Raw genomic sequence first — 144,179 nt, forward strand, 5'->3', positions numbered from 1 at the left:
TTGGCTGTCTTGCCAATCCACAACAATTTGTGTGTTCCCTTTTGAACCAAGAGGGTAACAACTTCTGCTTCCTTTTCGGTATTAATCCAAGGTGGATCTTTTCCAAGCTTAATCCACTTACTAGGCACATAACTCTCCAGACCACGATTTTCAGTCTGCCTCAAATTGGCCCATAATTCCTCTATGTCCATCTCACTGGAACTACATGACGTCAATTGACTGTCTAAGTAAGATGGTAACAACTGCTTGTCTGTTCTATCTAGCTGAAACACTCAACTAACCTTCTTGACTGGTTTATTAACTTTCGTAAACATAGTTGCTATAATGACATCATGATCGCTAATCCCCGTTTCTACACTGCCGTTGTCGATTAGGTCCAGCCTATTTGTAGCTACAAAGTCTAAAATTACTCCACTACATGTTAAGCTTCTGAACTAGGTACTCAAGACAGTTATCAGAAAACGCGTTCAAAAGTATTTCGCATAACTGTGTGTCTGTACCCCCCAATTTATACTCGTTAGATTAAAGTCGCCTCCAACTAGCCCTGCATGATCTGGTTATTTACACGCTACAGGCTGCAGATTTTCTTTGAATGACCTAGAACGGCCACAGCGGACTTCAATTACCAGATTGAACGTGGTGAAATTAGGTTAACTTCTAATGTTAGAAAAATTTCTTCCCGAGAAATTTTGAAGTGACATGACGGTCCATTGATGGCCCGTGTGTAATTCGCCGTGTTATATGCATTGTGGTATGTTTTGACATGATGTGACAGCCAGTGCCAATTGGCCTTAAGCCAGTTTACTTGTGGAAGCACCCTGCTTGCACACTGTCATGTCAGCTTACGTGTAAATGAGAAAAGTTAAAAGCTGTTTAGCTGTTTTACACGATGTAGCATCCCTCACCATAACCTAAGAACTTCAGAAACTGCTGTTAGGTGGATCTACTCTCACTCTGCTCTCTTTAATTGGACTATACACGTCTTGAATCGTTTGTTAATGTATGCGGCGAAATCAGCAACTGTGCAAACTGACAGAGCCAGGGAATGGAGAAAGAATCTTTGGTTCAACAAAGAGCATTTATTAGCAATTTAGAATTTATACATTTATTTCTTGGGTGTTGGGTTAGTTACAATTTAAGTTACAAAAGGATTTGTGGAATACTTTTGGAACCGATTTGGTGGTAGTTATTTCATTTGCCTCATAATGATCCGAACTGGTGAACCCGAAGTGAGAAGAAGAGATTTGGGACTGAAAATCTTTTTTTCGTACACGATAACGACAGACGCAGTACCGCCTTCGACAGAAACGGAAGTTAAGGTCACCAACTGTGTAGCAACGAGCAGTAGTCAACAGCAGTCAGCAACAGATGTATGGCACGATTCGACTGGGTCACATCAAACTTCCACTATTCTTGCATAATCGTCCACAGTCCGCCCCCAGTAGCTGAGTGGTCAGCGCGACAGAATGTCAGTCCTAGGGGCCCGGGTTCGATTCCCGGTTGGATAGGGGATTTTCTCCGCTCAGGGACTGGGTGTTGTGTTGTCCTAATCATCATCATTTCATCCCCATCGACGCACAAGTCGCCGAAGTGGCGTCAAATCGAAAGACTTGCACCCGGCGAACGGTCTACACGACGGGAGGCCCTAGTCACACGACATTATTATTTTATCGTCCACGACGTGGTTCACGTATATAGGGTGCAACTTCCATCAACATGGAGAGCGCGAGGACGAAGACAAATATATAACTGTAGCGCATTTAGAAGAAGTGGTCATAGATGAAATCGAAGATATTCTAGATTAATGTTGCTACTCCTCACTAAAGGAAATGCTTGCGTGGCGTCATATTCAGTTGCCAGAGAGTTGGCTGCAAAAAGTCTTTGACGAGGAGCAGACAGGTAATGGATCACCATCTCAAATGTTGCGAGCTGTAAGTGTTCCTGCCTTGATTGTAAAAAGACATATTAACGAATGCTGATGGCACCAGAGGATGCGCAGAAAACCGCGGTAATAACACCTTTCAGCCTTTTTCAATACAGTTTAATACCTTTGGGGTTGCAAAATGCTGCATAAATGTGGTAACGTTTTTTTGCGTGATGTTGGTTGGTTGGTTGGTTTGGGGAAGGAGACCAGACAGCGTGGTCATCGGTCTCATCGGATTAGGGAAGGATGGGGAAGGAAGTCGGCCGTGCCCTTTCAGAGGAACCGTCCCGGCATTTGCCTGGAGTGATTTAGGGAAATCACGGAAAACCTAAATCAGGATGGCCGGACGAGGGATTGAACCGTCGTCCTCCCGAATGCGAGTCCAGTGTCTAACCACTGCGCCACCTCGCTCGGTTTGCGTGATGTGCTGTGAGGTTTGACATTCCTATTTCGTAACGTGGACGATATCCTCATTATTATCTTCTGTGGTGGAAGAACATGTAATGTACCTAAGACAACTGTTTCAGCTCCAGCAAGAGTGCAGGGCTCTGAGAACTATGAGACTTAACAAAAAAATGTTCAAATGTGTGTGAAATCTTATGGGACATAACTGCTAAGGTCATCAATCCCTAAGCTTACACACTACTTAACCTAAATTATCCTAAGGACAAACACACACACCCATGCCTGAGGGAGGACTCGAACCTCCGCCGGGACCAGCCGCACAGTCCATGACTGCAGCGCATCAGACCGCTCGGCTAATCCCGACTGGCTGGGACTTAACAGCTGAGGTCATCAGTCCCCTAGAACTTAGAACTACTTAAACCTAACTAACCTAAGGACATCACACACATCCATGCGCGAGGCAGGATTCGAACCTGCGACTGTAACAGTCTCGCGGTTCCAGACTGAAGTGCATAGAACCGATCGGCCACAACAGCCGGCAGTGCAGTATAGTTATTAAATAAATAAATTGTGGTTTGGTAAGCCAGAGGTTCAATTTTTACGATACTTAGTCATGGCAGCAAGCCCCTCACCACTTCCGGGAGTCACAGCTGTGCAAGATGTACCTTTACTGGAAGCCTACAAACGGCTCCACAAATTTTTAGCGGTGATCAATTACTACTGGCGACACATTCCTGGACTGGCTCAAAATAGAAACCGCTGCTTTCAAGTAAATATACATCTGGTAGCTGGAAGGTAGCTTGGCCCCTGCCGAGTGAAGAGGCACTTCATAAGGTCAAACAATGTTTAGCACCAGTGGCATAGTTGGATCAGCCACACATTAACACACCACTGTCTCTGATGCTTGGACATGAGCCAAAACACTGTGGGAGCAGCACTGCTGTAGAAGATGGATGGCCATTGGAAACTGCTCACATTTTGTTCTTGGAATCTTGTGGCACTACAAAGGAATTGGAGTGCTATCGACTGTGAGTTGCTGGCGATTTACGAGGAAGTCAAGTATTTTCAGTCAACAGTGGATGGCAGACATTTTACACCTGTACCGATGACAAACCGCTCTCTAGTTTTTCAAACGTGCAGTAGACAATGGATCACTGCAGCAGTGTAGGCGGGCGGAATATATTGCACAATTTACAGCTGAAGTGCATCACATTTTGGCCGCTCGTAATATTGTTGCAGACTTCTTATCACAAAACTGTGCTATTCTGCATACAGTCCCGTGGAATGAAGTAGAGCAAAACAACAATAGGACACAATGCAATGCAACTTTCTTCACTGTGAGTACACAACTTTGCAACGGAGATGGCTTTCAGTTTCATATTGTACCATGGGCATTTGGTACAATGCAGTGCAGGACAAACAAAACCTATACATCCCCATGAACACATTGATATGTAGTGTTCTAAGCACTACATAATCTAGCTCATCCTGGTGTCAGAGCAATTGTTAAAGTAGTTCCAAGCAGGATGGTATTTGCCAGGAATACTATGGAAATTAAGCGCACTCCTGCCTAGAATGTCAGCACAAATTTTCACTTATTGCCATTGTGTTTATTTCAATGCCAGTTGTGGTTGATGTTGTGTTTCACTTATATTGCGGGTACATATGGCCACGAACCATAAATGGTGTCTGTTCTTTCAAACACGTCTGAAAGCAAAGACACCACACATATATAATTTTATCTGTTTTTTTTTGTCAGCTACTATAGATATTTGTTTGTATATATGATAGCTACGTTTGTGTTGAATTTATACAAGAGGATTACAAGTAAGCATAAGGAGAAATTTCATTTAGGTTAGTGGAACTTTCAGGTAAAATTTCTGTTTGCAGTGTTGTTGATGACGGTAGAAACTTGGTGTGTTTAATTTGGTCTATTAAGAAAAACTGATGCTATGTAGTATAATGTGTTAATTATTTAATGAATTGTGTGCCTGTCTTAGTACTAGTGGTTTGTATAGAAGTAATTTTCTGTCCAGTATGTACTTGTAATAGGAAGTACATTGCCATATGGGATTGTTGGTCTTGGGTATTTAGCTTCAAGTTTTCTTATACTTTCCTGAAGGGTGTTGTTCACGAGTCAGTTTGCTCATTTTGGGTATTTGAAGAAGAATGTATATCTGACACTACACAGAATACTTCTGGTAGCACCAGACAGGAAGTCCCACGCACTGCTCTCCTCTTTGGAGTTTCTTCAGTGCCAGGCTGAGCGAGTTAGCATCTGCCCCATTAAACTACTGCATACGATAGCAAGGTCACCAGTCCTCAACCTGTTCCAAACGAAGAAACCTGCATTTCAGTGCCCTAGGGAGGTAATACAAAAAGTAGGATCACATTGACTCTTTTCAGTAACAGATACCATTATTCATCTGTACCTACTATCACCAATATCACTTTATTAGCACACAGCTATTAGAGCTGCAGAGGCAAGGACTGTTGGTCAGTGGCACCAGTTGTGATATTTCTGGTTCAGCCCTCCAGTTATCCACCGTCATCTCCAGAACCAACAACCCTGAGCATCACCTGCTCCCTACTTTACTTACTGGCTTTCCCTTCGAAATTTCACCTAAACAAAATCTAATCTATCTACATGACACCCTAGACCTAAGCCTTATCGCCTCCCTGGACCTGACGCTGGCCATTCAGAATAACTGTGAATTGGTGGAACATCTGCTTGGACAAGTGAAAAAATACCATACCGAACGTCAGCACTGAATCACCAAAGTAGGAAGTACCCTATCGGTTTCATTCACAGTCTTGCTGACAGTAGGCATTGTTTATTGCTATCTCCAGCATAGAGTTGCCAGATTTTACTGTTACCATCCTTTAAGCTGTGGTTCCATACTAGTAGTTTTGGCACAAGTAAAGACATGAATGACAGTTAAAGTGAGATGAACCACACCATTTCACATCCATGGGGCTCAGTCACTAATTAAGACTTAGTGACTAAGCCCCATGGATGTGAAATGGTGTGAATTGTGCAAATATAAAGAAGAGAACTAAGAGTACAGTCATAAAGCAGCTAACCTACAGTTTGTACTCGAGACTTGAGTTTTCATTGGAAATATCGAAAAGATAACACTGTACATGTATCAACAACTCTGTTTCAGTCAGACTTGATCATCTCAGCAATTGGTGGTCCAAATTATTCCAAGAGTGTAAGAGTGCATCGACATAGACTTAAGCCAGCGCCAGATGCTGAAATCCAGACACTTGCCAACACACGCTGGTTCAGCTGTTAGCATTATTCCAAACCAGTGGTTCTACAGCCACAATGAGAGTGCTGTGGCAATCGTCACCGCTCGAAACGTTTTGAGGGGGCTTGGCAGGCTATGAAAATGACCACAGTTGCAACAAGACCTGCCTTGTCATGTATAAAATATAGCCATCTGGCTAGGATGGGCATGTTACAGCTGGGCTTTGAATCAGTACTTGTTGTGTTTTAGATCCTGCTGTGAGGCCCCAATGCTCTTCTGCCATCCCATAAGGGGCTCCATCTGTAGGCTCGATGGACTGGGATTTAAATAGCGGTCCTCTCAGTCCCAAGCACTTGGGTACGACACTGCCGAACACCACTTTCTGGGACTCAAACCTCAGCAACACCGACAAATACTGCTGGACTGAGTACTGGCTTGCTCTGCCACAGCTAGAACAGCAGAGGTGCCACCACCTGACACTGCGGTGTGGGGCAGCTGGAATGTGCTGATAGCAGGGTCACTGCCAAACCACTTGAGTAAGAAGCACTGGCACCGGGACATCAACACCAGCACATCTTGGCCTGAGGTTCGTCAGCTGCCACTGCCACCCACTTCCTGCAGATGTGCAGTTAGTACTGGGTGTGGAGTCAGGAATACATGGAATCTACTGTGTTGATGCCCCAATGGTGATAGCTATCACTATAAACATTGTCACCATACAAGCAAACTGTGCTGCTTGTATAAAATTGTAAAGTTACCACACCTTTGTGGGGCTTGAGGCTGTAATATCCTATTCACCTCTAATGTTGATATAAATGGACTAATCTACTAGCAGTCAAAGCCAATAATCAATATGCAGCAAGTAAAGAGACAATAACTCTGTCTTTTATTGATTTCCAGTTTCAACTTTTTCAATACTCATCTAATTTTTTCCTCTCAGTAGCCCACAGTATACACACATAATCTCTCTCTCCTGTTTTATCCATGATACAGACATGTCTACATGATCGCCCTTGGTTATATGATTTAAATAACTTTTTCATTGGATTGCATAGTAAAATCGGCCTTTGTAAGCAGCTTCTATACAAAGGCTAATATGTTGACTATGGGAGAGCAAATTTTCTTTTAAAAAATGAAAATATAAAATTCAACACCTACGTCTTTTTATTTTAATCATTATCAAATATCCTTTACCAAACACTTTTGTATTGCTCATGTTATATTCTCCTACAATTAAGAAAAGTTACGATTTGAGGCTGCATTTGTGGCATGGGGTCTGTGTCGATTCCAGTCTTTCAGCAAAATATTTAATTTCATGAAAGCGTCATAAGAGAGTTAGAGGAACAATTCTTCAAAAACGAGATTTTCGGCTTTTTTAACATATATTCTCACAGCAATCAGCTCTATTTTGTTTGAAAACAAGCTATTCGTATCTCTTCTTCTGGCGAGAATAAGGCACTGTGTATCTACAAGTTGCAAGTTCATTTTAGAGACAAGCTGATGTATTGGTCACTATGTCTTTGTCTTAGGATCCATCCATCTGTATTTCCTTGAGCTCTTGTAACAAGACTTTTTCCAGGTATCGGTTGTTAGCCTATAACCCAACCCCCTATTCTATGGAGGACCATTTCTCTCTCTGTCATCTGCCCAGACCCTGTTTGCCACTTGGATTGGGTACCGAATATTCCACATGGCTGCTCATGTTCCCGGGGTTCACCAACTTGGACCTGAGACACAGAATTGAGTAGGAGAGGAGACATGGGTCATGGAATGTGAGTGCTTGGAAGCCTGATTGAAATAGTGAAAACATACAAAGCGGATATCATGGTCTTGCAAGAGATAAGATGAATTGGACCTTGGACCTCCCAGAAACAGCAGTGTACTATGTACTACAGTGGCCACAATATTGAGCACATATTTGGTGTGGGAGTTATGGTCAACCAAAGCACTGAGCAGCTAGCGACAGGATTTAAAGGAATAAGTCCAAGGATGTGTTACATGCTAATAAATGGGAGATTCTTTAACTACAGCCAGCTGTATACACATGCTGCTGCCAAGGAGAAGACAGCAGAACAAAAGGGAATCTTCTATGAGAAACTGGAGAAAGCTTATCGACAATGTCCTAAACATTAAATAAAAATGGCGATATTAGATGTGAATGGTAAGGTAGGGCAGGAATGGATCTTCTCCCCTACTATTGGTAAATACAGCCTACATAAAGAGAGTATACATTGTGCAGGATATGGTGGTCGATGTGCAGTGGCCAGTTGTCGTCCAAAGCTCTGGGCTTGTTCATTCATAGGGCAACTAATGAAGATGGAGCATAGTGCAGACGATATAATTTTGAACTTTACAGATTATAAAAAGATATTGAAATCATAAAGCCCATTACAGTACACCATCTGAAATACGTCAGTCATGTTTTTTGCATGTAACATGAGTACCAAACAAAAATGGTACTACTTCAAAACCCAGTGAGACAATGAAGCAGAGGAAGACCAAGACTTCGATATTTGGATGACATACAAGAAGATTTAAAAATTATTCATGTCAGAGGATGGAGACGCAAGATGCTGGACAGGAATGAATAGAACGATGTCCTAGAGCAGGTCAGGGTCCATCAAGGGCTGTAGAACCAGGAAGAAGTTGTATTAGCACTTAAGTTCTTCTATCTTGAAGTACTGTATCTTAATTTTGGGATCAGCAAAACGTATCTGAACTTATGTTTTATGAGTCCTTACTTTATGAAGTAAATTTGGAAATACTTTTTAACCCCACAGAGGTCATTATCAGTTTGTCTTGCATAATATCGTTTTCCTGCACTTATGCACTGTTGTCCTGTGTACTGAAAGAGAACTGCATATAGGTAGAATTATGGCCACATTTGTCTTTGGGAAAAATAGTAGATTTGGTCACAATTATTGCATATTATGAGTTTCATAATCCAGTGGACCTGTGTGAAATTCAAGAGTTGCTAGATAAGTCAATAACATCAATAATACTGTATAATTGTCTTCTTTCCAGACAATGTCACAGAGGAGATAAATTACATAAGCCCCCATTCACCAGCAATCAGCTATTCGGTCTGATTCTTCAGTTTATCTGGGCAAAGGTTCTGAGGTGTTAATGAACATGCACCAGGAAGAAGTAAATTCACTGACTGTTGATTCTAATAATAAAAAACCTCAGCAATCTCACAGAGAAAATGGAGTTGGGAGGAAAAATAAATGAGAACAAAGACAAGTGGAGAAGTAATATAAAAAAAACATGAATAGGTAGTTAGGAAATGGATACACATCACCTGCTAAGAGAGAAGTGCTAGCCAGCACATTTGAGCAAAAAAGGATTGCTCCAAATGTCCAAGAAAGTGCTGCAAATGTGTAGAAAGTGAGACTGAAGCGAGAGGGATGTTCAGTGGCTTCTTGGTGATGAAAGATATAAAAAAGCACCGACAGGGTTTACCTGAACTTATTAAGGAAGTACTTAAAGCAATGTCACATTTTTCATGTACACAGTCTTGAGGGGAGCGACAAAGAATTATGTTCCCCTGAAAGTGTGACTAGGGTTTTCCCTTAGCCATTTTAACATATCAGAAACATTTGTTCAATACACAGAAGAAAAGAGACAGGAGCAACACGATTTTGACTGCTGACAAGAGAGGTCGCCATGGACCAGTATAAGGCGACCAAAGGAGGCAAATCAGAGAATAATGAACCATATAAAATGGTTTGATACTGTTCCATCACATTACTGCCGACAGTGCACTGTGCGACAGTTCTTACCAGGAGATACGCGCATACAAATACTGCATGAACTATATATGACACTTTGCGAAGAGAAACAGGTTACTGCTGAAGAATGTTGGCTTTACAGAGAAATATTCAGTACAGAGTTTAACCTAAGCTGTCATGTACCTAGAAAAAATGTATGTGACCACTGCTATCACTTTCAAAATCTTCCAAAGAAAATCAGTAGACAGAGACAGACCACAACTCAGAACACCTAAAGAGAAGAAGAAAAAAGATCTAAGAAAATGATATAAAAGAGTGGGTCTAAGCAGGGCTAAAAATTACTTGTGGCGGGAATGTGTGACTAAACATGGGTTAATTGAAGTTGTATAATGTGTATTTCAAGAACCACAGAAGATTTCAGATGGTGATCTAGTTGTTTTGTCCTCTGAGACCTGGTGTGGGCAAAACCAAAATGTCAATATGAGCACCATGTTTATTCATGTTGTACAAACTCTTGAGCATTCCTGTGATTAAGCAGTGTTTCTTTGAGCCTTGCCACTCTTTAATGGAGTGTGATTCAGTCGATGCCAATATACAGAGGGCTGTAAAAAGTGTTAATATCTATGACTCTTCAGGGTGGTATAAAGTTGTTCATACTGCTTCGAAACAAGGGCTGTATGAAGTGGCTGGAAGAGGCCAGGAGGACTTCCTAGAATTCGATCCAAGCAGAAGGAATGGTTAGAAAATACGAAAATTGACAGTAAAAAAAATCAGTACAATCGCTTAAGGTGATACAGCTTTAATATGGCTGAAGTGATATTAATCACATCTGTTTCAAATATTTCCATGATAAACATTTAAAAAGTTTGCCAGTTTCTAAAAAATCCCAACATTCCTATATAGTTTTCCAGTTGGAACCTTGATACCATGGAGCATTAAAGCTTCAGGAAGAGAAAATGAAAGAGTTCAAGGATCATTGCTGCGCCAGCATTATCAAGGATCCGTATAACACATTTTATTAAACTCTTCAGGAAGAGAAACCTGGAGATTCAGATCGCAGTGGCTATGGTTGTGACAAGGTTAGTGAGAAAGTGAACACTCGGTGGTAATATCTGTACTAATATCAATAATATACTTTTATTTTAACGGGATTGATACGTTTTTAATGTGGAAATTAATTTTTGTACTATATTTTCTCAGACAAATCTGTTTGTCAAAAATGTAATATTTATATTTAGGTTGATTAACTTAGGATCATAATGAATTATCTTCTTGGCGCTATTAAACAATACATGACTGTGAACCAGTAAGGACTATCTTTAATCATCATCATCTGAGAGCTTTCTAAGCGCATTATTTAGTGCTATGGAGATTTCTGAATAAAGTTTGTATTACAGGTACATCACTGAAACCCGAAATTTACGTGTTAACATACTTTTTTAATTTCTCCTGTAAAATCACTTTAATGAAGTTTTGTTCCTCTGATCCTTACACAGTGAAAGTATCTATAAAATGTGGTAAAGATCCTACAAGGATACTAATAAGTTAAGATACTACAAGGTGCGTATATCAGTCACCAAGAAAACAGAGTAAGTCAGAGTGCACTCAATCACAACAGTGCCTTAGTTAAAATCAAAATGTGATTAAAGATTTTTTTTTTTTTTGCACATGTAAATCTTTAAATTTATTCTTCAGTGTGGCTGACATTTGCTACATTGGAAATGTAGTTTTACATGTTTCAGAGTTAAGCTTAACTCCATTTCAGTGTTCCCTGGCAAACATCAAATTGGCGTACATGAAGAACCTCGTTGGATACATGTGACCACCTTCACACTTGAGTGCTTTCAAACGCGATTCTGCACTTCGTTTCTCAGCTACCATATACTGCAGGTTTTTCTTAAGATCAGAGTCCTTCTAGTAACTATCGTACTATGACATCTTATCGGTAATCAGTACAGTAATACTATACACGCAATCCAAGCTCACATTCGGCGCGATGGGTGATGAGAGCGACTGTAAAGGGTAATTGACTTTATGATCGCTCCCATCAGCCACCGCGCCAAATATAAGCGTGGATTGCGTGAATAGTACTATTGCATTGACTGCCGTTAAGATGTCATAATACAGTAGTTACCATACGGCTCTGCTCTCAAGAAAAGCCTACAGTGATCGGTAGTGACTGTAAACGATGAATGACATTATGATCGCTCCCATCAGCCACCGCCCCGAGTGTCAGCTTGGATTGCGCAGTTACGCATCTTTCATACTTCGCAATCTCATCAGAATTACATACTATGATTCTGAAAAAATAACTTATTTTGTGTGCACTTTTATTATGAAATTTAAATTAATAATGTATTCAGCCAAATATAAAGCTAAGTACCGCAGTTATTATTTGCAGTAGTCATATCTCTATAATAACTAACATTTTTTTAAAGATTCTGTCGGACTTTTTTTCCACGCAGTATAGAGATGATTATTGCTATTGTTTGTACGTGTTTTACGCGCTGTTATGAGATGCGTATAAAATTCAACGTAGCTACATCGGCGCCGCAACTGAAAACAGTTTGCATGTGTTCAACAGATTTTCAAGTAGTCTCGAACTGTTGTAGATGTGCACGCCATTTTGTCACGAGACTTAGCACATCGATCTCACGTTTACCTTTTAATAAAAATTAGACTGAAAGTGTGAAAGTCTACTGCTCGTGAATTTTTCATTTTCTTTCTTGAGTCTTACTGTCTTTCTCTATCAGGGACACCATATTCTGGAAAATCACATTTATGTAATTAACTTTCATTTCGGGGCAGTAATAACGACAGAGCGAGAAAGATAGGAAAGGAAATACGAAAACGAGTAGGGGCGCGCTGTCCGATAAAACGTAAATTACTCTTTCTGGCTTTTGTTGTACCGAGCAACATCCTTTACGATGTTCTGAAACTGAATACCATTTACTTACAATAACACGGTATTTTCGATCTTCGAAATTTATTATTCTTCGAAGTCATATATTAATTATTAAATACTAACGTGCAGTTTGTAATCACATGCTGTTTCCTATGTCATATTTAATGTGTCATTACTTCTCGTTCTATTATCACTGTCTTACGCAACTGCGCTCTATAACGCATGCGCTTCGTCGTGGCTCATTTTGTTCTTGGACGTCGGTGGGTGCGCGTGTGGTGTTTGCTTACCGAAATACACACAGCGTCTTGAACACATGATTGTTAATTTTGTTTATATTTTCTATTGTTTCAGGTAGACCCCAAGGCAAACTGGAGAAGGGAATGTATTTTAGGCTCATTTAGGACGGATTTTCTGGATTACAGTACAGTAAGTACTTACCATGTCAGTGAATCGTAGTACATAGTGACACGTCGACTGCTGACAAACATGCGCCGTTGCACCGCTTGGCAGAAGCAACAACACATGTTGCGCCTATTATTTAGTAATACTCCAAATTATGACGATGCATGTTTTACATTATGTTGTTTGTTTAATTCTTTTTCGTTGTAGCATGTACTGAATGTTTCCATAAGGTACTTTAAATATCGTAGACCGAGGTACCTCGGACACCGTTGTTTTTAACAGAAAGACTATATTTTCTCATGTTATCAGGCATTTGTGTAAATAATGTTATTATGGCATATCAGAACATTCGCGCATCTTAAGTGATTCCATCCATTTGTAGTGTTACTGTAACGACTTGGCGCGAATCAGGACAACCCACAAATGCAGCAAGCAGTGATGGAGGAGGAAGCCGCGTACGAGCCAGCCTTCACTTACGATGAAGTTTTCCCTGCCTTGCCCGAGTCAGCAACTTCGTCCCCGGCCACCAATCAGCTCGGGCAATGGAACAATAAAATGAGGATTGGATCATCTGTTGTAACTCAGGTGAGCTCAAAACACACGCGAAGTGTGTGTTTATTTATTCATTCATTGCCTTGTGTGTTTGTTTGTTAGTTCATTCATTCCCCATATACTAGAGCGGATAATTTTCAGCTGAGAGGGAAGGGTGTGTCATACAGTTTTCTATGTATACAATCAATGTACAGTAAAGAAAACAAGATTACGTTTTTTAGACTCATTTGAGGTTATTACATATTTTCTGTGATAATATAACAGCTAATATTTAATCTGATAAGTAATACCACACTGGATAAACATTTCTCTGTAAGATAAACTTTTAAGCGATTTTAAATACATTTAATTTCCTCACTTCCTTAATTAACTTTAGAATTTTGTTGAGAAACCTCGGAGGCTCCACTTGTCAGTTTGTCATCTTGTGTATGATTTTCGTTTCCTCTTTTTGCATGGTCATGTACGCATTTATGTAGGAGGTGTTTATCATTCAGCCTCACTGCCATAAAGCTCTGAGATAGTGAGTATACTGTTATTATATTATAATCTACAAAAGTTTGTCTTAGTTTGCCTTTATGGTATTTAGGCTGTACATGTCACTGCTCTTTCCTGAATTTTAAAGATTCTTTCTAAGTAGTTATCGTGTGCCCTACCTCATATATGAATTTAGTGTGGGAACACTAGTCCATAGTACACTGCTCTGAATTTTGCATATACAACTTTTACCATTTTGCGCACGAGGAAAATCTGTGTTTGTATCTTTTTACTCAATACATCTATATCTGCCCCCCACCCTCCTGTCAGATGCTTCTTAAAAACAGATATTTGCAGTTTCAGTTTTAGGAGTGATTCATTTTAAAGCTTCTCATTTGTCCCTATGCACATATAATTGTAGTGTAAATTTCTCTTTTATATATATGATGGGAAATCATTTACACTAAGAATAAACATTACTGGTCTGAGCACAGAATCTTGCTATTGCCATGTATTGAAAAGTTTTCATATTTGTACTCCTCATTTTCTGGTGACTTTTGTGAAAAACTGCACAAATTATGACCAACTGTGCGCTATATGCCATCTCATACCAGTACTGACTAGATTTCCGAGATATTGGAAGATGCAGCTGCAGAATCTCCTACAGTGTGGGTGTACATTTTTACTGGCTATTTGAATAAATTTTCTGTTTGCAAGGTTTGGTTGTGGGTTGAGCCTTAGTGCAACGTAAACAGAATGTTGATCACATGCAACAGTATTAAAAAGTTCACAGAATTTAAAATACTGCTGTTGTATGTAGGCTGTTAAATATAACGTGCTATAAATAAACATGTCATTGCAGTATGCAATGGATAATAGAGTCCACATTGTAAGCTTCGTTTTTGTCTTGGGTATGCGCAAGTAAAGATTATAGTAACAAAGTGACCTAAGCCTAGCTACTGTTTACGTCCATGCCATATTTAATGCTGTTTTCATTGTAAAAACTAAAATTGCAAAGTAAATTCAGAGAACTATTTCAAATGTGGACAAATATGTGTCAAATGTCTGGAGGCATATTATGCACCTATATTGTATACAAATTATGAAAAATGTGAGAGGGTCCCATTGCGTAACTTTTATTGGCATTAAGAAAGCATCTGATTCCACCCGTCTGCTTTGACCCATGATGTCATCAGTGTGGCAGAAATGCCTACTTCCAGCGTATACAACATGGCACCAATGTCGTCATAGACACTGATGCAACAAATGTGAACAAAAATGAAAATATGCAAAAGTCTCACTCCAACGATAAAATAAAACTAGTGAGTCAACTACAGGAAAGAGGGTTTATGGCAGAACTAGCTAAATATATTAGAATACAAAATCCACACCATCCCAAATTTAAAAACGGACAATATTTCAACTTATGACACAATGCCACTGCCGCAAAACAAACAGGAGTCATACTCTTTACTCAACCTGTATAGCGCAAACAAAACCTACGATACAAAATAAACTAACATCTGCAGTTCTGGAAAGTGGAACTGGACATTTCCTTTGATGAGTAGAACTCCAACGGAGCCCTTGATACCAAAAACCCAATACCCCAACTATGAAAAGTGGAATCGGACATTTCCCTTGACCTATACAGCTCAAATACTGCTCCCAATACCTACTGGCAAACCACTAATAAGAAAACCACATCTGCAAAGTTCACACACCTATATAACTCACGAAACACCACCGAAATTAAAACTCCAATAAAATGAAATGATAATTAAATAGACACCGTAGCTGCAAACATGCGTTGATGTACTTCATTGGGGACATGTTGAAAATGTGTGCCCCGACCGGGACTCGAACCCGGGATCTCCTGCTTACATGGCAGACGCTCTATCCATCTGAGCCACCGCGGGCACAGAGGATAGTGCGTCTGCAGGGACTTATCCCTTGCACGCTCCCCGTGAGATCCACATTCCCAACATGTCCACACCACTACATTCGTAGTGCACCTAATAGATGGTTGCCCATCATACTCATTACTCGTGGCAGATTAATCTACCAAGTCCCGTACGAGTTCGGGCATAGCGTGTGCGGTGGTCATATATGACGATAGTCATATATAGTTAAAAATATGGCTTCCCGGCCATTGACCTTCTTGTGCGAATGCACACGCTATGCCCAAACTCGTACGGGACTTGGTAGATTAATCTGCCACGAGTAATGAGTATGATGGGCAACCATCTATTAGGCGCACTACGAATGTAGTGGTGTGGACATGTTGGGAATGTGGATCTCACGGGGAGCGTGCAAGGGATAAGTCCCTGCAGACGCACTATCCTCTGTGCCCGCGGTGGCTCAGATGGATAGAGCGTCTGCCATGTAAGCAGGAGATCCCGGGTTCGAGTCCCGGTCGGGGCACACATTTTCAACATGTCCCCAATGAAGTACATCAACAACTGTTTGCAGCTAGGGTGTCTATTTAATTATCATTTCATTTCTAGCAAAGCTGCATGGTCATCCACGGTAACTGTTCTTTCGGGAACAGATACTACCGTCATATATAGTTAAAACTCCAATAACTCGAAAACCCAAAAACTCCCATATTCACCAGATCAATTACAACACAACTAAAATACTATAAACACACACACACAAAAGGGAAAAAAACCATAGCAACCCAATGAAAACAAGGCCAACACTACCAAATCCACGTTACAGTTGTGACAAACCACATTACCTCAGTGGTAAAGAAGACTCATATTAACCCAGTACTACACACACTCAACATGTCTATATCCAATGCCAGAGGACACCATCAGGTACAACAACATGGCATCTACAAACACAAAAACACTGTCCCATAGTGACTTCACACACTGCCGCCACCTTTAGATCACAGGTCAAAGTAGATAGCTGGAATTGGATGCTTCTGATGACTGCTGTTAGCAGACTGTAAGCCAAAACTTGGGTAATATATGATGTGAAGTTATTGGAGGAAGGAGGGTGACATCAGAATTCATAAATTTTTGTCACGACTGGGCATTCCATTTACTTTCAATGACCTAAGATTTTAATTATCCGTTGTGTACTGCAGAAGTAGTGTTATGATACTTGTGATCCATTAGTTTAAGGTGAGGAAGTACTTAAAACAAGCACCTGAATTATATGTGCACTCTCCCCCTTGTACACTAACGACATTAACGATTGTTTGTTTACAGGTATTCAGAGTACCATATGAAGAACGAAAATTTGATCACAGTGACAAGTTCGGAGAAGGAGAGTCATTGAGGACATGTCTGCAAATCATGCGAGACACAGGAGCTCATATCGAAATATCTTCATCCAAAGATCAATCCTTGACCTTCTTAGTAACAGGAAAACAAAATTCTGTGTTGGATGCTCGAAGAAGGATTTTAACAAATTTCCAAACACAGGTAAATTAAAAATTACATACTATGTTCTGAAATTTTGGTGAATTGGAGTCCCTACTATTGAAATTCATTTGTATCACTTGTGCAGTTTATAATTAAATGATGGTATACACTTGTGTTCATGTTGTTAATGGGTCTTGAGGCATAGATGATAATTTGCTGTCTGTATTAAACCATTGATTTTCATGAACCCTTTGCAGTAAATGAAACACACTCTTAATATGTTGTTGAATTGTGCTTATGATATGCTTGAAATTGAAGGTGCTGACAATGAAACTGGCCAGTAGTTTTCTATACTGGTCTGTAGGCTGTCTAAGCTCACCTTTAGAATAGAGACTTAAACTTTATTTATATTTGTTTGTCTTTCTTCACAGCTTAGTGTCTGTATTGCTTTCCACACATGGTTCAACCCAGGTTTGATTTGTTTCCCTGTTTTACAATCTGAGAATGCTCTTCTGTATGCCTGCAGTTCTGTGTGTTTCAACAAGCCTGTCATCAGTTTTATCATTGGCGGTAATCATTAGAGGGGCATTTTCAAAGACTCATGCTGAAATCCTTTATATCCTCGTAGCATTGTTTACAATTTGTGCCATGCAAAAGTGTGTTAAATGTTTAGGAAGTTGTTATTAATTTCGCCCTCAGTAGCTGTGTTAATATTTATGCCCCACATATTATAATGTTGGTTTTGGAGGCTGAGACACTTTTTCAGGATTTCAGTTAATTGGTTAAGAAAGTGTCTGCATTACCACTAGGCGAGAGCTTCACGCACAACATAATTAACTTCTCGTGGCTGTCTAACTTCTTAGTTCAGCGGGTGCCGATTCAAAATGTTTATCAATGCAAATTGTAACCAGATCTTTAAAATATGTCCTATCTCTGATATAAATACACTATCCCCCACGATTTAATATTGTTCTACAATAACATCTTAAACTTCTGTGTGGCGGTAGTACTATATGCTCTATTTCTGTGTCTCTGCACAAGAGCTCTGTAATGCATTCCACTGTACTATTCAAAGACTGTACTTCAGCTTTAAGATGTGTACTTCATGTTTAATATGTACATATTTTGCTGAAGAATAGATAATTTGGAGCAAATTTCTCTCTCTCTCTCTCTCTCTCTCTCTCTCTGGGTACATTTTACCTTACGTGCATGTGTGGAAAAAATCTCTAAACTGGTTGTGACATATTTAAGGGAGGGGAGCCTGATGTCATGACTGACTTGAAAAAAAGGCATTGTCCTCCTACCTATGACAATAAGTATTGCACCATGTGTGGCATCCTTTAACTTTTACTAATTAATTCCACCAACTTCCTTTCCCCAGTTCTGTTAAGGTGTAGGCCTTGCCTGGTGTAACACTCTCTCAATAGTTCTCTCAGGCACCAGCACAATGTGTGCCCAGTCAGCAGTTCCAGCTCCACATTGACTTCCTGTACAGCTCAGCCAAGATGAGGCTGATCCTGCCTCTGGAACAACTCAGTCATGCTAACATTTTTGGAAGTTACTTTGCTTAGGTTACTATCCATGTCGTATGCCCTGTCCCTATTCAAACTGTTCCCTGGCCCACCCAATACCACTATCTGATCATCTTATGTGAAATTGTTACCGTAAAGCTCTAATACCTCAGCCACCTGAACCAGCCAGACATTTATATTGAAAATGGCATTGAGCTGATATTCTTTCCCTAAAGTCTTCTGTAATTGAGAGCCCATACATCTACCATGACTGCTACATAGCAACAGTAATCCTTGTTCTTAAGTGATATTCCTAGCATAGTCTGCCAAACATTTCCAGCTACTACATCATCTTGAGGATCCTCTTCGCACAACTTTGGCAGCTGGAACTTGATTCTGGTACACATAGCAATACTATCAAAATGTTATCTACCAACAGCCAGTTCTCGACTGCCCACCCCACTCAAGACTCCCTCCCTCCGTCCGTCCCTCCCTCCCTCCCTCGTTCTCGTGGCTTTTTCCAAATGTGCTCGAAGAGCACAGAGCTTGCTTTCTTGCTTCTGTATTAATTTGTTCATGCAACATATTTTGCAGTTCAAAGAGAATAATGACCTCCCCATTGCTCTCCCTTCTCCATCCCCTCCCAGTGAAACCATTTGCTTCAACTGAAGCTAAGAGGTCTGTTCAAAAAGTGCCACAACATTCATAATTTCACGCAGATGGTGTGTTGGAGCAAAATGCAGTTGGAATCTCCGCACATACCTGTGTTTAATGTGTAACTGCTGGAAGTTTCTAAGTAGTGTGTCTGTTAGTTATTGTGTATTGAGTAGAAAGTTGTTGCACAATTTGCAAATTTGTACATCACAGAGCTAGAGGAGCAATGCATCATTCATTAAATTTTGCATGAAACTCTAGAAAACCTATACAGACACACATGAAGAGATGAGTGCGTAAGCCATACTCAAGTGTTACGAATAGCTCACACTGTTTAAAAATGACAAGATAGAAATTAAAGGTGACCCTTATTCAGGACACCATTCGATGTCTACAAACAATGCTCATGCCAGGAATGCCAACGAAATAGTGTGTGCCAGTTGAAGACTGGCTGTCTGAGAGATTGCAGGAGATTGTAACTGAAATTGTAACACGCTAACACACTTGCACATTCATCCCTGTTGGTGCGTGACTATTGCACAAAAAACGAAATCACTGTGCTGCCTTGTCCTCCGTACTCTCCAGACCTGGCACCTGTGGTCTTCTTTTTATTTCCAAATTTGATAACCCTGTTGATTTGCAATGATAGAGTAGATAAAAGAAAATTCAGACGGCGCTTCATGCGATCCTGTAAGAGGCACACCAAGACTGCCTCCAGAAGTGGAAACAGTGTTGGGTCAGTGTATCAATAGTGGAGGAGAGTATTTCGAAAGAGACAATGCAAAATAAGTGAAAGGTAAGTGTAGATAAATTTTGTGGACAAAGTTCCGGAATTTTTTAAATAGGCCTAATTTGTTTGTTCCACGGTTCATATTCAAGCAACTGCCACCGTTTCTACTTACGATCAAATTAGGTACTTATAACAAAGAAAAAATGTGTGAAACTAAAAGAATATTCTGACATAAATTAAGCTTCTTCCACTATAAAAGTGTGTGACCCCAATATGTTGAGTTCATTATGAGTGCAAATTCAGTAACATCTGATGAATGTACGTAAACAAAATATTGTAGCAAATTTGCTCCTAAAAGTAATTCAAAATGATGGATATAGGGCTTTGCGTTTCTTTTTAAATTGCTCCAGGGAAATGCTCTGGTGATTGCTTCAGCAAGACCACTTGTATCTTGATCAAACACACGTAAATATATTTCTAACTGAAAACCACATCAGGTGAAAATGTTATACAGTTTTGCATCTCATTTTCGTATGAAATATGTTGTCTTGTGATAATTCACTGCATCCTTACATTGATTGGAATACTTTCAGGCAACTGTGAACATTGCTATACCGAAAGAACACCATCGTTTCATTCTGGGAAAGAACTATTTAAAGTTGAGAGATTTGGAGAAGAATACAGCAACTAAGATTTCTGTTCCAAATATGAATGATCCTTCTGACAGAATTACTATAACAGGAACAAAGGAAGGAATCGAGAAAGCTGTGCATGAAATAAAGGTCACATCTGATGAGCAGGTAATTGCCAGTAAAGTGTTTTGTGAAATACAGTAATCTGAAAGTACTTTAAGTAAATATATTCTTTCATTTATCATCCTGTTGTATTCAGTTTTCTTTGCTTTTTTGAGGCGAAGCTTTTCTTTCTATGTATGTTTGTCAGGTTTTTAAATTATATTCCTATTATTGTGCTGACTTAGCATTGGTCTGTTAGAACAGAGAATGTTTATGAAATTCTCCAGATTAAGCTACATATATTCAGATAAATATGGGATATTGTTAAAAAGGAGACAGGGAAACAACACACAGGTGACACCGTGTCTGTCAAAGAGAATGGAAACATTATAAAATAAAGTTGCTGTTTAACAAATATTCATTATAATTACTGTTTGAAATTAGATACGAAGAAGCAATACATAAAACTTAATCAAATGAAAAATTATCTCTTATTCCCATCTGAAGAAAGGGAAATCATTACCAATGTAAAACTAAAGTTCTTATGGAGCTCTTGATATCTCCAGAGCCACAACTTTTAGTGTTAAGACACTAAAAATTGTGGCTCTGTAATAGTTATTGTTCTCAGTCATGTACACAGTACATTGTTAAATACATAAAGTAAAGGAAAGGCAACAACTCAATTATAGTGAACCAAAATGGGGAGTAGAGAACAGGAAACAGCATTCACTCTAGCTTTCCAGCTCTTGCTCTTTTTCTAGAAAAAGTACACACACAGATGAACACTTCTGTGGTCACATAGAGACGGATTATTGATAATTGTTCATTGAAAACAGTTGCCCGAGCTGATGGAGGGGTAGGGAAGGAAGCAAAGTGGAGGTAGTAGGAAAGAGTCAGGTCTTTGGACAGATGGCTCCACAACAAGATGAAAGGAGTATAGAGGGTTGAGCAAAAGGATATAGTGAGGGGTAGGGGAAAGAGGAGAAAAGGAGAGAGAAGTGAAACAGAAATGGAGGGGGGGGGGAGAGCTGAGAGGGGAGGGGGAGATAGTCCACAATCTGGACAGGTTAGGAGTTGTGTGGACAGGAGAGAAAGGAAAAAAAAAAAAAAGACGAGGCAGTGGTGATTGTGAGAAAGCAGGATATGCTGGAGAGACAATTCCCATTCACAATTCAGAGAAATAAGTGTTCCAGCATAACAAGTGCCGGCATGAAGATAAGGAACGTAACAGCAGAAAAGGCTGAGAGATGTCAGCCAATAGCATGCTGACTAGAACCGCATCACGACAGGAGTGGCTTCTATATGAAGAGAATATAAGTACAGCTTCTGCCAGCCATGGCTGGACAGTAGAAGACACATACTATCAGACCCGGATTAGGAACCACATACTAGAACAGCCGTGATTAGTGATCCATATGACCTTGGGTGATAATTGGCGTGAACATTGTATACATCGAAGGACATTGATTATTTGCATGTCGCCCATCGTGTGCAACAACTCGTTGTAAATGCAAAGTTAAGTATTGTCAATCTACTTTATTGAAATAAAAACTATTAATGTGATTTGCTTGAATTGTTGTATAGCTATCCGAGAAAGCAGCACCCTTTAGGCACCCTATAAGAGAATGGGGGCAGGACACAACAGTAGGTGTTGGAAGGGAGTAGCCAAATGGCACGTGTAGTGAAGCAGCTGTTGACTTGTATTGCACTGGGCAGTATGTTCAGTGACTGGATAGTTAAGTTTGTTTTGTCACAGTTGGGTGGTGGCCATTCATGTGAATAGACAGTTACTTGTCGTGCTCATGTAGAATGCTGTACTGTAATTGCAGTATTTATCTGACATATAAAATAGCTACTTTCATACATGGTCGTGCCTTTTATTGGGCAGGAAATGCCTGTGACTGGACTGTGGTAGTAGGTGGTGGGTGGGTGTATAGGGGCAGATACTGCAGCTGGTCAGACTGTAGGGGAATAACCCATGCAGTGCGGGATTGGGGGTAGAAATGAAGTATGAATGGACAAGGATTGATTGTGTGGGTGGTGGAATACTATTTTGGGTGTGTTAATAGGAATTTGGGTAGGATATGCATCATCTCAGGGTGCGATGAGTTAATTGACGCCTTGTGGTTGAGCTTCACAAGGACAAGCTGATACTTGATCAGAAGAGTGCTGGTCAGTAGCTGGTTAACAGGTTTACTGGTCTCAGAGTAGGTGATGCCACAGGAAATCTCTTTTGGATCAGCTGGATATGATATAGTCAGTTTCTAAAGTCTCTGGTCGGGTTATCAGTGTGTTTTAACTCCTGCTTTCCACTGCAGGTGCGGTGAGTATGGATGGCAAGATTGTAAGAAAGATACATTTTTGGTATGGAATTGGTGACAGCTGTCAAAATAGAGGTACTTTAGAGGTTGGTACACTTGTTGTGGACAGATGTATTTATGGGGCCATCTGAGAGATTTACATCTGGGAAGGTGACTTGATGAGTTGAGAAGATTCAGGTGAAGCTGATTTGGAAGTCGGTTTTGAGTTTATGAAGGAAAGAGCAGAAGTTGTCATTATCATCAGCCCAATTCATGAAATTCTTCTTAGTGAAGCCTAGCCAGACAAAGGGTTTCAGTCTTGACTGGATTCCTATGGATCGCACATAAATAGTTGCTTGCATGTCTGAAAGAACAGACCTTGCTGACAATCCACAGCTATATATAAAATAATTCAAATTTTATTTGCTGGCTGCAAAGACTAGTTCTAACTGTACTAGGTATGGATGTCATACCTGTTAGTGACATGAAAATTTGTGCCGTATTGGGACTCAGATCTGGATTTCCCACTTACTGCAGCTGGTCGCCTTAACCGCTTCATCCATCTGTCCACGCTCTCCGTAGTGACTCAGATTATTTTGTACAACTGTGAATTGTCAAAAATAGAAATAAGTATTACGAACCTAGATGGGCATATGATGCCCCACTGCGTTTCCGGGGGTAAGAATAGGCCCTCTGTATTCCTGCCTGTCGTAAGAGGCGACTAAAATGAGTCTCACATGTTTTGGCCTTTATATGATGGTTCCCTATAGTGTTTGACCACCATTTTTTAAAATTTTTCCAAAGAGCGAGCCATTTGGGGATGGGAGCCTTACATGGTGCATCGTGCCCATAGTGCTTGGAGATCTTTAGCCCCCTTTCTCATCGTTGCAGTCCCGCTCGTTCTCCATCTCTTGGGCAAGGATACATTCCTGGGTGCGGTTTCCGCCATGTACTATGCAGTGTTGCCTTCTGCAGAGACAACGACCATAGACTTCTTTGCACCTGATATCTGGCACAGTAGCCAGTCTGTTGTGGTGGGGCTGCCATGTACCCTCCTGGTTGTAGCCCCCTGACAACACAGGGATTGCTCTGCTAATGCCTGCGCTGTCATCTCCCCATATATATCAAGGAATAGATGCCTATCTCCCTGGGGCATCAGGACTCCTGGCAATGGCCAGGTGGCCCTTGCTGAGGCTGGGTGGGACCTGTGGGGAGGGCCGTTGGTTGGAGTGGGTGGCATCAGGGCAGATGACCAGCAATAAATTGTGGTACATCATCTCTTGCTGGTGGCTAGCTGCCAGCGGTCTCAAAGTGTTAGAGGGCTCACTTCAATGCGGAGAAGTATGACCCCAAATAGTTCCCCTCCCAGGCTACATCTTGGGAGAGGCAAAAGGCTAAGGATGGCAGTGATACTTATTCGCCCTGGTACGTTGTCTGTACGCGAGTTGATTGGAAATCATTCATGTCAACGAAGCCTCAGTTTTTTGTGGAGCATTTAGAGGACAAGTTTGGGGAGGTGGAGGGCTTGTCCAAAATGCAATCAGGGTCAGTCTTCATTAAAACAGCATCCTCTGTGCAGTCACGGGCACTACTCACGTCCGACAAGCTGGGGAATGTTTCCGTTTCCATTACGCCCCATAAGAGATTAAATATGGTTCAGGGTATTATATTTCACAGGGATCTTCTTTTGCAATGTGACAACAAGCTGCATGCCAATTTAGAGTGGTGATGTGTCAATTTCAGCCGGCGCGTCCACTGGGGTCTGAGTGAATATCAGGTTGCTACTGGTGCCTTCATTTTGGCCTTCGAGGGTGACACATTACCTGAGAAGGTCAAGGTGATGTCTACCGCTGTGATGTAAAGCCGTATATCCCTCCCCTGATGCGATGCCTGAAGTGCTGGAAGTTCGGCCATATGTCTTCCCACTGTATTTGTAGAGTCATCTGTCGGGGTTGTGGACAGCCTTCACAACCCAATACTCCCTGTGCCCCGCCTCCCATCTGTGTCAACTGCGGAGAGCATAATTCACTTGCTCACAGGACTGCAGGATTTTACAGAAAGAGAGGAAAATCGTGGCATATAAGACCCTGGACTGACTGACCTACACTGAGAGAATATGAGTGCCTACATACATCCTGTGGCTATGACAGCTTCATACGGCGCTGCTACGAGAACAGTTGTAGCCCCATCTGTTGCACGTATTACAGTCAGCACTCAGAGCTGTAAGATTACACCTGCCCTCTTGATGGTGTGGGGCATTTCCCTCTCTGTTGCTCCTGCACCACCTACTTCGGAAGCAACCCCCCACCCTCCCCCCAGGCCCCACTTCCCAGATGGAGAAGCATGTCTTCTTCAGCTCCTCTCTCCAGGAAGGGGTCCCTCCCTTCCTGGGTTCTGACCAGTGGGAAAGCAGACATCAGCCAGTGGCTGTAGCAACCACAGGTAGCTTCATGGTCCTCCTCTGTCTCTGGGACTGACCCAATGAAGCCCTCCCAGCCAGAATTGCGGAAGGAACAGTGAGAGAAACAGAAAAAGAAGGCACCCAAGAATCCAGACCATATCACCAGTCCCTACAAGCTCTGTGTGTGAGGGTGAGGTGGAGATTCTGGCTTCTGCTGAGGACCTATATCTCTTCGGACCCTTGGACGCAATGGACGTCGCTCGCACATGTACTCAATCGGCGGCAACAGGTGACCCTGAGGCGTAACCTGCCTCCTAGAGTGCTCATGCCTTTCCAGCTTAGTGATGTTGTCATCCTCCAGTAGAATTGCGGCGGTTTTTTCCACCACCTTGCTGAGTGCTGCCAACTTATCAGCCTTCCTTCTGCATTGCTCTGCAGGAAACTTGGTTTCCAGCGATGCGAACCACTGCCCTCCATGGCTATCGGGGTTATTATAAGAATCGGGCAGCTTTGGGTATCTGGTGGAGTCTGTGTCTACGTCCTTAACTCTCTTTACAGTGAGTGTGTGTCTCTTCAAACACCTTCAGAGGCTGTTGCTGTTAGGGTGTGGATGTCTCAGGCTGTTACTGTCTGCAGTCTCTATCTTCCACTGGATGGTGATGTCCCACAGCATGTATTGGCTGCTCTGATAAGCCCAACTGCTGCCACCTTTTCTGTTACTGGGCGACTTCAACACTCATAACCCATTGTGGGGTGGATTGGTGGCAACAGGCCGAGGCACTGTCATTTAGCAAGTGTTGACACAGCTCAAACTTTCCCTTTTAAATAATGGTGCCTCCACACATTTCAGTGTGGCGCATGTTATGTACTCCGCCATCGACCTTTCAGTCTGCAGCCCTGGCCTTCTACCATTTGTCCAAATGGAGTGTACATGACGACTAGTGCGGTAGTGACCACTTTCCGATCTTTCTGTCACTGCCGCAGCGCACCTCCACAAGTGGGCTTTGAATAAGGGTGACTGGGACTCGTTTGCCTCCATTGCCACTATTGAGCCTCTTTCTCATGATGCCATTGATGTGGTGGTTCACACGATCACCACTGGCATTGTTTCTGCAGCAGAATCTAAAATTCCCTGTTCTTCTGGATCCCCTTGGCGGAGAACTGTGCCTTGGTGGTCACTGGTGATCGCTGAGGCGATTAGAGATCGCAGGCGGGCCCTCCAGCGTCGTAAGTGGCACCCATTACTGGAACACCTCATTGCCTTTAAATGGCTCCATGCCTGAGCCCGACACCTTATTTGCCAGTGGAAGCAGGAGCGCTGGCAAAGGTATGTCTCCACCATTGGCATCTGTACCTCTCCATTGCAGGATTGGTCCAAGATTAGGCGACTCTATGGCTATCGCACCCCTGTCAGCGTACCTGGGCTTTCACCGAATGGAGGAGTCTGTACTGACTCCGACATGATTGCAGAACTCTTAGCGGAGCATTATGCTCAGAGTTCCGCATCTACGAGTTACCTGCAGGCCTTCTTCTCCCAGAAAGAGCGGTTGGAACGTTGGAGCCTTTCCTTCCATACCCACCATCCCGAATCGTACAATGCTCCATTCAGTGAGTAGGAATTCCAAAGTGCCCTAGCCGCTTGCCCTGATATGGCTGCAGGGCCGGATCACATCCACTATCAGATGCTCAAACACCTCTCGGTGAACTGCCAGTGACATTTCCTAGACCATTTCAACTGTATCTGGGTTAAGGGTAAATTCCCATTGTACTGGTCGGAAAGTATCATCATCCATGTGTTGAAACCTGGTAAGGACCCACTGGAGGTGGACAGTTGCTGGCCTCACCAGCATTCTGTGCAAGTTGCTTGAACGCATGGTGAGCCGGAGGTTGAGTTGGTTACTTGAGTCTCGGGGCCTTGTGGCTCCGTCTCCGGGTGGGTTCCGTAAAGGCGGCTCTACCACCAATAATCTGGTCTGCCTGGAGTGTGCCATCTGTAAGGCATTTGCCCACCGTCAGCATCTGGTTGCAGTCTCTTTTGACATGCGGAAGGCATACTGTACCACATGGTGACATCACATCCTCACCGCACCTTATGGGTGGGGTCTTAGGGGCCCACTCCCAATATTTCTTCAAAACTTTGTTGCTTCGTTCCTTGTGCATGCAAGTTGGTCCCTCCCATAGTTCCTCCTGAGTCCAGGCGAATGGGGTCCTGCAATGCTCTGTCTCGAGTGTCTGCCTCTTTTTAGTTGCTATCAGTGGGCTAGCTGTAGCTGTGGGAACGTCCATATCGGCTTCTTTGTATGCTGATGACTTTTGCCTGCACTTTAGCTCCACTGGCTTTGCTGTTGCTGAACGGCAGCTATAGGGCGCTATCTGCAGGGCGCAGTCCTGGGCCATCATGCACAGCTTCCAATTCTCGCCACCAAGACCTGCGTCATGCGTTTTTGCTGGCGTCGCACTGTTCACCCTGAGCCACAGCTTTATCTTGATGGCGAATCTCTTGCTGTGGTGGAGACGCATCAGTTTTTGGGCTTGCTTTATGATGCCCGGTTGACTTGGCTCCCTCATATTCGGCAGCTTAAACAAATGTGCTGGCACCATCATAACGCTCTTCGTTGCCAGAGTCACACCAGCTGGGGTGCCAATCGGTGTACCCTTCTACGGCTGTATTGGGCATTAATTCAGTCCCACCTTGATTATGGGAGCCTGGCTTACGGTTCGGTATTGCCTTCCGCGTTGCGGATACTTGACCCCATATTTTACTGTGGGATCCGAATCGCAACTGGAGCTTTCCACATAAGCCCTGTAAACGGCATACTTGTGGAGGCTGGTGTCCCTCCATTGCGGATCCGGTGCCTACATCTATTGGCCGCTTATCCAGCACATGTTTGTAGCTTGCCCAGGCATCCCAATTACCATCTCCTGTTCGCCAACTCGGTCACCCATCTTCCAGAATGACGGCCCCGGTCAGGGTGTACGATCACCATTCGCGTCCGGGCTCTTGTCTTTGGGCTTGAGTTTTTCCCTCTCGCACCTCTTTTCCAGGCCCATATCCGTATACCCCCGTGGTGTGTGCCCCGCCCATGTCTTCAGCTGGATTTGCCCCAGGGTTCGAAAGACTCAGTCCCTCCTGAGGCCCTCTGCCGCCGGTTTCTTTCTATCCTTGCCGCATTTCATGGCTCTGCTGTGGCCTATACTGACGATTCAGTGGTTGCCGGTAAAGTTGGTTATGCTATTACTCTTTGGGATCATTCTGAACAACACTCATTGTAGGCTGGCTGCAATGTTTTCACCGCAGAGCTTGTCGCCATCTCTCATGGCCTAGAGTATTTCCGCTCCTGCTCAAGTGAGTCCTTCGTTATCTGTAGTGACTCCCTGAGCGGTTTACGAGCTCTCAACCAGTGTTTTCCTCACTCTCGTCTGGTGGGTACCTGGGGTGATAAATGAAGCACCCTGCACAAACTTCAGGTCGTTAAGGAGACTACTGGTGTATGGTGCTCCTTCTTGTGAGCCTCTCGCAAGGACTCTGTTGTACTCTGCCGGCTGCACATTGGCCTCTTCTGTATGGTGCACAGTTATTTATTGCGCCGTGAGGACCCACCTCTCTGTCGCTGTGGTTCAGTATTGACAGTGGTCCACATTTTGTTGGACTGTCCGCTTTTAACTGCGCTGAGGCAGGTGGGTGGTAAGTTTGGTATCAAGACAATGTTGGAAAAGTAGTGTCCCATGGCCACACCATGGGCCTAAGGGATGTTGATGTCAAAGGATGTCGCAGCCAAAGTGACCAACAAGGAGTCTGGTGGTAATGGAGTAGTAACTGTGGAGAGAAGGTAAAAGAAGCGAGCAGTGTCGTGAATGTAGGATGAGGATCACAAACAATATTTAGGAGATGTTCCTCAACAAAGGCAGAGGTTTGCTCTGTGGCAGCATTGTACCCAACCAAAATGAGATGTGGGGGTTGGGTTCTAGAGTTTGGGGAGTAGATAAAAGGTAGGAGCATGGGGGGTTGGTGGTGTAACGAGGGAGATGGCTTCAGGTATCAGGTTCTGTGAACCTAAATCCTTCAGAAACTGTTTGATGTGATGTTGGACACCTTATATGGGATCACGATGGTAAGTTATGCACGTAGAGTTGTTGGAAAGTTGTCAGAGACCCTCAGTCACATAGTCACTGCAGTTCAAGACAGCTGTGGTGGAGGCTTTGTTTGTGGGAAGGCTGATAAGGTCTGGACTATTTTTCAGGTTATGAATAGCAGTGATATTGGACTCACTGGGGAAGGATGAAGTCAGGTTAAAAGTGAGTCCTTGCCTACCACCTGCCTGCTTCCTTCAGCTTAGGCAGCTGCTTTCAATAACCAGTCTTGGAGTGGCCACAGAAGTGTGTTTTGATGTCTGTCTGGTTGTGTGTGTGAATGTTCATATTTGTGCTAGAAAAAGAGCAAAAGTTCAAAGTTAGTGTGAATGTTGTTTCCTGTTACATGTTTCTGTACACCACACATTCATCTACAATAGTTGACCGTTTGCCTTTCCCGTGTTTCATGTATTGCTCAATCCAAGAATTTTTGTTATTATATTTGTTAACTTAGGGTACAACTTTACACATTAAATACAGCATTGTTAGGCCTCTGAATAAGAGAACAGACTACAATATCTGTAACTACTAGCTTGTCTCATCCCTTACATCATTTTCAAAGATTTTTGAGCAGATCATGCATGAAAGAGTTGTCACCCGTCTGTGTTGTAATTGATCCCATTATGGTTTGGATTACAGGAGAACTTTTCTACTGAGGCAGCTGTTTATACTCTGGCTGAGCACATAAATTTCTTAAATGGAAAAATATTGCCAGTTGGGATCATCTGCAACTTAACAAAGGCATTTGATGGTGCCAATTATAATATTCTAATAGAGAAATTAAATCTTTGTAGGTTACGTGGTTCGTATGTCTAGTTTAGTCCTGTTGAAGAAACAAGATCCAGAAAGTGACACTAAAGTCAGAGAAACACTATGATGGGGAGAAATAGCAATTGGAGATCGTGCAGTGCTTGATCGTCGCCCCCTTTACTGTTCTTGCTGTTTTTTAACTAACTACCTTTTTACTTGCATCAAGAGACAGAATTAATCTGTTTTGTAAATAATATCAGCATTGTTGTCAAGCTGGAAACAGAGACATGGATAAGGAAAATAATGAATGATATTTTTATTGAAGTTACCTGGTTTTATCTGCTCTGGCTAGCATTTGGCTAGCATTAGACTTAAGAAAAAATTCACTGCCAAAAATATTCTGCTTTATATTACCGTATTTACTCGAATCTAAGCCGCACTTTTTTTCCGGTTTCTGTAATCCAAAAAACCGCCTGCGGCTTAGAATCGAGTGCAAAGCACGCGGGAGTTCTGAAAAATGTTGGTGGGTGCCGCCACAACTAACTTCTGCCATCGAATATATGTAGCGCTACAAGGCCATGATTTGTAGGCACAAAGATAAATACTGGCACCAAAACCTCTGCGTCATTAAAAAAAAGGTTGAAGACGAGCCTTTTTCCTCCGCCCCGAGTTTCGACCACTGCATTTTGGTACATTATCCAACGAAGTAAATACAAATTCCGTATTGTTCATCTTTGAATGTAGCTGCATTTCAATGTACTACAAAAATGCGACTGGCAAGACTGTTTGGGATGTTTGTCAATATGGCCAACTCTGCGTTCTGAATTTTTTCCTACCTGTGAGAAGAGATGGTTGCTAATAGGAACTTTTATGAATTGTGAATCACATGCAGTATTCTCTTCACCATAAGAATAATACGAATATAAACATTTTGCCATGTATTGTTTCGTGTTTGCTACTATCTCATTTAAATCCTGTCTGCCTAATAAACTACGAAACTAGAGTGAGACAACAGCAAACGCGGAAGAATATACATATCATGTAATGTTTATATTCGTATTATTCTTATGCCTAATAGTGATACAGTCAGAAATGAAGCACGGCAATTGACTAGATTTTTAAATCTAAGATGACTCTAATTTCTGTGCAGAATGTAATGAACTAAAAAGCCGCCTGGAAACATTTTCAAACGGAGAAAAATTTCGCTAAAATTTAGTTCAGAACATCATCTATCATACGCAGTCTATTATTTGGTTCTTGTTGATCATTATCAAAGAAAGCAGTAGTGTAAGTAACAACAAATGTTTCACTAATGAGACGATTCCTCTCTATTTTTTATTTGTAAGCGGCGGTAGCGCGCACAAAAGCAGGCCATGCCGCAAGCGGCGACAGGCCGTAAAAACGCACAATCAGAATGCGACAAACAATGCATGACACAGTACAGTAATGCATTTTCAGCTTAGAGTGACGTAAACACCTATAACAAAGAAAACGGCGCTTATCAGATCAAAGAAAAATAAGCAATCAATTCAAAGCAGACGAAGCACGTGAAAAAGGAAGGGTACCCGTATAAATACGGACGGAGCGCCTGACGCATAGCAATGGCTACCTGGTAAACCTTAACTGCTAAGCTTACGACTCGAACCAAACTACTGCAGCTGTATCGTCATTCATTCGACCTAAATTGTGTCTCATATTACAATTAGACGAACTTTGTTTCTATTTGGAGGTGGGACCTAAAACTTTTCTCTCCCCTTGAATTTCGAGTCTCAAATTTCAGGTGCGGCTTGGATTCGGGAAAATTTTTTTTCCTTGATTTCGAGTCTCATTTTTCAGGTGCGGCTTAGATTCGAGTGCGGCTTAGATTCGAGTAAATACGGTAACATAGTGCACCAACAAATAATATTACGTAGGGCAGAAAGGTTCATGGATGTACAAGTTGATGACAGACTGTAGCACAGAGTGGACCTTCTAACATGTTAAGAGTCACCTACTTTTTGCCACTAGAATAAATTCCAGATTTGGGGAAGTTAAAGTATTTTACATATTTTCATTCATTTTTGTCGAATGGGATATTACTCTTAAGATAACTCCCCATAGCCCAAAAATATTTTTGTGCAAAAGAAAGTAATTAGAATTGTGTATGGGTATCACACACATACACCTTGCTGGTTTCTCTCTTAAGTAACTGGAAATATTTACCACAGCCTCACAGTAAATTTATTCACTAATTAAATTTTGCTGTCAACAATCATCTGCAATACTAACAGGAAAAATCTTCTGCACTTCCTTGTAGTAAGTCTAGCTTTAGCACAGAAAGGAGTGAAATATGCAGTTATAAAACTGTGTAACAATGTGCTCATTGAAATATCCATGACAGGCGAAGTATCTTTTTTTTGTCAAATATACCAGGTGTTCCTCTATAGAAGTAGTTTAGATGAAACCACAGGGTTATTATAGTTGAAGTTCCAATTTCAAAACATTGAAAAAGAAAAAAAAATCCCACTAAATTGTTCATTGTCCATTCAGTGTCATTTTGTAAATGGATTCGGCTACAAATGACAGATGAATCACAGTATGATGGCTGTGCGAGAGTTGCACATTAAACCAACCATACTATTCAGTGTATGTGACAACACAAGTTTGGCATTAAACAATTGTGGCACTGTTAGTTAGGTAAGCCCATCCACCACATCAAGGTTGTACCACATCAGATGGGAAAAATCTGTTTTAATTGTCCTGAGGCCAAAAAGCAAGAATGAAATCTAATCTATTTTTAATTGTTGTGAGACTGGCACAAGACATGTTAAATCCCCCCTGCGGGTCCGGGGTAAGAATAGGCCCGAGGTATTCCTGCCTGTCGTAAGAGGCGACTAAAAGGAGTTTCAACCATTTCAGCCTTCCATGTGATGGTCCCCCTTGGGATTTGACCTCCATTTTTCAAAATTCTACAGAAGTACGAGCCTTTTGGGGAAGGACGCCTTACGTGGTGTCTCACTGGTCCTCGGTGCACTAAGACCTTGGCACTCAGCATTGTAACCACACCCGCTATTCCTCAAATTGGGCCTAAACGCCTGATGGGTTGCACAAGTTACGCCCATAGTGCGTCCCCATCTGCGCCTACGATCATGATGGACTTTCCATGGCACCCGAAATCCAGCACGGTAGCCAGCCCGTTGTGGTGGGGTCGTCATGTACCCTCTAGGTTGTAGCCCCCTGACAACACAGGGATCGTACTGCCGATACCTGAGCTGCACCCTCCCCACGTCGGCCAAGGAGTAGATGCCTGTCTCCTTGGGGCATCAGGACTCCCGGCAATGGTCATCCTGCCAGGTGGCCCTTGCTGAGGCTGGGTGGCGCCCGTGGGGAGAGCCCGTGGTCGGAGTGGGTGGTATCGGGGCGGACGTTTCGCAGATGAAACGTCAACATGTATCGGGTCGTTCTGCGGCCGAGTCTTTTAAAAAGAAAGGTACTGTCTCTGGTTCTGGTTCTCCTGCCCCTTCCCCCTTGGCCACTCCCTGGGAGGAAGGACAGGCCCGCCAGCTTGGGGCGAAGTACTGCCCCCGCTATTTAGTCTGTTCTCGGACCGATGGGGGGACGTTCGCCACCTCCAAGCCCATGTTCTTTGTCCAGCACATCGAGGACATCTTCGGGGAAATCGAGGCTCTCAGTAAAATGCGTTCAGGGTCCGTTCTTATAAAGACCACCTCTGCCACTGTCGGCGGCACTCCAGGCGTGCGACCGACTAGGGGACATCCCAGTGTCCACTGTCCCGCATCTGGCACTGAATAGGACGCAGGGGGTTATTTTTCATCAGGACCTCCTGCTGCAATCTGATGAGGAGCTCAGGGCCAACCTGGAGTGCCGAGGAGTGCATTTCGTCCGGCGCGGTCCCAAAGACCGTCACATCGACACCGGGGCCTTTATCCTCGCCTTCGAGGGGGACGTTCTCCCGGAGAAGGTAAAGGTGATGTGCTACCGGTGCGACGTGCGACCTTACATCCCGCCTCCTATGCGCTGCTTTCAGTGTTTGCGCTTTGGGCACATGTCGTCACGGTGTAAGACTGAGCCCCTTTGTGGCGATTGTGGACGTCCTCTTCGTGAGGAACATACATGCACCCCACCACCTCGGTGCGTCAATTGTCCTGGCATCCACTCGCCTAGATCTTTAGACTGCCCCGCGTATCAGATGGAGAAGAAGATTCAAGAATTAAAAACTTTGGATCGCCTCTTATTCTGAGGCTAGGAAAAAGTATGACCGCCTCCATCCCGTGACGTTGACAACTTCGTTTGCCTCAGTCGTGTCCACTCCTTCCACATTATCCTCACCCCTATCCTGTCCCCCCTCCACCTCCTCACCCCATCCGGGGTCTATGCCTCCGCGTCCCAAATCCCTCCCTTCCAAATCCTCCTCCCTCGCGGCCCCTTCCTCCTCTGCCCCAGGGGCCACCCTTCCTCCTCCTCCCCCTCCGCCGCCTGAGAAGCGATCCTCTTCTCAGGCATCCATCGGGGGAAACGTTCCGGACCCCGGCTTCCGAGGTCCGGCGTTCCAAAACGGACCCCGCGCGTGAGGACCTTCTTCGGGTCCAGCCCACCATCCCCGTGCCTCATCGGACTTCCCAGAAGGCCTCCAAGAAGAAATCTTTATCCCCCTCTCCACCCCGGCGCGTTTCGCCTGACGCTCCATCCGTGAGTCGCTGCTTCCGGCCGTCCTCAGTTTCGCCGGGACGCTCTGCTGCCAGGCGCTCAGCTGGCCTCTCGTCGGCGAATGACGCTGCCCCTCCTACGCAACCCGGCCGCAGCTGGTGACGACTTGATGGAACAGGATCCGCCTCCCGCCGGTTGTAGCCTTGTTCCCTCGAAACCTGGCCCTCCGCGGCCGTCGAGGTGACCAGCTCTTCACCCGTTTCGTTCCCCCTTTTTTCTAACTAGCGATGGCTTTGTTACATTGGAACATAAGAGGTATTCGATCTAATCGGGAGGAATTACAACTGCTCCTCCGCCTGCACTGTCCGCTCGTCCTTGGTCTCCAGGAAACCAAGTTGCGCCCAACTGACCGTATTGCCTTTACCCACTATACCTCGGAGCGGTCTGACCTCACCCCTGTGGACGGTATTACAGCTCATGGTGGGGTCATGTTGCTCGTTTGGGACGATGTCTATTACCATCCCATCCCATTGACCACCCCACTCCAAGCAATAGCTGTCAGTATTACTCTTTCTGCCTTTACTTTTTCCGTTTGTACCGTCTACACTCCATCGTCATCTGCAGTTAGTCGGGCTGACATGATGCACCTGATTGTTCAGCTTCCTCCGCCGTTTTTATTGTTTGGTGACTTCAGTGCCCATCATCCCCTTTGGGGCTCTCCTGCATCCTGTCAGAGAGGCTCCCTCTTGGCGGATGTCTTAAACCATCTCAATCTTGTCTGCCTCAATACTGACGCCCCGACTTTCCTCTCGGACTCTACTCATACCTACTCCCACTTGGACCTCTCGATCTGTTCTACCACTCTTGCCCGTCGGTTCGAGTGGTATGTCCTTTCTGACACCTCTTAGAGCGACCACTTCCCCTGTGTCGTTCGTCTCCTGCACCACACCCCATCCCCACGTCCTTCAAGCTGGAACATACCGAAAGCTGACTGGGGACTTTACTCCTCCCTGGCGACCTTTCCGGACCACGATTTTCTCAGTTGTGACAGTCAGGTCGAATACCTCACGGCTGTTATCATCAATGCTGCCGAACGTTCCATTCATCGTACTACCTCTTCTTCACGTCGCGTTTCCATCCCCTGGTGGAATGAGGCTTGTAGAGACGCTATCCGTGCTCGACGACGTGCTTTATGCACCTTTCGCCGCCATCCTACGTTGGCGAATTGTATTGTATACAAACGACTCCAAGCGCAATGCCGTAGAGTCATCAAAGACAGCAAAAAAGCTTGTTGGGCCTCTTTCACCAGCTCCTTTAACAGTTTTACTCCCTCTTCTGTCGTATGGGGTGGCCTGCGCCGGCTGTCGGGCATTAAGGCCCAGTCCTCGGTACCTGGCCTGACCTCAGGTAATGCGGTCCTCGTTGATCCTGTGGCTGTCTCCAACGCCTTCGGCCGGTTTTTCGCGGAGGTTTCAAGCTCCGCCCATTACCACCCTGCCTTCCTTCCCAGGAAAGAGGCAGAAGAGGCTCGGCGACCTTCCTTCCACTCGCTGAATCTGGAAAATTATAATGCCCCCTTTACTATGCGGGAACTCGAACGTGCACTTGCACTGTCCCGGTCCTCTGCTCTGGGGCCAGATGCCATTCACGTTCAGATGCTGGCCCACCTTTCTCCGGCAGGCAGAAGCTTCCTTCTTCGTACCTACAATCGTGTCTGGACCGAAGATCAAGTCCGCATGCGTTGGCGTGATGCCGTCGTTGTTCCTATACCCAAACCCGCTCCATTTCTCTTACAAGCTGTGTCTGTAAGGTGATGGAGCGCATGGTTAACGCTCGGTTAGTTTGGATTCTTGAATCTCGACGGCTACTTACCAATGTTCAATGCGGCTTTCGTCGCCGTCGCTCCGCTGTTGACCACCTTGTGACCTTGTCGACATTCATCATGAACAACTTTTTGCGAAGGCGCCAAACAGTAGCCGTGTTCTTCGATTTGGAGAAGGCTTATGATACCTGTTGGAGAGGAGGTATCCTCTGCACTATGCACAGGTGGGGCCTACACGGTCGCCTGCCCCTTTTTGTTGATTCCTTTTTAACGGATCGAAAGTTTAGGGTACGTGTGGGTTCCGTATTGTCCGACGTCTTCCTCCAGGAGAACGGAGTGCCTCAGGGCTCCGTCTTGAGCGTAGCCCTTTTTGCCATAGCGATCAATCCAATTATGGATTGCATTCCACCTAATGTCTCAGGCTCTCTTTTTGTCGATGACTTCGCGATCTACTGCAGTGCCCAGAGAACATGCCTCCTGGAGCGCTGCCTTCAGCGTTGTCTAGACAGCCTATACTCGTGGAGCGTGGCAAATGGCTTCCGGTTCTCTGAAGAGAAGACGGTTTGCATCAACTTTTGGCGATATAAAGCGTTCCTTCCGCCATCCTTAAATCTCGGTCCCGTTGTTCTCCCATTCGTGGAAACAACTAAGTTTCTAGGGCTCACACTGGACAGGAAACTTTGTTGGTCTCCGCACATCTCTTATTTGGCTGCCCGTTGTACACGTTCCCTTAATGTTCTCAGAGTTCTTAGTGGTTCATCTTGGGGAGCAGATCGCACTGTCCTGCTTCGCTTGTATCGGTCCATAGTCCGATCAAAGCTGGATTATGGGAGCCTCGTCTGCTCGGCCATCCCTCTTACGCCGTCTCAACTCCATCCACCATTGGGGGTTACGTCTTGCGACCGGAGCATTCTACACTAGTCCCGTCAAGAGTCTTTATGCTGAAGCTGCCGAATTACCATTGACCTACCGGCGCGACGTACTGCTTTGTCGGTATGCCTGCCGGCTGTTGTCAGTGCCCGACCACCCCTCTTATCAGTCCTTCTTCGCCGATTCTCTCGACCGTCAGTATGGGTTGTATGTGTCTGCCCTGCTGCCTCCTGGAGTCCGCTTTCGTCGCCTGCTTCGACAATTGGATTTTGCCCTCCCTACCACCTTCAGAGAGGGTGAGAGCCCGACACCACCGTGGCTCCAGGCTCCGGTTCATATTTGTCTCGACCTCAGCTCGCTCCCGAAGGAGGGTATTGCTCACGGTTTGTCGAACTTCGTGCGCGACTTGCCAGTCACACCTTTATTTACACTGGTGGCTCCAAAACTGATGGTGTCGGCTGTGCCTTTGTCGTCGGGGCCGGCACCTTTAAATACCGGCTCCTCGACCAGTGTTCCAGCTTTACGGCCTAGCTTTTTGCTCTCCATCAGGCCGTTCAGTATGCCCGCCGCCACCGCCATTCATCGTATGTACTCTGCTCTGATTCACTCAGTGCTCTTCAGAGCCTTGGAACTCCATATCCGGTCCATCCCTTGGTGCAACGGATCCAGCAGTCCCTCCATTCTTCTGCTGCTGATGGCTCTCCTGTCAGCTTTCTGTGGGTTCCCGGCCATGTAGGAGTGCCTGGGAATGAGGCTGCTGATGCTGCAGCCAAGGCTGCAGTCCTCCTGCCTCGGCCAGCCTCCCATTGTGTCCCGTCATCTGACATTAGTGGGGTTGTTTGTAAGAGGCTTGTGTCTTTGTGGTGGGATACTTGGTCATCACTTCAAGGAAACAAGCTCCGGGCAGTAAAACCGTTCCCAACTGCTTGGACAACCAACCTCCTCCCGACCATCTCGGTGAGAAGGTCCTTCTGACCAGGTTGCGGATTGGGCATTGCCGGTTTAGCCACCGCTACCTGCTCTCCGGTGACCCAGCCCCGCAGTGCCCTTGTGGTCATGCATTAACAGTGCGCCATGTTTTATTGTCGTGTCCCCGTTTTAGTCACTCGTGTTGTCCTGTCTCTGCCATACAGGATATTTTAGCTGATGACACTCGAGCAGCTGCTCGTGTTCTTCGTTTCATTACTTTGACTGGCTTGTCCAAAGACGTCTAACTCCTTATTTTATCTGCATCTTTGTAAGAACTTTCTGGTGTCCCCCCCTCCCCCCCCCCCTTTACTAGATTCTATGTGCTCTAACAATTGTGACTGGGCACTAATAACCTCAGTAGTTGATCGCCCTTAAACCCCCCCCCCCCCCCCCCCCCCCTCAAAAAAAAATCTGCCACAAGTTGAATCTGAGAAACAGTATGTTCCACAACAGGTCGGAGTGTCTCGGGGGTCAAGTTCAGAATGCATTGCATAATATGTACTTTCGGTTCAGGTACTTCTATGATTGGAGCACTGAACACATCATCTTTCAGGTGACCAGACATCCAGACGTTGCATAGATTACAATCAGGTTATCTGGATGGCTAGGCTGTAGGGAAATGATGACTGATAATTCTAGCATTTCCAAAATGCCTTTGCAACAGATGCTTCACTGGCATTGTAATTTGCAGAGTAGCACCATTTTGCATAAAAATGATTTTACCCACACATCCATGTTGAAGGGTCAGAAAAGACGTTGGTGCATGAAAGACTCTTAGTGCTTATCAGTGTCCTTTCGGGAATTATCACTTTTCATCTGATTTTGTGTAAAGGAAGATAATGCTTAATGATATATTCATATAGAGGAAAAGGTTATTTCTTTTTTAATATATAATTAAATTATCTTTCTCTCATATGCGTGTGTTATATCATCCTGTGTGTGTGTGTGAAACTGTGTGTTTGCAACTTCAGGGTTTTTTAGCTTAACAGTAATGGAAATAACTTGCATAAAAAGTAGTGTAATAAGCAAGCATATCTATAGTGTAATTTTTTTATTCTGAGCATTTCATTATTGTCACAAATTGTTTCTCTCTTTTATTTCAGTCAAAACAAGCATATGAACGCCTCAATATTCCGAAGATATATCACCCATTTATATGTGGTGCAAATAACGAGCATGTGATTGCACTGATGAATGAAACAGGAGTGAGAATAAACATACCTCCTGTGTCAGTACAAAAGGATGAAATCACAATAGCTGGTGAAAAGGAAGGTGTTACAGTTGCAAAAGACAAAATCATGAATATCTACCGTGAAATGGTAAGTTTGTCCATAAAAAAAATAACATTTGTTGAAGGTGTGAAACATTTAAACTGCAGTGTACAGTGGAACTTCATTTAGGGACACACACACACACACACACACACACACACACACACACACACACACACACACACACACACCATGGCTATTGCAAATTTCTCAGCACTTTTCTTTGTGAAGTCTATTAAATTCTATAGATGGTTGGAACTATTAAGAACAATCTTATATTGAGTTTGTCGATCATGTCTACTGAATTGTTTTGTTTATCTACCATTCTCAGCAGTATTGCTTGTTCATCTGAAGTAAAATACTTCAACATTTTCATATCAGGAAGTAGTTATTGTTAACAAAATATATAATGAATTGGAACATGTGAAATACCCAATTTTCATATTTTTGAAATAAAAATTGCACGTTACAGTTGAGAAAGGACAAATAAAGTGCTAATTAATCAACAAATTTTAGGATCTATAGAAGAGATAACATAAAATTCATAGATTGAATAAAGTAGGCACAATATGCTTACTAGATGATGTGAAACTGCTAAAGCGAATTAATTTTATTGCAGTTTTATGGAAACTTACCTTTAATAAAAAGAATTGTACACATCAGTCAGAACTTGTGCATACTTGTTGTGCACCAGTGTCAGAAGCTTGTGAAACAAAAAATGATTAGCTGTAATGGATGTTTGTAAATATTTGCTACAATGGATTTTTTTGTGTATAATGACTCGTTTTGACATTTAGACCTCTATTTATTTTACTAGAGTAATGTGTTTTTTTTTTACAGTTATAGCCATAGAAATAATAGCAGTAATTATTTACCCAAAATCCTTGTACAATAGGTATAGGATCTGTTAGATTAATTCAAGGTAAAAAGTCTTAAATACAGGTATTCGAATATAAACAAGTGTCTCATGAGGAGAGGACAGGTGATTGGTAGTGGCCTTGTTGAAGGAACTATCCCAGCACTTGTCTAAAGTGATTTAGGAAACCACAGAAAACCTAAGTCTGGATGGCCAGGTAGAGAATAAGCCTCAATCTTCCCTACCCTGAGGGATAACAAATACTCTGCCTTGTGATGATGTACTTAATGTACAAAGCTCTTATTTTTCTATATAAAAACAGGTTAACTTAGTAATATAAAAAAGTAATTGTACACTTTACATTTAGTTCTCTGCACCTCTCTCTCTCTCTCTCTCTCTCTCTCTCTCTCTCTCTCACACACACACACACACACACACACACACACACTTGCAAATGACTTTAGGGTCACAACCATGGTGCCTGCTTATGTTGCAGCTTGATGTCTTCCATTCTCTCTGTCTGAATAACTGAAGCAGCTTCCCATCATGATGTGTGGCTCCTTGACGAGACATTGCTATTAAGTACTAGTGATAATAATGCCCACCCACCCACGTCTACTTTGACTTCTATAACTAATCTTTGTGTAGTGTGCAATATCTAAGAGATATGCTTTGAGTATTTGTTTCAAATAAATGTATCTTAGGAATTTCTTTAAAGTATTTGGGCAAGTTGTTATATTTAGGCAAGTTGTTATATTTGGCTTTAAGTTATTATTTTGAGCAAAGGAAAGAGGTGATAAGGAAAACTGTGTTTAAAACAGGTCATCTATTATACACGGACATGACAGGTCATGGTATAGCGATAGGCACATATGCAGATGGCGATAGTATCATGTACAGAATATATAAAAGGGCAGTACATTGGCAGAGCTGTCATTTGTACTCGTGATTCATTTGAAAACATTTCTGACGTGGAATGCAGAATGGTAGTTGAACATGTGGGATATTCCATTTTGGAAATTGGTAGAGAATTCAGTATTCCACGATCCACAGTGCCAAGAATGTTCAAAGAATACTGAATTTCGGGCATTATCTCTCACCACTGACAATGCAGTGGCAGACGACCTTCACTTAATGACAGAAAGCAGTGGCGTTTGTGTAAAGTTGTCAGTGCTGACAGATAAGAAACACTGTTAAATAACCGCAGAGGTCAATGTGGGACATATGATGAACATATCAGTTAGGACAGTTCAGACTTTGGCATTTATGGGCTATGACAGCAGAAGACTGACCAGAGCAGCGTGACATCGCCTGCAGTGCTTCTCCTCGACTTCGGAACATTGATTAGGCCCTCCGTGACTGGAAAACGGTGACCTGGTCAAACGAGTCCTGATTTCAGTTATGAGCTGATGGTAGGGTTCGAGTGAGGCACAGATGCCATGAAGCTGTGGACCCCAGTTGTCAATAAGGCATTGTGCAAGCTAGTGGCTCCATAATGGTGTGGGCTGTATTCACAAGTAATGGACTGAGTCCTCTGGTCCGACTGAACTGGTTATTAACTGGAAATTTTTATGTTCAGCTACTTGGAGATCATTTGCATTCCACAACAATGGAATTTTTATGAATGACAATGCACCAAATTACTGATTGATTTGAGGAACTCCTTGGACACTTTGACAAAGTGATTTGACCACCCATTTCGCCCAACATTAATCCCATCAACATTTATGGGACATAGTCAAGAGGTCAGTTCATGGCCGAAATCCTGCACTGGCAACACTTTTGCAGTTATGGACGGCTATTGTGGGAATTTTGGTAGGATTTATAATAAAACGTATTGTTTTCTGCATTGTAACTGCTGAACGTTTGAACTGACTGAGTTATTGATTTTCCTTTTTCAGGAGAAAAAATGTACTGTGGTGTCGGTAGAGGTTCAAAAGGCTAAGCATAAATACATCATAGGCACCCGTCGAACAGGTATACAAGAAATCCTCAGAGAAACTGGTGTTAGTGTGGAAATGCCTCCTCAAGATTCAAGTACAGGAACAATTACATTGAGAGGCCCACATGATCGGTTAGGTAGAGGTAAGTGTTTGTGTATTGTTACTGATCATATTATTGTGTATAATGTGTAATTTCTTGTAAGTGTTTTAGTTTTTTGTTTTCGGTTAAAAACTGATACATTGTGAACAGTATTTTTTTTTAATAGACAATTAGTATCAATGGTGGCCAGCTATCATGTGCTAATGTGCTGCAGCACTGTAAATATCACATTAAAATTCTGCAATTTCTCTTTGAATGTGAGCTGAAATTGCACTAAAATTACTCTATTTCTCTTAAAATCCATACTGGTATGCAAATAAAAAAGACAAAAATGTGTTTTGTAGCTCTCTTCCTGTGATAAGTAGAAAACAGTGTTGAGTGCTGAACAGATGGTCAGTCGCGATATGATTGAATCAAGAGAAGGGGCGCAGTTGTCTGTTTTTAACTACACATGCTCTGATGTAGTGTCATTCCTTCCAGCACTAAGAGTACTATGTTGCTCCCAGCACTTGGTCAATATTTTTCTTTGAAATTATATGTAACATATTGTGCAAGCATAGTGTGAGGGTTTTCATAGGAGTAACTGAAGCAACTGCTCCGTGGGTGAGTTTCTTGCAGAACTGACTGATAATTCGTTGGTCCAGATTAGATTCCCGCTGCTACTAATATTTTTTTTGTAATTTTGTTTTATTTCTTAATGTGTTAAAAATTATAAAATTTAAATACATTTAACAGTTCAGTTTATATGTGCAAAATTAATACACTCCTGGAAATTGAAATAAGAACACCGTGAATTCATTGTCCCAGGAAGGGGAAACTTTATTGACACATTCCTGGGGTCAGATACATCACATGATCACACTGACAGAACCACAGGCACATAGACACAGGCAACAGAGCATGCACAACGTTGGCACTAGTACAGTGTATATCCACCTTTCGCAGCAATACAGGCTGCTATTCTCCCATGGAGACGATCGTAGAGATGCTGGATGTAGTCCTGTGGAACGGCTTGCCATGCCATTTCCACCTGGCGCCTCAGTTGGACCAGCGTTCGTGCTGGACGTGCAGACCGCGTGAGACGACGCTTCATCCAGTCCCAAACATGCTCAATGGGGGACAGATCCGGAGATCTTGCTGGCCAGGGTAGTTGACTTACACCTTCTAGAGCACATTGGGTGGCACGGGATACATGCGGACGTGCATTGTCCTGTTGGAACAGCAAGTTCCCTTGCCGGTCTAGGAATGGTAGAACGATGGGTTCGATGACGGTTTGGATGTACCGTGCACTATTGTGTCCCCTCGACGATCACCAGTGGTGTACGGCCAGTGTAGGAGATCGCTCCCCACACCATGATGCCGGGTGTTGGCCCTGTGTGCCTCGGTCGTATGCAGTCCTGATTGTGGCGCTCACCTGCACGGCGCCAAACACGCATACGACCATCATTGGCACTAAGGCAGAAGCGACTCTCATCGCTGAAGACGACACGTCTCCATTCGTCCCTCCATTCACGCCTGTCACGACATCACTGGAGGCGGGCTGCACGATGTTGGGGCGTGAGCAGAAGACGGCCTAACGGTGTGCGGGACCGTAGCCCAGCTTCATGGAGACGGTTGCGAATGGTCCTCGCCGATACCCCAGGAGCTACAGTGTCCCTAATTTGCTGGGAAGTGGCGGTGCGGTCCCCTACGGCACTGCCTAGGATCCTACGGTCTTGGCGTGCATCCGTGCGTCGCTGCGGTCCGGTCCCATGTCGACGGGCACGTGCACCTTCCGCCGACCACTGGCGACAACATCGATGTACTGTGGAGACCTCACGCCCCACGTGTTGAGCAATTCGGCGGTACGTCCACCCGGCCTCCCGCATGCCCACTATACGCCCCGCTCAAAGTCCGTCAACTGCACATACGGTTCACGTCCACGCTGTCGCGGCATGCTACCAGTGTTAAAGACTGCGATGGAGCTCCGTATGCCACGGCAAACTGGCTGACACTGATGGCGGCGGTGCACAAATGCTGCACAGCTAGCGCCATTCGACGGCCAACACCGCGGTTCCTGGTGTGTCCGCTGTGCCGTGCGTGTGATCATTGCTTGTACAGCCCTCTCGCAGTGTCCGGAGCAAGTATGGTGGGTCTGACACACCGGTGTCAATGTGTTCTTTTTTCCATTTCCAGGAGTGTATATTCGATACAGTTATGAATATTACCCTTGTGAGTCAAAAAGCACATTGTAGCACATTGGCGAAATTTTGCACTTGTGCTACTGGTTAGTACCATGACTCATAATTCTTAGAAGTTTGACTCCACCTACAGGTGTTCATTGTTCGTATTAAATTATGGTTATTATTTCTAAAATATTTCTGTTATTGTCATTTCATTTTGTCTCCTGTTAACCTGTGCATTATGTATGTATGTATGTATGTATTGCAATGTCATTACTGAATTGTTACAAATAAAGTACAGAAGTTTTTGACAACTAAGCACATTAAGATTTATTATCTTGGGAAAATTTTCTATATCCTGAGTAGTTATTCATTGAGTGTGCTTCCACATTCTGTTTTTCATTATTATTATTATTATTATTATTATTGTGGCTTATTTTTCAAAGTGTGGCAGAGAATTGCTGCTGGAATATATACTTTGATAGTTCTTCAATGTTGTCAGCTTGTATGCCTTAAAAGATTTGTTTGGTCTCTTCTTTTTTTAGCCTTGACTATGGTGTATGATAAAGCAAATAGCATGGAAACTGATGTGGTTGAAGCTCCAAATTGGATTCATAAGTATATTATTGGCCGCAAAGGGGCAAATATTAGAACAATTACTCAGGATTTGCCAAAGGTAGATAATCTTAAGGAATTTTAATCACTCAAAATTTGTGTTTGATAATGTTATATAGACTGCAATGGATTACACAAGACTTGCTCTTATTTTACTTTCTTTAGATGTGATGGTGTGGGTTGTCTTATTTTAGGTTCATGTTGAATTCACTGATAAAGAGGACAAGATAAAAATTGAAGGACCCCCTGAAGAAGTGGAGAAAGCAAAACAGGAATTGCAGAAGATGGCAAATGATTTGATCAATAAACTAACATATACTCAAATGACAGCTGACCCAAAATTTGCGAAACACATAATTGGGAAAAATGGTGTTAATGTTAACAGAATGAAAACGGACCTGAATGTTCTTATTAACATTGGTGAGAGTGATGGCATTACCACTATACACATTGAAGGTAATAAAGAAGGTGTACAAAAAGCTCAAGAGGTAAGGTTATTTGTGATTATGAATTTAATTTTGATTTCTCATGAAGTACTTTCAGAAATCAGTTTAATAATGTGTGTGTGTTTTAAAGGAACTTAAAGAGATGTTACATAAGCTTGAAAATGAGAAAGAAAAAGATATCATCATCGAGCATGGTTTCTTTCCAACAATAATTGGTGCTAAAGGTGAAAACATACGTGAAATAAGAGAAAAGTTTAATCAGGTGCAAATAACTTTCCCAGGACCAGGTGTGTACATTATTTCTTTATAAAAAAGAAATTAAATAGAACTGAACATGTTGATTGCCGTAGTTTGGTAGTGACATGTACGTATTGGATGTTTAAGGAAATCTACTAGCATTATGATAGCCCTAAATGATATTTTCCGCCTATTCCCCAATTGTACTCACAAGTGTTTGTTTGAAGTTTTACTGTTTTTGAGAGTAGTTATTGAATTTCAACTGAATTCTGGGTACAATGTGAATGTGTTCCTTTTTATTCGTATAAATGTTGCTTCTTCTTCTTCTTCTTCAGTTTCTGTACATTTAGTGGTCGCTGATGTACTCATTCAATCTTTAACCTCACAATTCCCAGCAAGCTTGCTTAATTCTTAACTTTCTTCCTTTAAGTTATGTTTTCTAGAGATGAAAGCTGTACATGTACTGCTCGTTGCCATTATATATTCAAACAATTGAGGTATAATCACCTAAACACTGAAACAGCATGTTAATAGTGGTGTCTTTTAGATATTTTGTTTTTTTCTGACTTCAGACCGGAGGTCATTCTTAATCTCAATTAATTACTGTGCATATTATTTCTGCTGTTTGGATGTTACTTTGTTTCTTTTGAGGTGGTCTAATACTTTAGAATTGCTAAAAGTGTACTTCCATTATAATTAATTTTTTTTCTCATTTGGTGCTTCTCTTTTTTTAAAAAAGAAACAAACAAAAAACTTGAATGCTGAGTGGGTCCTATGGAGTTTAACCAGCTTTTAATTTGCTTCCAAGAGATACTGTATGAAGTTTGGAAACACTAGTATTCCAGAAAAGCATTGGAATTCTCCCATCCTTGTAAAGTCATTTCAACTCTTGTTGAAAGGGTTGTTCCAAAGATACACTATCTTCTGTAATAGTTGACAGGGGGGGGGGGGGGGAGACAAGGAGGAGGAGGCAGGGGGCAAGATGCATTACTTTTTTGGCACCGTGTACCATGAGGGGAATGAGGATTTCTTGACTCACATTAGTTCTTATAATTCAGGCACATGCCCTTGCCATGAAGCCAAAGTAAGATTAGTTCAGACTACATGGAAGTTTATGTGCAGAATTTTTTGGGAAGAGATGATGAATTGCTAAGTGTTGCACCACACTACAATCAGTGCTAAACCTTGTCACAACATCCTACACAAATTACTTTGATCAGCATAAAGTGATGTGTCATACTAAGACATAGTGCTGTTTCCATCCATGACAATGCTTGCCCTCATGAAGAGGATAAAATGTAGTGAGTTACTTCAAATGCTGGAAAAAATTTCCTAGTTTGTTATACACCCCGTACTTTGCTTTGTCTTCTTTTAATTTCTTGTTTAACCTGAAATCTTTCCTTGCTGGCTTGGAATCCCATGATAACAATGGAGTCAGGCAAGCTGTTTGTATCATCACAGGTGGAATAAATTTTCAAAATGTGGATGTGGAATATACTGTCTTGTGATGTCACCACATTCGCAGATTGCATTTTGATTGCTGTTAGCTGGGTAGTGGTAATTATGGTCTTCCTACTCCTAATAGTTCCCTTTTAATGTTTCTTTCTCACAGTACCCATTTTCTTGCTAAGCAAAGCTTTTTAATGTTGTATTTTGTTGTGTTCAGTATTTTCTATAGATTTTATCATCTCCTGTTTCTGAAACATTGTCCAGTTCTATGGCAATAACAAGAGATGTATATCTGGAGTAGAAGTTTTTGCAGTAACTTTGTTTTGTGTTACAGGTGAAAAACGTGATGTCGTTAAAATAAGAGGTCCTCGGGAAGATGTGGACAAATGCCACAAACATTTAATGAAAGTTGTGAAAGAACTGACTGAAGGTAGCTGCATGCTTGAAGTGCCAATTTTTAAACAGTTTCACAGATTTGTTATTGGCAAAGGAGGTGCAAACATAAAAAAGGTAGTTAGTTTTCAGTAAATAAATTTCAGAAACTTTTTTCTACTTGTATGGTAACGACAGAAAATGCTGTAATAGATCTTTGAAATTGAATTGAACATGTGGCGACTGTGCAGCTCAGTTTTCTCTCTTCAAATGGGACAAATCATTTGGTGTCATTATTTGTCTTTTTTTTTACACTGTGGATCAAAGAGCAAATAGTATGTCATGTTGTACAATTCGTTATACTCTTCTTGAGAATAAATTGTCTTAAGTTCTTCCACATTATTTCAGATTCGAGATGAAACCCAGACAAGAATTGACCTTCCTTCTGAAGGAGAGAAAAGTGATGTCATAAGAATAACTGGAAAGAAAGAGAATGTTGAGGAAGCAAAAAGACGTATTCAAGAAATACAGAATGAACAGGTCAGTGGTCTGATCCTTAGATGTCATTATCTCAGCCTGGTTAAGTTTCGCAGAAATTGTTTTAGGTGATAATACTTTTTTACAAGTGATTATAAAGATTATTCTGGTAATATTTCGCTTAGAGCTTTAAACTACATTGTTTGAATGCAATGAATGTGGTGAGAATATGTAACCACATAGTCTGAATAAATAATACTAATAATACTACTAGTTTGTGATTTCCAGTTTAATTTCATTTCAAGTAAATGACTTGTTATGTAGAAACAAAATGAAAGTTATTAGTGACAGGAAGATGATGATGTCACAGAGAAAGAGGAGGTTCAGGGACTACTTGCTGTTAGAATGAGTCATAAAATATGCACCTGTTGTAAAACTGCAAGGTGACACTTAACATGAAATGAAGTGTAAATATTCAGAATTTAGAAAGATTGAACAAAGTCCAGCACCAGAATTAAGTAATTAGAGATAAACTTTGAGAATCAGCTTCGGTTTGTATGTTTACTGAAACACTCATTATTTCAAATTAAACAAACCGTTGCATTGTATTTGAAATAATCAGTACACACATAACTACTCCTAAATTAAATGTGTTTAAGATGTTTGTGTAGTGAAGAAATTTTATGAAGCTGAGCTACTTATAATCTGTTTACAAAGATATCAAAGAAGTCTCCCTAGATCAGGATCACCAGATGTCTGTTGATTTGAGCCCACTCACTGTTCGTGTCCAGTCACTGCTAATCTCGGTTATGCAACACAGAACCTTGCGAATGTAGCGATTGTGAAGTGATTGTTGTGCCATGTTGCGTTATGTTGCAAGTTAATACATCTCTTCAGTGATGGAGTTCCACGCTCATCATAGGGTGCGGCAAATGCTCTTCCCAGCCCTCTTGGAAGTGCAAGGAGAAGTACTTTTTGGAATCTAAAAAATAATAATGTTGTTGAATGTTCTGAAAAAGTGAGCAAAAATAGAGTGGCTTCACCACCTCTCTCAGCTTATTAAATGACCAGTGATGTTTGCAGGAGCAAGCTGTAGCTCTGTGAGAAGAATTTGAAATTTTTGCAAAGATACCGTATTTGCTGGTATGTAAGACACACTTTTTTTCCTTTGAAAATGTAATGTAGAGGCTCCATTTATTCAAATTTCTGTTTTCCAACTTGAAGCAATTTATTGTTAGCTTCCTTGCTAATTTGGAGCATTTCAGTTGTATAGAGTTCAGGGGATGTACATGCATCATCAATAATGATTTGTATATTGTTCTTTCAAGCTTCAGTTGGTATTGTTTACAGTGGAGATCCACTTGTCATATTTGTAATCTGGTTTTATTTGCAAACTATGACTGAAAAACGGCATTGCTATACTATTTATTTAACCTGAAAGTGATTACATATGCTAAGAATATAGAAACAGGACATCACAAAGGCATTATAGGTTCCTTCAACAGAAAAAAAAGATAAGAATTTGATGGAATCGGGAAGATGTTTTAAAGAAAGTACCGCGCAGTAAACATAATCTAAAAAGAGGAACTGTTAATGGCCAAAACTTGAAGCAGAACTCAGTACTTACATTTTAGAAAGACAACTGGTAATTTCAGTTTGTACGAAAGTGATCATTCATCAAGCAAAAGCAATATTCACTAAGAAAGGGATCACTGACTTCAACATCATAATAAAGATTTATCAGGAGAGATTGACTTTGTATGTAGAGCAAGACAAAAATGTTACAGAAGATGCCAGCCAAATAAAAAGAACAAATAGTTGAATTTCATTGATTTGACATAATCTCAAGGAAAAAAGAAAAGAAACTTCCACAAATTGGAAATGTGGATGAGACTCTGCTAACCTTTTATGTGCCTTCTAACAGATGTGTGGATTCCAAGGGCACAAAAAGCGTTATGTTTAAAACTTAAGGGCATGAGAAAATTCATTGCACATTTGCTTTATCCTGCTGTACTAATGGAACAAAATTGCCACGACATTTGATTTTTAAAAGAAAGATGCTTCATAAGGAAAAATTGCTGAAAGGAGCATTTGTCCGTGTTCACAAAGGCTGGCTGGCTGGATGGTTGGAGGAGGAATGATATGGATAGATAAAACTTGGTCTAGGTGACCTGGAGGCCTACTGAAGAAGCCTGTCCCTATCAGTAAGGGGTCAGACATTAAAAATGGACTGAATGAATTGAAGACTCAGTTTGAATATGTATCAAGGGACCATTCAAGAAACCTATGGAAGAGGAATGGAACAGACAGATGCAATGTACACATTTCGAAACTGCACCTTCAGGAAGGAAGAGACGACCTAGCATTTCTCAAGTTTGAGTGTAGGTCAAAGCTTCATAGGGCTCTATAAAAACTGAAGCACAGATCAAACTATTTAAGAAGTGTTTAATCAGTAATGTGCTGGATGATATGGAAGACAATATACTGTGTGAGGCTTCAGGTTCTGACAACCAGCTTGAAGTGTTTATTCCTTCAGCCCTGAGGATGAATTTTGCAGATTTGAGGTTGAAAATTAAAAGATGAGCACTTTCTTCTACTTCTATTGCCTAGATATTTGATGTATGTGAACATAAGTATTATAATTTATATCTAAAAACAAAGATGATGTGACTTACCAAACGAAAGCGCTGGTAGGTCGATAGACACACAAACAAACACGAACATACACACAAAATTCTAGCTTTCGCAACCAACGGTTGCTTCATCAGGAGAGAGGGAAGGAGAGGGAAAGACGAAAGGATGTGGGTTTTAAGGGAGAGGGTAAGGAGTCATTCCAATCCCGGGAGCGGAAAGACTTACCTTAGGGGGAAAAAAGACAGGTATACACTCACTCGCTCGCGCGCGCGCGCGCGCGCACACACACACACACACACACACACACACACACACACACACACAAAATGTCTGCTTGTGTCTGCGCACGTGTGGCCGGACATGGGCGCATGTGCGAGCGTACACCCGTCCTCCCTCCCCCCAAGGCAAGTCCCTCCGCCCCCGGGACCGGAACGACTCCCCACCCTCTCCCCCAAAAAAGGAGGGAGAACGGGTGTACGCTCGCATACGCGCCCATGTCCGGCCACACGTGCGCAGACACAAGCAGACATTTTGTGTCTGTGTATGTGTGTCTGTGTGTGTGTGTTTGGATATGGGTGTGTGTGCGAGTGTATACCTGTCCTTTTTTCCCCCTAAGGTAAATCTTTCCGCTCCCGGGATTGGAATGACTCCTTACCCTCTCCCTTAAAACCCACATCCTCTTGTCTTTCCCTCTCCTTCCCTCTTTCCTGATGAAGCAACCGTTGGTTGCGAAAGCTAGAATTTTGTGTGTATGTTCGTGTTTGTTTGTTTGTGTGTCTATCGACCTGCCAGCGCTTTCATTTGGTAAGTCACATCATCTTTGTTTTTAGATATATTTTTCCCACGTGGAATGTTTCCCTCTATTATATTCAGAAGTATTATAATTGTTTTGCAATAGCTATATTAAGTGAGAAATTTTTCCCCTAATAAAAACCTTTAAAAGTGTGGTGCGTCTTTTATGCCAGTGCAACTTATACCTGGCAAATGCAGTAATCCTGGGAAATCACCAGAAACTCCTGATAAATTTCAATTCAACAGTGCTTTGGAACTGTCTTGCTCTTTGTCTGAACTACTTTCTGGTTACGTTTCTCTTGCAAGCAGAGGTCCCCAGGAGTGGTATTGACGTTTTAAAACCAAATGTGTGGCTATTTAGGGTAGTGTCCCAGGTGATCTCTCACACACTGCAATCGTGTACCATTGTGGGCCCTCAGTTGTGAGAAAATTAAAGAATTTCCTGTGACCCACTGCATGATTAAAACTGCAGTAAAAATGTTGATTTTTGAAACCTCATGTCAGCATTAAGTTATATGGTGGGTATGCCGAAGAAAGTGGACAGGAGTCCTATCACGTGTTAATTATTTTTTACATTGTTCATTATTTACGTTCAATTAATTGTGGTTGCATGATGTGATACCTGGGAACATAACCAACACAGTTATGTAAGTTGTTTCAGAAAGTTGATCTCACCTCTCCTTGCTAACAACTATACATTCTGCATAGAACATAGTCTTACTTTGACTTCATTTACTCTGTTTTCTCTTAGGCCAAGATGCACTGAGAAAATCCAGTTGGATAACATCGTTGGTGTTGTCATGTGACAAACAATCAAAGACCTCTACCTAATGCAGAAGATTGCTCCCAGTCTGTGGATATTTTGAAGTGTACTTGAGGAAAAGGTTATTCGGGCTTGCGGTTTTCTGTCTGTGAGGAATATTTTGCTGTTGATGGCACTCACATGGGAAAAAGTGCAGAATAAAATATCGTTATTGCTAGAGCATGAAGACATTGACTGGCAGTCATATTTCGTTGTAGAAATGAAATGTATTAGGGAAGCCACAGAAATATTCTGTATGGATGAAACTTGCAGAGATAGTAATATGATAGGAAATGTAGACAGAAGGATGATGTGGTGTTATGAGACGGGGAACCACCTGTAAGAGACGTATTATTGGAATTGTTTGATCAAGCAAGGGGTCATCAGGGAGGCCCATTTAGAATTTTGGGCTAAATCCACAAAAAGTAACAACTTAGGTCAGATGAATTTTGAAAACTTGGAGACTGTTTGTGAATATGATTCTCCAAAATCTTCCTTCAAAGGCAGGCATTGTAGTGGAAAATTCTCCACACCATAAGGCAGCTGGACAAAATAACACAAGAGGGAGGCTCTTGCAGTGGCTGCAAAAGAGGCGTTTTGCTGCAGTGAGAGCTTGAGAAAGCAGGCTTTTCTTCTCCTTAATTCATGAACATACGTCTGGTAAAAAGTGGTACGTGGTTGATGGAAGTGGCTAAAGAGAAAGGCCACATGTCTGTCTGTCTGCTGCCCTATAATTGTGATTTAAGTGCAGTGGAAATGGTACGGGCAAAACTGCAAATGTTGTTCAGGGAGTGTAGCATATCAGCAGATGTGTCTAATAACAATCTGTTAATAACTACCAGTGACTGGGAAGAGTACTGCAGGAAGGTCCAGTAACGAGAAGAAATAGAAATATATCCTTAGATTTCAATAATTGTCCTTCAAGGAAAAAATATACTTCATTGAGTGTTTTGGCTTTGGGCAGTTAAATCATTACAAGAAAAATGACTCTGCTTACCAGTTCGGAAGTGGAGTGTATGTTGAGTGCCAAAGGACAAGAGTACACAAATGGGAAAGATAACTAAACTATTGCAACTGAAATTTCCAGTGAAGAACCTTTGATTGACAGGAATTGATGAAAGAAAGTTTATGCAATTTTTTCTCATAACAAAGATGTGGAAGTTACTCAATGAGTTTTGAACTCTGTGTCAAGGAAATGCATTTTACAGTGCAAGATTATTAGGTTTGCATATAAGTATAGGCTGTTGTTACAGTAAACTTGGAGTTAGCATTGATTTGACATCTCTGTTTTATGTTTTACATGGTTTTGTGTAACTGTTTAGTCATTTTTTTCTTCTCTTGGCTGGACTAGGTGACTCGGGAAGATGTGGTATGTGTTCTTGATATTAGTTATGTATAGAAATGTGGTACTTGCTGAACACTGTGTGTGTGTGTGTGTGGGGGGGGGGGGGGGGGGGAGAGAGAGAGAGAGAGAGAGAGAGAGAGAGAGAGAGAGAGAGAGAGACACTCACTATGATATTTATTTTTAGGCAAACATAGTGACAGAAGAAATTACTATCCCTCCAAAATTCTACAACTCCTTAATTGGGGCAGGTGGAAAACTGATACATACAATCATGGATGAGTGTGGTGGAGTCAATATAAAGTTCCCACCAGCTGAAAGTAACAGTGACAAGGTAATGAAATTTAACTACTGCGTGCTGTAACATATATCAGTGGAAACATTGTGGTTAGTGTAATATGAGTTAACTCTTCATATCTTACATGTTACAAAATATCTACTTTAAGTACTGTGTAAAGCAAATTTCTGTACAAAGAAGGCTTAAAATTTTTGTTTTATGTTTACTGTGGTAATGTGTTTTAATATCATTAAAGTGTTGAAATTCTATGTGCTCTGTATCACAGGCTCTATGAAATCAGTGCACAAATCTAGGAGGTGTTCTTATATTTGAAATACGTAGAATATTGCCAATTAAAAGAGCAACGTACTATTTCACAGATGGCTTACCAAGACCTAATGCTGATTCACTGTTGTACAGGTTACAGTACGGGGTCCAAAGGATGATGTTGAGAAAGCATGTCAGCAACTCCGGGAACTGTTAAATGAGCGGCAGCTCTCCAGCTACACAGCCGAAGTTCGTGCCAAACCACAACATCATAAATTCCTCATTGGCAAAAATGGTGCAAAAATTAAAAAGATCAGGGATACGACTGGTGCCCGTATTGCGTTCCCTACTGAGGATGATCAAGACAAAGAAGCAATCATGATTATTGGACGAAAAGAGGCTGTGGAAAAAGCAAAGGCACTGCTTGAAGAAGATATTAAAGAAATAGTCAGTTTCTGTAACATTTGGGAACTATTATTTCTCATTCTGTATCTGTAATAAAGTTGTGTTTAATGGTAAACTCCACATTTTTGCTTTCAGGATAATACTGTGGAAAGTGAAATGACGGTTGATCCGAAACATCACCGTCACTTTGTTATGAGGCGAGGTGAAGTGCTTAATAGGATATCGGAGGAATTTGGGGATGTAAAGATATCCTTCCCACGTCCTGGTGTATCGAGTGACAGAGTCGTTCTGAAAGGAGCCAAGGAATTCATTGAATTGGCAAAACAGCGCATTCAGGAAATTGTCACTGATCTGGTTAGTATAATTTTGTGCCATCTGTGAGCAACTACTTGCAGATAAGTACCCCAATTGGCTTCAGAGATATGGTACTTATTTATTTTGGGATTATCAGATGTTACTAATTTGGGTCTCCATGTTCAGAGATATTTGATGCTGATATAGCTGTAAAGAAAGTTTTGGGCACACATCCTTTGTTTCTCTTTTGTAATGAGATTTTAAGAGAGACCTCAATGTTAGCAGTAAGTTTTCAGTAAGTGGCCACAGTGAAGCCTCATATAATATACGAAGTATAACTGTATTGTATGTTGAATCATGACCATAGTAAATAAGCTATTTTTATTCAATGTGGAGATTTTCTTTCTGTATACATTACTAAATTGAGAAACAGGGTAATGTGCTGCTGAGGACTTAATGATGTTTGTTTCACTGCGCAAAGTACTCAAGGGCTATACATGTATCTGTATCAGAATAACAGTGTGTTTGACGACGAAGCACAATTGAGTGTGGAAGGGGGTGATGTCAGTTTGCCAAAGCATGCATGTGCATTATGACTGTAGAAGCAACAGCTGTGTGGTTCCCTACTGGACTACCTTCTTGCGTCACCTATTAATGTGCAGTGTTGAGGTTACTTTACAGGATCGTTATATCCATGTAACATCACTGTAGTGTGCATGTAGAGTTTTATATTTTTGCAGAGGAGTATTCCTTAGTAATAAGAAGAGTTTTACTGTGCAACTGCAGTACATACGATTCAATCAAAAATACGAAATACAGACACTCAAATAAAGACAAATTAAGGCAAAGGGTAAATGCTAGTTAGTTCAGAACCACTTTCTTCCCAGACATATCATTATCTGAGCTCTGGTCAGTGGATGCGTCACTGGAATTATAATTATATTGTCAATATTATTCTCTACACTCACTCCACTTTTCCATGCTTCTTTAACAACCATTACTGTGTGGCGTACAGTACTTTTCCACTTCTCTGGTGTTATTTGTGCCACTGTTTCCTCTAACAGTCTTTGAATTTCTGCCACAGTAAAGCTTTTGCTATTTGTTGCCACATAATTATTAATGTGTGCCCAAATCATTTAGTTGGTATTAAATTGACAGTGGTATGGTGGAAGCCTTAGAACCTTGTGGCCATGTTCTTTAGTACCTTGTCCATAACACACTTTTGAAGCTGTGGCTTATTTTTCTTTCCTATTTCCGTGAGTTCTACCTTACAAAAATCATCTTGAATTTTCACATTGTGGCATTTTAACCAATCAACAGTGTTGGTTTTTTTCGTTGCTGTCATTGGAGCTTTATCTTTAATAACTGAACAGTATGGGGTGTTATCCATTATAGTGACAGATGACCAATTTAAGTTTATCAGTAATTGCTCCTTGAACCACTTCAGAAAACTATCGTGGTTAATATCCTTGATTTGTAAACAAGGGAACAATTAGGTACGAAACAGTTGCAGTTCCAGCATGCAAGACAATAATTCTTGTGCCCTTTCCCACTGGAACAGCAGAATTTCCACGTATGCTATCATCTGTCCAGTTCTTTGTGATGGAATGAATGGCATTTGTCCATGTTTCGTCGAGCCACTCAATGGCTTCAAATGGCACTGTAACAATAGTTTTTAAAAATTGACAGTGCCAGGCTACGATGTCACCTCCATTATAATTTTCCATCCATAAATTTTTTTATTCCAGAAACAGAGAGCTCTGACAATCTTTAACAAAGATGTCTTGCTGCCACTGAATGACTCTGCCTCGCAAATAGTAAACAGAGTTTTTTTTATTGTTCGATGTTCCTTTCTCATGAAACATCTATACATGTGATGGTGAACAGCATCTTGTTGAATAGTCAGAGTTTGTTACACAGTTTGTCTTCTTCTTTCTAGGTGTCCATAGTTTGGATGAACCACGCTGTTCCCCTCTGCACAATATTTCTCCTTCCAAATTTAGATGACAGTATTTTTGTGTATCTTCAAGGTGTGTGCAGTTCTTTCAACTACCTTCATTAAAGGCAATGGAGTTGCTCTCTCTGCTTCTCAAAATATTCCAACAAGCCTACGAACTCACTTGTCTGACCATGCAGAACATTAATAGATTGCTGAACTTTCTGTTTACCATCCACAAATTTTTTTGCACGCTTCTACTATAAGCTTCAGATATTATGTAGTGCAAAATAAACACGCCTCACAGAAACTGACCCCAACTGTTTGCGTTACTGGCCGTGAGCATTGCTTGCAACTGGCTACAGTAGCCGCTACTTGCAGTAGCAGATATATTTGGCAACAATGAACGGAACAGGAGGTGCGGCCATGCACACTGTTTGGCTGCTGTTGTAGCAGCTCTGTGAAAGCTAGATGTCAGTAGTTTTGTTATTGTGATCTGGGTATTTTTTAAATTGCTTATATAAACCAATTTGGACTCAGTTTTCCTCTCTGATTTTTAAATGTAATTCATTTGAAAAGTGATTGTAATTGACTACATTTGCTTATCTCTTTAAAAACAGGAATCTAGAGTGACAATTGAATGTGTCATACCTCAGAAACACCATCGTACAGTAATGGGTGCTAAAGGACGCAAGGTCCAGTATATTACATCAGAGCATGATGTCCAGATTAAGTTCCCAGACCGTGATAACCAAGGTGAGTTGCATGATGATACTGTCTTTCCCTAGATCAGAACAAAGGTAACTTGACACTTGGGTGCAGAAAGGAGTGACAGTGTTGTTTTTCCATTTCTTTGTGTGTGCATTATGGCTGTGATGAGGGTAACTGGCAGCTATGTACACAGTAATTTCACATGCTCCTTATTATTGTGGAATATTTAGACCTCTCTGTTGTAGTAACACCCTTATAACTTTTTTTATGTGCTTTTGCTGCCAGTCTCTTCTGTGCACTGAACATCTTTTCTGAGTAAAAAGAGCTCACAATGAAAATGGATTGCAAGTATTTTCCTGGTAAGAAGCATAATCTGCACCTCACTCTTGTAGCAGCACCTGAAATAGCAGAATTATGTGGCAGTGGTAAACAAAAAATATATAATGTAGCAACATTCTGGTGATTGTTGCTATGATAGGTAACATGGTGTCAATCATGTTAGGATCTAGGTATTAATTACAAGACAAAACTACAGCATGAATTCCACTTTTGATCTCTTGTCCAACTACTGGCCGTTTGCTTCTCCTCCATTGTCTGAGTGAAATGATTACATTGATTTTCAGTGTTTTTTAACATTTTATTGTTTATTTCATGCCATAGTTATTGGAGAAGAATAAGATGTTTGTAGTATGGGTTGAGCAAAGGACATTAGAACCAAAGGAAGAGTGTTAAAATGAGAAAGAGAAGCATCAAGAAGTGATTGTAAAGAAAAAGAAAAATGGATGAAAAAATGGACCATGATAATCGAACAGGATAATAACGAAGAAAGAAAATACTGTATAGAATGATAAGAAACAGAAATGTGTGGAAATGATCAGAGCATCAGAACTGGCAGCACAGTGACTTTATGGTGTTATGAAAGCTGTTTGGAAGGAACTGATGACTTCATCGTGATTCTTGTTGGACGATTCTGGAGAACAGTGGAAAAACTGCCAAGAGAAAAACTGTATGGCTTCAGGCTAGGAATATTTGCAGTAAAACTGCTGAGTATGGGACAGATCTGCTGATAGCCTTTCTGGATTTAGAGGAAGCATATATCATCACCTCCAGAAGTAAAGTTTGGGAGATGCTAAAAAGAAAGGTAGAGGCAAACTGTGCTGAAGATAAAAGGAGAGGGAGAGAGAATAGAGAACAACATGGCAGTGCACTTCCTTGTTTCAGACAATCTCCTTTACTATTCATATTGATGATGGACAATGTAATGACAAGACAGACAGGCTGACTGAAGTGTTATTTGCTGATGATTTGATTGTGTGAGTGATAATTATGAGGAAGTACAGAAGCAATTATATACCTTTGGCCATTCAAAATGCAACTCAAAATAGATTTGGGAGACAATATGTTGTACAAAGATCTCACATGATTTGAAATACAGCCCCGTGTGAAGTGAGGAAGGTGATGAAATTAGTATCGAGTGTTGCTGCCATTGCCGGCTATAACACCTGTTACAAGCCTCTGCATTGAGTCAGAGACTCAGGATGTGTGGTATGCGAGTGGTAATCAGACAATGCTGCTTCCACATATTGCCAGAGTTGATCTGGTGTAGCAGCAGGTTGCGTATCCCGGGCCAGTCATTCCATAATCATCAGACATTCTCAATAGATGAAAGATTTGGAGAACAGTGAGGCCAAGGCAGCAGTGCAATCTGATAGGTGATGAAGTCTTGAACATTGCGTGTCCTGTGTGCCCATGCGTCATCCTGTTTGGCTGTTGCGAAGCTATGATGTTACGGGAGGACAACAGGCTCCAAGACTTCAGCGATGCAACACTGGCTGGTTATTGTACCAGCAATGCATACTAACAAGGGAACCTCCCCATCACACCCCCCTCATATTTAGTTATAAGTTGGCACAGTGGATAGGCCTTGAAAAACTGAACACAGATCAATCGAGAAAACAGGAAGAAGTTGTGTGGAATTATGAAAAAAGAAGCAAAATATACAAACTGAGTAGTCCATGCGCAAAATAGACAACATCAAGAAGAGTGTGCGTTCAGGAGCGCCGTGGTCCTGTGGTTAGTGTGAGCAGCTGCGGAGCGACAGGTCCTTGGTTCAAGTCTTCCCTCGAGTGAAAAGTTTACTGTCTTTATTTTCGCAAAGTTATGATCTGTCCGTTCGTTCATTGACGTCTCTGCTCACTGTAATAAGTGTAGTGTTTTGTGACCGCACCGCAAAACCGTGCGATTAGTAGACAAAAGGACGTGCCTCTCCAATGGAGACGAAAGCATTTAATCGTAAGGTCATAGGTCAACCAATTCCTCCACAGGAAAACACGTCTGATACATTCTATACGACACTGGTGACGGCAAGAGAGTCGCATGACAGGAATATATTGTCGACCCACCTAACTTGTACACTTGGCGAATGGGTAAAAAGATTCTTCTACTTTGCCCGATTTAGGTTTTCTTGTTGATGTGATAACCACTCCCAAAAAAGTGATGAAAACATGACAGTTTGTCACATAAACTGCAACAAATGAATGCAACAGTTTCACAGTCGCACAGTTTTCCCTGGGCTCTGTCAAAACATATGTTTTTAACGTTTTCAAATTTTTCAGTGTGTAGACCGTCAAATCCTGCATATGTCCAACCAAATCTGAACATGTCCTGGAATTTTGGAGAGCGTGTTGATTATGTGTGAGTGCCTGAACTTTGATAATTGTCTGAAAATAAAAAATTAAACTTTTCACTCGAGGGAAGACTAACCAAGGACCTCTCGTTCCGCAGCTGCTCACGCTAACCACGGGACCACGGTGCTCGTGTTTTTACATTATCCTAAATGTTGCCTATGTTGTGCATGGACTATTCAGTTTGTATATTTTGCTTATTTTTTCATAGTTCCACACAACTTCTTCCTGTTTTCTCGATTGATCTGTGTTCAGTTTTTCAAGGCCTATCCACTGTGCCAACTTATAACTAAATATGAGGGGGTGTGATGGGGAGGTTCCCTTGTAAGGGGATGCAAGAGTGGAGTCCAATACAGAAAATGTAGCATGTATTTTCGGCGAATTTCGCAGGTAAATTTTTGTTTATAAATGACTAGAACTACAAATTTAAAAGATTGTCAAACTAACGTGCTCGAAGATAAAGCCTTAGTACTTTGAAATTGACAGTTAAATAGAAGTATTGATTGGGGAGCTTTTTCATTGGAATGTTGGTGCAAAAGAATACTTCAACACTTACTTTTGTTCCCAAACTGGTCATTTCTTGTTTTCTTCTCTTTGCTGTATTTAAGCTTTCAACAAATGTTGTTCCTATTGAGAAGCAGCATTTTCTGTCCCCATGAATGTAGTACTTCTCTAATTCAAGGTGTTTTTCGACATTATTTTTCTTTTCTCACCCAAATTATTACAGAATCTATAGAATATTGACTTCAACCTTTAGTGGGCATTCATAACCGTGCAACACATACTTAACGACACTACAGAGAGAACTGAAAACGTACTTGGCATAGAAAATAACTTTATTTGCACTTGAGGGGAAGACTTTTGGCTTGATAGTATTATGTTCACAAGTTTTGTTTTCTAGTCGCTGCTGTGAAGAGTGCACTCACTATAAACTGGTAGTTGGCAGTAACGATAACAAAAAAACTAGAATTATGACCAGGAGAGGAATGGTGTGGGGAAACAAGCCTCGCATCCTTGTCACAGGGTATCCAGCATGCACCCATGTTTTGTTTTTCTCCAAAAGCAGAAATAAACATGGTCAAAGGGATCCTCGTTGCCTTCTGGTGGTGTAAGGGTCGTAACTGAACTCCGTAATGGAATGGAATTAGTCTCCTCACTCATTTCAAAATAAGAAAAGGAAACAATGAGCAGTGCACACTACAATGCATTTGGTGAAGTCTACCGCCCAATTGGTTGCTGAGATTGGCAGTATTGTAAACGAGGAAGATCAGGCACTGCCTCTACCAGTAATAAACATGGCCACATTTCAAAATGCTCACCACCTAAAATTGTCACATTAAAGTTTCTGCATTATACTGACTTTTGAAGTTCAGCAACCAGGCATGTGTGTTTTTGTTTTAGGATGCAAGGCTCCACAGCAGAATCCTACATGGCATTACGTGGTGTGTATCTTATACAGATGAGTAATCTGCCCCCAACTGGTATGGTGCCAGAGCATAAAGTGCACTTATACATCATTGCATTTATATTTTGCAGACATGTTCCTAAGCATATTCTCTCCCCAAATTAGCCTTTGCCATATGGTGTGCAGTACAAGTAACTGGAAATGGGTTACATACTGCTGGAAATATTTTAGTACATCTGAAAATTCAACCTCAGTTTTGATTCGATGATTGGACATGCCACCTAGCGGATAGTAGGTGTACTGATAATGGTTTCAGTGTTGTCCACCTACAGATAGCAATCTGGTATGACTACCGGAATGCCATCTGTGTCTACCCTTTAATAGGGAATGCTCACAGCCAGAAAGCTCAGTGTTATGCAAAAATATGAAGCAAGCAGGCAACAATGCCACGGAGACACATACGTGCTTTGTACTTCCAACTGAATGAGTGTGGAAGGGGTCAAATGGTGGCCTAACTGGTATGTAAGGGTCCTTTCGGACAATTGTCGTGCAAGTCGTATGCGCTTGTCACTTGTATATCGATTGTGGTATCAGTGGTCATATGAACATTGTCACGCCTGTAGATGAGATTCAGGATGTCCACGCAGCACAGATGACCACTGGGATTGTCTTTATTGTGAGGGCAGCAGTGGAAGATTGTGCCGCTACCACAGCACAGATAAGAGGGTTTCAGATTCAATGTGTCAACACAAGCTGTTGCAAACTGGTTATTAGCAGTGGTACTACAGGCACATACACCTCTAGCCAGTCTTCCACTCATGCCAAAACTTTGACGTGTACGGTTCGAGTGGTGCCATTGGAGGGTCACTTGGGAAATGGAATGGCACGCCTTGGTCCTCAGCGGTGAAAGCAGATTTTCTTGCACACAAGTGATAATAGTTTGCATGTACGATGTGAATCTACTTAATGCTGTCTCATAGTGTGCTTTCATCCAGGACGCACAGGCCACACCTCCAGCCTTACGGGCTGGGGTGCCAAATCTGATTAACATTTGATATTCCAGGAGGGTATGCTAACCAGCACTTGATATGTCCAGAATGTTGTTAGACTCATTCCTTTGCCATTCTTACAAAGGTAATGTGTTGTTCCAACAGAATAATGCTCCCCCCCCCCCAGGGGGTCCACAACTCTTTTGTGGATACGTGCGTAGCGAGCACGGGACCCCGAGCTAATGTGGCCCTCCTTCCTTTCCGGGCTGCATACCTTCCTTTTCCGCATCCTTCCCTGTCCCCCATCTTCGCCCCTCCTCCCCTCACCTCTGGCTCTTTCCTCCCTTTCTCCCCCTCTGGGAGTATGGTTTGTGCCTACGTCCGGAGACGGACGCTCATAAATGTACCGCATTCTTCACCTTCTCTGCTTGTATGTCTTCATCCTTCCTTTGTCCGTCTCTTTTCCTTACCTCTTCTCTTTACCCTTTTCTCTGCTGCGGCGTTTGAGACCTCTCCTCTTTCTCTTTCTTTGTTTTTCCCTTTCTCTTTCTTCCTCCCTGTGCGTGTCTGAAGGCCGACCCACGCATTTTTGTGCGTAACCGGTGATGGGGTAACGCGTAATTCCCCGCCCCGGGTAGACAGGTAGGACACGTACGTACCCCCTGGTAACGGCCAGGCCCAGGGAGGGGTGATTACCCGAGCTGATACCTTCCGAAAGTGCCGATTGGTCCCTCCGTCCGTTTGTCGGGAGGTGTGACCTGAGGTGTGAACAATGACCTAAGGCGGGAGTGCCCTCAGAGAGGGCCCCCACAAGGGAGGAGCGCGCCATCGGAGACGCCGGTAATCATGGGGGATTCTTCCGCAATGGTTTCCTCACCTTCCACTATGTCTGCTCACAAACGTAAGTTCACTGAGTCTCAGCCACAGACAGTTCTTCCATTGTTGCCACAGTTCCTTGTTGTTTCTCGGTCTGACGAAGGTCACGACTTCTCCACGGTCAACCCTTTCATTATTCAGAAAGGTGTCGACGCAATTGCAGGTCCTGTAAAGTCTTGTTCCAGATTACGGAATGGCACCCTGTTGTTAGAAACAGTCAGTGCCCTCCAGGCACAAAAATGATGCGTACGTCACTACTACACACCTTCCCTGTCCGGGTGGAACCGCACCGTACCTTAAATTCCTCGCATGGAGTCGTTTATACACGCTCCCTCGATGGACTGTCTGACGAAGAAATTCAGCACTACCTGTCTGACCAGGGCGTAACGGCTGTTCATAGAGTTACGAAAAGGGTTGACACGAACATCATTCCAACCCGCACTGTCTTCTTGACATTTGACAAAGTTCAACTCCCATCGAAAATCAAAGCAGGCTATGAGATAATTTCCGTTCGCCCTTACGTCCCAAACCCTACGCGTTGCTATCGGTGTCAGCGGTTCAATCACACCAGCCAGTCCTGTTCCAATCCGGCCAAATGTGTTACGTGTGGCAAGGATGCCCATGAGGGTGCTTGTCCACCTCCATCCCCTCGCTGCATCAACTGTATGGGTGACCACGCTGCTTCCTCTCGAGACTGCCCCGTTTTTAAGGACGAAAAGTTCATCCAGGAAATCAGAGTGAAGGAAAAGGTGTCGACCTTTGCTGCTCGAAAATTATTTGCCAGTCGACAGCCCACCATGCCTCAGACAGGAAAATAGAGCACTGTCCTTGCTTCTCCTTGGCCAACAAAGGAGGCAGCCACGCAGACTTGTGATCTCACCTTTAGTGCCACGGTCGTCAGATAGGCCAGCGCAGAGATTGCCCGTTCAACCTCACCATTTTCGCCTGCCCACTCTATGGCTCACCCTTCATCGGGTTCTGCTAAATCTCGAGCCCAAAAGTCAGACACCAAGACTTTGAAAAAAGAGCATACTCGTGAAGATTTTTTTACGTACCCCAACTTCACAACCATCAGTTCCTCCTCCTTCTAAACATCATATTTCCAAGAAGGCTACAAAGAAACACAGTTCATTTCCTTCTCCGCCAAGGCGTGTCCCATCTACAGCATCACCTGGCGGAAATCGCCCTCGGCCGTCTTCTGTGTCGCCGAGGCGCACTGCTGGCGGCCGATCAACCGGCCGATCGCTGGTGGCAGGAGCTGCTCCTGAACAACCTATGGATCAGGATCTTCTGCCTTCAGCTGAATGCCATTCCATGCTGTCAGTCGCAAGCTCTGAGCAGTCGTTGAGTTGACAGCAACTTTGGTCACATTCCTCCATTTTCTGTTCACCCTATGTCCATTATCCACTGGAATATCCGCGGCATTCGAGCCAATCGAGATGAATTGTCGATCCTCTTATGATCCTACTCGCCGGTCATCTTCTGTCTTCAGGAAACAAAGCTGCGTCCCCATGACCGCTTTGTTCTCCCTCATTTTCAGTCCGTCCGATATGATCTCCCCTCTGTTGAAGGCACTCCAGCCCATGGAGGACTCATGATTCTTCTCCATGATACTCTCCATTATCACCCAATCCACTTAAACACTTCCTTCCAAGCTGTCACCGTCCGTCTTTCCCTTTCTGGATACACGTCCTCTCTTTGTACTGTATACATTCCATCGTCCACACCAATGGCACGAGCTGATCTCCTTCATCTTCTTGGTCAGCTTCCAACCCCCTATTTGCTGGTTGGGGACTTCAATGCCCACCACCCGCTTTGGGGATCTCCACATCCTTGTCTACGTGGCTCACTATTGCTAGACGTCTTCCACCAAGCGGATCTAGTTTGCCTCAACACTGGGGTCCCCGCATTTTTGTCGGCCTCCACGACAAATTTATCTCATTTGGACCTTTCGGTCTGTACTGTTCTGCTAGCTCGGCGCTTCAAATGGTTCGCCCTTGATGATACACACTCGAGTGACCACTTCCCATGTGTCCTTAGACTGCAGCCTCAACTGCCATATATGCGCCCGCGACACTGGAAGTTTGCCCAAGCCGATTGGACACTTTTTTCGTCTCTAGTGACATTCGATGACCGTCACTTTCTCAGCGTCGACGATGAGGTCACACATATTACCGACGTTATTCTTACAGCTGCGGAACGTTCAATACCACGCACCTCCGAATTGCCCCGGCGCCCCCCAGTTCCTTGGTGGAACGAGGCATGCCGTGACGCAGTACGTGAGCGGCAACGTGCTCTTCGCGTTTTCCGCCACCATCCTACTTTGGCCAACTGTATCCACTATAAGCAGTTCCGTGCACGATGCCGTCGCGTCATCCGCGATAGCAAGAAGGCAAGCTGGAAATTCCTCCCTCCTCGGAAGTTTGAGTCTGCTTCGACGGTTCTCAGGCGTGCCTAGTTTCTCCCCGGTCTCTGGGCTCACTGTCGTGCATGATACATTAGTGGACCCTGTTTCAATTTCTAACTCATTGGGTCAGCACTTTGCTGAGATTTCGAGCTCTTCAAATTACCCGCCAGCGTTTCTCCTGAAGATACGTGCAGCGGAAGTGTGACATTCTGCTTTCTCCTCTCAAAATCGCGAAAGCTACAATACTGTTTTCTCCATTTGGGAACTCCAACATGCACTCTCTTCTTCTCGCTCCTCCGCCCCAGGACCGGATGGTATCCACGTCCAAATGTTGCTGCATTTATCAACCCATAGTCTGCGTTACCTCCTTCGCCTTTATAATTGAATTTGGACCGACAGTACTTTTCCCAGACGATGGCAGGAAGCTATCGTCGTTCCTGTTCCGAAACCTGGAAAGGACAAACATCTCCCCTCTAGCTATCGCCCCATTTCTCTCACGAGTAGTGTCTGTAAGGTTTTGGAGCGTATGGTGAATTACCGTTTAGCTTGGTGGCTGGAATCCCGCAGTCTTTTAACACCTGCCCAATGCGGATTACGAAAGCATCGTTCTGCAGTTGACCATTTAGTTTCTCTCTCCACTTATATCATGAACTATTTTCTCCGGAAACGCCAAACGGTAGCAATATTTTTTGATCTGGAGAGAGCATACGATACCTGTTGGAGGACAGGCATCCTCCGCACACTGTTCTCTTGGGGCTTTCGAGGTCGGCTGCCCCTTTTTCTTCGCGAATTTATGGCAGAGCGCACCTTTAGGGTGCGGGTGAACACTACTCTCTCCCGTACCTTCTTCCAAGAAAACGGGGTACCCCAGGGCTCCGTGCTGAGTGTTGTAATGTTTGCCATTGCCATAAATCCAATTATTGATTGTCTCCTTCCTGATGTCTCGGGGCCCCCCTTTTGTGAACGATTTTGCGATCTACTACAGCTCTCAACGGACCAGCCTTCTTGAACGACGTCTTCAAGGATGTTTCGATCGCCTCCACTCTTGGAGCATCGAAACCGGCTTCCGTTTTTCTCCCAGTAAGACCGTTTGTGTTAATTTTTGGCGACATAAGGAGTTTCTTCCACCCTTCTTACATCTAGGACCTGTCAACCTTCCGTTTTCAGATGTCGCTAAATTCTTGGGTCTTATGTTTGACAGAAAACTGTGCTGGTCCTCCCACGTTTCCTATCTTTCGGCTCGCTGTCTGCGATCCCTCAACACCCTCCGTGTCCTGAATGGTACCTCCTGGGGAGCGGACCGAGTGGTCCTTCTCCGCCTGTATCGCGCCTTAGTGCGCTCGAAATTGGACTATGGAAGCATAGTCTACTCCTCTGCTCGGCCGTCTATTCTTCGGCGTCTCGACTCTATCCACCACCGTGGATTACGTTTAGTGTCTGGAGCGTTTTACACCAGCCCTGTGGAAAGCCTTTATGCTGAGACTGCTGAACCTCCGCTGTCCAATCGGTGAGCAGTCTTTCTGAGTCGTTATGCTAGCCATCTGTCTTCCATGCCTGCTAATCCAGCCCATGACCTTTTTTTCGACGCCTTCTTGGATGTAGGGTATGCAGGCCACCCTTCCTCCCTACTACCACCGGGAGTCCGCTTCCATAAACTGCTCCATTCTCTTTCCTTCCGCTTTCCTAAAACCTTCTTGACAACTTGGGGTACAGCACCGCCTTGGCTCCATCCCCGGATCTGCCTGCTCCGTGACCTTTGTCGATTTCCCAAGGATGGTACCCCTTCACTTGTTTATCGTCGGGCATTTGCTGCTCTACGTGCACAAATGACGGAAGCCACATTTATTTACACCGATGGCTCGAAAACATCGTTAGGTGTAGGGAGTGCCTATATTGTTGGCGACACCCCAAATCACTTTCGGCTTCCCGACCAGTGATCGGTTTATACTGCGGAGCTTTACGCTGTTCTCCAGGCTGTCCACTACATCCGCCGCCATCAGCGGATACAGTACGTTATCTGCTCGGATTCTCTCAGCTCTCTCCTCAGTCTCCAAGCTCTGTACCCTGTGCACCCTCTGGTCCACCGGATTCAGTACTGTCTGCTTGCTCCACCTGGGGGGCGTCTCGGTGGCGTTCCTCTGGCTCCCGGGACACGTTGGTATCTGTGGGAATGAGGCGACCGATATAGCAGCCAAGGCTGCCGTCTCTCTTCTTCGGCCAGCTATTCAATCGATTCCCTTCGCCGATCTATGGAGCGTTTTATGTCGTCGTGTTGGTTTTTTATGGCATGCACATTGGTCAACACTTCCCCATAATAAATTGCGGGACGTGAAAGCTCTTCCTTGTGCTTGGATCTTTTCCTCCCGAACACGTCGTCGGGAGGAGGTAATTTTAACTAGACTCCAGATAGGGCACTGTCTTTTTAGCCATCGACATCTTTTAAGCGGCGATCCTCCCCCACTCTGTCCCCACTGCTCTCAGCTGTGGACGGTAAGACACCTTTTAATTGAGTGCCCCTATTTTACTCCGTTACGCGCCCGTCTACAGCTGTCGCCTGATATATCGTCCATTTGAGCAGATGACACGCGCTCGGCCGATCGCGTTATCGAGTTTATTAGTGCCAGTGAAATGACGTCAGTCATTTGAAGCTTTTTTTGGGGACAACCAACCCTTTTCTGTAGTGGATTTTTAAGCCTTCCTTCTGCTTTTAGTTTCTCCAATTTTATGACTTTCGTTCCCATTGCTGCTGGGTTCCATTTTCGGTTTTTTACTGTTTCCTAAGTCACGGACCGAGCACTAATGACCATAGCAGTTTTGCGCCCCAAAAAAAAAATGTGCTCTGCAAGATGTGCAGCAACTTCCCTGGCCAGTACAATCTCCGGACTTGTCTCCATTTGAGCATAGGTGAGATATGATGGCATGAGAAGTGACTCGTGCTAATCATCAACCAGCAATTTTTACAGAACTACATGAACAGGTCGAGCAGATATGAAATAATGTATCCCAGAACACTAGTCACTGTCTATAAGATTGGCTGCATACAAGAATTGGCACCTGCATTGCTGCCCGTGGAGGCTACACCACCAAATATGGGCATTTCAGCATACATGGTACCCTACATGTATTATTGATCTGTAAATGTAATCATTTCATGTACTCCATATGCACCATTGCAGCAATAAATATCAAGTTAATTGGGAGACTCTAAAAGGGTGCAGAAATTTTTTTCTCCTGCAGGGTGTTTGATATTTGTATGCAGAAAATCAAGCTATTTCAGACAATCTCTGATAACATGGTCCATTTGGATAAAGTTTGGTATGAAGTAGCATTTGTTAGGTAATTTCATGTTTTTACATTTTGAGACAAAATTTGCATTTATGAGGGCTATCAAGAAAGTGATTGTTTTTGCCTGCAACAACAATGTCCAGGGTTGGTGTGGTCATATTGTTGTCTTGAGTGTATGTCAGTTCAGTTGACATCAGCCTTGCTAGTGTGAAATTCATGTCATTTCCCATTATTTCACTGCAAAAGTTTTAAATGTGTGCTGGAATTGAAACTCCTGTGAGTTGTGAACTGCAGTCTTTTAACCAGGTTTTTGTTGGCAAGAAACCATAACCTGACTGAAATTTATTGGCAACTGTGTGAAGTGTACAGAAAGAACATAATCACGGAAGGTGAAATGTGCTAATGGTGCAATAGGTGTAAAAGTGGCTGAACTAAAGTTAACGACGAAGAGCGATGTGGATGACCAAGCATTGTGGGTCACGACTTGTTCAAAGACCTGGTGCACAACACAATGTTTTGACAATCACATGGAACTGTGGGAGGGTGTGACCAACTGGTAGAAGCCTCAGGCGGCAAAATTTTATAACAGTAGAAATTCAAAGCTTGTTCACTGCTATTGTAAGTGCCTAAATTTGTGTGGTCACTATGTTGAAAAGTAGTATTTAAGTGTCACTTTCAAATGAATAAAACATTTCTATCTGTACTTTCAAATATACTTTCTGGATAGCCCTCATAATATTTCCATTTATTGCAAATGCGAATTTTTCAAGTAGTTAGAGCGCAGTTACCAACATCTTCAATCATGGAACTGGAATTCCATTTTCTTAGAGTGAACCATGTATTTAGAATAAAGTATGTATTGTCACAGCATTGTCTGCATATTTATTTGGCTGTCCAGGATGTATGTGGAATGTGTGGGAAGCAACTAAATCCTGATGAAAATACCCATGGTTTGTTTACCAAGATCAATTTCCTTTCCCAGTGTATGAAGAAGTAATCTTATATTCCTTATCTCTTGCATACTGCAGGTCCAAACGTTGGTTGAATGGGGGAGCGTAGTGGTTAGCACACTGGACTCTCATCCCGGAGGACAACTATTCAAACCTGTCCAGTGATCCTGATTTAGCTTTCCCATGATTTCCCTAAATTGCTTAAGGCAAATGCTGGGTTGGTTCATTATAAAGGGCACAGCCGCTTTCCTTCTCCACCCTTCCCTAATCCGAGCTTGTGCTCTGTCTCTAATGACCTTGTTGCCGACAGGACATTAAGCATTAATTTCCTCGTCCTCCTCCTCAGATGTTGTTGTCCTGTTGGATGTCCCAGAAATGAGTGCTGCTGTCTCTTTTTCTCCCTTTTGAGGGAAACAAAATTTTTTGTGCAGTAGACATCCATCCAGTGACTAGAATTGTGATGATCATTTTTTTTTAAGTACTGTACAGAGCATTTGCAGTTTCAGGGATTGGTTCCTGATGTTGTGTTTCCTCCCTACTGTTGATTAGTCATATTATGGCACACAATGTACTAGTTTTTGAAAAAAAAAATGTTTTTTCTGTTTTATTTAAATGCAATGTTGGAATGTGGTATGAGCTTCACACTAATTTCATGTATATAACAGGAGGAAGCAAAATATTAGCAATATTTTTTTTTATGGGAATTACAGATTAAATGTACAGACTTGTAAAAATACCAATGTTGGTTGTCTTGGCTGCCTAATTAAAGTATCTAGTTTTGTGTTGCACTCCTGGCCACTGTCCTTTCCCCCACACCTTTCCTTGGAAATTTCTTATATTGCAAGGTAGAAAGGTTGCAGTTGATCTTAACTCTTCACTGTGCTGCATTGCAGATGTTCAAAGCAAGGGTTTGATTCTAATTTCATCATTGTTCTAGAAATTTAGCACTGGAAAGTGCCTTGCAGATGGACAATGTTGCTTTATGAACGTAATTGAAAAGAATCTACCATTAGAATGAGCTGCTGAGCATATGATGCTACACTGTGTAGCACTGTCAGTCTGGCACACACTGATCTTTTCTTTGTTGGTGTTGTTGATAGTTGTAAGCAGGAATATGTGAATGTAAAAAATGTATAGTGCTTCTATAATCTTTGGAGAATATAACGCTCAGTTCAGCTTGTGTTTCTGCTAATAAATGCACAAGTACTAAACAAATTTTGTTTGTATATGTGTAATAGCGCATAGTACTGCTCCTATCCACACTCAAATGGTGAAAGATTAGTGTTTCTTTCATTCTGATTTGTTGTAGTTTCTTATGCTAGTTAGAGTTTTGTAATGAAGTTACTCGTGTTTTGAAAAAGGACGATGCAAAGTGATGTTTTATGAAGAACTTAAAGCCCTACAATGTCCATCTGACAGTGAAGATGGCTTAGATTTTGATGATTTGGATGAATATCCTACTAAAACTAAATGATCTGGAATCTGCAGATAATGATAGTGAGCCTAGAGGGGCTACTCATACACAGTCTGTCCCACAGAAATACAAGATGTTGGTTGTTTGAAGTGTACATGCCTTTTTTTATTCAAAATAGTCCCCTTGTGAGTCAGTACACAATTGGGAGCATGAGAACAATTATTCAAAACAATTCTGATAGTCAACAATTGGAATTGCCTTCAGGTCTGTCGTTGTGAGCTTCTGGATATCGGAAATTGTGTTGAAACACTGTCATCTCATCACCATTTTCAGTTTGGGAAATAGCCAGAGGTCACATGGAGCCAAATCTGGGAATAAGGAGGGTGGTCAAGTGCAGTGATACTTATTTGAGCCAAGAAATGGCATACAATCTTGCTTTTGTGCACCAGAGCATTGTCGTACAACAAACACCATGCTCCTTGGTTACGGTATTTGAATCTCACCTGAACAGTCCTCGTCCATAAACGAGTTAGAACACTCGAATAATAATGTGCAATCACCATCTGACCTTCTGGAGTGAATTCCTTTGGAATCAAAGAAAACTGTGAGCAGTGTCTTAACATGACTTTCCTGCATTTGTGCTTTTTACAGTTCTGGGGATTCTGGACCTTTCCATATTGAGCTCTGGTGGTTTGTAAGTGGCTTGTACTGAAAACATCACATTTCATCACCTTTTACGATGCATGACAAGAGGTCTGGGTCCCCATTGGGCGACTGTTTCATTTCTCTGCAGTGTTCCACTCTGCAATGTTTTTGATTGTCCGTGAGTGAGTGGGGCACGAAGCGACAAAAGAGCTTCTTTTTCCCCAAATTTTCAACTACAGTGCAATACACAGTTGCTTTAGGAATTCTAGTGAGCTCCTCCAGTGAGCTCCTGGTAGATGCACCACGATCATTTCAACTTGAACTGTCATTGACGCTTTTGGAAGTATATCATCTTGAATGCTCTCTTTGCCATCACGAAATGTTGTATACCACTTAAAACTGTTTTTACGACTCATTGCTTCACTACTATAAACAAACTGTATCACTTAAAAAGTCTCTGTGGCACACTCACCCATTTTGAAACAAAATTTAATGTTTGCGCATTGCTCCATTGCTCTTTTCATGACTGAGGGTAAAAACATAGTTAGTTTTGTTTACTACAAATGGAATACCAAACAGTAAATTTCAAAACGAAGAGGAGTTGAAGAAAGTAATATGTGGATATTTTGAGAATTACATTACTACTGTTGACAAAGTGGACATTTTGTCCATTTTGCATGAAGACAATACTGTTTTCTGTTCTCTCTCTACTTTTGTCAGTGAGTTACCAAAATATGGAGTGAAAAGGTTTGATAGAAACAGGAGAAAAAAGATTAGTACCATGCCCTTCTATTGTTTCTGTTTACAACTCTCATATGGGAAATGTAGATTTATTAGATAGCAACATTGGCAGATGTCATATAAAGATTAGGTACAACAATGGTATTTACATTTGTTTTTCCGTCTGATTAATGTAAGTAGGTTTTGGATTTTCTGCAGGAGGATACTCACTGAAAGAACTACTTCAGACATGCCAATGAACCAGTAGTTTAGAACTGAATTGGCTCAAGATCTTTGCCAGATTGGTCCAGGATCAAAAAGATAGATTGACCAGTTAGCATAGATCCAATATAGATAAACAGGCTTAAATGAAAGGGAACATTGTAACCTCCAAAGGATATAGTATTGTTGTTGTTGTGGTCTTCAGTCTTGAGAATAGTTTGATGCTGCTCTCCATGCTACTCTATCCTGTGCAAGCTTCATCTCCCAGTACCTACTGCAACCTACACCCTTCTGAATCTGCTTAGTGTATTCATCTCTTGGTCTCCCTCTACGATTTTTACCCTCCACGCTGCCCTCCAATGCTAAATTTGTGATTCCTTGATGCCTCAAAACATGTCCTACCAACCGGTCCCTTCTTCTAGTCAAGTTGTGCAACAAACTTCTCTTCTCCCCAATTCTACTCAATACCACCTCATTAGTTATGTGATCTACCCATCTAATCTTCAGCATTCTTCTGTAGCACCACATTTCGAAAGCTTCTATTCTTTTCTTGTCTAAACTATTTATCGTCCATGTTTCACTTCCATACAAGGCTACACTCCATACAAATACTTTCAGAAATGACTTCCTGACACTTAAATCTATACTCGTTGTTAACAAATTTCTCTTCTTCAGAAACCCTTTCCTTCCCATTGCCAGTCTACATTTTATATCCTCTCTTCTTAGACCATCATCAGTTATTTTGCTCCCCAAATAGCAAAACTCCTTTACTACTTTAAGTGTCTCATTTCCTAATCTAATCCCCTCAGCATCACCCGATTTAATTTGATTACATTCCATTATCCTCGTTTTGCTTTTGTTGATGTTCATCTTATATCCTCCTTTCAAGACACTGTACATTCTATTCAACTGCTCTTCCAAGTCCTTTGCTGTCTCTGACAGAATTACAATGTCATCGGCAAACCTCCAAGTTTTTATTTCTTCTCCATGGATTTTAATACCTACTCCAAATTTTTCTTTTGTTTCGTTTACTGCTTGCTCAATATACAGATTGAATACCATCGTGGAGAGGCTACAACCCTGTCTCACTCCCTTCCGAACCACTGCTTCCCTTTCATGCCCCTAGACTCTTATAACTGCCATCTGGTTCCTGTACAAATTGTTAATAGCCTTTCGCTCCCTGTATTTTACCCCTGCCTCCTTTAGAATTTGAAAGAGAGTATTCCAGTCAACCTACAAATGCTAGAAACGTAGGTTTGCCTTTCCTTAATCTTTCTTCGAAGATAAGTCGTAAGGTCAGTATTGCCTCAAGTGTTCCAACATTTCTACAGAATCCAAACTGATCTTCCTCGATGTTGGCTTCTACCAGTTTTTCCATTCGTCTGTAAAGAATTCGTGTTAATATTTTGCAGCCGTGGCTTATTAAAATGATAGTTCGGTAATTTTCACATCTGTCAACACCTGCTTTCTTTGGGAATGGAATTATTATATTCTACTTGAAGTCTGAGGGTATTTTGCCTGTCTCATACATCTTGCTCACCAGATGGTAGAGTTTTGTCAGGACTGGCTCTCCCAAGGCCATCAGTAGTTCTAATGGAATGTTGTCTACTCCCGGGGCCTTGTTTCGACTTGGGTCTTTCAGTGCTCTGTCAGACTCTTCATGCAGTATCGTATCTCCCATTTCATCTTCATCTACATCCTCTTCCATTTCCATAATATTGTCCTCAAGAACATCGCCCTTGTAAAGACCCTCTATATACTCCTTCCACCTTTCTGCTTTCCCTTCTTTGCTTAGAACTGGGCTTCCATCTGAGCTCTTGATATTCATACAAGTGGTTCTTTTCTCCAAAGGTCTCTTAATTTTCCTTTAGGCAGTATCCATCTTACCCCTCATGAGATAAGCCTCTACATCCTCACATTTGTCCTCTAGCCATCCCTGCTTAGCCATTTTGTACTTCCTGTCGATCCCATTTTTGAGACGTTTGTATTCCTTTTTGCCTGCTTCATTTACTGCATTTTTATATTTTCTCCTCTCATCAATTACATTCGATATTTCTTCTGTTACCCAAGGGTTTCCATTAGCCCTCGTCTTCTTACCTGCTTGATCCTCTGCTGCCTTCACTACTTCATCCCTCAGAGCTACCCATTCGCCTTCTACTGTATTTCTTTCCCCCATTCCTGTCAATTGTTTCCTTATGCTCTCCCTGAAACTCTGTACAACCTCTGGTTTAGCCAGTTTATCCAGGTCCCATCTCCTTAAATGCCCACCTTTTTGTAGTTTCTTCAGTTTTAATCTACAGTTCATAACCAATAGATGGTCGCCAGAGTCCACATCTGCCCCTGGAAATGTCTTACAATTTAAAATGTGGTTCGTAAATCTCTGTCTTACCATTATATAATCTATCTGATACCTTCTAGTATCTCCAGGATTCTTCCATGTATACAACCTTCTTTTATGATTCTTGAACCAAGTGTTAGCTATGATTAAGTTATGCTCTGTGCAAAATTCTACAAGGGGGCTTCCTCTTTCATTTCTTTCCCCCAATCCATATTCACCTATGTTTCCTTCTCTCCCTTTTCCTACTGACAAATTCCAGTCACCCATGACTATTAAATTTTCGTCTCCCTTCACTATCTGAATAATTTCTTTTATCTCATCATACATTTCATCAATTTTTTCATCATCTGCAGAGCTAGTTGGCATAGAAACTTGTACTACTGTAGTAGGCATGGGCTTCGTGTCTTATCTTGGCTACAATAATGCGTTCACTATGCTGTTTGTAGTAGCTTACCCGCACTCCTATTTTTTTATTCATTATTAAACCTACTCCTGCATTACCCCTATTTGAGTTTGTATTTATAGCCCTGTATTCACCTGACCAGACGTCTTCTTCCTCCTGCCACCGAACTTCACTAATTGCCACTATATCTAACTTTAACCTATCCATTTCCTTTTTTAAATTTTCTAACCTACCTGCCCGATTAAGGGATCTGACATTCCACACTCCGATCTATAGAGTGCCAGTTTTCTTTCTCGTGATAACGATGTCCTCTTGAGTAGTCCCCGCCCTGAGATTCGAATGGGGGACTATTTTACCTCCAGAATATTTTACCCAAGAGGACGTCATCAATATTTAACCATACAGTAAAGCTGCATGCCCTCGGGAAAAATTACGGCTGTAGTTTCCCCTTGTTTCCAGCTGTTCGCAGTACCAGGACAGCAAGGCTGTTTTGGTTAGTGTTACAAGGCCAGATCAATCAATCAACCAGACTGTTGCCCCTGCAACTACTGAAAAGGCTGCTGCCCCTCTTCAGGAACCACACTTTTGTCTGGCCTCTCAACAGATACCCCTCCGTTGTGGTTGCACCTACGGTACGGCCACCTGTATCGCTGAGGCACGCAAGCCTCCCCACCAATGGCAAGGTCCATGGTTCAGGGGGGGGGGGGGGATATAGTATTAGATCCCTTTAATCACTGGTCAGTGTAGAATTAAAGAGAACAACATGCAAATGCCCTAACTGCAAAGGCTATACCTTTGTCATGTGTGAGAAAACAAAAACTGGCGTCTCACATTCCATAGTATCTTGAAACATGCCATCCATCCATTTCTGATAACACCATTAATTCCATCATAACTGCTGTTCATTTGGTGATTAAAACTATGTTTTTATTCATAACAAATGTTAATTCATGATGTAAATTTCACACAGTTTTGCACAAGTGCACAAGTTTCACATAGTTTTGCATAAATGCAAAGTTTAAGGAAATATTTCTTCCCAGACTTAAGAATGCATTATTTTTTTGAAAATATTCCTTAAATCCTCTAACAATTTTTGTATATAAAATTTAAAGGATGGTTACAAGGTACTCATAAACACAGTGTGTGAATTAACAACTCTTCTTGTTCACTGGATATGGTCAAGCTTAACAAAATACCAACTTTTCAAAACTAAAGTCACCAGACATTCAACAGGAGTTAAAAGATGCAATTATTGATTATTTTTCTTGGATAACATCAGTGGTATGAAATGGAAGATTATTGGACTGTTAAATTTAAAAATTGTCTTATTTCAGGCTGTAAAAACATCGCAAGATTAATTGCCATTATAGGCTGTCAATTGTGCAAAAATAATCAGTGTTTATGGTGTAAATCGTCTGTTACATCGTAATTAATGTAATATGAAAGCATTGTAGAAATCTCCTATTTTGCTTATGTTCCTTATCTCCATTATTCAATTTTTTTTCTTCCATTCCATTTAGTTCTATTAGTGTATAGATGTTGCTTTTGTATGTTTCCGTTGTTGTTGTTAATTTGGGGAATTTTAGTTTTTGCACTATCAAGGATTTTTAGTATATTTAACTTGGATGGAAGGACAGTGAAGTTAAAACATGATAATATCTTGCTTGGATTGTGTTTTGCAAACTTTTAATTTTTGACGTATTTGTCTGCTGAATATTTCAGAGGAATACATCGGCTACAATGGTCAGCAGAATGGAGAAGTGGAGGAAACTCCAGTTCGTAAATGTGATGTCATACTCATAACAGGAAAAAAGGAAAACTGTGAAGCAGCAAAACAGGCTTTACTTGACTTGGTTCCTGTTACTATTGAGGTAGGTGTAGCTGTGTAGTGCTGTCTTCTAATTTTTATCTATTGTTGACCAACCAAAGATTGGTCAATAATGTTCTCTCTCAAAATTAATTTCACATACTGCCTTCTACTCATATTCTATTTGATACATGCATTGAAACAGTTGATACAAATTTTGTTTGGAGTGGACATGCAAACAGCGTAAGTAGAAAGAAGCTTGAAACACAGATTTTACTGACATTCATTGGAATTCATTTTCAAAGGGCCACTGTGGAATGTAGGAAAATTAGAACTCTACTTGAGGATCTTCCCCATATGCAACATAATGCCTTTTTACATGTTTTTTACAGTGGCTCTTTAAAAAAAGGAAAATATTGACTTTAAAGAGCAGTTAAACATTCCTTTCTTCTCTTACTGCATAATTGTAACTTTGTGTGTGCAGGTGGACATGCCCTTTGACTTCCATCGATCGATCATTGGAACCAAAGGCCGTGATGTTCGTGAACTTATGGACAGATATGATGTACATATCGTTCTTTCCCCAGCTGATCAACATTTAGACGTTATAAAGGTTAGTGTAATCTGACACCATGCCCTATTACTGTTGCATTTCATTTCATTTCATTTTGTTTGTGTTGATCATTGTATCTTGCACATAAGATGTTAAACAACAGGAGAATGGATGCACATTTGTAGCTAGAAATTAAAATAATTTGTCGTGTAGTGGTGGTGTTGGTGGTGAGGGGCATATCCTTGACAGAGATAAAGCCCTTCAAATAATTGAATTAAATAAATTAAATGATATGTATTAACTCATGCATAAGTTAAGAAAATAATAAATGGATTTATTAATGATGTATTTAAAATTGGTTATTCGTTTGTAAATGTAAATCAGGTAAAAGAATGTACAACAGAAATAGTGCAGTGTAAGTCACGCATTTCTATATAAAAAAAATTATGCACAATGATGCTTTGGACTCTTAAGCAGTTATCTCTGGTTTCTGTAGCATAAACATGCATCTTTTCTTGTAAATGCATGTGTGTTTTCTTGTGCCACTGTGGCAGTGTAACTTAATTCTGAATACAATAATTACATAATCGGTGAAACATGAAAATTTTCAAATTGCAGCACTTAAGTTTTCCACAGCTACTGTAAAACCCCTTTTTAATGAATTTCTGGGTACCAGAGACTTTTTTCTTAAACTAAATTGTTTCCCCTGGAAACAGGTGCAAGAACATCTGACACAAAGGGGCACACCCTTTAAAAGTGACTGAGAATCTGAATTCCAACATTTTTTGGCAAGATAAGTATTCTATAATCGTTTGATTCAAATTAAAATATAGTGATGTACCTACCATTCCCGATACCATTCTGTTCTTCTTAGAGGTGACAGTCCTCATCAAGAAAGACTGTTGTTAAACAACAGCCAATATTCACATTCCAGTATAGCCTGCTGTGTTACAGAAATCCAGGCAGCAACAAGCATGTGCATACCCTGCAAAATGCTCAGTTTCATTATCTCAAGGAATGATTAGATCTCTGCATAAGTTACTTTGTGTAGTACAACAATATGAATGAATGAATCAATGAATAATGCCCAAGTCCAGAGGATGCAGGTGTTTTGTGCTATTAGCAGGCAGAAAATTAACATTGTTCTGAAGAAATAATCTTGTTTGGATGCTTAAGGTCCCCTGCTGCACCCATATTTGCATCTAAGTTTTTTCAGAAACTTCCCTCATCCATGCATTAATGTTTCCTGAACTGAAGTAATTAGTGTAGTGACGGCTAGCAGTCTAGAGTGCTCTCACCACCGATACAGCAATGGGAGCCTAGCATTGGAGCCTACCACTGTGTTACTGCTTATGCTGCGAAAAATATTGCACCTATCAGTTCTGAAGTAGGAAACCTTTTAGATGCAAACATATTGCCTGTTCCAAAGAAAAACATAATCCTTGCTGTTATTAAAAGTAACAGATTTTTGACGTGTTCAGACTGCAGGCAGGCTTCTGGCCTCGGTCATTCGCACTGTGTGTGTAAACGTGGTTCTCCCTCAGCAGGGTCTGAGCAGATACACACAGAAACGGTTTTGCTGATTACCAAAAGCTCAAGTGTTTGTAGTATTATAGAGCCCCTTACGGAAATGTTTCCAGAACCACAAAGAAATCTATTGTGTGCTTGGTATGTCTGCTGAGCGGTCTAATTTGAGGTGTGGAGGTGGCCCTCTCTGTGACTATCGAACGTGCAGGATACAGTTGTCTGCGAAGATGTAGGTCCACCAATGACTTCTTTCACTTGGGTTCCGAGGTGATCCTCAGCTCGTATAGGTAGCTGACAAAGGTGGTGGAGACTGCTGGCCTCACTTGCAGTATGCAAGAAGACCATGCAACTTGTGACATTGTTCTCAGAATTGGTCGGGTCCTTTGTTTTGAAGTCGAGTGGAGTGTCACAACCAAAGGATCCATCATTTCTGTGCTGATCTTGGTTGCAGATTTCTGGACCTGTGTTATGGATTCAGGAATTGTAGAGCTGCCCTTGATAGGTAAGGGGTGAACCACACAAAGGAAGCATCTACTAGAGTAGTGGTTTTTAAGCTTAGGTGATCGTTTGAGGTCCTCTCGTGAATGCTCCCCAGTCGATAATCAGAGGGTGAAGTCGGACCACTCAATAAAGACACACAGACCTTCAAAATTTTAACAGTAAATTGCCGAAATACTTGTAACAAAGTTCCTCATTTCACATGCTTCCAGGAAAGTTGTCATGCTCAAATTATTCTGGGAACCTAGAGCTAACTGACTGAAATCCAAAGACCTGAAGTATATAGATCTGAAATATTTAGTGAGGTAAGTAGTGTATATCTGAAAGACAGATTAGGTGCCACAGGAGGGGGGGGGGGGGAAGGTAATTGAATTTGACAAAAAATATTGTCTGTCGAGGTCAAAATTGAGTCTGACTGAAGTTATCTGATTACTTGTAACAGGTGTAGGTGAACACAATTTGTCACATATTTTTATCAGCCACACAATTCTGCTGTGACAGTTTTAGATTCATTCAAAGAAAATCAGTGCTCAGTCCCGTGGAAATACCCAGAACGTACAATGTTAGTTGGATGAGACTTGAACCTATAGAGTAGAGAGGTGTGTGTGTGTGTGTGTGTGTGTGTGTGTGTGTGTGTGTGTGTGTGTGTGTGTGTGTGTGTGTGTGTGTGTGTTCGTGTTCGTGTTCGTGTTCGTTCATTGCAGGTGCTATTGATAGGCAGTCTTGTGAAGTACTTTCGAATGCAGTTTTTGGAAAATTGTCGTGTGCGGCTAGTTCAACAAACCATAGTTGTCAGCATCCCACTTAGACAGTGAACGGATATAATTTAGTTCCAGTATGATGGATGTAGAAGAATTTAGGGCAAAGTTTAATTGGATTGTAAATTGCATTCTGGAGATGTATCTGCCGAGTAAGTGGATTAAGGATGGAAAAGGCACACTATGGTTTAATATAACAAAATTTGGAAAATGCTGAGGAAGCAGAGGCAGTTGCACTTTCTGTTCAAAAAAGAACACTCAGTTGATGACTGGGGAAAGTTATTAAGACATTTGTGCACCTGTTGAAATATTGATACATGAAGCATACAACTACGACCACCATCATACCTTAGCAAAAGATCTTGCCGAGAAACCAAGAAAACTCCGGTCCTATGTAAAGTTGCTAAGTGTGTCAAAGGCATCTACCCAGTCAGTTGTTCATCTGTCTGTTATGGCAATAGAAGACAGCAAAACAAAAGCCAAAGTTTCAAATTTTCTGTTCAACAAATCATTCGTGCAGAAGAGTCATACAAACATACTAGTGTTTGTCTGTCACACAGACTCCTGTTTGGAGGTAATAGGTATCCCTGGTGCTGCGAAGCAACTGAAAGAGTTGAAAACAAACAAGTCGCCAGGTCTAGATGGAATCCCAATTTGGTTCTACAGAGAATACACTGCAGCATTGACACCTTATTTACCTAGCGTTTATCGTGAATTTCTTGCCAAGTGTAAAGTCCCAAGCAAATGTAAAAAATAGATGACTCCTGTATATAAGAAGGGTAAAAAAAACTGACCTGCAAAATTACAGAGCAATATCCTTAACATTGGTTGCCTGCATAATTCTTGAATGTATTCTCATTTCAAATATAATAAATTTCCTTGGGACAGAAAAGCTGCTGTCCACAAATCGGCACAGATTGAGAAAGCATTGCTGGTGTGAAACTTGGCTTGCACTTTTCTCACATGATATTCTGCGAACCATGAATGAAGGGCAACAGGCAGCTTCCGTATTCCTAGATTTATGGAAATCATTTGACACAGTGCCCCACTGTAGTCTGTTAATGAAGGTATGAACATATAGAACAGATCCCCAGATATTTGAATGGGTTGAAGACTTCTTGATTAATAGAACCCAGTACATTGTCCTCAATGGTGGGTGTTGTTCAAGACAAGGTTATTCAGGAGTGCCCCAAGGATGTATGATAGGACAGCTTTTGTTCTCTACATACACAAATGGTCTGATGGGCAGGGCAAGCAGCAACCTTGGGCTGTTTGTTCATGGTGCTGTGGAGTACAGAAAGGTGTTGTTAAGTAACTATAGGACAATACATGATGACTTACACAATTTCTTGCAAGTTGATGCAGATGAGTAGGAAAAACAATCTTATAATGTTCGAATACTGTTTCAGTAGTTTGGTACTTGACGTAGTCGCATCGATCAGATATCTAGGTGTAGTGTTGTCGCTGTGGAGGAGACTGCATATAGAAAACTAGTGCTACCAGTTCTTGAGTGAGTGCTGCTAGAGTGTTTAGGATCCCCATCAGGTCAGATTAAAGGAAGACTTTGAGGTGGACTGTTGATATGTTACCAGTAGATATGATCAACATGTGAGTATTCTTGAGTTGAAATGGCAATCACTGGAGGAAAGTCAATGTTATTTTCTTGAAGCTCAGTTGACAAAATAATAATAAAAAAAAAACCTGGCATTTGAAGCTGACTTCAGAATGATTCTACTACTGCCAACGTAGATTTCACACCACAAAGATAAAAGGCAAGAGAAATTAGAGCTCATGCAGAGGCATATAGGGAGTTGTTTTTCCCTCGCTTTATTTGCAAGTGAAACAGGAAAGGAAATGACTAGTAGTGGCACAAAATACTCTCTGCCGTGCACCACATGGCAGCTTGTGGAGTATGTATGTAGATCTACACATAGATGCAAATACAGACTATAGAGATCTGTGCCATATGTGAACTTCAGAACTTTTTGGAAGGAGATAAGGGACTTCAAACTTCTTGTTAAGAGGTAAATATTGATGGAGGGGAATGCTGTTTCTTGACACTTTTAGAGAGCGAACACAATGTGATACAGAACTATAAAAACAGGCATTGCTGAATGTGGTATTTTGTAAATCAGTGAAAAAAGTATTCATGGATTTTAAAAGGCTTTTGATTATAATAAATGATAAATTTGGAACTTTTGGAAATTTTATTTGTTAAAAAAATTAATATAACTCTGACTGATTAAAATTAAGAACATATTTTTGACATGGCAGCTTTAGAAAGCTGTTGCATAAATGAATTTCATTTTTAACTATGTTTTTTGTAGGGGATAGACTTTAAAGTGACTTTCTATTGCCACAGAGTGGAGCACTATGGCTACTGTTCTGAGTGTGTCAGTCTCTCTCTCTCTCTCTCTCTCTCTCTCTCTCTCTCTCTCTCTCTCTCTCTGTTTTACACATGTTCCCATTTTTGTCCATCAGTCACGGAGAGTTGTTTATTATGTCCTTCCAGCACCTTGGAGTGCCAGAAATTGCCACTCGAGTTGGTTCGTATTAGTTAGACATGATTCATGTATATTAAGAGGAAAAGAGTTACTAATTGTATAGATTCTTCGCACAGCAACTGCAAAACTTGGTGCAAGAGCGTCATCATAATCATCATCGTCGTCACTACCACCTATTGCCTCACAGTATTCCTTCACAAACACTTCACTCCTCTCACTTGCAGACATCTAGGATGTGGAAGTCAGGATGTTATCACTAGAAGAATCAAAGTGCCACATTTTCAGTAACGTTTTGTATTCTACTGTATTTTTCTTCTAGAACAATGTAGCAACTTCTTAAGTCTGTCGTGTTACACTCTTCCAGGCAGCAACAAACTTGGCTAGCTAATTTAATGGGAAATCTCATAACTTCCTTTCTCTCAAGGCATTAAATTGATTTCTGCACTGCTGCTACTGTGTATTTGGCTTTGTCAGTGTGTATTAGGTCCAGAAACTGCAGATGCTTCTGCAGTTCGGAGGAAGGAACACAAAATTACAGTCCTCAGTTATATCCTTAGTAAGTAAGGGCCTGTTGACTCATAAGGACAAGGTAACATTTGATGTTTTTGGGACAACTGGTCATTTAAAATTTTCCTGTTACTATTGGACACAGCATTTTTTTACCTCGGTGATTTTTTCTACTTCAACAGAATATGTTTTTGCAAGAAGTAAATTATAAAAAATGCTTACTTCATCCTGTTGAAAATATCTCTAGGCTCTTAACCCTGTCTGTCATGGCAATGTAATGTTATTCCAATAGTTCACACTTTCCTAATCCAAAGACTCACTTTCTCTACTCTCTCTCTCTCTCTCTCTCTCTCTCTCTCTCTCTCTCTCTCTTTTTTTCTTGTTTCTGCATACAGAAATGCTATCACTTCTCATTCCTTAAGCCATTCTAAAAGAATATTTTTCACATCACTGAGTGTTGACATGCAAATATTCTTCCTTATGCACCCAGAGGAACTGATAGCTTCAGCTTTTAAAAACGTTTCCTTGTTTTTGAGTTTGCTGCACAATGAAAAGGTCACCAAGTTGCAGTGCTTCGCCATGTCAGAATGTTTTTTGTTATGACTAGCTCGGGCATTGTGGTTGATCACCAGCTGTCGCTGAATTGTAAGCTTTCTGTATTTGGAGGCCATAATGTCACAAAAGTAAAACTGATAAATATGATTACAAACAACTATACTTTCTGGCTTGTTTTTCATAGGCTCAGTGACTGTGATATCAGATAATGTGATCAAGGTCGCATTGTAGACAGGGCAGAAATTGCTTTCCAATTCTTTAAATGCATTTTTTGCTATTGCTACAAAGAAATTTGACTGAAAAACAACTATTGTCTAGGTCCATGTCAACTGAAAGAATTGATTACTATGTACTGCTGCCACATTACATGAAGTATGAGCTGCATGAAACTGAAAGAAATTGGAAACATACTTGGATGTGTTAGGAATTGTGTAAAAATTAGATTTTAATTTGCAGTATGTTTCATCTTTATTCTTCACAAACAGATTTTTTTCTTAATGCTGATTGCATTAAGAGGGTAGGAATAACATTGTTCATATGGGAATGTTGCAGGAACTGACAAATGTTTGTTAAACATTGGATTTTCTGAAATGTGGGTTTGTTAATTTAGTGTCTTACTGTATGTTTCTTACAGAGTAAATTTTATGGCAACCCAGTTTCATCAGCATTGAAAATGTTCCTAGGCTCGTAATGCTGAATAAGCCATAGCAAAGTATCTACTTTTCCCAATAGTCAACAGCTCCTGCCCCCCTCCTGCCCCCCTCCTGCCCCCCTCCTGCCCCCCTCCTGCCCCCCTCCTGCCCCCCTCCTGCCCCCCTCCTGCCCCCCTCCTGCCCCCCTCCTGCCCCCCTCCTGCCCCCCTCCTGCCCCCCTCCTGCCCCCCTCCTGCCCCCCTCCTGCCCCCCTCCCTCTCTCTCTCCATTTACATTTCAGCGAAAGAGGTTATGATAAAAAAAGAAAAAAAGCCACTCATTTGATGCACTGAAACTTTTGACACAGATCTTCAGAGTAATTTCTGGGCCTTCTCACACAGTACGAGGGTGGCTTGAAAAGTTGTTGGAATCACCACGAGAGGTCAGCAGTAGTGCAACGAGTTATTCATGTGATATTCATTAGACTGTTGCCTTTTAAACATGTGCCAAGCCAGTGCTGTAGGAAGAGAGTTGTGGTGACATGGCTCTGTTGTTGTTCCTGTGCAGTGCTTTGTGAAGATGGGAAAAATCGAGATTGAAGCAGTGATTAAGCACTTTGTAAAGAAAGGTATGAAAGCAAAGGACATTCATGCCAGATCTCCAGAATACACTGGAGGACTCTGCTCCTTCATATTCAGCTGTTGCCAAGTGGACAAATGAATTTAAATTTGGTCAGGAGAGCTTAGTTGATGATTTGTGCAGTGGTTGGCCAAGATGTGACCTACTCCAGAAATCATTACGAAAGTGCACAAAATGGTCATGGAGGATCATCAATTGAAAGTGCGTGAAATTGATCACGCTTGCCAGATGTCATCTGTAAGGGTATGTCACATTTAAATGAAGAATTAGAAATGAAAAAAATATCTGCAAGATGGGTGCCGTGACTCTTGACGCTGTCTCAAAAACACGTGTGAATGGACATAAAGGAACAATGTGTGGCCCATTTTAGAACATTGTCCTTAAATCTGCATGTATTTTGAAAGCTTCTGCCGCACAACACACAGGTTTCTCTATTCACATACAATATTCTGTGTACAATGGATTTATAACAGCAGTCTGCTAGATTTCATTAGAATGTTTATCATTATGCCATACTAAAGAGTTTTAAGAAAGGTCTGAACCACCAGCCATTGTCTCAGATGTCGACAGTCATCACATGGTTGGCTCATACAACGTGATAGTCACTCTGCATCCACTATTGTGAAGTGTGGCAGTCAGGAGGAGACAACGTGGCTGAGCGACCCTGCACGGTAGCTGCATAGATGTCTCCTAGCGCCACCTGTGACATGCCCTCTAAATATCCATCACCACCGAGCAACTGTCTTGTCTGCTCTCACACACTGTGATATGTATTATGGCAGTTAGAACTGTACTGTGCCGTTCTTGCCAGGTAACTATGCCATACATTGTATCTGTTGTGAACTATTATCCTGTGAGTTTGTTAAATATACTTCTTCTGGAGGTGTAGTCTTGTGTGTTTGTATGTTGTAAGTTACAACACTTGTACTGGACAAATGTTGATGAGAAACAACCATCAGGTGACTGGAAAGGAATTCGGAATGATTTGGACAGAGTTCCTATTTGGCATTTGGTAGCTTTTTTAAAATGTGAATAAGTATTATCAATGGGGTTGGGCCGGAGAACATTTCTACAGTGTTCAAATACAGTTTGTAGTATGCTGATTGACTAATTCATGCTGATTAAGTATATAGGCATAACATAGGGAAATAACATGAAATGGCGAGCACTATGATGTCATTTATATGGGAGATGACTGTCTCCAGTTTATCAGGAGAGTTCTGGCAAAGAACAGCACACCGATAAAATAAACTGCGAACAGAACAGCTTGCAACTGATCCTAGAGTACTTCTCAAGTGCTTGGAATGCTCACTTGATCAGACTGAAGGAAGACATCAAAGCAATTAAGAGGCATGTTGTTAGCTTGGTTAAAAGTTGATTCAGCCAGTATGAGAATGTCAAGTAAATTTTCTGTGAGCTTAGATGGGAAATCTTGTGACGAGGAAGACTAATTTTTCAGGACACTGTTTTGAAAAGTCAGAGACCTAACATTTATGGCAGACTGCAGAATGATTCTGCTGCCACCAACATTCATCTTGTGAAGTGACAACAAGTACAAAATAAGGAAAATTAAGGTTTGTACCAAGGCATACAAGCCAACATTTCCTCGTGCTCTATTTGTGAGTTTTAAAAGAATGTCAATGACTGGCAATGGTGCAGTGTACAGTCTACCGTGAAAAATGACTGTAGGTGTAGGTATTTTCAGAGTGGCCAAAACATACAGTTTTCTTGGTGCACTGAACACAGGTTAATGAAATTTTCAGTGCTTGTCTGCCAAAATGATTTCGGGGCAGCATTGAAAAGATCCATTTATCTCTAGAGGATATTTAGGCACAGGGGGCAGTCTTTTTCTGTGGCAGGTGACACCACTGTCATCACTAGAGAGAAGACTTCAATGTAGTGTTTATTTTCTTGCACATCAGCTCCATCATTAATCTTTGTTGTGCCTCTTTTACCAAATGGATAATGTGGGAACTTTTTGCACACTAACAAGTCTTTGTCAAAATGGATGGAATTGTTTTAATAAGTCAATGTTTGCAATTTGATACAAATCAAAAGTTCCATTGTTACCTTTTCTTAGTTTTTAATGCATTCTGTAAGTTGTGAAAGCCTGCCTGCAGCTCTCCATTCTTGAACAGTAACTAGTTCGTTGCAGCTTACTCAGTACACTGCATCTAGGAAAGTAATGAATAAATGCTCCACAGTACCAGTCTGTTAAACGAAGAAAAGATTTTGCGCAACTGTCTGGAGGTAGTAATGACACATTGCTGTAGTGGGTGACTGAAGTATTAAAAGGGAACTATCAAATCAATGAGACACAAAGCAAAATGTGGTGACACAATTTATCATGAAATATGTTTACCCATACTTTTGTATTTATACTTGCTATTTCTTGTTTACTTTGGAACATCTGGTAAAATACTGACTTTCTGAATGATCTTTTGTTGAAAGTTTTGTTACATTAATAAGACTTTTGATTTTTTTGCAGTGATAAGCTTGCCAGTTTCTCTTTACCATATTGCTGTGCCATAATAGTCAGTTTTTATTTAAAAAGGTTTTCTTAAATTCTCTTAATTTTCTCACAGTAAACAAAGTCAATAAAATTTAAAATTTTGTTTTGTTTTGATTAAATTGCTTCCCCTCCAATTCTTCCACAGTTTTATTAATGAAGGTTGTTCACTATCACTGCATTTTACTGATAAAGTTGTGGTGATGAAAGCTAGCCTCTGAACACTGTTTCATTCACTGAAACTGAATTCAGATTACTTGAATTTTAGGCTGAGGTTACCATCTGAATCTCTTCCACCATCTTTCTCATCTTGGCATGTGACATGACATGAGTTTTGTTATGTACAGCTATGAAACAACAACAACATAATGAAAAGGATAGTTGCTACTCACCATATAGGTGAGATACTGAGTTGCATCCTATACAGGAGCTACAGAGTCGCAGAAAGGCACAACAAAAAGACTGTGGAAATTCAGCTTTCAGCCAACACAGCCTTCCTCAAAAACACACAGCTGGAGCCACTCTCTGTGGTCGTGTGTGTGTGTGTGTGTGTGTGTGTGTGTGTGTGTGTGTGTGTGTGTGTGCGCGTGCGCGTGCGCGTGTGCGCGCGCGCGCGCGCGCGCGCGTGTGCATTTTTGACAAAGACCTTGTTGGCAAAAAGCTAACTTTCTGACGTTATTTTTCTTGTGCCTTTCTATGACTCAGCATCTCCGCTACAGGGTGAGTAGCAACTATTAGTAACCATTATAGTGTTACATTCCACCATGGCTTTTCCATTCTTTAAACTATGAAGGAATGCACACATGTTGAGGCACTTCACTCAATGCACACCGTATGTGCAAATTTACTTTCCAGGATGTTACCTTTAAAAGTAATAGGGCTAGATTTGCAATTCAGTTCACCAAGATTAATTTAAAAATAATTTTTCAGAGGTACTGAAATTTGCTTTGTGCTTCCACATTAGACAGATCACTGGTATCTGACCTATTGAAAGTGATTCTTTCTGATGACTATTCTGCTATGTACCGGATTTACTTTATAGTTTGTGTGTAATTGAATGTAACCAAGTAGTGAAAAACATTTAATGAAATAAACATAGCAAATTTATACTTGTTAAGTCTCCATCGTTTTTTCAACTCACTTTTGAGATGTTACAAATTGCAAATGATTTGGACACCTTTGTGTCACATTGGAATTAAAGCATAAACATTGAAATTATAATTAAACCTTGTTTTCAGATTACTGGAACACCAGCAAATGTTGAACAGGCAAAGATAGCACTTGAAGAACGCCGTGAGGAGCTGGAAAAAGAAAAACAAGATAAAATGCTGAAGTCATACGAATTGAAGGTAACCATTGTTTTCCAACAAATAGTGTACAGACATGCAGAGATCTTTAATAAAGAATTTTAGATGTCTTTCTGTGGCTCTAAATCACAATTGTTATAAAATTTCTCTTGCAGATAGAAGTTGATCCTGACTACCATCCAAAGATTATAGGCCGAAAAGGTGCTGTTATAAGTAAAATTCGATCTGATCATGATGTACAGATAAATTTTCCAAAGAAAGGTGATCCTGAGGAACATATAATAACTATCACTGGCTATGAAAAGAATGCCCAAGCAGCCAAAGATGATATAATGAAGATCGTTAATGAATTGGTAAGTTATATATTTTATTTTAATGATCATTGCTCAGAGGGATTACAAAGAATCAGGACAGTTGGTAGTAAAGGAAGGCCAGGCCTAGAATGAGGAATGGGCAGTTATCAGAGCAGAGTGTAAAGAATTATTTTGGTGGCATTTGTTCATAGTTGCAGTGAAGCAGATGGGAATGATAGTTAATGTGAGAATATCTGTAATAAGTTATTGTAAAGTAATGCAGTCTAAAGGTGCCGTTAATAAGTAAATCACACAAATACCATGATCACATTCATAAACACAACAGTGCGTCCAAAATATTCATTTCCAAAGCACGAAGTGAGTGTGAGAATGTGATCCACATATACAACCAAAGTTAGGTATGTTTTGGATGAGCTATAGAACTTGGTTTGCAATAGCATTGATTTCTTTACTGCTGTACCTCTGTAAATACAAAGGACAATCAGGGAAAAAGAACAAGTTGCTGTGGTTATGAGTGTTGAAATTCATCAAAGGTTTATACCACAAGTACAATCTTAGTGTAACAGAAATTTGAGTGAATTGATAAATTTCAGAAGTGGCTAACAGTTCATGTTGTACGAAGAACTACTCTCACCTACCAAAAAGAAGATAAAACATGCTTGACAGGAGGTATTAACAAATGGTAAGCTACTTTGTTCTCTTTAGTTATTGTTGGTTTTTCTTATCTATTAATCTGTCACATGTAAATATCATAAAGCCTGTAAGGCAAGCGTGCCAAAACGGCTTGCAGTGGTGCAGAAATGCAACCATGTTTGCATCTGTCTGTGATTGAATGTTCCAGGACAAGAACTTATCCACATAATAGTCACTGGAAATGAAATGTAGGCTCATCATTGGAATTAATTGCTAAATTACGAACACTGAAATTGACATGAAAGATAGTTGCCAGACTCAAGTCTCTTACAGGGAAAGGTGGTGGTGCTCTGGGATCTGTACTGAAATTTGCTCAAAAAAAGACGTGCTGTATAGTCCACAGTACACAAAATGTAGGTCCAGTCTGAAACTAGCAAATAGCTTCTACCGTCATCTTATTTATCAGGATAGAAATTTGTGTAACATCATATACAATTAAAATGCATTTCACTATTTGTGAGCAATGATAGACTTTTTCATTTCCCAGGTTGCACTCTGTATTTGATCCACTGAAGTGTTCAACTGATGGGTTGCTTAGGAATTGTGGACAGTTAATTGAAAGCTTTTTGAATTTGATGTTGCTCCACAATGTGTAAATTACTTTCCCCACAAGACTTGTGTGCTTACGTGAAAGCAAAATAGACTTCCCATGCATCATGTTAAATTGCTTCATACAGACTATAAAACAGTTTAGGGTGCAGAAAACATAAAGGAGTTCTCATCAGGTTATGTGGTTGGCCAGTTTCTTATAATGGCAATATGAATATGTTAATAAAAATTATGTAATTCGAAATCTTGTTACTTCTATCTTTGGGGCCTTCCAAATTCTCAGTGTTTGTCAGTGAACACAATAAATTCCAGAACTTAAGTCCAGAATTTATTATTGTTTCTGAAACAGTTTTCTACTTGCGCATAAATCATGAATGGATTTTAGGAGTGAAAGAAAGTGTGCCAGTGGTTCTGGAGAACATGGGTTGTTGCTGTTAGATGCCATAACATTATGCATATAAATGAAAATGTAAATGTTCATTTGTACAAAATCTTAAATCTCCTAAATTTCTCCACAGATTGCTTTGAAATTTTGTCGCAACGTTGCATTCGAATATGCGCTTGTTTTTTATATACGTACTAGAGTGTCATAATGTATTTATACAGCATAGAATAGATTATTCAGGGCAATGTGGGGATAAGGTGCACTAATAACCGAAAAGGTAGAGAAAGAAAGAGAGATTTTCAAACATGTATTCTTTGTTTTTTAAGCTTATCCAAGTTCTCGTGTAGGTATGGTAGGCCTGTATATTTTAAATAGCCTGTGATTTTGGTCTGCTTCTGAAAGGAGTTAATACTTTCTTCGCACTGCCTTTTCAAGTTTTCTTGCAGCATTAATATTTTATTGAAACCCTCTCTGGCCCATATAATCAAGAAAATTATCAACACATTGCAATGCAGTACAGTGACTGATAAGAACACTGTCTCCATCCCCATGTTCACATTCAGTTTCCTCTTTGTTTTGTTGTGAAGTAGCAGTCACAATTTCTGTGTCGCTCATGTACTGGAAGTGCGTTCACATGCATCAGTCTTCAGCCACTCATTCAAGTTTTCATCATCAATTACTTCAAAATCATTTAAACCTGTGCCAGATACATTTGTGCAGTTGTTTTTTCTTCATCACTGAAACCTTGAATTTTCCTGTGTGGTGAAACTATTGAGTCTGGCTTGACTTCACACCAGACATCCGAAATCCCATGTATGGCACCTGGAATTGTCAACTTCTTCCAGAATGCCACCAAATGCTCCTTAACTAGCAATCTCAGTACAGCAGCCCGATAGCACCATTTTACTGTGCAGTTGCACATTGGTCCACTGGCTTTATAATGGCAGTCATGCTAGGAGATGGAAACTTTTTTACGATAAGATCATTATCAGATAAAACGAATCCTCTCATTGGGGTGTGTAATGGGGTGTTATCAGGCAATAGAACAGAATTTTGTGGCAATCCTTTCTCTTAATGAAATTGTTGAGCTTGTGGTACAAAATGTGTGTGGAACCAGTATTTGAAAATTTTGCTATCCATCTGTGCTATTTTTTGGTTGTAATAATGCCTAGGGAGAGCCTTAGCTGTGATATCCTTGAATGTTTGTGTTTTTTATTTTTCATTTACTAATATTGTAGTTTCACATTGTGGTTCCCATAAGAATGTGTGCACAAAATTGCAATGCATCCTTAGATGACCTATATCCAGGCACACAAACTTTGCTCATAAGTGATGGTTCTGGTTGCTATACATTTCCAATACTGGCCATGTTCATCTGAATTATAAATTTTCTCTGATGTGAAATTCTCTTCTTCCACAAATTTTTGGAACTCTTCCCAGAAGGAATTGGCTGGTAACATTTGAACTAAGCCGCTCTCCTTGCACAGTAAGTTTACAAATCCTGTGACATTGTTTGAATGTGGTTAACCATCCAGATAAGGCATTAAATTCTCCCCATTGATGCGATTGACATTCTGAAACCTACTATATAGTGATGTAGGTTAGGATCCCAGGTATCAAATCTTAAAAATATTCACCCTGGTGGGCCCTTGTTTACAAGTAATCGACCAAAGAAATTCAGAATTTCATGTGATACTCTATAGTTCTAAAAAAGTGATGATATATGGACTGGTTGCTTAGCATAACAGCTAAGGTACTGTCCTCATATGGTTTTAAACCTGATCAGGTGCTTTGAAAATCATATTTTTCAATTTTAGCAAAATGGCTTTGATCAATGTTTTGAATCAGTTGACTGGTATATATCTAATTTTTTTTGTTTGTATTCCATTATAACATGCCATTTTAATTATCAAATTAATTTTTCTGTTTGGTGGATAAAATCTTCTCGGTTTTCAAGCTGTGTCAATTCCCATAAAATTCTTGAGCTTTTGATGGATAGCTCTGCCATGGTCGTCAGGAGTAAAACTACTGACGGCCAGGATTGGTACTATTTCCCACTTATATACCTACAATTATGGCCACTGGCTCCAATCAGAGATGTCAAAAGGCTGCAATGGCAGATGCTTAACGCTTGTAGGAAGGCGGGAGCTGCAGTTTCAAACATGGCACTGGCCCCTCACACTCCCTGACATCGCTTGGTCCCGTGGCGGGCTGGAGCTGCTGTGAGCTGCCCAACTTGCCTTCTGCACACTCGTCATTTTGGCCCTCTTTGATTGGTGCCAATGGCCTTAATCGTAGGTATAAAAGTGGGAAATGGTGCTGGTCCTGGCAGTCAGTAGTTTTACTCCTGATGACAGTGGTGGAGCTAGACATCGAAAGCTTGATAATTTTATTGGAATTGACACTGCTTGAATACCGGAAGATTTTATCCAGCCATGCCGCCATGAAAGACTCCGAGGATACTTTTCCATTTGCTCATATATTTGTTCCTATTCTCTTTGCACTTAGGATTTTTTTGTGATGTTAATTACTTCTACATAATAGCTTTGATATAATTTCTTTCCTATTAGCAGCCTTTATTTTCATCAATGTTGTTGTTCATTATTTCTATTCCTCGTTTTGTTTGTATTCCACTTTACTTATAATCCCTTCTTCCACTTAAATCTTCATCTGCTTTGTTTTGTCCATAGTGAAATAGGTATTTGTCTTTCAAATGTTTGTATGATAATTACTACCCAGAGAAATGTATATCTTCTAATGAAAAATACTTCTTTGATACCATTGCACTGTCAGTATCAATAGAGTTTGTCTTTTCATCCAATAGATCAGCATTTTCATATGTTCAAATATTATGATAGATAAATAAAAATAATTAAATTCACATGCACAGAACTTCCAAGTAGAAAAAGAATGATGGGAAAAAAATGAGAGCAGATGAGTTCATATGGTTATTAAAATGATGTGGCAAAGAAATAAAAACAAAAAAATACATTTAAATCAATTAATGGAAAAAATAAGGATGTTAGTGGTTTCAATAAAGATTTAAAAATAAAAAATTTGAAAGCACTTGTTGAGATTTGAACCCACAACTCCTGGAACATGAAGACTGTACCCTATCCATTACAATACGCAACCAATCCATGTAACATTCCGTTTTTAAAGCTATAGAGCATGATGCAAAATTCCAAAAAATTATTCACAAAGGAGGGGCCCCCAGGGTGAAAAGCTGCAGGGTGTGATACCTGGGATTTAAATCTACAACACCGTATAGATAGTTTCAAAAAGTCGATCCCACGTTTGGGGGACATCTTGTCAGTAAGATAATTGATGAATTAATTTTCTTGTGATATGCATTTCTTTAAAGTACAGCCATTCTTACCTTATGTAATAGTGGAGGTTTCTGCAGCCAGTCAGTTAATGTGACAATTTTCTGGGTATGGTATTGTCATATTGTAAAAAACACTGTTACAGATGAAACCATTGTTTTGGCCACAGTTATGATCAGTATTCTTAACTTTGTTATGGGAATTGGTTTCACTTACTAGTACCTATATTTCATGTTATCCTTGTAGTTCGTAAACATTTATCAACAACTTCGGGCAAATATAATAGAGTACTTTGCACTGCAAGATAATGATTATCATTCAAATCACTGGTATTGCATGATGAAGCAGATAATATTTACTTGAATTCTTAACATTTTTTCCTAAAAAAATGAGTATGTGGAAGTGGTTATAATCTTTCGGCATAACTTATTGATATATTACTCTCTCTTTCCTGGCCAGCTGATCCAGCCTTCCCACATCAGCATCCCAGGTTTTGTTGAAATTCCAATGTAGATTCTAGTGTGTTTACAAGCCACGTAATACCCCCAGCTACATAACATGGTGGACGAACAATGCTCATAAAAAGATGCTAATTGGCACATCAGGAGCCAGAGACTAGTGTCATGCACTGTCAATAGCAGTCAGTTTCAAACCAGACAGGAATTGCTTCCTTCAATGAATGCAGCTCCATCTCAACCAGTTTCTGAGTGAATATTGCAAATGAAATTGCATACAATGGACATACAGCCTGGAAGGCAAACTTGCTCCCAGTGGCACACTAAGCTGGTCATCTTCAGTGGGTCAAAACACAAAAACTGGACAGTAATTGACAGAAGGTGTGTAGTGTGGTCCAATGAATCACTATTTTGTGTCTTTTCAAATAATGCTAGATGTAGAATGCCTCAATGATACAATGAGTTAACTGCTCTGTGTCCAGAGTGTAATTTAGGTGGGAGGAGGTTGTATAATGTTTTGGGAGTGCTTTCTATGCCATTATTTAGGCTCACTCATTCATTTACTGTTTGTTCAACATTCTCGGCAACCAATCTTCATGGTGACTGTACTGTAGTCACTCCTGTCTTCCGAGATAGGATGATGCTCACTGGGATGCACACATATATTCCGTGTGATGAAGACACGAGCCCCCATCGCACCTCATCTAGTCTACTAAATTGCCTGACCTTGAGCCCAAAGAACATGTCTAAGACTAAATTTGGAATGATTGGTGAAACATAGCAGTCCATATTTCCACAATTTAGTAGGTTGATGGGATCTAATCAGCAGTGAATGGCTTCATCTAGATATTGGCATACCTGAAAAAACTTGTGGCCTCTTTTCCTTGCTAAGACTATTATTAAAGCTAGAGGCACTTCTGCACAGTGTCAGTATTATATCTCCTGGGGGTGACAGTGCTTACTATCAATTTTAGTGGTAATAGTAGCAGTAGCACCTCATTTTGCATCAAATAACCTCATATCATTCCTAAAATTACAAAATTTAGATACTGTTTCTTTAGTTGCAATGAAACTGAGTGAGAATGGCGAGTTCTAAGCTTCAGGGGAAGAAAGACTGCATATATATTCCTTCCACAGGGAATAAGTTGGGGGGGGGGGGGGGAGAGAGAGAGAGAGAGAGAGAGAGAGAGAGAGAGAGAGAGAGAGAGAGAGAGAGAGAATGAAATGAATGTTAAAGGTAGATTGCAAACTGAAGTGAGAAATGAAAATTTGTACAAAGGCTGGCACAAAATTTCATTCGTCGCTTTCAGTCTGCATATATAAATCACAGATGTGTGAGACTTGAAAAGGTCTCCTGAACCATATAGTTACATTTGATTAAAGGTAGATTGAACTGCCAGAGATGATCAAAGAGACAGAGTGAGAAATAAAGATGAATGAAAGGGTAGGAAAATGAAAAGTGGTATGAATAATTCCATTCAGAAACAGGTTGAACAATAGAAGAGGAAAACTTGAGTGAATAGAGGAGGAAATAAAAAAGTAATTTAGTAAATAATGAAATATTACCATTGAGAAAAAGAGGGAGGATATGTTAACAGGTTAATTCCAGCAGGATGACAGTGTGAGAACATGTTGGAGAGCAAATTCCCTTCTCTGAACTACAGGGAAAGTTCTAGTCAGGGAGGTTGTCAAGTCTCTTTTAGCCACACTGTATAGTGTGTTCAATAATAGGGTGCTTGGTGTCTGCAAGGAGAACATTTCTTCTGTCGTAGAATTTACCGGTGGTGGGACTGAGGAAAGTGGTGGTATGTAGATGCATGGGGCAGGTTTTGCAGTGGGTAGGAATCTTGAGATAGGAGTAGGTCTCTAATGGTCTGACAAGGATTTTATGAAGGTTAGAAGGCTGACAAGTGACAGTGGATGGTGTGGGGTGGATATGGGGGAGACATTGTCATTTCAGGGCTAGACTTGAGGTAATCCTGTTGAAACTATTTAATGAGGCATGTAGGGTGACGAGCAAGTTTTTTCTCTTTCCTGGGAGTTGTGTTTGAAGGAAAGGACAAGATTGTCCAGGAAATTTTGTTAAGGGACAAGATTTATGGGGTTGTTGCAGAATAGGTGGGAAAAATTGTTGATGTCTCCGGAGGAATAGTCAGTATTCAGGGATATGACTTGAATGATAATTCGAAACAAAACAAGTCCAATGAACATGGGCTCTAAAGTGCACACCTTAAGAGCTATGTTCATGTTAGTTACTGTGAAACACACATTTTCTGCTGAACCAGGCTCATAGCTTTTAACATATGCATTTTAGAGCACATGTTTCTAGACAATTTTGCTTTGAATGATTTTTCCTGTCATATCCCTGAATATTGACCATTCCTCCTAGGACAGCCTGTAGGTGTTACTGGATATGAAGTTGGAACAGATAAATTTGCCACAGATACCTGGGCTGTAGTGAAAGAAATAGTTGATGTATTATAGTTCGAGGTTTGGACCAGTGCTTAATTTTACATGCTGGAATGCATCTCTTCAACCGTACAATATTCCCCACCCCACCTCTCCTCCAAAACATAAAAATCACAAGTTTCAATTTTTGAGGACTTTAATTAAAACTTATTACGGAATACTGTTCCACCAAGTGAGGGGTGCAGTGATTAGTGCACTGTACTGAATTTTGGGGGGACGGTTCAAACCTGTGTTTGGCCATCCTGATTTAGATTTTCTGTGATTTGCTAAATCACTTCAGGCAAATGCAGGGATGGTTCGTTTGAAAGGGCACAGCCGACATTCTTCCCCATCCTTCCCTAATCCGATGGGACTGATGAACTTACTGTTTGGTCCCCTTCCCCAAACAAACCAACCAAAATACTGTTCTGAAATTCAGATGTCTTAAAATAGTGTCTTATAATACAAGCAATAAAGACATGCGCGCGCGCGCACACGCGCACACACACACACACACACACACACACACACACACACACACACACACACACACACACACACACACACAAATTATATTACCCCTTCCCCTGTCCCTCTCTATCACGTCACATTGGTCACCCATTGTCATGGCGCATTGGTATATTATAGTTATGTTTTCATTTAATACACATGTGCTGTTTTAAAATTTTTAACGCTTCAGTATTTCACTGTGCTTCTATAGTACTTCTGTAAGGTTAAGTGCAGTGAAGGAGGAGGCTGTGATGTGCAGATGATTCAAAGCTTATGAAAGTAGTTTGTTTCTAGGTATACTTGCTGAAGCTAACTAATAAAATTTGTTGAAATAAATTTTGTTAAAAACAATAAAAATTGTAATATGAGAATAATAATTATTTATATGTAGAACATAAACATCACTTAAATTTATGTTAGGTGTTGACATATTTCTCCCTCCCATGAAATTTTTTCTTTCTATTGTCAATCTGCATCTTATATGTTCTCTACTACTTTTTATTTTGCTGTCGAAACAGAAAAACCTTTTATTGTTAGTATCTCATTTCCTACCGTATTTCTGTTCACATCACTATATTTAATTTGACTACAATTCATTACTGTTCTTTCACTTTGGTTGCTATTAGTCTTTTAACCTCTTTTCAAGAGGCTCTCCATTCCATTCAGTTGATGTTAAAAGTCCTTTGCTGGTTCTGATAGAATGTCATCAGCAAAAACGTAACTTAGGTTCTATTGCTTCTGCATGGATTTGAATTCCCAAGGCCTCCCTATCATGCTTTGACTCTGGTTGAGTACAGTTGTCTGTTACAATTATATTACAAAAAATTACTCCTTTCTTTTTCAGAATGATTTGGTGAAGGAAGAAGTGTGTATAGACTCTAGGGTACATTCAAGACTTATTGGTGCACGTGGACGCAACATTCGTAAAATAATGGAGCAGTTCAAGGTTGACATAAAGTTTCCTCGAAGTACGGATGCTGAACCAAATATTGTCACTGTTATTGGCCAGGAAGACAATGTTATCGATGCTCGGGACCACCTGTTGAACCTTGAAGAAGAATATGTAAGTGAAATACATGTTGTAGAGCATGTCCCATAAAATTACCTGAATGTTAATTTGTGTTTTCAATGGTGTAGAAACTATCCAGTCTGTGGAGTAAAAGGAAAGATATTTGTATGCAGTTGGCACAAGTATATTGTGACCATGACTGTGAAAGGAATACATTTTTGTCACTTATATACTTAACAGTTTGGATTACTGGTCTCTTTGTGTGATAAACCAATTTAAATTTCTATGTTTTATTGTGTCTTTGTGTCATACTTAACTTTCTGATGATTCACATTTCCGGAAACAGTCACGAATTGTAGCAAAAGTGCACAATCCTGCAATGAAGGAGTTGCAGTTAAATCTGAATGGAATAATTGATTTAGCTAGGGGCTGGAAATAATGGCCGATTCTGGTGTTAATTTTTCGTCGGTTTTATAGTTACTCTCTCCCAGTTTTCATATTAGTTTCTTATGCCTAATTTTTGAAGTACTGTATGCCCTTTATTTTTGGTTTATTCCAGCTTCTCAATGTGTTACATTGAAAATGAAGATATACCTATCAGTTCCATTCTGTTTATCGACGTCAGTATCATATGTATTACATTATTTAAGGGAAAAAAGTTTGTGTTATACTTATTTAATCTAGTCAGTTGCTGAAAAAATAACTTGTAACCAAGGACTTTAAAGATTTCCATAAAATAGAATTGTTATAACTTCAAAGTTGCCTACTAAGACATTACAGTGCTTATCCGTCAGCAATTCACTGTAGTGTGAAAAAAGCCACCAGGAGTCTACAGGATGTCTCATCTATCTTAACCACCACCCCTATAATTTTGTTACAAAGCAAATAATTATTTCATACCAGGGGGTTCATAAACCAGCACAATTGCCCTTCTTATGACTTCGTTTGTTCTGAAGCTATGAATTGCAGTAAGTTTTCTTTTGTTCAGTAATACACTCCTGTCCTCAAGACCTATTCATAATCATAGCACAGCATACCATTCACACAAACATGATGTTAAAAAATCTTCATGTGAAGGTTTGTGTGAAGAGAAAGTAAAATTGCTGCTCACTTGGAGTGGTAAAGATAAACAGGACTGAATGTCCAATGTACGTTTACCTTGTTTTTCCATGTGTGTACTGTCAACTGCAGCAAGTGGATGAGTTACATTGCTCAAAGTACCTGCATTGTGTGTAAGAGAGTCAGTCAGTTTTATTTTACATTTTTAATGATGTCATGTTTATAGAATGACACTCTGTGATAAGTTTTTCAACAGACCCTGAGGGGAGGTAGTGAATTCAAAATAAAAAAAATAAGGTGCTGTTAAAGAAATAACAAAGAAAATCAGGAGATAATGATTCAGGCTGGTTAATGTCCTGAAACACAAGAAACATTTGTAAGATACATTTTTTATTTTGCTTCTGGACAAAGTTATTTGGGATGATTAAGATAAATGGGACAACCTATATATTTGAACACAGTGAACAAATTGCCTTTAGGCAACATCACACATTTTACAATGTCCACATTTCCTGCTGGCATGGACAGTTGCTCTTACACTAAGTTATCAAGGAATTGGGATTACTTCAGAGTCCCTATTGGCTGTAGCCAGACATTCCCATTATACCGGGTGATCCATCTGAAGTTTCGGATGAGAATGTCTCAAACTATACATCGGGTAAAAATAGTGGGTAAAACGAGTTCGTAAGCTCAAATGGGGACATCAAATGATATTACACGTGACCTCCAGCCCCCGCCCCCTTGGGTGGGGCTGGGGCAACTTTTAAATCTTGAATGGAAACACCCATTTCTTATTGCAGATTTGGATTCTCCATAAAAAAGTTATCAAATTTTGTCTGAAACATTTTTTTTAAACCATTGACAGATGGCACTGAAATTAAGAAAAATGTAAAATTGGGGAAGAACTCTGATTTATTTAGAATTATCAGAGAAAAATGCATCAAATCGATAAAAAATGTGCACCAATTTTTTCGTTACGCCAAATTAAGCTATTTTTGTGCAAAATGTACTGTATCCTACTTTTAGTGTTACCCAGGGTTGACAGAATGGACATAGAATGATGTTACCATGGGATGCTTCATTAGTGAGAGTCCCCTTGCCTCTCACAATTTGGGGTGCTTAATTAATGAAATTAGCCATGAAGAAATTGTTCAAATTTATCCCCATTTGCTTCAATGCATAAAGTCAATCGCCTGCGAAAGTTGTCCACAGTTTTGAGCAGCACATCCTGTGGTATGGCTGCATACACTCTTCGAATGCGTTGCTCCATATTGTTAAGGGTTGTGGGCTGCCTTTCATAAACAATATTTCTTAAATAACTTCACAAGAGAAAAATCAGGAGATGTTAGGTCTGGTGAACGTGAAGGCCACAGAATTTGTCTGCCAAGTCCTATCCTCCAACCAGGGTACCGTAAATTTAAAACATTCCACACATTTTTAGCATAATGGGTAGCTGCTCCATCCTGTTGGAACCACATTGGTTGCCTAGTATGTAAATCAACATCTTCCATTAGCTCCAACAAATCATCGTGGAGAAATTGTAAATAAGATTACCCAGTAACATTTCAGTCAAAAAAATATTGTCCTATCAAATAACTATTTAAAATTCCCCACCAGACCATTAACGACCATTTGTGTTTGTCAGCAGGTCTGTGCCAGTGTGGATTGACAGGGGACCAATGATGACAATCATGACAATTTAATTCGCCATTGTTTTTGAATGTGGCCTCATCGGTGGGGCTTTCGGTGTTAATGCCTGTGTCAGTGTGATACAATACGCATGATATTTATGTGCCTTCACAATCCTCAAAACAGTTGATTTCGGTATTCCAGTTTGTCTCTGAATCGCACGACTACTCATTTCGGGAACCAGTTGAACACAGGTGAGAACGGGAAGGGTATGAGTGTCATTTTCATTGTATTTGCGATTACAAGATGGATGGTGCATGTATTCATTTCGAACTCTTTGAGTGCAATTTCGAATAACGTTTCCGTCTGGATGTTGTCTGTTTGGGAAACGAACTACATACAATTGCGCAGCTGCAGCGTAATTGTTATGGCATTCACCTAAAATTAACATAATATCAACAGTCTCTGTAGGAGGGTAGTGAGCCATGTGTCGCCAAAGAATAATTTACTTTTGTCAGTTGATGTTTACGGTTCACAGTCTGAAAGTAAAGTGACGTCTGTTCGCATTACACCGTCGCATTACACCGACCTTTATGCTGAGCCATAGTTCGCAATTTGGCCATGGTATCACAACAGTCGGGTGAGTAATGCAGTTGTGAAGAGTTCCCTAACAAGATTTTAATACCATTCCGCCTCCCTCCATCAAAAACTGTGGCGGATAGGATACATATTGGTAGAGAGAAAAACAGCTTAATTTGGCGTAATGAAAGAATTGGTGCACATTTGGAATTGATTTGATGCATTGTTTGCAGATCATTCTAAATAAATCGGAGTTCTTCCCCAATTTTAATTTTTCTCGATTTCAGCGCCGTCTGTCAATGGTTTAAAAAACTAGTTTCAGGCAAAACTAGATTACTTTTTTCTGAAGAATCTGAATCTGCAATAAAAATGGGTGTTTCCATTTAAAAGTTGCCCCTGCCCCACCCAAGGGGGCAGGAGGTGGGGGTCACGTCTAGTATCATTTGATGTCCTCCTTTGAGCTTACAAACTTGTCTTACCCACTGTTTTTACCCAATGTATAGTTTTGGAGATAATATCATCTGAAACTTCAGATGGACATACCTGTATATGACACTGCCATGTCAGCATTAGTAGTGTTCATTATCATGCTAGGGTTGAAATAAGAACCTTGTGCTGTGACTGCAGACATCTATGAATCTGTGGCCATAAGAGTTGTTAAAATAGTTTGAAGGTGCAACCTGGTGTATTTTAGTGTCTCCTTTTCTTCAGCCTGAAATGTTTTTCTCTTCATATTTCTCAAAAACTTGCTGGTTTCATCGCATTTCCATTTTCCACAGTAATGAAGCAATTTGGTGTGAAACAGTGATATTTTTGTGGAATAAACAATAGCAAAACCAATGCACTGAGGAGAAGTCGCTTGCGATGCTTCAGTTAAATTGCATATTTTTGTGGTATTTAAGTATAGTTACGAGAAACACGAACTACTGCACTGAAGATTCACAAGCGTATAAACAAACATGGAACATTTATACCAAATAAATTGACAAACGACAGAGCTGATTCTCCTTGGTACAAAAGCTCTTTATTCACATGAAGTGCTGAGTGCTATTGACAAGGAATTTCAGGTCACCAGCATTGTGAAGCGATTGCAGGGTTGGCTCGGGTGACTGAAAGCATAGGGCAGTTATGTAAGAATTTTACGAAAGAGGATCAGGTAGTGATAGTGGGTGGAGCAGGGAACAGTCTCGATAGGGACGGGGAATATGATGTCAGTGGTGACTCGGTTAAGATAGCTACTCAAACTGGTGGCACTAATGTGCATTTCATGCAACTGTTTCAGCGTCATGATCGACCTCATCTTAATGCGGCTGTTAGGCGCGTTAATATGGGGCTGGGGAGGGCACTGATGGCGGAGGGAATGGATCACATCTCAGTGGTGCCAGTTGGGTCTATCAGTAGATGGGGTTTCACTAGGCATGGCCTGCACCTCAATAGGTATGGGAACGGGAGGTTGGCTAAGCTTATAGGTGACAGTGTAGTGGGTGGTGGTGGTAGTGGTATCACTCGTGGAAAAATTCCTGTAGTAGTTGGTGTTAGTGCTGCACCTTTTTTAGACTGAAGTCAGCTCATAGGTATACCTGCTTAAAGGAAGTGCCTCTAAGGGCTCACCTCCAGAGGATTTAATGTTTCCAAGTAGAGAAGGAATTAGCATATTTCATCAAAATATAAGAGGTATTAGAGATAAAGTTAGTGAACTGCTAATAGATGTTAACTCTGAAATTATTGGTATATCAGAGCACCACTTAAATAATTTGATAATTCAGAGGCTTCCTTTACCAGGCTACAGATTAGCTGGCTGTTTCTCAAGGAGTTCCTTGCGGCGTGGGGAGTGGCTCTGTACGTAAAAAACAGTATTTCATTTGAGTCCATAGACGTATCACGACACTGCACGGAACAGATATTTGAAAGTTGTGCAGCATTAGTTGAATTTAGTGAAACTAAACTTCTAATTGCTGTTGTTTATAGGTCCCCTAACTCCGACTTCAGAGCATTTTTGCTTAAGCTAGAGAGAGTTCTTGATTCACTTTGTAGGAAGTACCAGAAAGTAGTTATATGTGGTGACTTCAATATTAATTTTGCACATGATTGTGCAAGAAAAAGGATATTGGTAGATCTCCTAAATTCATATGATCTGATTGTGTTTTTTCCAACTAGGGTGCAGGGGAACAGTAGCACAGTTGTAGACAATATTTTTATTCATTCTTCATTACTAGATGGGCATTCTGTTAGTAAAAGGGTGAATGGCCTGTCAGACCATGATGCGCAAATTTTAACACTAAAAGGTTTTTGTGCTCAAACCAATGTCGTCTTTAATTACAAACTACTTAGGAAAGTTAATCCAACTGCAATAGATAGTTTTTCAAAACTTGTCAAGGAACAAGAGTGGCAAGATGTTTATAGTGCTGATAATATAGATGATAAATATAATGCCTTCCATAACACGTTTCTCATGCTCTTTGAGAGTTGCTTTCCATTAGAACATTCTAAACGGGGTAGTAGCAGTAATGGACAGCTCGGTTGGCTGACTAGTGAGATAAGGATATAATGTAGAACAAAGCGGGAATTATATCAAAATGTTAGAAGTAGTCACAATCAAGCTACAGTAGCCCATTACAAACAATATTGTAAGGTGCTGATAAATGTTATCAGCAAGGCAAAAAGTATGTGGTATACAAATAGACTAGCTAATTCACAGGATAAAATTAAAGCCATATGGTCAGTTGTGAAGGAAGTGTCTGGTCAGCAGCACAAGGTTGATGATATAAAGTCAGTTCTGTTACTGATAAATCAGATATATGTACAGCATTTAACAACCATTTTCTGAGCATTGCTGGTGAATTAAATAAAAATTTAGTTTCTACAGGAAATCATATAAATTTCTTAGCAAATGCCTTTCCGAGATTGACGTCTGAAATACTCCTCTGTGATACAGACAAGAGGGAGATTGAGTCAATAATTAAATCACTGAAGACTAAGGACTCTCATGGTTATGATGGAGTGTCTAGTAGAATATTAAAGTACTGTGCTGCACATGTTAGCCCTGTATTTAGCATATTTGTAATTTTTCCTTTAGGAATGGTCAGTTTCCTGAGCGATTAAAGTACTCGGTAGTAAAGCCGCTTTATAAAAAGGGAGAAAGGGATAATATAGATAATTTTTGACCTATTTCTATGCCATCAGTGTTTGCAAAAGTTATCGAAAAGGCTGTGTATGTAAGGTTAATTGATCATTTTATATCACACGATTTGCTATCAAATGTACAGTTCGGTTTTAGAAGTCGTTTGACAACTGAAAATGCTATATTCTCTTTTCTCTGTGAGGTACTGGATGGGCTAAACAAAAAGTTTCGAACGCTTGGCGTATTTTTTGATTTAACAAAGGCATTTGACTGTGTTGATCTCACAATATTGCTCCAGAAGTTGGACCATTATGGAATAAGGGGAGTAGCTCACAATTGGTTCACCTCTTAATTCAGCAACAGGCAGCAAAAGGTCATTATTCACAATGTTGATAACGGCTGTGATGTGGGATCCGAGTGGGGTACTGTCAAGTGGGGGGTGCCCCAGGGATCAGTGTTGGGGCCGCTCCTGTTCCTTATTTATATAAATGATATGCCCTCTAGTATTATGGGTAACTCTAAAATATTTCTGTTTGCTGATGACGCTAGCTTGGTAGTAAAGGATGTTGTGTGCAACATTGACTCGGTTTCAAGTAGTGCAGTACATGACCACAGTTCATGGCTTGTAGGCAATAAACTAATGTTAAATCACAGTAAGACTCAGTTTTTACAGTTTCTAACACACAACTCAACAAAACCTGACGTTTTAATCTCACAGAACGGGCATATGATTAGTGAAACTGAACAGTTCAAATTCCTAGGTGTTCAGATAGATAGTAAGCTGTCGTGGAAAGCCCACGTTCAGGATCTTGTTCAAAGACTTAATATTGCCATTTTTTCTATTCGAACGGTATCGAAAGTGAGTGCTACTTCGATACGTAAATTAGTCTACTTTGATTATTTTCATTCACTTATGTCGTATGGTATTATGTTTTGGGGTAACTCTTCCCATTCTAGAAGGATATTTTTGGCTCAGAAACGGGCGGTTTGGGCAATAAGTGGTGTGAGTTCACGAACCTCTTGTCGACGTCTTTTCACGAGTCTGGGTATTTTGACATTGGCCTCTCAATATGTATATTCCTTATTGTCGTTTCTTGTTACCAATATTAGTTCATTTCCAACAATAAGCAGCTTTCACTCCGTTAATACTCGGCAGAAATCAAACCTCCATTTGGATCGGACTTCATTAACTCTTGTGCAAAAAGGTGTGCAGTATACTGCTGCATCCAATTTCAATAAGCTGCCACTCGAATTCAAAAATCTTAGCAGTAATCCACGCGCTTCCAAATCGAAACTGAAGAGTTTCCTCATGGGTCACTCCTCCTATTCTGTCGAGGAGTTCCTTGAAAAATTAAGCTTATTCTCATTGTATTGCTGATAGCGTTTGCTTAAACTTATGGACTGATTTTCTTTCAGGTTCATAAACATTTATTTTTACCCGTTATTACTTTTATGTTGTAAGTTCATGTACTGACATGTTCCATGACCTTGGAGATTTGCTCCTCAATTTGGTCCTACGGAACTTGACATGTAAATAAATAAATAAATAAATAAATAAATTGACTCTGTATCTCTGGATTTCCGGAAGGCTTTTGACACTGTACCACACAAGTGGCTCGTAGTGAAATTGCGTGTTAGTGAATATCGTCTCAGTTAGGTGACTGGATCTGTGACGGAAAGTTATCGAATAAAACAGAAGTGATTTCTGGCATTCCACAAGGTAGTGTTATAGGCCCTTTGCTGTTACTTATCTATATAAATGATTTTGGAGACAATCTGAGCAGCCGTCTTCAGTTGTTTGCAGATGACGCTGTCGTTTATCGACTAATGAAGTCATCAGAAGATCAAAACAAACTGCAAAATGTTTTAGAAGAAATATTGGAATGGTGCGAAAAGTGGTAGTTGACCTTAAATAATGAAAAGTATGAGGTCATCCACATGAGTGCTAAAAGGAACTCATTAAACTTCGGTTACACGATAAATCAGTCTAATCTAAAAGCCATAAATTCAACTAAATACCTAGGTATTACAATTACAAACAACTTAAATTGGAAGGAACACATAGAAAATGTTGTGGGGAAGGCTAACCAAAGACTGCGTTTTATTGGCAGGACACTTAGAAAATGCAACAGACCTACTAAGGAGACTGCCTACACTATGCTTGTCCGTCCTCTTTTAGAATACTGCTGTGCAGTGTGGGATCCTTAAGAGCTAGGACTGGCGGAGTACATCAAAAAAGTTCAAAGAAATGTAGCATGTTTTGTATTATCGTGAAATATGGGAGAAAGTGTCAAAGAAATGATACAGGATTTGGGCTGGATATCATTAAAAGAAAGGCGTTTTTCATTGCAACGGAATCTTCTCACGAAATTCCAATTACAAACTTTCTCCTCCGAATGCAAAAATATTTTGTTGACACAGACTTATATAGGGGGGAACAATCACCAAGATAAAGTAAGGGAAATCAGAGCTCGTACGGAAAGATACAGGTGTTCATTCTTTCCGTGCGCTATACGAGATTGGAATAATAGAGAATTGTGAAGGTGGTTCGATGAACTCTTGCCATGTACTTAAATGTGATTTGCAGAGTATTGATGTAGATGTAGATGCTCAGTTTGTTTCTATCAGCCAGTCACAGCACACAACATGTGACTACACACAATTTTTTTTTTTTTTTTCTGGTGGTAAAACAGAACTTTGTGTATGAAAAGTGTGTCTACAGCCTGATCCGTGTGCAGCCTGAGGTCCACTTTAAGTTGCGAGTTGGTTATAATCCATTGAGTATGTTTCTGTAAGACACTATCATACTATTTGTGCAGCATGATTTAAATTCTGCAGAGTATCATTATGTGAAGACAGTGATGTTAGCATACTGTAGTATATTCTGTGCTATGATTGGCTGCTAGAAGCAAATGGAGCTGATGTGTTGATTTACATGTTTGCAAAACTAATGTGTTACAGCTGATGGTTTTCATATTTATACTGGTGTACTTTGAAAATATGCAATTTAATTGATGCACCACATTGAATATATTAAAAATGCTGCACTTTTGGTACTTCTGGTTGTGTAACATTGGTAACTAAAACTGCTACTTGACCGGAGTTCATTGGAAGCGGAATATTTTTGTTTGAGATTACATCTAGAGCCATAGTTCTTTGCATGGAGATGATCCCTCATTTTTGATTATAAGTGAGCCACAACCTTCAGAAAAATTCAGAATCTGAATTTCAGCTTTCAGTAATTATCTGTTACCAGTACTAGTAAACCGCTGCCCTTATAGTTATGACATTTTTTTGTAGGAGCAAAGAAAATGACAAATTTATTACATTTAATAAAAGACTCCTGTTTTGTATTAATGACAAAAATCTCCATTTATTATTTGCAACACACAATTTTCATGCCCCTCCTCTTAACATATTGGAATAGGATTAATGTTACATGAGAAATAACTAAGAGAAAGCTCTGTCAGAGATGTGAGGCACTTATAGGGCTTTAATGAAAAGTAAATGTAAAATTCAATCAGTTTCTCGGCAGGGTTACTAATTTTAAAAAGGATTGCATTTTTTGTGTGCTGAGTTGTTACTGTGAATGAAATTAGGGTACCCCAAATACCAACAGAAATTAAAATGGCATTCAAGGAGTTGAGTAGAAGTTGGAGGTCCTGCAACAAAATAAATGAAATTGATTTGTTACACTCTAAGGATTATTGAGAGTTTTCTGGAATGGAAAAGAAATTCTTCATATTGCTTATCTATATGTGAACTTCCGCATGAACTAGATTTAAAAAATAAGAGAGAATGTTTGAATTGTTAGAGAGTGGAATCCTCCTACCAGGACAAGGCAACTACCTACAAATGTACTAGACTGTAGGTACATGGAAGGATTTTTAGTAGAAATTTTTGGAAGGTGCACAATATTCACTAGATTTGGCTCACTGAGTTTAAACTGTTTCCACATTTAAAGAAATGTGTAACCAGAAAAAGATTTAGTATACTATGTTAAGAATGTGGCAGCCACAGACATTTGGAGATCTCAGTTAGTGCCTCAGGAATGGAATTTACTCACTTGCGAAATATTTGACTAACAAAAGGTCTGCATGTGGTTCACCAATGTTGTTCAAGTTTTGCAAAGACCTCCTATACCGAAAATACACCCACATGTGCTTTGGCTTTTTCGTAGATACTCCCTATTTTTTTAAAGAAGTTGGGTTAAAGTTGACTGAAAATCAAATTTTCAGTGTTACACAGCCAAAGATAATCTAAAAACAAAAATTTTTTTATTATAATGTGGGGTCCAAAGATAATTATTAGTTATTAGCATTTTTGTGTTTTCATGCTGAATCTCGGGTACCCATCATTCCGTGTGTTCAGCAGAGTGAAGTCAGCAGCTGAGCGAACAAGGCAATAGAACACCAAACTTTGGTTTGTTTTCATTCTATATTTTTTGGTTTATCCGATGATATACTGGTAATTGGAATACTTTCTTTGCCTTTTTGGAAGTAAAAAATTGGGGTGTGAGATTAATTATCAAATAAATATATATTTTAATGTATTGACAGTTATTTTCTTAGAGATACATGATGTAGTGGATAGGTCTTTTGTAGATGATGATGATGATGATGATGATGATGATGATGATGATGATGATGATGATGATCCGACCTGCATGGTGAAAGTGATACCACCGAAATGTTACCTCCCTGCCAGTCATGTGACATTTACTTTTTCCGACTGGTAAACGTCGTCATTGCACGATTTCAGAATCCTGCGACATCACAGCAGAGCAGAGAATTAAGAGATAGTGTGAATGCTATCAAAATTTATGCATGTGTTCCGGAAAACATGCCAATGCATGTGTGTTGTGTGTGCTGCAGGAAATATTTTTCTGTTTCCCCCCACTAACTGCAAGAATGCTCATGAATAGATAGGTAAAAACACACAATAATACACTTTAGTTATATTTTTGTGCTGCGTGTCACGATGAAAATGATTGTCGGACCATCATGATAATATCATGAAAAAATATATATTGTCATAATATTGTTATTCTGTCTTGGATTTTCTATTGTTTGATTTTGTCAATACATTATAATATAGACTTATTTCATTATTAATCACACTTCCCAATATTTTACTTCAAAAAAAAATACAAATAAAAGTATTCTGATTATCAAAATATTATCAGATACACCAAAAAACAGAATGAAAATAATGCCTTGCCACTCAGCCACTAACATCATTCTACTGGACACACAGAATGACAGGTACCCAAGATCCAGAATGGAAACACACAAAAATGTTTGTTTTTATATGATCTTTAGATGCATATCATTGAAAATATGATTTCCCGTCTTTAACTTTGACCTCGACTTTTGAGAAACTAGGGAGTCTAGCAGAAATTCAAAACAAGCATGTCTCTATTTTCAGTATAGAGCGTTCTTATAAAACTTGATCAGAATTGGTGGCCCACATATATACCCTCCCTTTGTAAGTGGAGGGATCAAAAACAGATAATTTTGACGGATAAATGAGTTTTTAATCTTCACCGTTCTGTTGAGAACTTGTCACCCTGCTCTTGGACTGTGTAATACTCCAGTGATGACTAGAGTTTCTTTCAACAGAACACTCAACAGACAACTCTGATCAACTGAGATGTGTTCCTCATGCACTGTGGTGGAGTATGCACTGTGATGAATATTTGTGATGAGAGCTTTGCATGTCAGATTGGTATGGTATGCTGTAAAACGTATGATGACCTGGTGTTTTGAGTTAGTCAGTGAAGGATGTATGGGGTGTGCAGTTGACAGTGAAATTACCTTGAAATATGTGGAGCTGTCACACAATTTTAACTTGCCAAATTGATTCTGATGAACATAAGAAAATTTGTCTGCAGATTTTCTTCACACTGGCACTTAATAACAAATGCCATTGAGAGTATCAGAGCTCTAGCACAAATATATATTAGTGGTAATGGGAGGACATGAAGCTGCGCTCTTAGTATACATTTTATTGCTATAGTATCAGGACCAGATCAGCTATTAAACAAAGTATCACTAAACCATTGCGGTAAATAGGAGTCTTGTAGCTCCACTCCTGCAGCGGGAAATGGTCTATCTCGTATGGTTTGTTCTCAAGGATATATTTAAGAGAAAGGTCAGTGAGATGTTGCAGTTGATCAGAACATGATACACAGCAGGTAGAATTGAGACTGTAGTTCATTCTAAATGAAGATACGGTATAAAAAATGGCAGTCAGAGAGAACTAGTTATGATTGCTTTTCCTTTGGAAGTCTGCAGTCTGACATAAGATTGTTAACAATTTTTCTTAAACAGGGTGTATACGAACCGGGAGATCCGGGAAAAACCCGGGAATTTTTTCATCCGGGAGAAAACCGGGAAAAATCCAGGAATTGTTTAGAATTCCGGGAATTTTTCATTGTTTTAGTTTTCGGTAGAATTTATGTGATTTTGATTGGTAAGAACCAATACTCTAACAAAGGATATTACTGTATCCCGCTACTGCAGAATAATACTGCAGCAACAAAAGATGAACAGGAGAGAAAAAAAAGAAAGAAAATAAAACTTAAGTTGCAAAGGAAATGCGCCATATACAACAACAAAACAGTGCTCATAAAAGCGTCTGCCAACAGCAAAGTGTGTCAAAGGCTTTAGGAAGACTATGCAATGCTTTGTAACAACAAATTGTCTCCGATGAGTGTGGCATGACAACTATTTAAATTAGATTCGTTTGAGCCGATGCGGGCGGGATCTTGGCGCATGCGCAGTTGAGTCGTGTACGAGTAGTACCTTCTACCGCTTCTAGTTACAGAAGTGTGGCTGGGCGCCACTACTTAATATTGCCCCGGTTCGGAAATTAGTAAATCTGGGGCTGATGCACAGAGCAGTCTGAGTTGTGATGGGGAGGTGGGTCGTCTCCACGTGACCTGTGTTTACGTTTAGTGATTTTGTTGTTTCCTCTTCGTTTATTGCTGTCACGTTAAATGATGAAATGGATTTTTTGTGGCCAGGAGCTATCAAATGAATTAAAATACGTTTGCGTAGTTACGGAAGGCTAAAATATGTTATTAGTTTTAGATTTTGTTTCCACCTTTCTGACAGTCAAACATTAATCGCCTTACAGAACAATGAAGTTATTTTGGCCTGTTTGCTAAAGAGATTTGGCTTTTATTATTCTTTTCTGTTGAGGCAGTCAATTTATTTGAAAGGAAGTGTTTAATTTCACACTATTGGCTAGTTTCAACTGTTCGCTGCATTCCAAGTGCACGTATGGCATTATGCCATAATAAAGAACCAAACATGAGATAATACAGTACTGGTACCTCAAGAAAATTTGCATACGAATGTGCTTTTTAAGCCGAATTATGCGGTTTAGTATGGTTCACAAAATTCCGACGCTCTTGAAGTATCCTCTGATGTCTTGTTTATTTTATGACATAATGTAAGATCTTTTAATGTTTTACACGTACAATCATATGGGCTTCCTGCGTCATTGTAGCTGCGCAAGCGCGGTGATGCTTGTAATCTGGCGCTCTCTTGCAACAGCTGAACGAACGTATTTCTAACAGGTCGTGGGAAAGCATTGCGAATTGTGGTTTGAAAAGCGTTACATTCAAAGGAGATTTCCTTTTACGTAAGATGAGCTATGTGTGAGAATGTACGATGAATTTCTTAAATCACAAAGCGTTTGACTATCATTTAAAAATCAACTCTTTGAGGACGACCATTTAGAGGAATTTCGAGCCCAGAAGTCAGACATTTACATCGTTGTTAAAAATTTTACTGGCATATTTGTGTGATGGTTCTTACAGTGTAACAAGCCCAAAAAAATCAACATTATTTGTGGAAGCTTAGCTTCTCTTCCAGCTTATTAATCTTAGAGACCAATAGTATAGGTGAATGCTGTGTATATTAATTTAAACCATTGACTTTTCTTACTTATGTGTTCGTGCTACTTAAGAGTGATCTTGCTATTGTCTGACGTGTCCTATGTCCTATGCTGTCATGAGCTGGCGAGATCACGTGATATGAGCTATGAATGGCTTACAAAAGCGCATCGCAATCTGGATTTCAATGCTTCGTAAAGTGACATGCAGTGTTTGGTGGAATTCGAATTTATACCTTCGTAATATGAAAATATGCAGTGTACATGTTGCTGCACATGAAAGGTCTTTCAAAACGTGTTTTTCCCCCGAGTTACGTTTTCTAAAGTGCCGGGAAATTCTACTCCGGTATATAAAACCACTAACGTTCTAAGGATTGACGAGTTTTACAGTGCTGAATAAGAGTATACTGTCACTTAACACGGAAAAAGTGTATTTTCACCCGGGAGAAAGTTTGGCGCTGAAATGTATCTACTGAGAAAAACTGTTGCATAGTTTCTCTGAACACAATTGCCAACATATTCCTTTTCAGTTAATAACTTCTATGTCATAAGTTTAATTATATGAGAAAGAGTATATATTGTATTTTGTGAAAAGAGGAGGAGTTACTACATTTCCTGTTTATATTAGGGCCATGGCGTTTCTTCTTCTTGTTTTAATGTTGACTTGTTTGTGATCAGTTGCAGGATGTAGCTGAAAATGAGCGTCCTGACAACCGTTCAATTTTTGGACATGATGCTGAAGGGAGCTCATCTCAGGGAGGTAGCAATCCGGGTTTTGTGGTCAAAGGAGCACCGTGGGAACAGAGAGCCCCAGATACTGCTAGTACTTCAGAGTTCCCATCTTTCGGTGGAGGTGGTGACATCCCGCAAAGTGTAGCTCCTGCAGGAGCCTGGGGAGCGAGACGCTAGTACCCACTGCTTTCGTGGTACCTCCAAATATACTCACATATATATTCCTTTTTGGGGTGACTATGAGGGTTGTTTAATTATTTACACATTAACCTAAAAGAATCAAGTAATTGTGATAAAAGCACTTGAAAACCACCACTTCCAAGTTAAATTAAAATTTTAATACATATTGCTGGTAAGTATACTGCATTTTAATATAACACACATAGACAGCTGTATTATGAAAATGATCAATTTATATATTCATCGACTTGGAAGATGGCACAGTTTTAAAACTAATTGGGAGATGTCCCTTGTGATTTTGTGTAACCAAGTGTGGGAAATGTCGGTTCTGTATGTTGGCTCCCTTGTCCTTCACTGACTGCTGCATTAACGACCTAGGCCTGCGTCTCTGGACTCCGACAATTGGTATTGCAGATTGGATGTTGTTTCAAAGGTCTTCCCCCATCCTCCCTATTAAATAACACCAATAAAAGTTGATACGAAAGTTCAGATATATTGCTCTGCAGAGGCATGCTTGGCGTACTTTGGCCACGGGACTCTTATTGGGGTACCTGTTGGTTTGGATTTCGGTTTTAGTGTTTGAAATAAAAGGATCGATTTTAGTGGGAGATGGGACAGGAAAGCTGGATTTTTATTACACAACTGTGATTATTAGTGCTGATTATATCACTTTTGGATACCTCAGCATGCCCAGGGCAGACCTCAGACTGCCAAAGCATTTTTTTTAAATGATAGAAATATATATTTTCTTGTGGAAGCAGGCATGAAACATACAACAAGGTGCCTTGATTGCAGCCTCTTCTCAACTTTGTGTGAGTGCTTTTCTTAATAGACATTTTGTTTGAAATGTGGGGATTTATATACTTTTATTTTATGTCCCTCCTCATTCTTTTTGCTGTTTACAAACGAAACTGCCTTAGCATTGTAATATGGGTGAAGGAGGTTTATATATATATACAATATACATATGTATATACACATGTATATATTGTGGAAAAATGGAACATGGTTTGTCATACATCTCATGTGTCTTCATATACAGAGATATCATGTATCAGATGAATAAGTGAAATACGAATGTATGACATCTGTTATAGTTTAAACTCAATCCTTATTTACCATCCTTGACCTACTTTTCTTTATTGTGAATGTACGTATGTTTGTTTGTTTGTGTGTGTGTATATTCCAAACTATCTGGTATGTGAGGAATGAGGTTTGAGCACCTCTGTCAGGTTCCTTTGGCATGTAAGTCTGTTGCATAGTTATTGTTGTTGTTCTTTTTATTATTGTTATTAGTAGTAATACAATAGTTATTTACACTTGTGGAATGAATTCTTAAAAGTGTGACTGGGAACCATACCATCCACAATACTGATGTGTTAAATTGTGGTGCAAAATGGTACCACTAAACGGATTGTAGTCATTTTTCCACAAACCACTTCCTTTTTCCACACTATATGTTATGAAAGAGATTTAGACATTTATAAATGTTGAGTTTATATTTACAAAGACAGTCTCTTGAACACCATTAAGTGATATGAATCGTGAGATACATTTGTACAAAAACAAAAAAAAATTTGTATTGCATAGAAGTATTGTACAACACAGTTCAAACCATTATTATAGACTCCAACTCTGGTGCTATGAACACAGCTGAACATAAATGACAAAATTTGAAATAAAATTCTTATGTTAAACTGAACATTTTATTTTGAGGTATTTTTTTCCCCCATCCTTTCCTCTTCCAGCAGTTCAGAAAAATGTGTGCAGATTTACAGCTGTAAGTTTTTAGTACTATCAAGAGAATGAGGAAAGGCAGTTGTAAAACTGACTTTAGGTCAGCAAATTGAAATTGTCAGTTTCACATATCTGAACATAAAATGGGGTTTCTTTGAAGTTTGACGAAAACCACTGACTTGTGTTTAGCAAGCAAGATACCCATATTATACACACAGTGAAACCCCATTTTATGTTTTCGTGTGGTCCAGGTTTAAAAAAAGGAAAATTGAGGAAAATGTGAAAATCCCATAAAATATGAGCAAAACACATGTAATTACCATCTATGATTTATAACTGCAATCCTCTCCAATACTTTGTATAAAATCCAAGTGAAGGAAACTAAATGTACAATACATTGTTGTACACTAATCTGTGGCAATGCATTTCATCGGTTCTTTAAAACTCCAGATGTGTAACAGCAAATAAAAACTCGTTAAAAATTGAAATTGGTATTTGGGTACAAGGTAATTGAGCTGTAATGCTCAAACTACAAATTATACATTCAAAACATGCATTTTTGAGAGATTATTCTTTGTGCTCACCTAGAAAAAGCAAAAATTGATGAACTTGTTGAACTAAACCAAAAACATCACAGCAGCTAAATGGTTAAACCATAAGCATAAATGCAGACATCTGCTTAATTACGTACTTTATCACCATTGCTGTTATTTGTTTAATGCTTTTCTTATGAGGTGCACTTCACATGCTCACCACAGTTTGTGTTATTTTAGGCTAGATGAGAGTTTTTCACCAATTGACGTTGTGTGTACTGGAAGTCGGCTCTGTGAATTTCTATACATTGTGTAAAATGTTAATTTGAAAGAAAGCTCAGGTGCTACAGTGTTGCTCCATGCTGTCGATCACTGCTGCCAATCTTTATGATCTAGTGTGTGATGCAAAGTATATACATAGTAGTGTATGTAGTTGTTGAAACTGTATCATGTCAGACTTGATCACAAAAGTCTTTAAAATGTGCTATCTATTTCCGTGTGGCATCTCTGTCGTAATATATCATCTGTATGAAAAGTATATTTTCAGCACTTCACAAAATGCTTTCACCCTTGTATGTGCGTTAGTGTGGTGTGATGGCTGCGCTGGTTATTGGGTGACGAACAAGTCGCCAGCCAATAAGCGTTCACTAGCTGGAAATGGACAATGTTTCCTCAATTATGACTGAGTGTGTTCTTAGAGACTCAGTGTTTGAAATTAAAAGGTTGAGGATTGATATTGTTGCTGAATACAGTATATTGAAAATACATGCAAAAAATGAGACTAGAGTTAAAAGTGGAACAAAAAAAGATGTTGGCTGGGCCCCTTAGTCATGTATTGGCTCGGTCCAGAACACTTTGCGCCAACTGTCTTATTTTTTCCATTACCTCTGCAATCCAGCAGTAGTGGTATCACAACTGCACGGTGAAGCTAAATGTTGCGAGTTGTGCTGGCAACACCGATTGTGGGTTATGTCAGCGTTTCCTCCCTCACATATCCTCTCTTCACAGTGGTTCAAAATATTCCCTTAATTCCGCCACCACCTATGGTGTGAACCATCTGTGTTTTGAACCACTTACAACTTTTTCAGTGACATCACATGTCAATAGGAAGAAAACAGGATGAAGTCAAGCAAGACACTGAGTAAGAACTTAGAATTGAGGTAAACCTTACTAGGAAGAAATCTGAAATTGGGCAATTTTTACTATTGACCTTATGGCTTTTTCACAGGGGCTACAAAATTAACTTGCAGAATCGCGATAAACCTAAAATCAGAGAACGTAAAATTGGTGTTCCACTGTAGATGAGAAATACATAATTCACAAGTTTTCTAAATATAATGATTTTAAGTGACAAGATTGTTCTCTCTCTCATCCTGCCCTACTCTCCATAAGAAATTATTTTCAAACCTCTTTTCATGGAATTACTAGTTACATTTCCTTGTAGAAGAATTGCACCTTTTCCTTCTGTTTTTGCTGTGAAGAAAGTACATGTGGTTCTGAGAGTTAGACATTCTTCAGTTTTGTTTTAATTGGCTGTACTGGAACCTGCACTTCCAGAAACCAACTACTAGCCTGGTACAGTTTAATTTGTGAATTCATCATATCTGTAGAGAACTGGAATGAATTTCTGTTCAAATTCCTTGTTAACTTTTACTTCCATGTAATGTGCTGTTGTAGTCAGTTGGATGAAGCAGTCTTCAGCAGTGGAGTGGCTATGTAAACGTAGACAAGTGTGTAGTTGTATGAAAGAATTGTTTCTACTGACAGTATTAAGGGGGTGAACATCACCTGAAATCGTAAATTTATCCCATTACGAAAATGAAAAACAGGCTTACTAAAATGCTAAGAATATTTTGTTTCCTCCTGGGAGAAGTGTTATTGCTGATATCTCTCTCTCTCTCTCTCTCTCTCTCTCTCTCTCTCTCTCTCTCTCTCTCTCTCTCTGTACTTGTCATTAATAGAGATGGAAGTACACTTGGATAATAATGCCCGTTCTACATACACAACAGCCTGGGAAGGAATCTTGGAGACAATTAAATCAATCAAGAAACTATGAAATAGAACACTTTTAAATGAGACAAAAAGAGCTGACCAAACAATTCAAATGTCAATGGTTTGGGCCCACCACGTTGTCCCGCAAGAGCCAAACATCATGTGAGAGATGTAGATTGACCGCACATGGATCTACCTGCAGGACCTAGGTCACCACTGGAGGTTCTAGCGGATGATGAAACAGCTATAATCCATGTGGTACATTTCCAGTGAAGGAGTGGATATTATGACAAGATTTAAAAACGAGACTGTTACCTGTTGGCTTGGGGAGCGGTGGTGGCTTCTCACCTATCTCTGTCACTGAACATAAGGGAGTAACTACATATACTAGGTGAATACTTTTAACACTTGACCAGTGATCTTAATTTTATTTTTGACAGTCGAATTTAAGTAGACCAATTACCATTTCATGTTGCTTTTACAAAATGTTTAACATAGTTTTATTACTATGAAAGCAGAGAGGAGGGAAAAAGCTAGTACCTACATCTTGGGATGTATGAGAGGATAGATTATAACCACATAGTAGAGTCTCTAATAAACATCATTATTTCACACACAGTTCAACCCTCCTCCATCCACTGCTGTCAAGCAAACCTAGTGTGGAACAGGGAATGCCCAGTTTTGTAACAGAAAAAACAAATTACATAACTCAGTGTATAACATATCAAGAGGCAAAGAAGATACACACGAAAACTAATCATTTGCCTCCAAAGGCTGATGAGGGCACACAAATGGATACCACAAACACCAGTACCATGTACTCTTGCATCTACATTTAACGAATGTAGCAGCATGCCTCTGAATAGCTTCATTGTCTTCCTTTTAATCTGACGTAGTGGGGATCCAGACACCCCAGCGGTACTCGAGAATTGGTTGCGTGAGTGTTCTGTACGTAGTTTGCTTTATAGATAAGATACTTTTATAGAATTCTTCCAATAAATCAGTTGATCATTTGGCTTACCTAAAATTGACCTGCATCTATTGATGTAATTGTGGAATTACCCCCATCAACAATACATCAGTCAAGGCAAAACTGGAAATAGTTACAATGAAAACAGCAAGTGCTGTTCAGGCAAGTCCTTTCAATGAACGAACACTGGACTCAAATGCAGCTAATCTCACGAAGCAAACACCTAGACAATGGAAGTCTCAAATCCATAAGACATCTCATACAGCCATGATTGATGACCTAAATTACTCAACAGATGGTGAAATAAGTGTCAATGTCTTCCCCAGTGAATCTGATAGTTGGCTCTTGATGAAGTAAGTTTGTGGTTAAAGGGGCTGCAGGTAACACTGATGTGTTCTTCTCTGGGGGAAATGTAGACCGCCTCAACCAAATCCAAAACCACGTTGAAAGAGAGTAAGGAAAAAAAGCATAAAACAAAAACTGACCTGGAAAACTAGACTCCTTCTGTTACAACCTGACCTAAATAACTGAGAATGTGAATTGTGACAATGAACCACCCACCCACACAATGCAGGAACAGTATAACCAATCTATCCATCTATATCCGAATCCCGCTCCAGCTACTGCCGGGTCTGGGTGTTGACGAGTCCTCTCCATTTGGCTCGGTCCTCCCACCACTTTTCTTCCTCCACTTGCTACCAGGTCACACCTCTCCTTTCTACAGATATTCTCACTCCCTTTTTCCACCGTGTTCTTGGGCGCCCTCTAGGTATCTCTGCTCATGCATCCTCTTAACATGCCCATACCATCTTAATCTCTTTCTTTCAATTTCTTCTTCTCATACTTTCTTGTTTAAGGTCCTTTCTAATCTCTACATTCCTTACTCTGTCCATTCTTGTTTTTCCCTTAACTGCTCTGAAAAATTTCATTTCCCCTGCTTGCAGTCTGCTCCAGTCCCTTTCTGTCATTGTCTATCTTTCTCCACCATAGGTGACAATAGGGATGTAATAATTCTTATACATAAGGAGTTTTGCTCATTCTGAAACTTCATTATTCCAAATCATGTGTTTTATTGTTTGGTAGAAATTGCCTCCCTTCTGTAACCTCCTATTAATTTCGTTAGTTATTCTTCCATCCCCAGATATTTCACTCCCTAAATAAGTGAAACTTTCTACCATTTTGAGGGGTTCTCCATTCAAGGTAATATTTCCATTGATCCCTTTCTCTCTTCCAAATACCATTACTTCACTCTTATCTTTATTTATTTTTATTCCATACCTTTTCATTATTTCCTTCCATGCATCAAGCTGTAACTGTACATCTACCTCTTTATCACCCCATGTTACCATATCATCTGCAAAAATCATCTTTTTGTCTTTTTCTTTTACTATATCTTTAACTGCCCTATTCATTCCCTCCATCACAACATTAAAAAGTGCAGGAGATAGAATACTTCCTTGCTTAAGTCCTTGTCTTATTTCGAAGTATTCAGAGTTCCCCAATGGTGTTCTAATTCTACAATTGTGTCCTCTGTACATTGTCTTTATAACATTAATGTATCCATCTTCTATATCTACCTTCTTCATTTCTTCCCGGAGTCTTTCCCTGCCAACTGAGTCATATGCCTTTTCTATGTCTATAAAAACCATTATCACCCTTTTGTTATATTCTCAACTTTTTTCCATCAGTTGGTGGATAGAAAATATCAGGTTGATCGTGCTTCTTCCTTTCCTAAACCCATGCTGTTCTTCACTCAGCTCCTTTTCTATCTTTTCACTTATTCGATTTAGTAAAATTCTTTCAAAAATCTTGGCTGTATGACTCATAAGGGTTATTCATCTGTAGTTTTTACAAAGTCTTTTATTGCCTTTCTTGAAGATGGGAACAATGTCTCCCGTTCTCCAATCGTCAGGTATTTTAGTATTTCTCCACACTCTTGATAGTACTCTATACAGCCACTGCATTCCCACTGGACCTGCTGCTCTTATCATGTCCACTGATCCTTCATCAGGTCCTGGGGCTTTCCCCCCATTCATCTTCTTCACAGCTTTTTCCATTTCTTCCCGTGTAATTTGCCCTAATTCTGCTTCCCAACTTCTCTCAATTTCTCCATTATTTGTTGTTTCCTCATGTACCTGCTCCTCAGCATTTAACAGCTTCTTAAAACGTTCTTTCCAGAGGTCTTTTATATTCCCTGGATCTTCAATAATGGTACCATCCACTGTTTCCTTCTTTATTGGTACCTCAGAAGCCTTCCTTTTATTTTTCATCATTTTATAGAACATTTTCTTATTTCTCTTCACATCTTCTTCAAGTCTTCCCATGCCTTTTTCTTTGCTGTTTCCACTATTTCTTTGCACTTCTTCTTTTCCTCTATATATCTTTTATGGTCTTCGTCATTTTTAGTTTTCCACCACTTTCTCCATGCTCCATTTTTTCTTCTAACTGCTTGGATTGTGGTATCATCCCACCAACTTGTCTGTCTTATTTTTTCCTTTGCAGATGTTCTGCCACATACTTTTTGTGCTGCTTCAACTAAAGTGTCTTTGAATAAACTCCATTCTTTTTCTACATCACAGAAAACTTCTTTTGGAAATTTTTGTGTGATTAATTCTCTGTACTTCTCAGCACATTCACTCTCCTTCAGTTTCCAATCCTGTATCCTCATCACTTTCTTCTGTTTTCTATTTTTCACACAGTGATTCATTTTCCATTGTCCCACCAGTAATCTATGGTCTCCATCTGCATTCACACTTGTAATTACCTTCACATTTGTTACTTTCTCTCCCCATTCCCAATCTGCTAGAATATAATCAATTACACTCTTGGTTCTTCCATCCCAACTGTATCTGGTGATAACAGGACTTTCTCTCTTCATAAACCAGCTGTTTGCTATTTTCATTCCATTCCTCTGGCACAAATTGAGGAGTCTTTCCCGTTCTTCATTTCTGTCTCCATATCCAAAGCATCCCAATACTTGCTCAAATCCCTTTCTGTGTTTGCCTACCTGTGCATTAAAATCTCCCATCACTATATTAGCACTCTCTATATGGTTTTCTAACACATTTTCAAAGTCCATCTTCTCTTCTTCGCTACATACCACTTGAGGTGCATAAATCTGGATTACTTTTAGTGTTTCTTTTTGGAATCTCAGTTTTAAAATTATGATACTGTCTGATATATATCTCACACTTCCAATACAGCTTTGTACATTCTTATTCACCATCACTGCCACACCATTTCTTCCAGACCTGTTATTCCCACTCCAGTACAGTTTTCCTCCTCCTCTCAAATTCCTCTCACCTTTTCCCTTCCACTTTGTTTCGCTTAATCCCAATATATCTAACTTCCTCTCTCCTCTGTTAGTATAACCAATCCGCAGTTTAAATTCAAATTATGACATTGATGCATTGGAACTGTAATAGCTATTTCTGCCAACTGTCTGAAGTTGATCTGAGATTAGTCATGCATTGTAGGAAACAAATTTCCCAGGAGGTTAACATTCTATCCTCAGAAACTACAGTGCATTACACAATTGCACAGATACAGACAGAGCTTCTGAAGGAATATTACACTACTGGCCTTCCACCACGGGGATGACGTGCTACAGATGCGAAATTTAACCAAAAGGAAGAAGATGCTGTGATATGCAAATAATTAGCTTTTCAGAGCATTCACGCAAGGTTGCCGCTGATGGAGACACCTACAACATGCAGACATGAGGAAAGTTTCCAACCGATTTCTCAAACACAAACAGCAGTTGACCAGCGTTGCCTGATGAAACGTTGTTGTGATGCCTCGTGTAAGGAGGTGAAATGCATACCATCACGTTTCTGACTTTGATAAAGGTCAGATCGTAGCCTATCGCACTTGCGGTTTGTCGTATCACGACATTGCTGCTCGCATTGGTCGAGATCCAATGACTTAGCAGAATATGGAATCGGTGGGTTCAGGAGGGTAATACGGAATGCCGTGCTGGATCCCAACGGCCTCGTATCACAAGCAGTCGAGATGACAGGCATCTTATCCGCATGGCTGTAATGGATTGTGCAGCCACGTCTTGATCCCTGAGTCAACAGATTGGGACATTCGCAAGACAGTAACCATCTGCACGAACAGTTCGACGACGTTTGCAGCAGCATGGACTATCAGCTCGGAGGCCATGGCTGCAGTTACCCTTGACGCTGCATCACAGACAGGAGCGCCTGCGATGGTGTACTCAACGACAAACATGGGTGCACGAATGGCAAAACGTCATTTTTTCGGATGAATCCAGGTTCTGTATACAGCATCATGATGGTTGCATCTGTGTTTGGTGAACGTGCATTGGAAGCATGTACCGGTACTCGTCACCGCCATACTGGCGTATCACCCACGTGATGGTATGGGGTGCCATTGGTTACACGTCTCGGTAACCTCTTGTTCGCATTGACGACACTTTGAACAGTGCACGTTACATTTCAGATGTGTTACGACCCGTGGCTCTACCCTTCATTCTATCCCTGCGAAACCCTACATTTCAGCAGGATAATGCAAGACCGCGTGTTGCATCTCCTGTACGGGCCTTTCTGGATACAGAAAATGTTCGACTGCTGCCCTGGCCAGCACATTCTCCAGGTCTCTCACCAATTGAAAACGTCAGAAACGTGATGGTACGCATTTCTCCTCCTTACACGAGGCATCACAACAACGTTTCACCAGGCAATGCCGGTCAACTGCTGTTTGTGTATGAGAAATCGTTTGGAAACTTTCCTCATGTCAGCACGTTGCAGGTGTCACCAACGGCGATAACCTTGTGTGAATGCTCTGAAAAGCTAATCATTTGCATATCACACCATTTTCTTCCTGTCAGTTAAATTTCACGTCTGTAGCATGTCATATTCGTGGTGTAGCAATTTTAATGGCCAGTAGTGTAGAAATAGTGGTGGTCTGTGTACAATACCTATCAAGACGACAATTTGCAACATTTATCTCCAACCAAATAAGGTGCCCTCACTGCAAAATCTCATGGAACTACCATCAATAATCCCACTGTTAAGAGACTTCAGTCCCCATCACCACTTTTGATTAAGCAGATTACTACTTATTGTGCTCAACCTCAGTCTCCTTTACTCTGGAAAATCAGCTGACTGTCAGCACTGCACATGGTAGAGAAATGGATACTTAGTTAATGATCTGAAGCTCAGTTCTCACACTTCTCCTCTGCAATAACCATGAAGACATATGTGTCAGCAACAATTTTCCACTGACCCTTTCCCTTCCTTCCCAACTTCCAACCAGTAAAGTGCTCACCACAGTGGATACTCCGAAAGAGAAATTGGTCAACCTTTTGCTCCAAACAGTCCAAGGTGATGCAATGGTTAACACACTGGGCTCGCATTCGGAAGGACGACTCAGTCTTACTATACAGTTTTATGTTTTCTGTGATTTCTCTAAATTGCTCCAGGCACATGCTGGGATGGATCCCTTCAAAGGACACGGCCAATTTCCTTCCCCACACTTGACACAATCCAAGCTTGTGCCCGTCTATAATGACCTCGATGTTGACGGGACATTGAACCCAATCTTCTGTCCTTCATCCCTTAGCTCCAAATTATAATTTTTTGTCGATAGTCACACTGGGATTAAAATGCAATATAGAATTGCACTAACTTACATCCATTCTACTCCACAGAAGAAAAGGTTCCTTCCCCTTTTGGTTATTACACTGGAAGCTTGTATCTAGTGGTCTGGAGACATTGCAGCTGCTAGCCGGAGATTGTCCTGCTTTTTAAAAAAACCTGCTGCTCTGCTGCTATAAAACAGATAGAAGAACAAATGTGGTTTTTTGACATTTGTGCTATTCCTTCAAAGTAATGTTTGACTTTTGTGAATGCTGGTTATTTCTTAAGATATAAATTAAGTTTGGAAAGTCCCTTCTGTGAATTCCTCACCCCAGAGACTTTTCTCTTATCTGCTCCAAGCACTGAATCAGGGTGCTCTAAGTTTATTCCTTGCATGGATGTTATTTAAAACCGCTTTTTATCTCTTTAAAACATTTGCCTGACTGTGAGAGTATTGTAGGGTATGTGAAAGTGAAATAAATATTTATTTGTGAGGAGAAACTATTCATGATGGTATAGTGTAACGACTCATAGGTCTAAGTCAAAAATAAGATGTCTGTAATTTATTTCCCTTTAATGTTGTCAAAATAATTCTGCAGTAGTCTCTTCGTTATTCAGCCTCGGTTCACTTTTAGTTGTGTGTGGTGTACTTCTAGAACTACAGTTAGTGCGGAAAGGTTTGAAACAGTTCGTTTTCTGGAAATTCAAATGTGGAAATGAGTGCATCCTTAAGTGGGAAAATAGTGAAGTACTCAAAATAATAAATGTGAGTGGGTAAGTGAAGCTAAATTTTAGTGTTGGCTACAATGTTTTCACAGGTGTTAATTTTGCGTACTGTAAGATGTGTGGAAGATAAATATTTCTTCAGGGGGGAAAACTACTGTTGACAGGCATGTAGAAGAGCAGAAGCATGTGCAATTTGGTGCAAGCAGAAAACTTTAATTTCATTTTTATTCCAGGACTCAAATGTCGGTTGCGCATGATAAATCAGTCAGATCTGAAGGCCATAAATTCAACTGAATACCTAGGAATACAATTACGAATAGTTTAAATTGGAACACACAGAAAATATTGTGGGGAGGGGAACCAAAGACTGCGATTTATTGCCAGAACACCTAGAAAATGTAACAGATTTAATAAAGACACTGACTAACTACACTTGTCCGTCCTCTTTTGAAGTACTGCTACTGTGTCATTCTCAGCCATCGACCTCTCTTTCTGTTCTCCCGCCATCACTGACGCTGTTCAGTGGGAGGTCATTGATGATCTTCATTTCAGTGACCACTTCCCAATCTGCCTTCACCTACTAAATGGATCACCACCTGAAGTTAAGCCCCCAAACTGGATAGTCAGCAGAGCTAACTGGACACGTTTCAGCCAGCTGGTTGTGTTTGAACACTGTAACAGTGTCCAAGGATTGGTGAGCCACATCACATGAGTGATCCATTGTGCTGCTGACCTCTCCATCCCAAAGTCATCTTAGGAGGTGACCAGTACCTTGATGGAGTGAGAGTGGCATTCCGCAAACCAGGAGAGGTGTGCAGCTCTTTGACATTTTAAATGCTGACCGACAGCAGACTACCTTAGGGCCTTTCAAGTCGCGAGGGCCAATGCTCGTTGCGTCATTAGGGACAGTAAGAAAAGGTCATGGCAAGCGTTCCTGGACTCCATCAATCGTTCCACTTCTTCTGTAAAAGTATGGGAAGCCATCCGGAGGATTTCTGGTAAATGCAGACATTTACCGATAGCAGCAGTGCCGAAACAGGGGTGTCTCCAAACAACACCTAGAGACATTGCTCAGACACTGGCCGAACATTTTGCACGAACTACTGCCAGTGCAAGTGAGGATCCGGAATTTTGTCGCTATTGTGCGACTGTAGAGAAGGAAAAGTTGGACTTAACGTCCAACAGTTCTGAGGCCTACAACTCCCCTTTCTCCATGTGAGAGTTCGAATTGGCACTAACTGAGATTCGTGACACTGCACGCCTTAATGAGCTGTGTAGGAAAGACCCTGGAGCAAATGGTTAACCATCATCTGGCCTGGTTGTTAGAGACCAGGCAATTCCTTAGCCACCGGCCAATGTGGCTGAGCGGTTCTAGGTGCTTCAGGCTGGAACCGTGCAACCGCTACGGTCGCAGGTTCGAATCCTGCCTCGGGCATGGATGTGTGTGATGTCCTTAGGTTAGTTAGGTTAAAGTAGTTCTAAGTTCTAGGGGACTGATGACCTCAGATGTTAAGTCCCATAGTGCTGAGAGCCATTTGAACCAATTCCTTAGCCGCTCTCAGTATGAATTCTGAAGATTTCGGTCCACTGTCGACAATCTGACCCTCCTAGAGACAGCTGTTCAGCAGGCTTACCTCCGTAAGCATCACTGTACCAGCATATTCTTCGATATAAGTAAGGCATATGATACTACTTGGAGACAGTGTGTTCTCGCACAACTGCATAAATGGGGCTTTCGTGACCAGCTCCCCATCTTCATACAGTCTTTCATGTCTCAGCGGTTTTTTATGACCTGAGTTGGCAACGCGCTGCCTGATCGATTTGAGCAGGAGAATGGTGTTCCTCAGGGCAGTGTTTTAACTTTGTCATAGCCATCAACAGTATCACATCTACGGTAAGGAGTCCTGTACAGTGCTCCTTATTTTGAGACGATTTTGCTATTTTCTGTTCCTTCTACAGTGTTGCAACAGCGAGCCATCAGTTGCAACTTACAGTGCGGAGGTTAGAGGAGTGGGCTGCAAAGATGGGATTCCAGGTTTCTGCAAATAAGTGTGTGTGTGTTCATTTTAATCGTTGCCATCGTCTTTTTAATTTGCCTGCCTTGAATATGGAGGACACCATTCTACATTTTAGAGACATAGTGCAGTTTCTGGGCTCCCGATTGTCGCGATTACCACACCTGAGAGACCTGAAAGCCAGAAATCTGAAGGCACCGAACATCATCAAGTGCCTTAGCTGCAGAACTTGGGGAATGGACAGGGCTCGTCTCCTTCAGTTTTATCAGGCCTTTGTGTATTCGCTCCTGGACTATTGTTGCACAGTGTATGGGTCAGCGAGACTCCCTTACTTGCAGATCATTGACACTGTCCATCATGGGTGGATTCTGCTGGGGACGGGTGCTTATCAGACCAGTCCCATACTTAGCATCTGTGTGGAGGTGGTGAACTGCCACTTACCATCCAGTGGCAGCTCCACTTGGTAAGTTCCTTGCAGCTCCAACTTCACCCACTCACCATACTGTTGCTCGTCCACCACTGGAATGGCTGCTTTCCAACCATCCACGAGCCACGATGCCATTTGGGATCCGCCTGCAACATGTGCTGGAGTCACTCGGTTGGAGCCAGTATGACCCCAAATCCAGGGTTTTAGCTGTCTGCCCCCCCTGGTTACTGGAGAGACCCAGAGTGATTTTAGATTTGGTGCGGTACAGGAAAGATAGCACTCCTGCTTCCGTTTTTAATGTAATGTTCTCTGGTATTTTATCTGAGTACCATAACCATGTAGCTGTTTTGCAGATGGGTCTAAGCAGGGAAACTCTGTTGGTTGCTCTGTCGTTTTCCCGGATTGTGTCGTCAAGGTCAGACTGCCTACAGAATTTATTGTCTTTGATGCAGAATTATCTGTGATCTTGCGAGCACTGAAGCAGATGAGGCGTTCTCCTGGTGTTAGGTTTCTCGTCTGCTTAGATTCTCTCGGCGCCCTTTACTCTCTCCAGCACTTGAACCCAGCAGATACAGTAACCCAGAATACCCAAGATGACCTACAACAAGAACAACTGGGGAAGGAGGTGTCTTTCAGCTGAGTATCTGGGCACGTTGGAACTGTGGGAAATGAAAGGGCGGATCGAGTAGCCAAGGAGGCATGCTATCACCTCGCTGTTGAGATAAAAAAAAGTTATGTGTAGGTGGGAAGACAAGTGGTTGGCAGTGACTGATAACAAGCTCCATGTCATCAAGCCCATAACTCGGCAGTGGAGTTCTTCCATCCAACCACGTCGGCGAGACGAGGTCCTTCTTACTCGTCTTCGCATAGGCCACAGCCCTATGACACATGGATTCTTACTCCGGCGAGAGGACCCTCCAATGTGTGGTGCTTTTGGCGTGCAGATCACGGTGCGCCATATTTTATTGGACTGCACTTTATTTGCCGACCAGCGGACTGCGGCGGATTTGCCGGCGGATCTGCCATCTATTTTATGTAATGATCAGGCGAGTGTGGTTAGGGTTTAAAGTTTTGTGAATTGTGCAATGTTTTTTAGGGAGATATTCTTAATGTGTCAAAGGGTGGCTGGCTCACCCTAGTTCTTTGTAACTCGTCAGCCAGTCACATTTCCCTGTGCTTTTCTTTTATTTCTTCTGTGTTTTGTTTCCTCTGTGTTTTAATTCCTTGATTAGCTCTCTTCCCTTATAATTGGTTTTAGTGCATGTGATACAGAGTGACTGTGTGGTCATTTCGAGTGCATGCGTGTACAAACACTTTTAGTTCATCTCCGTATTCGTTTGTTTTCATAAGTGTAAGGGCGCTGATGACCTCAGCGTTGGGCGCCCATCAGATCCAAACAAACACACACCCATACCATGGATATGTCTTTGCCCGTCATTGTTGCAATATTGAAGTCAACATTATCGAAAACGAACTGTGAGAACGAATCATTTGAAATATTTGGTTTCCAGAACTGAACGGCAAAAGCCTCAAATAAAGCCAGAGTGCTATATGAAGAGCAGAAACCTGTATTCGGGACTATCTCATCAATGTTTTTTGACCCCACTTTACGAAACAAGTACACTGCAAGACCAAGCTGCAGTGAGAGATAAATCAACGAGGCCTGGTAGCTGACACAATCGCATGGGATATTACTGTACATTTTTTTAAAAGGGGACTTCACTACCTTTCTTTTTTGACAAAACCACATCCTTCACAAATTCGTGTAAAGTGTCAGGAACCATAACTTCAGCATTCTCTGTCAAGTCATTGATATCTAGATAATCGGCAATACTGTAAGGAGTCATTCTTATACACTCCTGGAAATTGAAATAAGAACACCGTGAATTCATTGTCCCATGAAGGGGAAACTTTATTGACACATTCCTGGGGTCAGATACATTACATGATCACACTGACAGAACCACAGGCACATAGACACAGGCAACAGAGCATGCACAATGTCGGCACTAGTACAGTGTATATCCACCTTTCGCAGCAATGCAGGCTGCTATTCTCCCATGGAGACGATCGTAGAGATGCTGGATGTAGTCCTGTGGAACGGCTTGCCATGCCATTTCCACCTGGCGCCTCAGTTGGACCAGCGTTCGTGCTGGACGTGCAGACCGCGTGAGACGACGCTTCATCCAGTCCCAAACATGCTCAATGGGGGACAGATCCGGAGATCTTGCTGGCCAGGGTAGTTGACTTACACCTTCTAGAGCACGTTGGGTGGCACGGGATACATGCGGACGTGCATTGTCCTGTTGGAACAGCAAGTTCCCTTGCCGGTCTAGGAATGGTAGAACGATGGGTTCGATGACGGTTTGGATGTACCGTGCACTATTCAGTGTCCCCTCGACGATCACCAGTGGTGTACGGCCAGTGTAGGAGATCGCTCCCCACACCATGATGCCGGGTGTTGGCCCTGTGTGCCTCGGTCGTATGCAGTCCTGATTGTGGCGCTCACCTGCACGGCGCCAAACACGCATACGACCATCATTGGCACCAAGGCAGAAGCGACTCTCATCGCTGAAGACGACACGTCTCCATTCGTCCCTCCATTCACGCCTGTCGCGACACCACTGGAGGCGGGCTGCACGATGTTGGGGCGTGAGCGGAAGACGGCCTAACGGTGTGCGGGACCGTAGCCCAGCTTCATGGAGACGGTTGCGAATGGTCCTCGCCGATACCCCAGGAGCAACAGTGTCCCTAATTTGCTGGGAAGTGGCGGTGCGGTCCCCTACGGCACTGCGTAGGATCCTACGGTCTTGGCGTGCATCCGTGCGTCGCTGCGGTCCGGTCCCAGGTCGACGGGCACGTGCACCTTCCGCCGACCACTGGCGACAACATCGATATACTGTGGAGACCTCACGCCCCACGTGTTGAGCAATTCGGCGGTACGTCCACCCGGCCTCCCGCATGCCCACTATACGCCCTCGCTCAAAGTCCGTCAACTGCACATACGGTTCACGTCCACGCTGTCGCGGCATGCTACCAGTGTTAAAGACTGCGATGGAGCTCCGTATGCCACGGCAAACTGGCTGACACTGACGGCGGCGGTGCACAAATGCTGCGCAGCTAGCGCCATTCGACGGCCAACACCGCGGTTCCTGGTGTGTCCGCTGTGCCGTGCGTGTGATCATTGCTTGTACAGCCCTCTCGCAGTGTCCGGAGCAAGTATGGTGGGTCTGACACACCGGTGTCAATGTGTTCTTTTTTCCACTTCCAGGAGTGTATCTTCACGGATGATAGTTGCTGCTGTTCTCTTTCTCTCGTCTTTTTCATTAACATCTCGTTCATCGTACCACTGATTCAAAAGTTTGTGGCCACAGCCACGAAAACATACGACTGGGGGATCTTCTTGTCATTGTTGCAAACAAGACCCCATCACCGAAGTGTTCAGTCAGTTTAATAGTCATTGTCTCTCTTTCCGGGAGACATTTAACTTTCTGCAACAAATCGAACAGTGAAAATTGACATTCCTCTGAACTATCTATAAATTTGCATAATTCTTGAAAAGCGGCATCAGAGTTAAAATTTTGAGGGCGGCCTCCTTTTCGAACAGAGGAGGCGTTCCACACTAATTTACCATAGCAATCTTGATGATAACGGGTTAAAGGGTTTCTGCAGCTACTAAACACAAAACACTGTTGATGCATTCGGCAAGTTTTCTACCGAAATCATCATTGCGTTTCTCTGCTTTCTCAAGCAGCATATGTTTCACAGTTAAAGAGCGAACTTCAAACACTCCAACTGGAGTGGTTCTTTTGTTTCCACCTCTATGTCACATTTTTCAGCACATATGAAACAGACATTTTTGAAATTGAATGGATAAGAAGAAGAGGATCTCGAACTATTATCCTCTGCTTGCGCAACATTCTGATTAATTACAAGGTGTACAACTTTGCTTCCGCCGACAAACTGGTCACACATGTATCATTCAAACTATTTTCCATCGCTGGCCACTACTTTCTCTCATCTTTCGGGCAGTGTACGACTACCACCTCGAAACCATTGTTCATCTTTTGAAGCTATTCACGAATCGAACCAATTTGTGACTTCTTCATGAGACCGGAAGTGTTGGTCAGCCAGGCCATGCAGTATTGATCTAAACAGGTGATGGTCAGAGGGAGAAATGTCTGGAGAAGGCGGCGGGTGGGGTAGGACTTCCCATTTTAACGTTTCCAAGTGCGTTTTGACCTCTTTTGCAATGTGGGATCCAGCGTTGTCGTGTTGCGAAATCACTTTATCTTGCCTCTCGCTGTATTGCGGCCATTCGTCTTTTAATGCTCTGCTCAAACGCATTAATTGCGTTCGGTAACGAGCACCTGTGATTGTTTCACTTGGTTTTAACACATCATAGTACACGATGCCGAGCTGATCCCACCAAATGCAGAGCATGATCTTGGATCCGTGGATATTGTTTTGCCGTTGATGCGGAAGCATGGCCGGGGTATCCCCATTACTTTTTGCGTTTAAAGGTTATCGCAATGAATCCATTTTTCATCCCCCAGTCACAATGCGATGCAGAAATCCCTTCCGTTTTTGCCTCTGAAGCAACTGTTCACAAACACACAAACGCAGTTCAACGTCTCTTGGTTTCAGTTCACACAGGACCCAAGTTCCTTCTTTCTGAATCATGCCCATAGCCTTGAGACGTTTTGAAATGGCTTGCTGTGTCACTCCCATTAATAGTGCCAATTCTTCTCGAGTTTGACGCGAGTCTTCACTCAGCAATGTCTCCAATTCTGCATCTTCGAAAATATTCTCTCTTACACCACTACGCCTGTATACGACGTTAAACTCACAGTTCTTGAAGCGTTGAAACTAATCACGACACGTTCTTTCACTAACAGCGTCCTTACCATACGTTCTTGAGAACATTCGACGAGCCTCGGCGGCTGTTTTCTTCATATTGAAACAGAACAGTAACACCTCCAGCAAATGACGAGAATTAGGCTCGTAAACTGACATTTTCAATCAAGAACAACTTTAGGATGCAGACACAAATCGACTAATGTTTGGATGAGGTTATGTTGACTGAGGTCCAAGGTAACTGCCTGACATCTGCAACTTGTTTCTTTCGTCCGCTACTTACCGTTGTCGCCACCTATCGGCAAACGGCGGAAACAAAGTTGTACATGTTGTAGTTTCCTTATTTTACGTTCCGTAATATATCCACGTCGACGTACCTTATTCACTTCAATCAGTCCAGCGTTCTGTAGAAGATTATGTGCTCCATCCTTCCGTTCCTTGCTGGCGCGTATCAAAGTTTCCAAGCCCTTCGTCGCTGTTGATGTCTCTCTCCTTTCGAAACAGATTTACCACCAATAAAACAGGTAGTAGCGTCCAGCATTATTGTTTTCTCAGTTCAGACAAAAGAAATGAGACTAAGAAGAAGCACTTCATAACACCACAAACTGATGAATACTGTCACAAAAACAGAACTCCCTGGCAGTACTTTGACAGTTCACAACATTAACTCAAGTGAACTGGACACTGGGCAGGAAGAAACGGCAGCGACAATTGTGGTAGGGGAGCGCAGAGTGAATGGGAAGAGAACTTGACGTTTCCATTGTTGGCAGGTACTCCTGATTTCAATCATACTGGTCGCAAACGAAATAACTTCAAGTAAAATATATAGGCTAGGAAATATTTCCATACACGTAACGTTTCTCGTTTAAATATTTTGCTAAGCAACAAAAACTGCAAACTTTTACGTTAACAGAATTCTGTTCCAGTTCTTATACCTCTAAAATACCATTCTTAGGCGAAAATATGCACAAGATCTTTTTCGCGTACAGTTTTGCGAGGAATATATTTACTAATAAGAGCTCTGTTCGAAAAATGCGCCTTTTTGCATATAAATTTAAAATATGGTACAAATTGACTTGTTATTACTGTACCCCATACGAGTATTTTCCCGAAGTTTCAAAATTTTATAGATTTTTCCCCCCCATTTGCTGATTTTCGTACTAATTTGCGTGGTGTAATACGAAAGTGTTGTGATAATGTAACAGATGGTTAAGAAGAAGAAGAAACGTTTGGTTTTTACGCACGATGGAACTCTAAACGGACGGAATTTGAAGCATTTTACGCAAATAAACTGCGCCATCAATTCTAAAGTATTGTTCTAATGTGTCTGAGGTCAGTAGCAAGAAGGTACTGATAAGAGAGAACATAAACACATGCATTGCTAAGGCTACACGGCTCTGCACTTAAACACACTATAACGCTAGAACGGTGCGGCTTCCGATCTATTAGTCCTGCTGAATACAACGCTGTTAATATTCCGGTGTAAGAAATATATCCCCTGTGCATGACATACATTCTCCATGCAAGTTTCACTACGATAAACTACGGTGACAAACTGTAAAGAGATAAAACTACTACCTTCCACACCAAAGAAAATATTGATTTTTTCTAGCACAAACGCCACATATGTTTCCATAGGTATATGACGCCTGCTCTTTACGAAGTTCATGCCCGATTTCGGTTCAGAATTAAGATATATTCACAACGGCCCTACAAAATAACCGCCAACAGCCGAAAGTGCATACGAAGAAACAGTGACATCTTAGGAGGAAATAAACATTACGATCAGTTGCGAGAGGGGATGTAACAGTCTTACCATAATTTACCACCGCCTCTGGTAACCTCCCTCTTGCACACAGAAATAATGGTCCTATGTTTGGCTGTATTACTCAAGTGCAGGATAATAACGCCATTTCGCATTGACGTCACGACTCTAGAACGCCTCCTTTCTCCACTATTAAGATGTCTATATGTAGCATCAGGCTACTCTCCTCCTCGAAAACCACATTATTCTATTAATTTTCTCAGTACTCTTTTCGTCGTATTTGTCTGTAATTTTACATATCCTCAGTCGATTTCCGTAATTTTACTAGGTTTTCGCGATTTTACATATTTCATGGTATTTTCCTGTATCTCACATCAATTTTTTTGTGATTATACCAGGTTTTTCTCGAATTTTACCGATTTTATGTCATCTTCCACATTTTTCCACAGTTTTTCATATGTATATGGTCATGTTACTGACATTTCCATGTGCTGGTTGATTTTCTACAAAAATATCTGCTTTTCTTATACACCAACCTACTCCTCAATGATTCACTTGCATGCATTTAGATAGGGTGAACATGAAAAGTGTAGTAACAGTCGTTTCGTACCTATAAAGATCCAATTTACATCCCAGACATGGCAGAGGAATGGCCTATTTCGCATACATCTTCGTTCGTCTAGAGGAGAGTACTGAAACAGGCTTTCCAACGGTGGACATGCTTCATCACACATGAGCTGGAAGTCTTCTGATGACTCCAGATAATTATCTAAGTCACACACAGAACACATAATTATATATGAGTCGCTCGCAGGTTATACCACACAATTGATGCACTCTGAGAGAACGATGGAGAAATGGTTAAATGCATGATAAATGACCTGCAGCAACATGCCCCTCTATTGCTCTCGATTGATCACTCAATCTACTTCCTATCGTACTTTAATACAGATCCATGTAAGTTTAGAGGCAGATGGCACTCTTTTCCAGGAAAGCATCTAAGACAACAGTCACCTTGCATGTATCACTATTACCTCAATAGACATAGTAGAATGTTGCCATATAGCAACTGTTTGTTAGTGACACTGCAAGGTTGTGATTGACAGAGAGTACAGAGAAGCACAGTCCTGCACAGGATCAAACACACGATCCATTCTGCAGTTGCGTACTGCAATCACCGCAGCTGGTAATACAATGCTCTTTAGCTAAGGACACTTAATAAAAATTTATAAGCCGGTTCCTGATAACTTTGGGGTCACACCTGGGCTTGTGATGCTACATATATTAATTTATTACTCTACATTTGGTGGTCATCCACGTTAAACTATTCCAACCGTCTTATCTCTGCCAACGAAAAATCAAAAGAGAACCATATGTTTGCTACTGAATGTAGGCAACCCATGCTAACGAACTGTGCTGAAATGAAGGTTGCCCCGCTACTCTCGTGTCCAGCCCGTAATACTCAGCTTGGCCATGTTCTTGCATCATATCTGTTGTCTGGACTCTGGCATATGAAGGCTGTGCACGACTAGTATTTGCCGACATGCCATTGGGCATAACTGGACTGCACAAACCCAATACCTCTCTCTGCCTCTCATTTTCTCCCTGCCTCTCTCTCTCTCTATTTATTTTCTTACTATATTTCCCCCTTTCTCCTTCTTAACGCAATGTAGCGTTTGAAAAAGTGCAGTTGTGCATGTCAGGATGTGGCTGAGGTGGAAGTGGGGTCTAAAAAAGAACAAGTGTTAATTTTTCAACTCCGGTCGGCAAACTGCCTTCCGTTTATTGAGAAAACATTTACTGATGACCTAGCCGGGGTACATTATGTGAGTTTAGCGCCCCTAAGGCGCAAACAGATTGAGCCAGGGCTCGAAAAGTGCACCGAGGCAACCGGCCAATGCGCCTGATCTCGTCGGGGGCCTGTCGGTAAAAGAGTGCAAAATAATTTGATAGTCTGTACAAGTAAAGAAAATGGGGCTCATTATGAACAGAAGAATTATTCTGATTTTCAGTAACAGGAAACTACATATGCTTTAAATAAATACTATTCCTAAAATCCAGTAATCATACAAAGAGTATTATTCAGGCTAATTCAGCTGTCCCTACCTATGGGTTTTGGGCAACCTGCAATGCCTTCAAAAACGAGGCATGGGATTTTCATATTCTCTCACATGCTACGTGCAAACTATTGCTCTCAGTCCTAAGCAAGAATGAACACGAACTTTTGGTAGCAAATAGCAAATTTAATGTAGTTAAATCTTGTACTGTCATACATTTTCGCTGAGGCCACATTTTCCGCGTTATTCAAGTAAAACGCGTTTGACGATCACGTTTGTATGTTTTTGTGGTGTCACCGCCAGACACCACACTTGCTAGGTGGTAGCCTTTAAATCGGCCGCGGTTCGTTAGTATACGTCGGACCCGCGTGTCGCCACTATCAGTGATTGCAGACCGAGCGCCGCCACACGGCAGGTCTAGAGAGACTTCCTAGCACTCGCCCCAGTTGTACAGCCGACTTTGCTAGCGATGGTTCACTGACAAATTACGCTCTCATTTGCCGAGACGATTGTTAGCATAGCCTTCAGCTATGTCATTTGCTACGACCTAGCAAGGCGCCATTATCATTTGCTATTTATCTTGTGATGCATGTACCGTCAGACCGATGTTCACCAGTTATGGATTAAAGTTAAGTATTTCAGAAGCTACGTACCTTTTTTGCTAGTATAATTACTTTACCTGTTCCAGACCTCACGCCAGCCTGCGTGAGCTTAAACGCGTGCTATTCGGCTACCTCCTAGTGGCTTGGCTGTCTTGCCAAGTCACAAAAGTTTTTCTCGGATGGTTCTAAAACTATGGCCGCTAGCAGACACATATCCCAGTACAAAATGTAACTACATTAAATTTCCTGCAAAGAGGGTCTGTTAATTTTTTTTCTGTAGGACTAATAGTTTGTATGCACCGAGTGAGAGAAAATGGATATCTCGCGTGTGGTGCTTGTAGGTGTTGCAGCTTGCATGAAACCCAAAGACAGAGGCAGCTGAATTATACTGTATATTCACAGCTGTATCTTCTCACATTTTTCACTTCAACATAGTTTGTAGTTGCTGCTGATGAGCAGTAGATCGCTGATGCAGTGTGGATGTAATTGGTTGTGCTGATTTGATAGTTAGATGCCAGCTTCTCTAATATCTAAAGCACTGTCCAACAAGTGCACTTGCTGCAGGGGTACATAATATACATCATGTAACTGCAGCCATCACTGGTACATCCTTTTCATGTCTGCAAAACCAATTTAACGTGTCATAACCATCTCCAATGAGCATTAAAATATAGAGATCTATTTCATCTGCAGTGGAGATTAAGTTATTATTCCAGTCCCTGAAACGATATGTTTGTGATAGAGAACTGCATAATGATGTACCAGAAAAAATGCATTTTACATTTGTAAAATATTATATGACTTGCAATAAAAACAAACACAAACACCATCTGAACAGGCCTTGAAGGCCCAATGGTACCGACCTGCCACCGTGTCATCTTCAGCTCTTAGGTGTCACTGGGATGCAGATATGAAGGGGCATGTGGTCAGCACACTGCTCTCCCGGCCGTTGTCAGTTCTTGCGACCGATGTCGCTTCTTCTCAATCAAGGAGCTCCTCAGTTTGCCTCACAAGGGCTGAGGGCACCGCTTTCCAACGGCACTCGTCAGACCCAGACAGTGACCCATCCAAGTGCTAGCTAAACCCAACAGCCCTTAACTTCAGTGATCCGACGGCAAGTGGTGTTTCCATGGCGGCAAGGCTGCTGGCTACGAACTATAATACCTCAATAAAATTTTCTTAGTTTACAAGCTGCGTCACTTCAAATAAAATGGCTTGTAAACCAAGAATATTTTATTGAAGCATGCCACCACGAAAGACTCTGAGGACACGAATTGTATTACTTCCGTTTACCTGTAAGACCCTATGCACTAATTGTACAAAAAGGATAACATTAATGACTGCATGTAGTACTTGCAAAACTAGCACACTTATCTCGCACACTGTTAAGAATTTCCTGCTTTTAGTTTGTGTTTAGCATATTAACATCACGGAAAGACATTCAAAGAAACATAGCAGTTTTATGTTTGGAAGTAAATACAACTTTCTCAGGAAGAAAAGTCAGGGCTCGATTTTTAATCCCTTGTACACCCAGTTAACAAATACATGTCTGTCAGTATACATCAGTTAGGCTAGTTAATTACAAATTTATCCTTTCCGCGTGTCATACTGAAGCAGAACTTGTAACTACAGTAATTTAATCCACCTTAGTTATTTTCAATGACGCTGCAGATTTGTTGTCAGACGAAAGACGAATTAGCGGTTATAGTTCTTTTACGTCTTCTAATTCACTTGTGGTTTTCAGGAAATACACAATTCTTCCTGGAAGCTCTTTATCAAATCCCTGTAATCTGTAAGATACAATGAGCAGCACAAAGAAGTCTTTCGCGATTTTTCGAAGTTTTTATTATACTGGCACCCTGTTCAGAGACGACAAAGAAATGATGTAACATGTCCGATGAAATATTCCAGTCAGTCGTACTCTCTTCTATTTCATTTTTAATATTTGCTTCCATTTTTTTTAAAATCCGGAAATTTCGTTGTAAATAAAACATTATTCATAAGAGACCAATCCATATTTGTGCAGTCACTGTCAACTAATGCAACTGACTATGTGAATCAGACTACATGTCAGCTTTTGTAGCGCATGTTTTTATTAAAAATGACCGTAATAACAAAGGCGTTATCAGGTTACCTTCCATTCAGAAGGCTGTTACACTCAACGACTGTTATATTGACTTGTAAATAATAGATTTCAGCTATCAGTCGTCCTTTTCAAATTTTATTGGCAGATCTGGATTTCAGCTAGAAACTAGCCATTCTCAATGCACTATGCATTTTTGATCAATGCATGTGATCCCTGTTGGTCGGGCTTCATCCACAGTTCATTGAATACTACTCAATTGATAAAAAATGATAGTGGATTGAGAATGGCTAGTTTCTATCTGAAATCTAGATCTGCCAATAAAATTTAAAAAGGACGACTGATAGCTGAAATCTATTATTTACAGGAAGGCGTTATGCTGTTTCAAATTGCATCTACCTGTGTTTTGAAACATCTGCTTGCCACACGGGGTAGCCGCGTGGTCTAGGGCGCCTTGCCACAGTTCGTGTGGCTCCCCTGTCGGAGGTTCGAGTTCTTCCTCAGGCATGGGTGTGTGTGTGTGTGTGTGTGTGTGTGTGTGTGTGTGTTGTCCTTCACATAAGTTGGTTTAAGTGTGTAATGTGTAAGCCTAGGGACCGATGGCCTCAGCAGTTTGGTCCGATAGGACCTTACGACCATTACCACCACCACACATCTGCTTGTAGTGGAGGGATGCAGCATGAAAGCTGAAATGTTGACCTTCTTGGCCTAGTTCTTTGAAACGTTCATCTGAAATAGCATTAAAAATCTTGTATCTTTTGCATGCATTGCAAAACATTTTGCTGTTATACAGTTTTTTTTATTACTGCTGGTATCCACAAAGGAATTGTTTCAGTGTGGGATTCCGTACAACTATGTTTCTTTAGATGAATCATTTCCTACTGGAAACACAATAATGTAGCGCAGCTTATGCATGATCTGTACTCAGTAGATTTGCTGTTTTTGTTTACAGCCAACAGAAATTTCTTCCATAGTTCACTTTTTAGACCATCCCATTTCTTCAATGTCTACACTTTGGTTTCAGTCCCACTGCACTGGCTTCCTCACACCACAAATGAGAAGCTTATGCTGGCAGTCAGTGGGGTATCCAAGGACAGGGAGGGGGGGGGGGGGTCTGCTGCGCAGCTGCCCGCCTCCCCCCCCCCTCCCGAAGACATATCCTCTCCCCTCCACAAAAAACGGATAGTGTGGTTGACATAGCCAGAATTTAGAGTCGTCCCTAAACCAGCCTTTGAAATCCGGCAAAGAATTTTAGTGGTTCAAGACAGGGCAAAAAAATGGGACGACTTTTTGCAGAACAGACGCAATGAAAAGCGGGCAGGCAACACATGCCAAGGGACTGCTGAAGGATCTCATGCGTGCGCTGCTCTCTCTCACCTCTCTCTGTCTCTCTCTCTCTCTTTCTGCTGGTTAACGTAAGGCAACGGCTATGACTGACGGTTGAAGACATCCCAGCTGATACGAAACAGGCCCTTGGTGCATGAACGAGTGAGGTTCTACGGTGGTCGTGCTTATAGAGACTAGAGAAGGCTGTTACACTACGACGTCCAGCACGGTAATGGGTTGGCAATATCAACTGCCACTCCAATAACAGCGAGATCCACAAACTCGAAACACTACGAGGGGTAGTGATAACGTTTTAACTATTACCTCATGAAAATAAAGCTACGTAATAAACGTATTGTTCGTTTGTGATCCTGGTATACTTTGAGATCCCAATGCTACAGCGCCGTAGCACTATGCTAGAGCAGACTTAACAGAATGGCACAGCCCGTCTCCACTTTATCAGTGGTTTGTCCCATTTGTTTGTCTTCTTTAGCATTGTGTGGAATAGCTAGCCATTCAGCATTATTTCATCATGCCAGCTGTTTACTATTTATATACGAAGTGGGCACCATAAAATGAGCTCAAAAATCTTTCGAAGTATTAATTTCACAAAAACGCCAGGTAGGACTTGTAAACATTTTTGCGGCCAGTTTTATCTTGCCCACCATGTATTACAATTGGTGTTTCACCTTGATTCCAAAAACGCTCTGATCTAGATGATACTGTGTAATGTGTGTGTATGAAATTACAAGTGCGACTAACTCCTAAGTGTATTTCTGCCCTGCAGAATATATTTAGTAAGTACACTAGCGATGTAGACGGCTCTTTACACATCAGACTCAGTATTTTGAGTAATAGAAGCAGCCCCTGTTGGGACGTTCCGCTACAGTTATAAAGTAATTAATTTTCTTAGTGAAACGAAGTGTTATGCTTCACTGTAACATGTGCTCACAAAGCCTACCATGGGCTCCATTGAGTTGGATGAACACACGAGATGTTGTCAGTGGACGATACAGCGGCGTAGGCTACTTGGACTCATTGACACATATCATCTGTTATAGTTGTGAGTACTCTCCACAGAGTCAAGCCAGAGGACCCGGCAGTCCTTTTGCTGTGGCATTTCGTCCTATCCAAAGGTCAGGGAAGATTCCATGCAATATTTGCGTCGCAACATAAGAAGAGAGCTGAAAGTCTTCGTACTTGAACGATACAGATTGCCATTTATCCGGTGATATCTCTTTTAGAATGATTAACAGAATGTTTATAGGAAATGTGCGTCAAATGTGGCACAGCTGGGATGAAGTAAGGTACCACAACAAATTTCTCCAGAATGACACATCATACATCTTCGCTCTACGGCCGTTACCTCTGTATTTGACGAACCCAGCGAGGAATATCTGTTGCCTTGTAGTTCGTGTTACGTAAATTTACATTACTGTGATTAACAACCGTTTCTTCATTCATCAGGAACGCACACTTCAGAAACGTTATATCGTCTCTCGGTCATTTGCAGAGCAAACCTATATTTATACGATGTTAGCAATCACGAAATCGAGTGCCCGATGTAAGAACTGGTGGGAAGGGTGGATTTAATGTTGATGCAAGATGCAAACGACATGCGTCTGATTGATCCGTTCTTTGGCGATGCACTTCAGGCCACCGTGCGGACTGGCAAGCGTTGGAGCCAGGTGAGTATCTTTGAGTACTCTTTCAGTTGCAGTTCTCTCGCTCTCTCGCTCGCTATCTCGCTCTCATCCTGTTTTGTAAGTTCAAGTTGTCCGGTTGTAATAGTGTCCTGATAATGAATGCAGTTACGTGGTCAGACGGATATGGTGATCAGGATATGTCAAAAAGGTAGAACAAGTAAATATCAATATACACTTTTGCACCACAATGTTTTTTTTTTTTTTTTTTTGCTTTTTGTTCTGTAGAACCTTAACTTAAATTCTTCAAAGGTTAATACAAAAATTTTCTGAGCTCAACGTCTCACTTTTTATGGAAGGACATTTTCTATCCTAATCCGCTTAGGTAGAGCACAGTTTATGATCACCCTACACTTGTGGTAACAGAGACACTGGTGGAACAAACAGGTCATTCCATAGGCCATTCCTGAGAACGATAATAGTGGAGTTCTAGGAATTCGCGAGACTGGTTGGCAAGAGTGTGGCCGTGGTATTTACTGGCACTCTCGCGTCAGCGGATTGGCCTACGTGACATGTCTGCGACTGCGGCAGCGCCTGGCCACCCTCCACCCTCCCCCTCCCCCTCCCCCAACCACACCCCGCAATCAAGTTGCTGCCGAAATGTGAAACCAGAGTGTCTCTGACATTTCCTCGATGCTACTTGGACTCATTGACACATATCGTCCGTCATAGTTATGTTCTTGTGAGTACTGTCCACAGAGTCAAACTGGGGAACCTGGTAGTCCTTTTGCTGTGGCATTTCGTCCTAGCCAAAGGACAGGGAAGTTTTCATGCCAGGCTAGGAATCCGAATCACTGTCGGTAGTAAAGGACAATGATACGGTTTTT

General features: G+C 41.1%; 1 protein-coding gene and 2 non-coding genes across 3 annotated transcripts; 2 read left to right on the forward strand and 1 right to left on the reverse strand.

Moving 5' to 3' along the window:
- The first annotated feature begins 12,500 nt into the window (after nucleotides 1–12,500).
- On the forward strand, nucleotides 12,501–116,658 carry LOC126253194 (vigilin). The gene is made up of 21 exons (XM_049954360.1): nucleotides 12,501–12,645; nucleotides 13,004–13,206; nucleotides 16,869–17,084; nucleotides 20,513–20,719; nucleotides 39,647–39,862; nucleotides 42,572–42,755; nucleotides 45,421–45,551; nucleotides 45,685–45,978; nucleotides 46,067–46,223; nucleotides 47,957–48,132; nucleotides 48,403–48,534; nucleotides 54,229–54,375; nucleotides 54,739–55,032; nucleotides 55,126–55,344; nucleotides 57,841–57,976; nucleotides 77,992–78,140; nucleotides 78,561–78,689; nucleotides 89,997–90,107; nucleotides 90,221–90,418; nucleotides 99,590–99,808; nucleotides 114,723–116,658. Exons 2-21 carry the CDS (start codon nucleotides 13,045–13,047, stop codon nucleotides 114,951–114,953), a joined length of 3,708 nt encoding a protein of 1,235 aa, XP_049810317.1. The 5' UTR covers nucleotides 12,501–12,645; nucleotides 13,004–13,044; the 3' UTR covers nucleotides 114,954–116,658.
- Nucleotides 15,490–15,564, reverse strand: Trnat-ugu (transfer RNA threonine (anticodon UGU)). Its single transcript has one exon. It is a non-coding gene; the product is annotated as a tRNA-Thr (tRNA).
- Trnat-ugu (transfer RNA threonine (anticodon UGU)) lies at nucleotides 15,994–16,068 on the forward strand. Its single transcript has one exon. It is a non-coding gene; the product is annotated as a tRNA-Thr (tRNA).
- Nucleotides 116,659–144,179: the final 27,521 nt, after the last annotated feature.

This window comes from Schistocerca nitens, chromosome 4, assembly GCF_023898315.1.
Source record: "Schistocerca nitens isolate TAMUIC-IGC-003100 chromosome 4, iqSchNite1.1, whole genome shotgun sequence".
Classification (NCBI taxonomy): Eukaryota; Metazoa; Arthropoda; class Insecta; order Orthoptera; family Acrididae; genus Schistocerca; species Schistocerca nitens.

Coding starts and splice junctions, on each gene's coding strand:
- LOC126253194 (XM_049954360.1), top strand. CDS start 13,045: ATGCAGCAAGCAGTGATGGAGGAGGAAGCCGCGTACGAGCCAGCCTTC. Junction 48,133..48,402: donor GAGGTGCAAACATAAAAAAG/GTAGTTAGTTTT, acceptor ACATTATTTCAG/ATTCGAGATGAAACCCAGAC. Junction 55,033..55,125: donor AAGAAGATATTAAAGAAATA/GTCAGTTTCTGT, acceptor TTTTGCTTTCAG/GATAATACTGTGGAAAGTGA.